The sequence below is a fragment of the Hibiscus syriacus genome, unplaced genomic scaffold, assembly GCF_006381635.1.
Source record: "Hibiscus syriacus cultivar Baekdansim isolate YM2019G1 unplaced genomic scaffold, ASM638163v2 tig00116997_pilon, whole genome shotgun sequence".
Lineage (NCBI taxonomy): Eukaryota > Viridiplantae > Streptophyta > Magnoliopsida > Malvales > Malvaceae > Hibiscus > Hibiscus syriacus.
Genome location: NW_024063513.1, coordinates 3,178,498 through 3,296,218, shown reverse-complemented (window position 1 = coordinate 3,296,218; position 117,721 = coordinate 3,178,498). Strand labels below are relative to the sequence as shown.

The 117,721-nt window shown below is 34.6% G+C and overlaps 8 protein-coding genes and 2 pseudogenes across 10 annotated transcripts; 5 read left to right on the top strand and 5 right to left on the bottom strand.

Annotated features, from left to right (window-relative positions):
* The first annotated feature begins 19,890 nt into the window (after positions 1-19,890).
* On the top strand, positions 19,891-24,177 carry LOC120194314 (annotated as a pseudogene).
* A 4,144-nt stretch (positions 24,178-28,321) lies between these two features.
* Positions 28,322-38,304, bottom strand: LOC120194024 (serine/threonine-protein phosphatase 6 regulatory subunit 2-like). Of its 2 annotated transcripts, XM_039196426.1 has the most exons (19): positions 38,203-38,304; positions 37,199-37,302; positions 35,525-35,611; positions 35,356-35,431; positions 35,192-35,266; positions 34,994-35,047; positions 33,702-33,761; positions 33,373-33,489; positions 32,951-33,045; positions 32,630-32,829; positions 31,947-32,044; positions 31,629-31,732; positions 31,380-31,545; positions 31,120-31,242; positions 30,624-30,706; positions 30,358-30,499; positions 29,806-29,835; positions 29,416-29,486; positions 28,322-29,255 (listed from the first exon to the last, which is right to left on the bottom strand). In XM_039196426.1, exons 1-19 carry the CDS (start codon positions 38,239-38,241, stop codon positions 28,691-28,693), a joined length of 2,289 nt encoding a protein of 762 aa, XP_039052357.1. In that variant the 5' UTR covers positions 38,242-38,304; the 3' UTR covers positions 28,322-28,690. The 2 variants fall into 2 exon arrangements, with proteins under 2 accessions (XP_039052357.1, XP_039052358.1); XM_039196427.1 differs by lacking the exon at positions 29,806-29,835.
* Positions 38,305-43,187: 4,883 nt separating this feature from the next.
* LOC120194023 (potassium channel SKOR-like) lies at positions 43,188-54,604 on the top strand. Its single transcript, XM_039196425.1, has 14 exons — positions 43,188-43,403; positions 43,515-43,780; positions 48,333-48,557; positions 49,025-49,088; positions 49,695-50,034; positions 50,188-50,483; positions 50,811-50,891; positions 51,438-51,536; positions 51,913-52,134; positions 52,283-52,471; positions 52,934-53,009; positions 53,113-53,407; positions 53,731-53,852; positions 54,241-54,604. The coding sequence occupies exons 2-14, from the start codon at positions 43,569-43,571 to the stop codon at positions 54,477-54,479; spliced, it is 2,460 nt and encodes an 819-aa protein (XP_039052356.1). The 5' UTR covers positions 43,188-43,403; positions 43,515-43,568; the 3' UTR covers positions 54,480-54,604.
* Positions 54,605-59,715: 5,111 nt separating this feature from the next.
* On the top strand, positions 59,716-61,155 carry LOC120194313. The gene is made up of 3 exons (XM_039196650.1): positions 59,716-60,160; positions 60,266-60,324; positions 60,445-61,155. Exons 1-3 carry the CDS (start codon positions 59,716-59,718, stop codon positions 61,153-61,155), a joined length of 1,215 nt encoding a protein of 404 aa, XP_039052581.1.
* A 13,705-nt stretch (positions 61,156-74,860) lies between these two features.
* Positions 74,861-78,182, bottom strand: LOC120193969. The gene is made up of 6 exons (XM_039196378.1): positions 77,772-78,182; positions 77,483-77,659; positions 77,116-77,229; positions 76,652-76,834; positions 76,066-76,230; positions 74,861-75,380 (listed from the first exon to the last, which is right to left on the bottom strand). The coding sequence occupies exons 1-6, from the start codon at positions 77,982-77,984 to the stop codon at positions 75,009-75,011; spliced, it is 1,224 nt and encodes a 407-aa protein (XP_039052309.1). The 5' UTR covers positions 77,985-78,182; the 3' UTR covers positions 74,861-75,008.
* A 752-nt stretch (positions 78,183-78,934) lies between these two features.
* On the bottom strand, positions 78,935-88,756 carry LOC120194312 (annotated as a pseudogene).
* A 141-nt stretch (positions 88,757-88,897) lies between these two features.
* Positions 88,898-91,009, bottom strand: LOC120194090 (protein NUCLEAR FUSION DEFECTIVE 4-like). The gene is made up of 2 exons (XM_039196488.1): positions 89,685-91,009; positions 88,898-89,482 (listed from the first exon to the last, which is right to left on the bottom strand). Exons 1-2 carry the CDS (start codon positions 90,893-90,895, stop codon positions 89,053-89,055), a joined length of 1,641 nt encoding a protein of 546 aa, XP_039052419.1. The 5' UTR covers positions 90,896-91,009; the 3' UTR covers positions 88,898-89,052.
* Positions 91,010-102,246: 11,237 nt separating this feature from the next.
* On the top strand, positions 102,247-104,103 carry LOC120193928 (N-terminal acetyltransferase B complex auxiliary subunit NAA25-like). 2 transcript variants are annotated; one of them, XM_039196350.1, is made up of 6 exons: positions 102,247-102,546; positions 102,643-102,799; positions 102,913-103,031; positions 103,141-103,570; positions 103,667-103,746; positions 103,835-104,103. In XM_039196350.1, the coding sequence occupies exons 1-4, from the start codon at positions 102,400-102,402 to the stop codon at positions 103,282-103,284; spliced, it is 567 nt and encodes a 188-aa protein (XP_039052281.1). In that variant the 5' UTR covers positions 102,247-102,399; the 3' UTR covers positions 103,285-103,570; positions 103,667-103,746; positions 103,835-104,103. The 2 variants fall into 2 exon arrangements, with proteins under 2 accessions (XP_039052281.1, XP_039052280.1); XM_039196349.1 differs by having other exon boundaries at positions 103,141-103,746.
* LOC120194310 (probable protein phosphatase 2C 26) lies at positions 103,751-104,870 on the top strand. The gene is made up of 4 exons (XM_039196649.1): positions 103,751-103,927; positions 104,112-104,279; positions 104,648-104,701; positions 104,772-104,870. Exons 1-4 carry the CDS (start codon positions 103,751-103,753, stop codon positions 104,868-104,870), a joined length of 498 nt encoding a protein of 165 aa, XP_039052580.1.
* A 483-nt stretch (positions 104,871-105,353) lies between these two features.
* On the bottom strand, positions 105,354-107,257 carry LOC120193927 (mitoferrin-like). The gene is made up of 2 exons (XM_039196348.1): positions 106,392-107,257; positions 105,354-105,875 (listed from the first exon to the last, which is right to left on the bottom strand). Exons 1-2 carry the CDS (start codon positions 107,169-107,171, stop codon positions 105,660-105,662), a joined length of 996 nt encoding a protein of 331 aa, XP_039052279.1. The 5' UTR covers positions 107,172-107,257; the 3' UTR covers positions 105,354-105,659.
* Positions 107,258-117,721: the final 10,464 nt, after the last annotated feature.

Here is a 117,721-nt window from a genome sequence, read left to right as displayed (position 1 = left end):
ATGGCGTCAGCATCCTAATTTCTCATGGGGAAATCAAGGAGCCCACAATGCTAATCAAACTACTAGGCAGCAGAATCACAATGAGCCTCAAGGTTACCAAAATGCTATGCCATGGCATAATGCTAACAAAGGAGCTTCATCTTCAGCGACCATAAGTTCCTTAGAAGCTACAATTCAAGAATTCATATCTACTACGAAGACAATGCTGTAAGACCATTCTACTTCAATTAAGAATCAAGGAGCTTTACTTCATAGTCAAGGCGCCTTACTTCAAAGCCATAGCTCGTCTCTGAGAGCTTTGGAAGGTCAAGTTGGTCAGATTGCTACGGCATTGCAAGAGCGTCAGCAAGGACGTTTGCCAAGTGATACTGAAGTCACTAAAGGGCCTGAAAAAGAGCACTGCAATGTGTTAACTCTTAGGAGTGGAACACAAATCAATCGACAAGTCAAGGATAATGGGCCACAGCATGATGATTCTAATCCCACTACTGAAGCTGAATTATAAGATGATAGAGTTTCTGAGAAGGACAAGGAGGAGGATTCTGCCAAGGTACCAGATTCTGATGCCAAGGCAAAAGAAAATTCTATGCCTACAGCTAAGGAAGCTAGACCTCCCCCACCCTTCCCGCAAAGATTGAAGAAGCACAATGATGAAGTTCAGTTCAAGAAGTTCGTAGACATTCTTGATCAGCTCCACATCAATATACCTCTCTTGGAAGCTGTTGAACAGATGCCGATGTATGCCAAATTTCTAAAGGACATCTGTACCAAGAAGAGGAAAGTAGAGACTGTTGCCACGGCAACAGAATTTTGTTCTTCAATGAGTAAGTTGCCGCCGAAGAGAAATGATCCGGGCAACTTCATTATTCCTTGTTCAATTGGAGCTAATTTCGTTGGAAAGTCTTTATGTGATCTTGGTTTAAGTGTCAACTTAATGCCGAAATCGATATTCTTGAAGCTTGGCATAGGAGATGCAAGACCCACCTCAGTTATTTTACAACTTGCCGACAAATCCCATGTTAAACCTGAAGGGAGAGTCGAGGATGTCATAGTAAGGGTGGACAAGTTTGTGTTTCCAGTCGACTTCTTAATTCTGGACTGCGAATTTGATGCCAAGGCACCAATCATTCTGGGAAGACCTTTCCTAGCCACTGGACGTATATTGATAGACTGTGAAAAAGGTGAACTCACCATGAGAGTGGCTGATCAGTGTGTAACTGTCAATGTTTTTAGAACGCTCAAATATGTTGATGACACTGAAGAATGCCAAGGCATTTCTGAATTGAACTCAGTGATTGAAGAAGAGACTGAACATTTTTGCCAGAACAACTTCATTCAGGTAGCAGAAAATGAATATTGGGTGGATGATGAAAGCTTAGTGGAGTCCGACGACTTTCCAATTTTGGAGGAGCAATCTAGCTTAGTACAAGTTAGATCAGGTATGAATTTTGAACCTCTGAATTTTGATGAATTCATATCTCATAAGCCTTCATTATTGCATGCACCCAATCTAGAGCTTAAGACTTTGCCAGGGCATCTTAAATATGTTTACTTAGGTAGCGATGAGACTTTACCGGTGATTATTTCCGCTAACCTTACTGCTAACCAAGAGCAAAGTTTGTTAACTGTTTTGATGCAGCATAAGAAAGCAATTGGTTGGACTATGGCCGATTTGAAAGGCATTAGTCCCACGATCTGCATGCACAAGATTCTGCTAGAAGATTGCCATGGCAATTCAATTGAACCGCAAAGAAGACTCAACCCTGTTATGAAGCAAGTAGTGATGAAAGAAATTCTGAAATGGCTTGATGCTGGAGTGATCTACCCTATCTCCAATAGCTCATGGGTGAGCCCTGTCCAATGTGTTTCGAAGAAAGGAGGCACGACGGTGGTTACGAATGAGGATAATGAGCTATTACCCACTCGCACTGTTACCGGATGGAGGATATGCATGGACTATCGAAAACTCAACAAAGCTACGAAGAAGGACCACTTTCCTCTACCTTTCATCGACCAAATGTTGGATCGATTGGCCGGCAAAGCATTCTATTGCTTTTTGGATGGGTTCTCGGGGTACAATCAAATTACCATCGCACCAGAGGACCAGGAGAAGACTACATTTACTTGTCCCTATGGCACTTTTGCCTTTAGGAGGATGCCTTTTGGACTCTGTAATGCCCCGGCAACGTTTCAGCGCTGTATGCAAGCTATATTTTCAGATATGGTTGAGGATTTTCTGGAGATCTTCATGGATGACTTTTCTGTTTGTGGGGACGACTTTGAACGATGCCTCGGCAATTTAGCAAAAGTTCTCAAGAGATGCGAGGAGGCTGAATTGGTCTTAAACTGGGAAAAATGTCACTTCATGGTGACTGAAGGTATTGTATTAGGCCACAAAATTTCACACAAGGGTATTGAGGTAGACAAGGCGAAAATTGAAGTGATTGAAAAATTGCCACCACCAACTTCGGTAAAGGGAATAAGAAGTTTTCTTGGACATGCTGGATTTTATAGAAGATTTATCAAAGACTTCTCCAAGATTTCTAAGCCATTGTGCACATTGCTTCAACAAAACCAACCCTTTGTGTTTGACGAATTATGCCTCGGCGCATTTACTGAGCTGAAACGACAACTGATCTCGGCACCCATTGCAGTCCCTCCCGACTGGACATCACCATTTAAGCTGATGTGTGATGCAAGCGACTATGCCATAGGAGCTGTTTTGGGGCAACGTCGAGGTAAAATTTTTCATGTTATTTATTACTCTAGCCGCACTTTAAATGAAGCACAATTGAACTACACCACCACTGAGAAAGAATTACTTGCCGTAGTATTTGCTTTTGATAAATTTAGACCTTACCTAATAGGAACTAAAGTTATTGTTCACACTGATCATTCGACCATAAAATACTTAGTGAACAAAAAGGATGCCAAGCCTAGACTTATTAGGTGGATCTTACTTTTGCAAGAATTTGACTTAGAGGTGGTAGATAGAAAAGGAACTGAAAATCAAGTTGCTAATCACTTATCTAGGCTAAAGAACGATTGTGAATGCCATGACACTGTAGATATCCAAGAGGAATTTCCTGATGAGAAAATTTTACATGTCGCGGCAATCCCGTGGTACGCTGACCTTGTTAATTTTCTTGTTAGTGGAATTGTGCCTTTTGATTTGAATAGTCAGGCTAAAAAGAAGTTCAAGCACGATGCAAGGCACTATTTTTGGGATGAGCCATATCTGTTCAAACATTGTGTCGATCAGCTCATTAGACGATGTGTACCCGAAGAGGAGCAAAGTGATATTTTGTACCATTGTCATTCGGCCCCAAGTGGAGGCCATTTTGGTGGAGCAAGGACTGCTGCTAAGGTCCTGCAATCAGGCTTTTACTGGCCAACTTTGTTTAGAGATGCTGCTGCAAAATATTTTGGAGATAGAGCTGTTTGATGTATGGGGCATCGACTTCATGGGACCATTCCCATCTTCTAAAGGAAAATTATATATATTGCTTGCTGTGGATTATGTGTCAAAGTGGGTGGAAGTAATAGCAACTTCAAAGAATGACTCCAAGACCGTACTCAAGTTTTTGCACAAGTATATTTTCACTCGGTTTGGAGTAGCTCGTGCTATCATTAGTGATGAAGGAACCCATTTAGATAACAAGTTGATTGTCAAGGCATTGCTGAGATATGGAGTTCGACACAAGATTGCCACGGCATATCATCCGCAGACAAATGGCCAGGCTGAGATATCTAATCGAGAGATCAAGCTGATTTTAGAGAAAGTGGTGAACCCAAAGCGAAAAGATTGGTCGCCAAAGTTGGATGAAGCACTTTGGGCGTACAGAACAGCATTCAAAACTCCTTTGGGGATGTCATCCTTCAAGTTAGTGTATGGTAAAGCTTGTCATCTCCCGGTTGAGCTTGAACATAAAGCTTATTGGGCTATCAAGCGATTAAATTTCGATGCTCAACTAGCTGGGGAGCAGAGATTATTAGAACTTAATGAAATTGAAGAGTTTAGAGCACAAGCATATGAGAATGCTCGGATATACAAGGAGAAAACCAAGAAGTGGCATGACCAAAAACTGATGCCACGACATTTTCATGTGGGGCAACAAGTCTTGCTTTACAACTCCAGACTTAAACTCTTTCCTGGAAAGCTAAAATCTCGATGGTCAGGGCCATTTGAGGTGCATTATGTCTATCCCCATGGAGCTATTGACATCAAGAGAATAGACAATGGGAAGATCTTCAAGGTCAATGGCCAGCGTCTGAAAGCCTACAATGGAATTCCACCACCGCACAACAAGGACGTGTTACGGCTGCACGATACTGAAGCGTGCCCAGAGGAGAACCAAAATTCGATGCCTCGGCATTGAATTTGTGTCTGTGCATAAATAAAATTTAACATTCAAGTTTTTTCTTTAGTTTTATTTTATTTTATTTTGTAATTAATTTTTGATCTGATTTGTAGGGACCACATTGCTGCAAACCGTACAAGGAGCGGTTACCAAAGGGAGGAAAGGACAAAGCATTAATTGGAGAGATATTCTTTTGATTTGTTTCTTTTTAATTTAATTTCTGACATTTCTTTTCTCTTTCCACAGTTTTTATCCCATCACATCATTGTTTTTTGGCAATTTTTCCTTCCCCATACGCACAACCCCCACCCACTAATTTCTCTCTTAACCGTCCTATCACCCCTTTTCCCTCCCAAATTTTTAACTTTTTCTTTTATCTTTCATTATTAATTTTTCTCTTTCATTTTAACTTTTACCTTTTCTCTTTCTTTCATTCATCTTCTTTCTTTGTTATTTCTCCATAGCCGAAATACATCCAAGTTTTTAAAGCTTTCAAAAGCTTCTTCCTTTTTCATTTTTCTTACTTCAAAAACACTAAAAATGGTGCGCTCAAGACCAGCTCCAACCGACACGACCGCTTGGTAACAGTTTGAGAACGATGAGGCTAAGGCTCGGTTCCAAAACTTCAAGAACCGAAAACTCTTTTTTGAGTTAGGATTTATTTTTACCGAGGAAACCGATGGTGGTTTTGGACCAGATGTTATGGACATCGTGACGCCACTCAAATGGCAGAAGTTTTCTCGTCATCCTGGTTCGGTGAACGCCTCATTAGTTAAGGAGTTCTATGCGAACATTTTCAAGCCCAATCAACACTCCATCTTCGTTCGAGGTAAGCAAATCCGTTTTACATCCACTGCTATTAATCGTTATTTTCATTTGCAGGATGTTGTGGATAACCATGCCATGTTCGAAGAGGAAGCAGATAGCAACACATACGATGGGATCTTGGAGGACCTTTGTTTCGAAAACACTGAGTGGAATGGTCGCCAGACGAGCCGATACTCGGTCAACCGGGAACGTCTTCAGCCGCGCGCAAAGCTATGGAATCACTTTCTCAAACATAAATTAATGCCCACCTCCCACACCACTACGGTATCACTTTCACGCTTATTGCTTTTACATTCTATAATGGTATCCCATTCGATCGATGTGGGTCATATCATTGTTCAGCAAGTTCACGACTGTTTGGGTAAAAAGGCAAGTGCTTTGGTGTTTCCTAATTTAATTACCGCTTTATGTCGTAAGAAAAAGGTTGAGGAAAATGCTTTTGATGAAATTTTACCTGGATTATCGGGCATCACTAGGGCTAGACTTCCACTGTTGTTGGGAATTGAAAATCCCAAGTCTAATGACCCTGTTCATGAGCAATCTGCAGGTGCTACAGAATCGAATGCCGAGGCAAGGTTACTTGCTCTCGAGGAAGCTGTGACGCAGACTCAAGCTCAACTGCATGCTTTACACGGTGACATCCGTAACTTCTTTGGATATGTGAAGCATAGAGATGCTGTGGTGGAATCATTCTTTCAAAAAATCATTCCCCACGGACAATGGAATTTTCCTGGATTCCCAGACGAAATTCTGCCGGCATTTAATGCCGAGACATCTTCAGAGCCTGAGCACGATGCACCTGATCCTCCTGCTGATGACCCTACTCCTGATACACACCGGTCCAAGACTCCTGAATATCCGCCCACTGTCCCTGTCGAAGAAACACCCAGCCCCGTCCCATCACCCAATCCTTCTCCTGCACAACGTAGTGGTCGCCGCACCAAGACCACGACTGGACGCATTGCGCACTATTACTCCAATTCTTCCGAGTCCAGCCCAGCACCTATCCGGAAGCGCACCCGACGAGGATCTGCTAGCACCTCCAAAGCACCACCATCACGTAAACATTGAGGTACCTCTTTTGCATCCATTTTCATTTAGTTGCATTTCATTGCATAACATATAGTTTTTAGTTAGTTTGGTTCTCTTTAAAGCATCGAGGACAATGCTTCCCTTAAGTTTGGGGGAGGTAGTGTTCTTGGTAGGTCATATGCATGATAGCATTAGCATAGTATTATGCCATGGCATCAGTAAATGGTAGGACAGTTAGATAAAATGTTTTGAGGATACCCGATGATGATAATTTTGTTAGGCTAGAATCTGAATGTAAATGACTGTTGAGAATGATAGAACTCACTCTAGGGCTTGATGCTTGGTGAAAAATATTTACACGATTTGTATGTTCTCTATACATAGAAAATTTAGGAAATTTTTATGAAGGAACTCTAGTTAGTCTTGGCATTAAAATATAGTATGGTGTTTAAAAGGAAAATAAAAAATAAACTCCCTTAGAAATGAAACTGTGAATAAATGCTTAAGCATAGTTGTAGAGGGACACTCCTCTTTGCCGTGGCATTTCCTGGAACTTTCTTTAATAAATGGAAGCCTCGTGCATATGAGTGAATGAAAGAAGTCACGGGATGACTCTACTTAACTAGCTCGGGTCCCTTTCATCTAGAGTGTGGGAGAGTAGGTGTGATGAGCTGACTCCCTTCGTAACAGCATCAAAAAAAAGGGAGTAAAAATGTTCTTAATGATAAGTAAATGCCTTGAAAAAAACTAGAGAACTTGATTAGAAATTGTCTAAATTCGCTAAGTATAGATTGGATACAATCACGCACACACACTACCACAAAGGATTTTGACCTAAAGAAAAGTACTTGAATTCTTGATAGGTCTAGCATGTTGAAGCCTATCGTTTTGAGGGTTGAAATTCAATTTTTTCCTATTGTCTTACTATCGAACTTTGCCATGACATTATGCTTATGTAACTGCTATCCATTGCTTGAGGACAAGCAATAGCTTAAGTTTGGGGGTGTGTTAACTTCCTAAAAAGGCTAATTTTAAAGTCTTTTTCACTTAAGTTATTGTTTGTTTAAAAGCTCATTTTAGTCATTTTAGGATCATGTAGTTGCATATAGTTGCATTTGTGGTGGTTGTACTATTTTATTTCTCAATGGTGCTGTTTGAGGGAAAGGTGCAGTTTGTCTATGGTGTGCAGGGAATAGCAAGAAAAAGGATTCTTTGGGAAGTAATGCCGCGACATCACACGTTGCTAGAGCAGATTGAAATGCCTTGGCATTTCTGGCGCAGAAAAAGACAAAAAGATATTTCTGCATCAGGACAGCTGGCACTGGACAGCTGTCCCTGCACGTGAAGGACTGCTGTAACCGCCTGCCAGAGCTACCAATGGATCACTGCCACTTGGAGGATAAGATTCATGCACAAAATGTGATTCTAGGGGTATGAGGGGTATTTTTCACCCAACAAACTCATCATTACCCCTAGATATTTTATTTATTATATATGACACCTCATGGGAGAGAGAGAGAAAGAGGAGAGTGAGCACACGCATAGAGCAGAAAAATCAGATTTTTATTTTCTCTTTTTCCTTTCTTCTTCCTTGGAATATTCCTCCATTGATAAAGCTCCAAGGAATGGTAAGCTAGGCGCCGAAAGGAGCTAGCGAGCTAGGTGGTTCGTGGTGGCCGAGAGAAGACCTCTGGTGGCGCGTCGAAGGCTTCTTCTCACTTCCCTTTTTGCTGCTATTTCTTTATATTATTTTGTGGGTTGTTGGAACGAATTTTCATGACTTTGTGTTTGGATATTTCGAACCCCACCATGAACTAACTTATTTGGTGGTGGTTGGTTGAATGGTTGTTTAAACTTTATTTTTAATGGTATATTTAAGTTTATTTTGGTTCTTTATTTGCGTTGCTTATGAATGCTTCACCATCTAGGCTTGTAAGAGGCATGGAAATGTCCATCTCTTAGATGAAGGTTAGGTATTCGGAAGAATCCTAAACTAAAAATACTTGTAAGTATTCGGAAGAAACGCAAGATAAGATCCTCATAAGCAATGGGTTATGGTATTTTCAAGGGGCTTTGAACTAGCCTAGGAATATTATAACTTAATCCCTTAGATCTCGGAAGAGACTAGGATAGGATTTCAACGACTAAAAAGGGTGTCTTCATCAATAGGGTAGGCTGTCCAACATCATTGAGTGAGAGCAGATGCCTTGGCATCCTATTCTGTTAGGTTCTTTTGAACACCTTAGGAAAGCCCTGTCAGGTAAGTAAAGACAAGATAGCTTAGATATACTTGAGAAATAAGTTTAGCAACCTTAGACCAATCCTTACCATTCATTTCATTGGAAGCTTGTCACGTGAGGATTATTTTCTTCTTATTTTATTTATCTTTTTATTTATTGTTTTTACCATTTCTCATTGCCTTGACATTTCACCATACTCAATATTAAACATCCATCATTGCCACTGCATTTCCATTTGCTACACCATCACACCATCAATCCACATTCACCAGCATACACATTTCCATTACCGTGACATTTGTATATATCAAGACTAACTATACTTAGATAATTTATTGCGTTGCTTTGGTTAGACTTTCGTAATTTCACCTAATCCCTGTGGAGACGATACTCACTCATCATTATATTACTTGAGCGATTGTGTATACTTGTACATTATTTGCGTATATTTTATAGTACTCACAACACGCGAACAGTCACCGTTCACCAGTTATCTTTTTCTTTGTTTTTTATTTTTTTATGAGAATAATTATGTAACACTGTTAACCCTTATACGAGTCAAATATGTCACATCGATCATATCAATCATACGAAACATTTATTATTTGAAAACCAGTATAAAATATTTATTTAAAATTTCAAAATGCATTTTTTATTTTAAAATTAATAATTACACAAAATTAAAATTTAATATTTAATGTCAAATTTTAAATTCAATTTAGATATTATTTTAAACAATTATGTACTGTAACATATTTTAAATCAAAACTACCAGAAAACTACCTGATTTAAAAATCATTTATATCATAAATAATTACAATTTAATAAACTAATATTCATAATAAATAATGTCATTTGTAAAACTAAACCTTCATAATTTAAACAAAAAAATATCTTAAACGTACTCGAATCAGAGTAGCTAGAAACTTCTTTAATATACATGCCACTACCAAATAAATTAACAAACATGATGTCTTTAGTTACTGATTCTGGTGGCATAACTAATTACTCGAAAATGATGCTGATGTGTTCCCTACTTTTCCTTCTAGCTTGTATCTTCGTGTGAAACACTCGCATGCTAAGTTTTCACTTAGTGAGACAACCGAGTAAAATAAAATAAATAAAATATTTAACGTATAAAATAGACAATATCATATAAAAACATTAATAAAATAAAATATGTATAAAATCATATGTTAACTCGTAATAAGAATTTATTATAGAAATCTGTAATTCAGACTGTACTATACCATTTTAAATATGTACTTTTCTATTTCAGTTCATATGATTGCAAAATTGTACATTTATTTCCGAAACCATATCATTTCAAATCCATATTTTTCATATTCATATAGATATTTTCGCACTGTATTATCATGAGAAATAAATGGTATGTGAGTCAGATAACGAGTGAGGGCGTCATATGCAGTCGAAACTACCAGAACATATTGCACCGAGTCACTCCACCTCATGCACCACTAAGATACGTCGAGTCAGATCACGAGTGATCCATCTATGGCGTCATATCATATAATGCACATATAGTGCCAGACATATCACACCAGATCACTCCACCTCGCGCACCACTAGGGTACAAGAGTTAGACCATAAGTGATCCATCTTAGTGCCATATCCGAAACAGATACAAATTCACTCCACTTCATGGCATGGCATTTTACCACTAACTGTCACTCTTATACACTAGGCTTATTAAAAATCATATACTATTTGCATATTAAAACAATTCATCCATATAATCGAATATAAAACAATTCTTATAAAACCAGATATAGGCAGTTCATACCCAAAAATATTCACATGCTAGGAAATAAACTATCGAATAAAATAATTTGGATTATTCAAACCCAAAATCATATAAAAACCATTTAGTAAATCATTATAAATATATTTCATAAAACAATTCAAATTGTTTTCAATCGAAAACCGGCTCATCGCAAGCCGTCCTCATATCGAATATAAAATAAGTAGGTTGCACTCACCTGGTGCCTTATTACGCTTGAAATGTTATTTTCGATGAACTCTCGAACTTAATCATTTTCCTTTCGTTCGCTTTGTATTTGTTTTCAATCGCGATCTATTCGACATGATTTCCCGACATAAACAATTTCAAATACGAATTAGTACTTTAACTAATATAATAATTATGTGTATTCGAACAATTTCCTAAAAAATCAAGCTATATATATATATTCGAAACTATTTTCTCTCCCAATTTAAATCAACTTTATTTAGTTTAATATTACCTTCACTATCGACTTTATCCTTATATTTTAGTTTGCTATGAGCTTGATTGCGATCATGATCTTCACGAACGTTGATTACCCTGACATATAAAATTCCAACCAAATGGGAGTAACATAAAACTTACGTTTAGGCACTCAATCAATGACTAACATTAATATTATACTAAGAGAAAAGAGGAATGCAAATATAAGGTCCATTCGCTAGCGCGACTAAGATTCTGGCTGGCAAGCTGAACACTGTAGATACAAAATATACTGGTGCATACTTGAGCAAGATTACAAAATTCTAATGATGCTCAGAAACAATTGATTTTATCAAACTTGTGATGATCATGAGTGCATAGCATAGAATTGTGATGCTTCCTAGTAAGCAATATCACAACCTCAAAGATTGTCATTTATCATAAGATAAAATAACTTCAGTGACAAAAAATGCCTTATAATATACGATTTTAACAAACTTTTTTTGGATTTGCGAAAATGACCAACAAATTCGCAACGCGAACTCCAATTTCGCAACTCAGTTTCTAAATTCGCAACGCGATTTCCAAATTCGCAACACTGAATTTCAAATTCGTAACTCGATTTCTGAATTCGCAACGCGAATTTTATTTTCGCAACTCAATTTTCGAATTCGCAACACGAATTTTAATTTCGCAACAGGTTTTAGTTTTGGAACACAAATGTTTTGGGTATATATCTACGCAGCATCAGCAACTCATAACCTAAATCCCTAAATCGCAACTCATTCCATCTTCATCTATCACTCTTTCCGGCGACATCCGTTCCTATATCCAACAACATCCTTCCCCATCTCTAATTTTTTTTACATGATTTTATTTCTATAAAATTTTTCAATTATTTCTCTCCCAAATTATCAACTATCAACTTAATAAATGTATGTTTTTCTCTAAGTTAGTGATGATATGTAGTTTATAGCTCGTTGTTTAGTAAATTAATTTACAATTTGTAGAATGAAATCATCTAATGTTGATCATGTTTGGATAGATTTGTGTTTTGGAGGGTCATGGGAGAATGTTCATGGTGTTTTACAATATATGCCTTTACCCATGAATCTTCAACTAAAATTGTCATTAAAAAAGTTAACTTATGAAACCCTATGTTACGTGTTACAAAGAAATTAAATTTAGAGCCTCTAAGTGGATTTAGGTTATCTTATCAAAGAAAAGGTAAATTTTATTTGTTAACCAACAATGAAGATGTTGAACGATTCATTGCTTCCATTAGTGTTTCGCAAGAAGATGATGTTACATTGTATGTTGTTGAACCTAGAAGTAGTGAAGTTGGGTCAGTAGCGGGTAGTAATCAACTAAGTTCTTCAACCCTAGTTTATGGTGCTCACAATTTACAACGTTGTTATCAACCTCAAAATTTAATGGTTATACCACAATTTCATCACCAAGAAAATTTTGTTTCACCACATTTCCAATACCAAACACAATCTCAAAACCCGCAACCTTTTCCTAATTCAAATCCCAATCAACTTTCAGCACCAAATTTCGGTTTTCGTATTAACCAGTTAGACGATTATGAGCCAACAGAAAAAATTGTGAGTACTAGTCAGTATTCAAAATTTGATCTTGGTCAACACCCAGACTTTGATCTTGGTCAATACTCGAATTTTGATGATGTTTCAGAAGAAGAAACATACTCTGCGTGTAATGATTTTGATATTGGTCAATACCCAAATTTTGATGATGAAACAGCCGCTGTCGAGGAAGATGTTGTTGATAATAATGAGGAGGAAGTTACGATTGTGAATGAACATGTTGAACATCCATTTTGTAATTCATATAACCCTGAAGAAGAAAAAGAAGTCCCTGAAGAAAAGAAAAAGAAGAAAATGCTACGGGAGTATAACTGGAATATGCCGGAATTACTTCAGATACCGGAAGAAGAGTTGGTAAATATAGTAGTTGATTGTTACACAAAAGTTATTCGTATCAAGAAAGATGATTGTTTTGATACAAAGGAAGACTTGAAGATAGCTTTGTATACAAAATGTGTGGAAGATGGCTATCAACTAAAAGTTAACAAATCAAGCAAAGATTGTTTCGAAACAAAGTGTATGATTGACAAAAACTGTACGTGGCGTATGATTGCAAAGAGGATAAAAGATTGTGAAATGTTTCAAGTTAGGACTTTTATTTATAAACATACATGTTCAAGAACCCAAGTTTTTCCTCACCATAGACAGGCAAACAAAAAGGTGTTGGGTGGTTTTCTGGCTGAGTTAATGTTTTTGAAAGGTAGGGTATATCGGGGACATGAAATTATGACTGACATGAATGCTCGGTTCAAGATTAGTATCTCATATTCTCAAGCTTAGAGAGCCAAATGTTATGCCTTGGAATGGTTGAGGGGGTCTCCAGAAGCATCGTTTGCCTAGCTGTCGGCTTATTGTTACAATTTAAAGCTGAAAAATCCTGGGTTGGTAACTCATATCAAAACAGATAGAGATGGACGCTTTGAGTTGTTGTTTATCGCCATTGGTGCTGTAGTTAGTAAATCAATATAATTTTGTTGACTCATTTTTGTTAGTTACATGCATTTCACATTTAAATGATTATGTCTTGTGTATATTATTTTGTAGATTCGTTCATTTGTTACTTGCATGCGCCCAGTTATTATAGTTGACGGGGCACATTTGAAAGCTTGATACCTTGGAGTAAACTTATTAGTAGTAGTCATGGATGCTAACAATGGGATACTACCAATAGCTTACGGGGTTGGCAAATCTGAAACCTCTAATTCATGGACATGGTTTATGGGGCATCTTAGGGATTGCATATGTCCTATTAGCAATCTGACAATCATATCCGATAGGGCAAACTCAATTGACAACGATGTTAGAAGGTGTTTCCCAGATGCTTTTCATGGATTTTGTGGTGTTCATTTGTACAGAAATCTAAAATCAAGGTCTGCTGGTATAAAAAATCACAAATGGACATACTGGAAGGTTGTAAAAGCTTATCATAAAGTGGATTTTAATAAGCATATAAATTGTTTAAGACATGTTTTGCCTCAATGTGCTCAAACACTAGAAGATGTCGGGTTTTAAAGATGGTCAAGAGTACATCAACTTGGAGTAAGATATGGTTTCATGACGTCTAATAGTGCATAATCAATCAATGCTCTAAGTCGTCATTCCCGGAAATTACCTATTACTATGTTAATGGAGTTTTTTCGAGCCTCTATTCAACAGTGGTACTACAAGAAAATAAACCATGCAAGTATTATTTCTTTAAATTCGTAACTTATCAAATATTTTACTAAGTATTATTGTTTTAAATTTACAGGAACATTGGAACATCGTGTTACACCATAGACTAAAAAAAGGATAACGAAACGTGTTGTGAAGTCAACGTCATAGAGAGTTGAACCATGTTCAAACACTTTGTTTGAAGTATTGAATAATAACTTAAATGGGCTTGTCGATCTAAATGCAAAGACTTGTAGTTGTATGAAATGGAAAACATCTGGTTATCCGTGTGGCCATGTTATAAAAGTTGCTCTTCATCTAAACCAAGATGATTCAAGCGCATACGCTATGGATTGCTATACTACAAAAGTATATCGACAGAATTATGCCAAGATTGTCTACCCTATTCCACATCCTTCTGAGTGGGACATACCAGTTGACTTACAAACAGTTTTGCCACTAGTCATGGACAACAGGCTACCTAGCCGACCAAAAAATCACGATCGTATACCGTCTAAGGGTGAAGAGAAGAGGATATCGACATGTAGTCGGTGCAAGGAAAGTAGTCATACAAGGTTGACCTATGGATCATCAGTGCTATCACAATCATCTTTTTCTCTACCAAAATATGGATCATCATCAAAATCCAAAGCTCATATGGTGCCAAGCAAAAGGAAATCAAGATCGCAATCAAAATCAAAATCCCAATCACAACCGACTTCACCTTTTGGGACTTATTAACTTAGGTGATTTTTAAATGCAAAAGTTGTATTATGTGTATTTTATGTGTGAATGCATACATTTTAGTTAGATATTCATTAGTAACTTGAGTTTGAACATTGCTATGATCTGTTCAGTTGTTATCACTTATCAGATTTTTTGTTGCGATTGTTGCGAAAGTCAAATTCGAAACACGAAATTGCAACGCGAATTTGACTTTCACATTGCGAATTTGACTTTCACGTTGCGAATTTGACTATTGCAGCGCGAATTTGACTTTCGTAACGCAAAAATCGCATTGCGAATTTGACTTTCGCGTTGCGAAAGTGTACCTTCAATAAGTCTTTTTTGCCTTCAACATAATACAGATTGAAATTTAAAACAACAAATCAACTTTTACAAATCAATTAAACAAACAAAAAATAAGAATTATTTACACATCAATTAAACAAATCAACTTTTACAAATCAATTAAACACGCAAAAAATAATTCTTATTTCCTCATCAATTAAACAAATCAACTTTTACGAATACATCAATTTCACGCAGACAATTGTTTATGCACAAATACATCAATTTCACGCAGCTCACTTCAGGACAAAAAATAAGAATTATTTACACATCAATTAAACAAATCAACTTTTACAAATCAATTAAACACGCAAAAAATAATTCTTATTTCCTCATCAATTAAACAAATCAACTTTTACGAATACATCAATTTCACGCAGACAGTTGTTTATGCACAAATACATCAATTTCACGCAGCTCACTTCAGGATTAACCTGCATAAACCAAACATTTGCTCAAACAACACTTTCTACACATCTAAAACCAACAAACAACAAATTATTGAATTCTAGGTACTTAACCAAACATTTTCAAACCAACAAAGAGTATATATGTTAACAACACTTGCTCAAACTTACCAATTGTTTATGCACACTTTCAGCACGCAGATGCAGGTAGGCAGCATCTCGCATATATCGCTCTAGCCATAAAATGACGAAACCACAAGCCTACTGCACCTCTATCTCTATTTGTGGGAGGTAGAAACTGTTTACTTCCTGTCATCAAACGTTCCAAGCACATGCATACGAGAGGACCACAATCCCCTCTGGCTCCCTACGTTTGTTGTGGCACGATCTCGTCTCTGATCATTGTAACTTTGAACTTCTTTGGCTTCTTATTTCATGAATTAGTCCAATAATCAATTGCATCCAAGTATTTAGCCAAATGAGTGCTCCATCCCTTACAAATAATATCTCTCAAATCAGACAATGGTATACAATTCAACATGCTGTCATATACCATTGTCTTCAGGGATGGGAGCTGAAGCTCGACGAGAAGCCAATGACGACGTTCCAAAACAGGGATAAACACTTACAATCATAAATAATAATTCAATTGCGCACATCAAATTTTTATTTATGAACACCTTTAAAATATTCAAAAATAAATACTAACCTTATCGACCTCCCACCACGCAGGATAAAGTTTAGCTTTTCCATTACCCAACACATATGAAGTGTCTCTCTGATCCTTCAAGTGAGCTACGTGAAAAGATGTCGGCATAATAGTCCATCGCGTATTTTTTATTTTATTCAATTTCCTTATTATCAGAAGACGTGACACCCATGCATCAATATGCTGTTTTATAAAAAAATACATATATTAGTGAATTTCATAAATTAAAAAAAATTATTCAAAATACAATATAAGAAGAATATAAGACTTACCCCCCGTCGAAATAGCCATTGTATTCAACCCCTAATAACACACCCCACCAAGACCGATCAAGAAACAAATGCATATCATCGTCGAGTTTGCATATGTTAGCGTAACACCCTTGGCTCCACTCATGTAGATAAAAATCAACTGTGGTCTTAGCCCAAAGGGTATTATCCAGAATTGTGTCCGGTAGTGTTCTCATCTCCACTTCAGATACCGGAATGGTACTGACCGATAACTTATACGAAAGCCAACTCTCATCCATCATATCGGGCACGTGAAGAGGTTTACCAATATGTCGGCATATTATGCCATGTGAATCGGGCTCTCGAACGGTGAGAGGGACCTCCTGAACGATGACATGAGCCTCTTAAACGGTGGGAGGGGCCTCTTGAAGGATGATAGGGGCCTCTTGAACGATATGAGAGGCCTTTTGAATGATGACAGGTGAATCATGATTCTTCTTATGGAGTCTTGGCACTATTGGGGTGAACGGAGACGTAATGGAATGTGTACGACGTCTGATGCGTGAACCCCGTCATGCAAGAAAAACCCAACGTAAAGCATCTACCTTATCGGGCCACAAAAAATAAATTAATACATAAATCAATAAATAAACAAATAAATAATGCCGAAAAGAGGTTATTTGCATTTTTAGTATAGTATTAAACAAACTTACCTCATTGCGTAGAGTATGAACCTCATTCTGCAACGATACAACAATCTCACGTAGAGCGGCTACCTCATCACGTAAAGTAGATACCTCACCATATAAAGCACCATTGTCATCGTGTAAAACCTCTACCTCACCACTTAAGGATCGTACCTCATCATGTCATGCACCATTATCTTCACGTAAAGTACCGACCTCATTACGCAAAGCATTGACCTTATCACGTAACTCCCCTAACTCATCCCGTGGAGGTGGAGAACAGGGAGACAAATATCGTGGCATCTTTGTCGGTCGCCTATCATGAGGTGATGGTGGAGAAGAGGCTCGATGATGTGATTGAATATGTGATGGCTCTCGTTGTGGAGGTGTATAATCAGCTCGATCAGGTGATGGCTCTGGGTGAGGTGATGGCTCTCGAAGTAAGGGATGCTCATCATCCGTGCCATAAAAAACGCTTATTAGGTCCTCAGAAATAGGTTGTCTGGCCTCTTTGCCTAAAAAGCCAACATGAAAAAGTAATAAATGGCATACTCGGATAACATCGAGGTCATCCATCCGAGTAAAACCATCTTTAACAAATAATCTTTTCAAGTCGTCGACGTGTAAACTCGGCTTCGCCTTTGCCAGCTCAGGAAAAACTCAAGATAACCATGATGGGCGGGCGATATGACTAGTGTACTAACCTACATCATCATGTCCGAAGCGTAGACCAATGATTAAGCAAAACTCCTTCTGCCCAAAACAAGTATACGCCGGAGGAAAATAAAACCATATCTCTTTATCACCACGTTGTATCCTCTCAGGTAGATCGTTAGTCATGGTCTGAAGAACACAAATGGGTCAACATAGCATCTCCACCCGGATGTTGTACTTTCAGCCATGGCCCGAAGCAAGTATCCTCAAACAATTTTCTTTGTACAGGTGTAAGCGTCGACGCAATTATAGTGGTTAGGCTTAATTTATTCCTTAAGGTCAATGAAGCCGAAAAAAATTTCTACAAAAACAATAAACATACCAAGTTAGATATACCAAAAACTACAAATTATACACTATAAACAGACATAATATTAAATAGTGAAAACAAAGCCAAATATGTTTCAAACTTGCACAGTATTCACCCAAGTCATTATTCTATCATAGTTCACAAAATGCATCAGATAACATTTTCAAAGTAAGCACTTATATAAACATTTAAAAGGACAACATATAGGTTTAGTGCAGGTTCAATGACAACATAAAGAGTAGTAGTTTATTCTTGAAACTAAAATTCGCAACACTGTGAAGTTAGTATTTGTCTTTGTTTTTTGGTTGAAGTACTGCAATTCATTCAAGTTTCAATTTGCAGAAGAAGAATAGTTTTTGAAACTTGAATGAATTGCATTACTTCAACCAAAAGACAAAACAAAGACAAATACTAACTTCACAGGGTTAAAGACTAAATAGTTCAGCATTATTGGCAGCAACTGAATGAATTGTATTACTTCAACCAAAAGACAAAACAAAGACAAATACTAACTTCACAGGGTTAAAGACTAAACAATTTAGCATTATTAGCAGCAACCGAATGAATTTACTAAGCAATCTAAGTGAAATGGTTAATCTATTACTGAAATTACCAGTAAATTTATCATCAATTTAAATATGAAAAATCTAATAATAATACAAAAATTTCAAAATAAAAATAATTAAAAAAACTAACCCTCGGTGGTTGATTTTCCATTTCTGACCGTGAATGGTTGTGAGGGTGGCTCTGAGAGATGGAGATAGACGGATTTCGCTGGAGATGGGGACGGATGTTGCCGTAGAGAGTGAGAGATGGAGATGAGACTGAGTTGTGATTTAGGGTTTTAGGTTATGATTTACGATTATATTGTTTACATTTGTGTTGCGAAATAAATATTGTGTTTCAAATTCGAAAATAAAATCCGCGTTGCGAAAATAAACGCGCTCTGCGAATTTAACTTTTATGTTGCGAATTTGGAAACTGAGTTGTGAAATTGGAGTCCGCGTTCCGAATTTGTTGGTCATTTTCACAAATACAAAAAAAGTTGGTTAAAATAATATATTATAAAGCATTTTCGGTCACTGAAATTATTTTCTCTTATCATAATTATCATCTTAACATTTTTATACTTGCAAAATCGCCACTAATTAGTTTCCAATATCTTTCAAATTTATTCTCAATCTTACACCGCTTTTCAATTTAACCCGAATTCCACATTGCAATAAAAACTTCAGCATTGTACCCTAACTTTCCAAAGCTTATTTATTAATCCTTTAAAATTTTCAAACTTTGTAAAATGTCCCTAACATCTTAACCAATATATTGTTTATCCAAATCATCATTTCAAGCACACCAAATCATTCTTACCTTCACTCTAAATCAATAGAAATTTTTTATAAAATTTTATCCTTTATGCCGAAACTTTGGAGTATTTCTTCTAATGGTTTCCATTTTGATTCAATCACAATTTAGTCATCCATACATCATTTCTAATAAATTCCAATCAAATTCAAAGCAAAACAAATTAAATTAAATCAAGTCCCTAACAACTTCATCAATGGCCGAAAGTTTCATCTTACTCCTTTGATGGTCTTTAATTAATCTTCATGCTTGATTTCAATTCTACAACACTATCCACATCCATTTCTAACTTTAGTTCAATGAATTCAAGTCTACCCTTCATCCACCTAATTCACCCATTTCCACCATTCAAGCATAAAACAAAGAAATAATTACACCAATTTGTAGAGATTTAATGAGGATTATTTTCTTATTTTACACTTTAGCCCAAAATCTTACTGAATTGGACCAAAAATGGGGGAAAAACTTACCTTGGCTATTGCGACTCGCGGCAGCTTGTTGGAGAAGATGAGTAATTCTCTTGAAAATTTTAAACAAAATATCTCTTATTTTAGCCTTTTAAAATCAATTAAAGTGAATTTTTTTATTCATTTGGGCCAAAATCCTAAATTACAATTAATGAATTCTCAAAATTACACCCATGCCACTCATTCATCTCCATTTAATATTAGGGTAAAGTATAGTAATTGTCACTAAACTTTTCTAAAGTTTCCATTTAGGTCCTCCAACTTTTAAAACTTGTAATACAGTCCTCCAATATTTAATCTGTTTGCAATATGGTCCCCGACGTTACATTGTCGTTAGTAAGTTTGTAATATGGTCACTGAACTTTTCAGGTGCTTGCATTTAGGTCCCCCAACTTTAAAATTTGCAACACAATCCTCAATTTTATTATAAACCCCAAATTCTTTTTCTCTCTTCTCATTTCCTTTTTCGCTTATCTCTTCTCATTTCCTTTTTCGCTTCTCTCTTCTCATTTCCATCTTAACTTTTCAGTCGGAGATGCATGGGAAATTCTAATCTAACTTTGAATTATGTGGAGGTGTTGACAATAAGGGTCCATTGAGAGAAGACCCAACCAATAGACTATCGGGACCATCAACTATTCAAGGAGTAATGTTAGATACATGTCATCTCAAGTGAAGCATAGATATTCGATAAAATGCTTGTGAGAAAAAATGGGGTTAGAAATGTAGAGTTGACAAATACTACTAAGATGAACTAAGTATCATTGTTGAAAGTCACCAACAAAGCTGTAATTATTTTGTATAAATGGAATATAATAATTTCTTCGTTTAATCATTATGGTTAAAGATTTTCCAATAGATGATCAAAGATAATGAAATCTCAAACAGAGCATTCACCTCTCAGCCTATTTCGCTTACATGCACTCTCATTTGGTTTTTGTTCTTCAATTTTCCGCCATGTAAAATTGTAAACCCAGGTAGTGCTCTATCTTTCAGCTTTTTATTTACAAAGAAAAAATGGTGGAAGAAATGTTGGAATGCAATACCGATTACGTTTATTTCTTAGCCTCTCCTCTCACTTGCAAGAAGGTATTTATTTTCTCTTTTGGGCTATCCGGAAGTAAGTTTTTCCTCTTTCACACTTTCCCATTTTCAGCTCACTTTGTGTGTTTTTTGTTGAAATTTTTATGTTTCTGGAACCGAATATCAATGATCTGGATATTCAACGAGTTTTGAACCAAAACCATCTAATTTTATTTCTTTCTTCTTAATCAAAACTTTTAGTACTCCTTATGAAATATATTCATTCCATCAGAATAGAAGTTTACTGGGAATTATATTGATTCGACCTGTGGTTTTCGGCATCCTATGAGCTCGTATTCTTTTTAATAAGTTCATGTTGATTATGGTACTGATATATCGTGAACGAATTGGATTTTTTTACATGTTTTGGAAATTTTACAGTTGAATTATATTGAATTATAACTTTAGAAGACAATTCTGCATGCACACAACTCGAAAGGCATCATGACAGTGTAGTATATTTGGAGCAGCTACTTGACCCTGTCATAATGCCTTTCAAGTTTCGAAAGAGACTGAGAGGTGAATGTGTTGTTTGTGATTTCATTATATTTGATCATTTGTTGGAAAATCTTTAACCACAATGATTAAACAAAGAAATTATTATATGTCATTTATATAAAATAATTTCAGATTTATTGGTGACTTTCAACAATGATACTTAGTTCATCTTAGTAGTATTTGCCAACTCTGCATTTCTATCCCCATTTTTTTCTCACAAACATTTCATCGAACATTTATGCTTCACCTGAGATTACATGTATCTAACATTACATTTTGAATCGTTGATGGTCCCGATAGTCCCTTGGTCGAGTCTTCTCTCAATGGACCCTTATTCAAGTCAACACATCCACATAATTCAAAGTTAGATTAGAATTTCTCATGCATCCCGACTGAAAAGTTACGCTGGAAATGAGAATAGAGAAGTGAAAAAAGAAATTCGAGATTGAAAAGGAATTTGGGGTTTAGAATAAAATTGAGGACTGTGTTGCAAGTTTTAAAAGTTGGGGGACCGAAATGCAAGTGCATGAAAAGTTAAGTGACCATATTGCAAACGTACTAACGACAGCGTAACGTCAGGGACCATATTACAAACGGACTAAATATTGGAGGACTGTATTGCAAGTTGGGGGGACCTAAATGAAAGCTTTAGAAACGTTTAGTGACCATTACTATACTTTACCCTTAATATTATTAAACAACCATAAAAATTCATCTCTAATATTTTTCTTTTTGACCATCCAATTTTTTAAAATTTTAATTTAGTCACTAAATTGCTCTATTCCACTTACAATACAAATTTTCACCAAAATCCACCAATCCAATTAAATTTCACTAATTAAAACTATCCATATAATTTTTCCAACCCAAATCTACCTTCTTTGAAATTTTTGTAAGCTTATGATTCAATCCAGTTATCCTAATAATATAAAAAACTTATTTACAGACCCAAAATCAAAACGTAACTTTTAAAATTTTATATTTTTAGTCCTTAAACTTTTATAACTTTATACTTTAATCCCAAAATTTTGATTTTTTACATTATAGTCACTTGTCCAAAATTTGGGATATTACAAATTATGTCTTTTTGACATGTTCTATGTCTTTATGCCATGTTTATCTATGCCTTTGTGGCATGTTTTTCTATGCCTTTTGGCAACTTACGGTTTTTTACCTTTTTTCGTTTTATCTTTTTTCACATGGTTGGATTTGATATCGCCACGACTGATCTTATTTGTTATCTTGTTGATATTTCTTTCTTTGGACCCTCAGATTGATTTGGATACGCATTTTGCGCTCGTGGATAGTTTTCTTACGTCTTTTGACTCTTATTTGCGATTTGTCAGCGATCTTTCAATAGTTTCATCCCCTTTTATGGTTTATTTACCGATGCAGTCAGATTTTTTTCTTATCTTTATTTTATTTGAGCATTGGGTTGGATTTGACATCGCCACGACTGATCAAGGTGGCACTTATTTGTTATCTTGCCGATCTTCCATGCTTTGGACCTTCGAATTGATTTAGATACGCGTTTTGTGCTTGTGGATAGTTTTCTCACGTCACTTGACTCTGATTTTCGATTTTTCAGTGGTCTTTCAGTAATTTTATCCTCTTTTATGGTTCGTTTACCTATGCAGTCATATTTGGTCGTATCTTTATTTTATTCAAGCATTGGTTAAATTTTTTAATCTTTTCCTTTTATGGTCATTGTGTGATATAGATGGCTAGTTTTTGTGTTAATGGTTATATGAAAATGTCCTAATTATAATTTAGTTTACTTTTAGGATTGTGCTTGTAAATCTTCATTGTAATTCTGGATATTTTCTATTTTTAATAAAACTAGCGGCTTTCTATAAAAAAAATGTATCCATCTATTTATATTTAGGGTAAAGTATAGTAATGGTCACTAAACTTTTCTAAAGCTTTCATTTAGGTCCCCCAACTTTTAAAACTTGCTATACAATCCCCCAACATTTAGTGTGTTTGCAATATAGTCCCCCAACATTTAGTCTGTTTATAATATGGTCCCCAAAGTAACTATTGGGGGACCATATTATAAATGAACTAAATATTGGGGGACCATATTATAAATGAACTAAATATTGGGGGACTGTATTGCAAGTTTTAAAAGTTGGGGGAACTAAATGAAAGCTTTATAAAAGTTCAGTGACCATTATTATACTTTACCCTTAATAAAATAAATAAAATAAAATAAAATACCAAGATTGCCCTCTTCTCTCTTCCCCCAATCTCACCTTCATCGTTCCCCCACCCCTTTCCCTAGCCCCAACACCATTGTTTCCAAGCGATAACACTGAAAAGAAGAGAGAAAGAGATTGTTAACTCACAACATGTTATCGTCGAACATTAAAGGGGTAACCAATGGTTTTCCTTTGAGGATCCAATTGGAGAAAGTGGTGGAGAAGGAAGTCGAAATCAATCATGATTTCCTCAGGAACATATTTCCAAAGATCGATTCAATGCTTCATGAATCATGTGGTACCATGAGCTCCCGAAAAAGCCGCCAGAGCTGTCGGTGTTGGAGTCGGACATTGAGTTTTTGAGGAAGTTTCATCATGCCCTCTTAGAGCTCAATCTCGAGGAAGGTGTGCTTCTTTGCCTCGAGACCGTTCGAAAGTTTTCGGTTAATAAGGGAATTTCGAATATGCTTTTACTTGAGGATGAGGTTTGAGAAAATGGTTTGGTGTTTGATGTAGTTGAGTTTTGGGGTTATGAGTTTTAATTAAGGTTTCACCTCTCTCATTTTGTGCTGTTGTGCATGAATTTTTGGTCATTGTATGGAATATGTTGTCTTAACTAATAAAAACAACATTAGTTTGACCAATTGAAGATCTTAAAACAAACCACTGCATTTCCTTTAAAAAGAAAACCATTGTTAAGCTCCAAGTGTTTGCATTTTTCATTCATTTTCTTCATTGACAGTTTTTCTTAACCTTTGTTTGTTTACTTGGAAAATCTCGTAGAAAGCTTCGATTTTTATTTCTTTGATATTTCAAATTTGTGTTCTTTGAAGCTAGTTTTTGAGAAATTATATCTTTTAAGCTCCAAGTTGTATTTTTAGGGTGGAAATGCAACCTTTTTTAATCAATCTTTGCCTTATCATTGAAGATTTTGAGCTTCAAACTGTGGGCTAGGAGAAAGGAAACAAGTGTGTGTTGGGGGTTAGGGAAAGGGGTGGTGTTACGGTGAAGGTGAGGTTGGGGAAGAGAGAAGAATGGCAATTTTGGTATTTTATTGATTTTATTTTATTAATTACTTTTAGGGTAAAGTATAGTAATGGTCACTAAACTTTTCTAAAGCTTTCATTTAGGTCCCCAACTTTTAAAACTTATAATATAGTCCCCTAACATTTAGTTTGTTTGTAATATGGTCCCCCAACATTTAGTCTATTTGTAATATGGTCCCCCAAGTAACTGTTGGGGGACCATATTGCAAACAAACTAAATGTTGGGATATTGTATTGCAAGTTTTAAAAGTTGGGAGACCTAAATGAAAGTTTTAAAAAAGTTCAGTGACCATTACTATACTTTACCCTTATATTTATACTAATATTTGAAGTTTCAAAGAAAAAAAAAATAAAAAGAATAAGGATTAAAATGAATTTTTATATATATTCAAGACCAATGAGTCGGATATCGGTTAAAAATTGATGAAAATATTTTAAGAATCTTTATTAATCCAGACCCTTTCATTTAATTGTGGCTAGTCGCTCGACACAACCTATTTAATTCTTCTTCAGGATAAAGAATTATGGCTGGCTGGTAGTTAAACAATCATAAAATGGAAAGATTTTCAAGTTTATTGCACTAAATATGAAGCCTAGCTCAATTATTCAATCCCAGAAAGGTATGCATGCAGCAAAACTTTAGCTAAATCAAGGTTTCCATGTGAACCCCGTAAATAATTAATTATCTTCAAACAGTGAATGAATTTGGGTTAAAATCCAGCGAAGCAAAACTAATAAACTTGTACATACCATTGTTTGTTCTTCTTCAGCTATGAAAGCTTCTCATCCCAATTCTGTCCTCTCTGCTCCGCAACTCTCTTCAGCGTTTCTTGGATCTTGGGCATCATTCCCCTAAGCTCGTAAAAATATATATGGGCTCCCTCATCGAAGAGCTTGAAAATTTCATCACTGTATTCATCGATCTTATCCTGAACATACATCTTGCCTCCACTCTTGTTCTTCTGCTCCCTACTAAGAGCTCGATCATATCAGAATTGATCGGGGTACTCCTCTAGGTATTTCGTAAACTCATCATCATAAAGGAGACTGCCATTGTTGGCAACCCCAAGGAAAAGCCATGCAAGGCCACGGAACTTGAATGTAACATCTTCCATGAACATGCAGAGGAGTTAGCCCCTTAAAGTTATGTAATGGTTTTAAGTAGAGGTAAAAAGGAGAGGGACCAAAAGTGTAGTTTACCCATAACTGGTTTTAAAGGATGAAAACCCCTTATCTCCCTTGTTTTTCACGTGTAATCAAACCTACCAAAATATCTTCTCTTTCCTCTTCATTTCTCTCTTCTTCTTTCTTCCCAAGAGCAAAAGAAAAGGTGAGAGCTTTTGAGATTCCAAGCCAAATTAGAGTCAACCAAGGTAAGAACCTTAATCTTCTTCCCTCAAGCTTCCATTTAACTCTTAATCTTAAGTTTTGGTTAAGATTTCCAAAAATGGGTTTTTAAGAGTCGAGAGAAATCAAGTGTTCTAAGCTTGTTTTTGGGTAGATTTGAGTTTTAGGAGTTGTATTTAAACTTAATCTAACCCTTAGTTGAGTAGTAACCATTTCCTTGCTTGGTTTAGTAAAGAGGTAAAAAAGAGTTTCTAAGCAAATGATGAAACTAAGGTGAATCCTAGTTAGTTCAAGAAGAGTTTTAGTAGCTAAGGAAGCCAGGTAACACACTTATAGCTTTCTCATACCATTTGTAGAATCATTAGAAAGAAGTTTAACTAGAAAGTTTAGTTTAAGCATGTTTAATAGATTTTCATGGTAGATTTCATGTTTAATGTTTTTAGCATGTTTATAAGCATTGTTTCTGACCTCTATAACTCACGTAAGACTTAATAATAACTGAGAAACCTCAAGGTAGGCATTGAGGACCTTAGGATGGTTTTGAGAGTGTTTGGAGAGTTTTCTCGGGTGAAAAAGTGAAATCTGCATTATAGGTTTCGATACCTCTAGGTTGGTTTCGAAACCTTTTGTCTAGAGTGGCATTCTGCCTGAGAGGTTTCGAAACCCCCTCAGTGGTTTCGAAACCCCTACCCAAAATGTCAAAAATGGCCCAAAACGTTTCCCGGAAGACCCTAGACGCATAGTATGACCATAAAGGGGATCGAAAATGCATAAAACACTAGAATAAGTGTTATAGAAGGTGTTTTAAGTTAGGTTGCAATTGATGAAATAACTATAGGGGTAGCGATACCTTAGGTAGGTTATCGATACTGTAGAGTGGGTATCAATACTATAAGGTCAATATTTATACCAAGGGTATGGATTGAGCTTAAAGCAAGAGGAAGTGTAGAGGTAAGTGAGGGTATCGATACTTTAAAGCAGTATCGATACTAAGGGTTCAGTTTGGGCTTTAGTTCAAGAGAGCTTTAAGAAGAGTTGAGGTTTTCCCAAAAGTTCATAATTACTCTTAAATAAGACTACAAGTGAGAACAGTAGTAATGTTTAATTCAAATGTAGAAACGAGAATAAAGTTAGGTGAAATAAGATTTACCTTGTTTGAATGCTCGGGAAACGATTCAAACACTCGATTTCCTTTAGAGAAGCTAGCAGAGATGAAAGTATAGTTTCAGTCCGGATATATCCTTAGGGAGTGCGCAAGGTACTTTAAGCTGACTAGTTTGGGCACAAGGTTCGACACTCAAGGAGTGGGCTAGTCGAGATTGTGGTGTCCGATGCAGAGATTCTAGGGGCTACATTCTCGGTAGACTAAAAGAGTGTGTGAGCTCCGAGATGTAGAACCCTCAGCCGCACCATGATGTTTTAGTGTGTTTTAGTTGTTAGGGTCGTGCTGAGCTAGTTAGCTCAGCCTTCGGATTATTTTCCGTGGGCATGCCAATAGATTGAGAGTTCGAGGAGTAGTAGATAGATCAAGGTCTAGACTCAGTGCAAATTCAGAGTACGTCTCAGCAATTTTTTAAGGGTATGTATATTTTATAAACCTTGTTATATCAATTGAGTCAAAAAAATTATTAAGAGTCGGTTTGTAATATTTTGCTTGTAAATATTTATTTTTGGGAGCTCCCCAGTATAAAACTTTAAATTATATTTATTTTATGGATGTTTTTTATTGGTGGAAATGCTCGTTTTAAAATATAAGAAAGGATTAAGGAGTATTAGTAGTTATGCTGCACATTTTTTCCACAACTTGGATAATAATTTGGAAATGGTTTAATGGATGTGCACGTGTTGGAGCTTGTTTGGCAATGGCATGGCCAAGGTAAATGGAATGCTTTTTGAATTAAAGATGCAAAACTGTAAGAGGTTTATACATTTACACCAGAGATGGGTCTGTGCAACATAGAGTTTTAGACAAATTAAACTGATCTCTATAAAAGTGAGCAATTTAATCTTGGTGTAGACTCTGAAGCAAATAAAACAACCAACACAAGTTCAATCAGATGAAGATTTTGTCCCACAAGTTGTGCCGAGTATTCCTCCACAAAAGGCCACAAACAGATCAGATCCAAAAGGTTCCTGCCTTGTTCCTCTCTCTTATCGTACAATAATATATGGAGAAAATTACAGCCAAAGGGGAAAGGGTGAAGCGAAGAACCCCAGGCTGAATACAGAAGGTTATGATAAGGGCATTCACCAGAATTCGTTCCTATAAATTAACACTTGAGATTCAATGTAGGGGAAAAAGACAATAATGTGATATTAACACGTAAAAGTTGGAATAGAATCGTCTCTTCCTGAGTTACTATAAGAAGCTAGACAACAGATTGATCAAATGTTGGGTTACTTGCTAGCAGTGGCTGTAGACAAGCCTAATCACGCCTGCTCTCAAATTGAAATCCGCCAAATCAGAAACTTGCCAAGCATTGGTGGGCTGTGAAAAGAATCATCGGCTCTGATCAACAACCGTGTATACACGGCTGTATGAGAATGACAGCTTGATTAACCAAGCAGTGCCCACCCACATCAGATCAATGTTGCCACATAATGACTTGATTTAAACCGATTCTTGTGTAATCATAGGCGCGGACTCAGTTCCTGAAGTTGTCTCATCCTTGGGAACAAGAGGACTTACAGATGACTGAAGGGCATTTGAGCCGAGGTCTCCGTTTGTTGATTGTGAAGATGCCTCCAAAGCAGTTTCACTTGTATTAACAGAGGATGATGAAGAGGGTTCACTAGCACTATCAGGGTTACTGTCAACCAGTTTTATTTGCACTTCACCATTTGGGACAATAGCAGCAGCTTCATTGGAACCAGGGGTCTCTCTCCATTCAACCCATGCATGTGGTTTATCATTTTCACTGAGTCCAGCTTCTTTCGAGTCTTCAGACTGATCACAGGGATGATCTATTTTTCCTTCAGAAACCTGAGAAGATGTTGAGGTATCATCTAAGTCATCATCTTCACCGACTACTATGTCATAATCTCTACCTTCACCATTGACAACAGCAGCTCCCTCAGCATTAGGCGATGCAGAAGCCATAGCACCAGTCGAGCATTCATTGGAATCTCTATCATCTTCAAACGCAAACCAGTTGGAATTTGTAAAAAGAGAACCGCTGCAGACAACAAATAAAATACCCACAATTAGGTCAATAAATCGAATCAACGCAAAAAAAAAAGTTTCACGATGGGACAACAAAAGTGACTAAATTCTAATTCCCACCAATTACTTCCCCACCCGCTGCCCGGAAAAAAAAAAGAGAGATCTCAACCTACCTTTCTTGGTCGTCTCCTAAGCGCAGAGAAGATATTACAACCTCAGCAGATTCATCATCAAAGTAAACATCCTGAAAAGTAAAACAGAAATAGTTTTCAATTATGCACAAAAGTTCTCACAAAGATGGGGCAGGCAAAGTTCGATTTCAAATGATAAAAGAGGACAAAGAAAGGCAGGGAGAGGGCATGTTCTTCACCATAAAGGATGATCTTTTTTAGAGTACCAAAAACAACAGTGCAAAATTATTAGCAAAAACTTATAACTTCACTGTAAAACGCACAAAGTGGAAGAGTCCTCGGAATAAGTTTATAAAGTTTTTTCCACATAATTATTCAAACAGACCAACCGCCCAACTATTCTCTAAATTTCATATAATACAGAACATATACCTCATCATCTCTTTCAAGTGAGTTATGTACCTGAAATATATGAAAAAGATATCAGCAAATGGAAGAAACAAATAGTTCACTTTCTAAATTGGAGTGTCTACCCATTTCACACCATAATGAATATATAACAACAAATAATGAAATAAAAGCATACCTAAACCATTAACATTAAAGATAAGAATACAGAGAAACAACCTGTCAAAGTAAAGAGCTAGCACATTTTTATTTGGTAAAACGATGACAGATATAAAGAAAATAAACATAAGAATAGTAGGGTAAACTGCAATAACTGCACAAACAACTTCACAAAACATCAAGAAACTTTACAAAGGTTAAGGCAAGTCAATGAAGCATATCAAATAATATCAAATGTAGTTTTAACGCAACATATAGTCACTAATTGCATGGCTACAAAATTATATCAAACAATGCCTCTTCAATTGCAGTATAAAATATATCCATTTAAAATGTAGAATAACTTATTTCATGTTCATCCTATATTCAATAAGTAAATATATATAGCTGGATTAACACGAAAGTTTTAGAAAGAACCTGTTCTATATCATCATTAGAGTAAATGCCATATCTAAATGCCTGGCTTAAGTTGTTTGCCAAGGCTGCAACATCATAATCCCTGTCTTGGTAATCATCATCATCACTATCTCTGTTCCGGTCATGTAGAACAGTTGGCCTCCTGTTAAAATAGATAAAACCAAATTAAATTAATTTTGAAAAGGCAATAAATAAATAAATAAAATGAAAATTGCAGAAAACATAGGGATAAACGAGAAAAACAACATTTGAGGAAGATGACATACCCACAAGCCCACTGGTAGACATTTTCTGTAGCATTACGATTCAATAGGACATTTGTGTGCCAATAAGTCCATTCACTGTTTTCCTGTCAAGGGACAAGCAAACTAAGAATACAACTGACTGGAAGTGTAAAAATAATTAAACCTAAAAGGTTTAGCATCAGGAAGAAATCGGAAAACTTTTCCCCTGGAAACGTCTAATGGTTAGAACTTCGAAATTCAAGGTTGAAAGAATGGAGTACAAATGGAGTTAAATGGCATGACAAAACTACCCCTAACTGAGACCAGGAAAAGTATAGTCCCAGAATACAGAGACCAAAACATAGGATAGATTGAACGTTAGACATGATTCACTTGTAGGAATTAAGCTCTACTTCTGATTCTCTAATCATAAATCCAAAAAAATAATGCTTGATTAAATGTTGCAACTCACAATATACACCGAACATTTTTAAATACTTGAAAATATGTAATGAAATTTCTTCGAGAGATTTAAAACCTGCAGATATGCCTGAATTTCACCATTGTTATTTCCAAGCTGAACAAGTTTGTTAGATATGCGTGTCAAGTGTCCAATATTTCCTATCCTTGGTGGTGCTCTACCTTCAGCACTAACTGTTGGCTGTGGGAGAATAGAACAGAGGCAAAAGTAAGCACCAATTCAGCTAAAACAGGGGGTAAAATTTTAACAAGCTCATGCATTTAAAGTATGTTACAGAAATGCCACAAGTGCTATATAAAGCATGACACAGTAACTACCATATTTGGATCAGAAGTTAATGTGCAATTCTTTTCAGCTTCAAGTATTTTTCTCAAAATGTTACATTCACGTAGAAGATGCCCAACAAGTGGAACATTTTTGCTCTCTAAGCATGACAGTATTATGCTCTCCACATGATGGTGCAAAAAATTGTTGTATGGATACCTGTGTACAGAATTAACTAAGGGTATGAGAAAGAGGATCCAAGCAAAAATCATATCATTGCACAGAAGGAATATATAACTTACTCAAAGAATAAGTTCAAAATCCTTTCCACAGCACCCAGTCGAATCAATTCCTTTTCAGCAGCTTCACTACCAACTGTCAGCAAGACAGAAATGAACTCTACAATCTGGGAAATTCCATGTCAAATCATAAATAATTGCATCAGCTTTTTCTGGCTGAACAATTTCCGATCCATATAAAAGGACCACTGAAATAGTGGTCAGATATAGAAATTAAGAAGCTCAATTGTCAGCTAGAACCAACTCATGCACAAGGACCAACAGAAAAGGACAGTCACTCCTCAAAACTGACAAAATGCAAGTTTAAAAATAAAGAAATACCCTTAAACGATGTTTCCCAAGAGGAGGCTGTAATTTCCCATATGTGGTTAACAAGGTTAACTCTGAAGATGAAACATCCAAACGCTTCAGTAACTCACCTGCAGAATGGTAACCTGATTTATAAGTTCTCCTGTAGGATAGTGATGACCTTTGAAGTTAAGTCAAAATGAATTGTTTAGGCATCTGCCATAGCTACGAAGCAAGGACAAGTATGAATTCCCAAAGTGCCAATGTCATATCAGTGTCTAACACAGATGTGCATTCAGCAAAATAGGATACATATCTGACAGGGGTATGCCAAAAAAACTAAAAAGTTACAAACTAAGATAGTCAAGACATTCCAGAAATCGGCGGACAAGGCAGTGAAAGGAACAAGTTGTAGATGGCTAAGGATTAGATTAATTAGAATTAATATGACTACAGTAATAAACATAGAATGCAGAGACAAGAAAGGGATGTAGTCTGTCTTTCTGCTCTCCTTTTATGTCAACATTTTCATACATACAAGTAGTTGAGAACGCTTCAAAAGATTAACTCTAGGAGGGAAATATGATACTATGAAATCATATACTATGAAACAGCATCACTATAACAACTTTGGTTCATTCATTTCCCAATTCTAAATGAGGTGAAAATGCAAATGGATTTGTTATTCATGTAATAGTAAAGAAGAAAACTTTCACCTAAACTCTCCAGCATTCCTTCAACTGTATCAGGCTTCGCAGATATCATTGATCCTTGGGAAACTTGGTGGTATGTATGATATACGCCCAATGTTAGCCTCTTGGGATCTAACAAAGATATGAACACAGACAAGGAATTGACCAGAACAGATTTTGGTCTAGAGTCTTCCAAAGCATGACGAAATAATCTTCCAGTGAAACTTCATAACAACACCAAGGGGAAAAAGAAAAAAGAAAGTACCAAATTAAATGATTGATGAGTTGGGACAAACTGTTAGCACCTATGTATAAGAAACATGAGAAGAAAATAATGACACCTACTTTGGGCTGGTAATTTTGGCAGCAAGACCGGGAGGAGCAAATCGTGTTATTGCACATAAGGTTTCAGCTGCATTGGCATGCACCTCAGCAGAGTCCTGTAAAAAGACATTTGAACGTTTTTCAAAAACATAACCACTATTAGTGCCATGAAAACCCTAAAGTAGAAGAACGCAAGCTAATGTTTACATTAGGTCACATCAAAAGTTAAATAAAGTGTCATTGGGACTAACATATTTTCTACCTAAAGGGCTCCTCGCTTGGGAAAGGGTGGAATCAAATAGGTAAATGCAGCAAAACAAGTTAAAGAAAAGCTCCAACCATGCCACCCATAGAAGTGAGAAAGCCTCTAGTAAAAACTGCATTTTAACGAAGTAGGAAAAACCCACAATTTTCATATTTCTCAAACAATCAACGACACTTACTGAAGAGCTGAATTTGTCCACAATCATCTCCAATACATCTGTATCCTCTATCCATTGCATTGACTCCTTATAGTTTGAGAACATATGCTCATCAGCACCAATAAGACGTATTAAAACCTGTTTAACAAGAAATGACTAGCATAAGCTAACAAAAACCTTTCACAGCGTTAGTGAGTAGCAATCCAAGGCCAAAAGTTTAATTTATTCATAACAAAACAAACTTTAGTAAACAACCAAATGCACAAATCTTTTAAATGAATATAAATATAAAAAACTATAGTGAGATATTCATTTACACAAAATAACAACAAAGATAGAGTAACACCAACCTCCATTACTGAAGTTATGCCAATCAGATCAACTAAACGCTTGACAATTTCCTGATGGCCCTGGACAACATCATAAAGGTAACAAATTGGACAAATAAAACAGATGCATCTTTGAAGCCAATTCAAAGGAACGGCTTTATTTGCTGTACACAGTATCACATCAAATATAAGCATCCACAATTTCAACACAGCTACAGGAATAATTCTAGGAAAAAAAGTTTAAGAGGCCATTTCATGCTATATTGACAAGCATGCAACATCTTAGTCCAAGGAATTCAACCACGCAAGGAACCCCAAATTCGTGTTAAATTAAGAAGCACCAACATCTTAGTCCTTGTTACATCAACATATTGAATTTATCTTAGTCCTTGCCAATAATAATCCCTCTTCATATAGGCCAGTATATTACTGTCACACAAACTTCTTTAAGTATGGACAGCAACATCTTCTATTACACTACATCCTTAAAGCAAAACAGGCAAAGAAGTGGGGGGGGGGGGGAACAGCAAACTTTACATCTTTAACTGCTCAAAGAAGATATGAACAAAAAGTCAGAACAGAGACAAAACCACCCACCAAAACAAGCGCACAACCAAATTTGATAGGTAGATGGACAAATAGAAAAGCATATAACAATGTCGTAATATTTCGTTCATTTGTTTAAAACTCCACACATTCATTCTTAGAATACTTTATGGGCAATGTATAATAGAAAACTAAAATAAAATTAGATTTTGTCATAACCACAATGTTGGTGAACAAAAACATTTTATATAAAAATATACTTGTAAAATTTATTCAACAAAAAATTAGAGGTGAAATGGTAAAGGATAAGAATATAATAATTCATTAGTCATGTGTTTAATTCTTAAATAGTAGTTTTTAGTTGTTTTATTTAAATATTTTATAAAAGTATCAAAAGGAAAAATACCCTTACATTAATAATTTTAGTAATAATTTAGAAAAATGGATTTTCAGTCATTTCCCAAATGAGTTGGTACCCGATTAATCAATTACATTAACTCAGTCAGGACTTTAAATAGGTTCTTTTGGTTAATGAAATCTTAAGGCACTCTTTTCCTCCTTCCGCTGATTAAGGAGCTTTTCTACAAGCTCCTTTAATCAAGAAGGAGGTTTTTAACGAGGCCTACAATTCCTATCAAAAAAATAGTAGTATAGATTCTCATAAATGCATGCAATACTACTGGAAAAATCAATCATTCCTGTTTTAACATAAACAAATAGAAGAAAAAAAAATCCCTCGATCAAGTTAAATAAAATCTTTAACATACCTTAACATATTGCAGGAAAGGCAATGTCTTCCGCAACAGCAAACATATGACAACCTAGGAAGAAAACCAAATATGAAACATACTAGCATAGATAACAACATATTCAAAGTCCCTTGTATACTTAAATATAATAAATAAAGGAAATGCACAGGAGTTAAGTTAAACATGTGAATTCTCGAAAGTTGAAAAACAGGATACCTTGCTGAAGTACCCAGCCAGTGGTGTGCTATGGGAGTGAGTTGAATCCAAAAAGGAAAATAAAAAATTTATTAACTGCAAACAAACAAGCACCAGTAGAAACTTGCTTTAATAAAAAAGTAAAAATTCAAATAGAGGGGGAATAAAGGGGGTCAACTTCTTACTTCCTCATTTTCTACCAAAGTTTTTAGTATTATATCAACCTCACATGTAAAAAGCTCACATGAAATAAAAGGAAACCTACAATCACACAAATCAAGTATTACAAAACAATAGTATACAGTAAAATTGAGGAGTCTAACCAAACCCATTTGCTAAACTATTAAAACATACTTGAAAGTTCGCTTATTATCAGCATCCTCTGGAGGTTCTACCACAATATATCGAAGAAGCTGTTCAACTTGAGCCTTCTCCCTCAAGCTGCAAATGAGAACAAAATATGACAATGAAGAGAAAGTGAACGAATGAAAAAAAAATTGAATTAGTCATTTAAAAACAAATGATTTGAAAGGATCAATCTTAAAATGAGCAAATATTCAGGCCTCCAACAACTGAAGCCATCAGCACCCTCTGAAGGGATCCCAAATAAGGTTATTTTATTTGATAAGAATAGATATAAGCAGTGTTGTCAAGAACACATAGCACACTGTAGGTGCTAGAATCATCATATCGCCTCAAGCACAAGGCACAAAGCAAATACTTGCTTTGGTGAAGAAATGTGTGTTTTTAATGTTTTGTGTGTTAGTGCATGTATAAGCATAAGATATGTGATCAAACTAATAAACTATGAAGAGCGGCCGAGCTTATTTACAAACATGCATTTTCTTGTTCGCTGCATGGTTTCCTTATGGTCCCATGTCAGCAGTTGGATACTCAAATATTGATAAGTACAGAGTTATATAACATCCCCCTTCCCACTAGAAACACATTAATGAAAAAAGTTGAAAATAAAATAAAATAGAATGAATTTCAATTAGGCATTCTTTTTTGTGCCTATTGCCTTACAAAAAAGGCAATCTATTCTAGCACACTAGACGTGTGCCTGATCAAATTTGCCTTGCCTGAAAGAGGTTTAAGCACTTTTGTTTTCTAGAACTAAAGAGCAAGGCTAGACACACCTAGGTGCATGTCTGGAAAAAGGTCAATTTGTTCCGAATAAGCTTTTTGGGCAAAACAGAAGCAGAGTCTACTCATCATCTCTTAAGAACTCGTCCATGGGCAATACAACTTTGGTACACAGCTTATGCAGAATTATGTAGCACTTGAGTCATTTCCAGTTAACTGAAAAGGAGATACAAGCTCAGAAGGGTTCACATTCTTGTATGGGTAATAGAGAAATTATAACTTTCATCCATGTTCCGATATGTTCTTCTTAATTCAAAATTGACCACGCACAACTTTATACAAAGGCCTAAACTGAACTGATGATCTCACTGAAAGTTTCATATGGTTTAGTGTACACTTCTACCAATTTTAAACTGATTCTTATTCGGTGTAGCTTCGTAAACTTTCTACAAAATTAATCGCATTCTACATCAAGCTTCCATGTGTTGTTTGCCAAACATTTTGAACTGCGTCTATCTTGATTAAACGCTGTAATCTCTAGGATGTCATTAACCAAGTTTGCATTGACATCCATAGAAATATTGAATTCAATACATTGACTTTTATTTTTAATATTTACTTGCAAAGTTAAGAAGACAATAATTAATAATCTCAAATGATGGATGCCCCTTAACGTTTATGAGAGACTTAATCATATATTGCCCCTTTTTAGATTTTGCATATACACTGGGTTCAGAAGCTTTTGCATTGGGCTTTTAATATTTAAACCTATGAACTACGATCAAAACATTAACACAATTTCTCACTTAGGACAAAACCCTGCATTGTGATTAAAGTAAAAAAGATATATTTAATCACATTAGAACATTATGGTATAGAACAATTTAACATGCTATAAGATGAAAGAAGAAAGGAAGCACAATGGTAGGCTAGAAGCTGTACAAGTTTATAAGTCGCCCATTAAGGGCTTTGCATTCCTGAATAATTTCATCCTCATCAAGCAGCTCCTCCAGTGTAAAATTTTCCTTATCTAAAATTGTCTCAACCTGCATTTAACATAAAAACGAAATTTGTCAAAAAAAAGAATAAAAAATACATCTAAAGAATATAGGGGCAGAAAATAGTACACACAAATTAATTGTTCACTAAAAACTAATAGCAGCCATTCCCTTGACCCTTAAACACCATTTTCTTAGACAATGAGGCTTATTAGGGAATAAAATATGGGTAAAACACAACTATCAGCCTCGCATAAAAATTTAAAACCTAAAAGATAAATGATTATTACATGAATGTCATCATAGGCTTCTAGAGAAGAGCATACCCAAAATTATCTTCCGCTGCAGCTAAAATGATCATGATAATGCGAGCCTAAGATTAAGAAGATCTGCACCCAAAATCTGACCTACTTGTAAGAAAAAAGATAGGGTCCAACTATTTCCGTCTCTTTGCCAATCTTAAACACACTAATGCATCTCGAGGAAAAAAAAAACACAAGATTACCCTCTAATAAATGCAGACAGAAGAACGCATTGATGCTCAAGAACAAAAGCTGAATTTCACATTTTACAAGAAAAAAACGCCCATCGATTCGAAATAAAACAAGGGTACTCATTTTATCCCGTAGCAAATGCCGCCTGACATTTTATAAACTTGATTTGAAAAGAACAATTAGAGAAGTTGAAAATCTCCATTGAAAACTGCCCGTACTCTATATTAGACCACTATTCTAACAATGACGAGTATCGACTACAAACATTTTTAATCCATTCCAGACAATGAAACAAACTATTTCAAGCCCTTATTATGTTTATTGAAATTTGTCAGCATCCAAACAGAAATTTCACCAGCAAGAAACCCCAAGATTCAAATTAACAAAAAAAAAGGAATACACGTCAGCACAGAGAAAAATAAGAAAGAAAACAGCAAGAGAAGGCGAAACTCACAGGAGACGCAGTTGACAATCCGGCCATACGCCAAAACATCTTTGCGAAAAAGCAAACAGCGTAGAACTCAGATCTGAAGCAGAGAAAAGAAAACCCTAGGAATTGGAAAATTTAACCAATGAAAACGAAAAGATCCGCTGTAGCTGCAACCCTATCAATATGAAACATACGGATTCGAAATGAAAAAAAAAAACTAAAAGCGGATGTTTTCTGGGATTCGATCAAGCCGATGGATGTGCGTGCGGGCTAGAGAAGAACAAAAAAAAAACACCCCCTAATCGCGGGATAGTTTGGAGAAACTAAAAATTATATATAAATTTAAATTACGATAGATTTTTTACAGTATAAACATGGTGGTTTATAATTTGAATAAAAGATTGAGGAAAAATAAACAAATGAATGAATGGCCATTAAAAATAAATGAAAATAAAATGACAAAAATGGAGAAAGGAGAATCAGATCTAGAAAAATAAGAATAAATTAAAAATATGATACTATATATTTTTAATATAAATAATAATTTTATAAAATAATAAAAATTAATAATTTTATCAAATCTTAATATATTTAAAATTTAAATAATAATTATATGCAAACGATGAATATAATTGATTATACTTTATTAAAATAAAAATATTTTATTAGATTAATGATTTATTAATAAAAATATAATATATATATATTTATTTATTATATATAATATATTATAAATTTTAATAAAAATATTAAACTTGACTTGATAGACATAAGTTTGAATGCCTTGATTTGTTTAATAGTTGAATGCTTTAATCTTAGTTTTGTTTGCTTTAGTTTATAATAATAAAATAACTCTGAATAATAGAATTGCCAAATGTTATTAAGTAAATATGTAAATTAGTGGTTGATATCTTTTAACTTTTCATGTGATTCAGAGTTTGATTTTCTTATTATCTATCTATTTTAGATGATTAAATTAAAATTAATATTAAATTGATAGACTATGCGAGTAGTAAAAATAAAATATATAATTACATAAATTTCTTTAATTATTATATCAGTATTTTAGTGGTTTAAATAATTTTATTTAAATAGTTGAACCACTATTATAATTTAATGATTATACATGAAGTTTACTCTTTTAATAATACATAAATATTTTTAGTTTTATCATCTTATCTAAATTATGATTATTATTATTATTATTTGATTTTAAAGAAATTAGAAATTGAAAAACTTTTGTGGGTGATGAAAAAGACAATAAATTAGAGAACTCTTGTCCACTTGGTTGAGGAGATCATTCAATGTGAGATCATTTTTCCCTCTCCTTTTTGTTATTAAAAAAGTTGAGAGTAATCAACAATCAGTTGGTCTAGTGGGATGAGACACTAGGTTTCTTAAGTAAGGTCACGAGTTTGAATTTTGGCGTTTGCGAATGAAGCAAACTGGATTAGGAGGGTCTCCTTCGCCTCTGTAGTACTCGATCTAGATTAATCGATAATAGATTGGATACCAATGATTAATTAAAAAAATTGAGAGGAAGGGAGAGATTTCATATGATTTGAACCTCTTAACAATTTTTCACCGTAAATTAGTAGGATATTCGGTCTCCAAAAACCACCTTGGTCTGAAATCAACCAATCTTTTAATGATAACCTGATCATCACAGTTTTTGAAATTAATAAAATTATTTTTAAATAAACATTATATATTTTTTAATTTGAGCTAATGTTAAATATAAAACGTTAACTTTGATTTCATGAAATACATATAAATTTCTATTTATTTTAACGTGTTACAGATAAATAAAAAAATTAATTTTAATCGTTCAATTTTCAAAGTATTAACATTTTGATTATTCAATACATCGTTATTAAAGCGGATATATAAATTTCTTAATTATGCGCCATATTATACATCAATTTTCAAATCATTCGAAAACTAAATGTCTGATTGATTTATCTTTGAATTTAATTTTTTAACCCTAAGGTACAGTTTTGGACCAAAAAGCAAAAATAAGTCATTCATGACTATGGGTTTATAATTAAACCCTAAATTACATAATCTGATCTAGCCTTGTCGACAGCGATCTTACATATCCGAAGCAACTTCGGTGCAACTACGAGAATAGATGACATGTTAGTCGATTGTGTCCACCTCCTTGGCACTTGCTGCAATGCATTAGTCGCTTAGAGGGTCCTTTATGTGCATTTTTTTTTCCTTTTCCTCTTGGGAGGATCGGAGACATGACGGAGAGCGGGAGGGCGTACTTCAATTGTGGAGGATTTCTTTTGCACAGCCATATCTGGCGTTGCAATTGGGTTTATAGAGTTTGAATATGTTGACCGGAAAGCATCGGTTGTGAAGTACTCGGAGCAATAATCATATAAACTTTGTTGCCATATCCGGGAGGATTTATTAAATAATATGAAAGATATTTTTATTTAGATTTTCAATGATATTTATACTTTTTTATATAAATGATATTTATACTTTGTTGTTTAATCATTAGTACATGTTTTTATGTGGATTCATATAATATTTTTGTGTTCTAATTTTACATTTTTTATATTGTTACAATTTTCTAGATTTTTAATTTTTAATTTTATATAATATTTATAAATATTTGTATGATCTTTTTCTTTCTGTTATTTTATATATATTTTTCTATTTTTTTAAATAATTTTAAAAAAGTACTATTTTTGTTAATATAATGATTCTACAACTTGTCACATTGTCTTCAGCAAATTGATATTTCTTTTACTAATTTTTTAAACCTTTTGTTTTTTTTTATATAAAAATAAGGCTAAATACCAAAATAAATGTCCAAACTATATCTCATTTTTCAAATAGGTGTCTAAATTATTTTTTTACTCATCCAAGTGTCTAACGTTATAAACGTTACACATTTAGGTATTTGGGATGTCAACGGTGTTAATTTCCTCTGTTAAGTGGCACGTGTCACAATATAGTGATTTTGAAATTTATTTTGTTAAAAAAAATTTATGTTTATAGAAATCCCTAATTTCTTTTAAATTATAAAAATTCCCCAAAATACCTAAAATTCCCAAATCCTATTCTTAACTCCTTGTCGCCCCCTTTTTGGCCACGATCGTTGTCGCTAACGTAGTCCTTGCCATCATCATAGTCATAACGTTGTCGTAGTTGTCGTCGAGATCGTGATTTTCATCATAGGATTCGCAGGGTATAAAATGATGATTCTCTATCAATCGACCATCGACCGGTCACGATTTCATGGGGTTTTGGTCGCCATGGGGATATGAGGTCGGGTGGAGTTTCGTCGATGGCAAAAGGCGATGGTCGACGTGGGTTTAGGAGTTGAAATGAAAGTTTTTAAAGTTTTTGAGATTATTTCAAAATATTTATGTTTTTCTTTAAACATATATATAATTTTAAAATAAAATTTTTAAAATCACCATATTATGAAACATATCGTTTAACGGAAAAATTAGTGTTTTTGACAGCCCGAACACCTAAATGGGTAGTGTTTATAACGTTAGGCACCTGGATGGGCCAAAAAATAGTTTATGCAACTATTAAAAAATTTAGGTATATTTTGGGAACTTATTTTGGTATTAAGCCAAAAACTGAATATTGCCTAAAGATCGAAGTTATATTAACCCTAAAAATATTCCCTTATAGGTCAATCACGGATGCTATTAACACAACAATCAACGTATAAAATATACACCAACATCTCTGAATACATCAATGAAAACTAAAAATTAGAAAATAGACGATTAAAAGAAACTCATGTATAATTATTACAATAAAAATACAAAACCACTTTACATGGGTTAAAAGTTGACACAAAAAATTAGTTAAAACTTCTGGCATTCTCTAACCACAGTTTGGTTGCGTATATCTGCGGCCACTGGCATTATCTCTGACAGCAAAGACTCCTGATCTTTGAACCCAATTTGCCTCATTTTTATACGTTTAGTACATGAAATTGAGATTTGAAAACAAAACTTGTACGCTTTATTTATATACAGAGTGTTTCCTTTAAAAGAACTTAGAACAATTAAACCAACAATTTTTTAAAACTGACGTTTAATCTACATATTTTAAAAATCTTAAAATATAGAAAATTTAAAAATCATAGCCCCTCACGATAAACGTGGCACGCCGATCTACCATTTTATCTGACCTTCTCGGATATATCTTTGTTCTATTATTTATTTTTAGATTTGTATTTTCTTTTTGGAGTTGTTGGATTACGAGTGGGACTTGCGTGATATGTGTTTCTTTTTCAGTGTACCATGTTATTTAATTCCTATATATATTATTGTCACGCCCCAGAACTTCGACCAAAGTTTATAACCCGTGACATTATCATTTAGTCAATTCACAATTTTATATTAGTTCATCCATCAAATCCACTTGATCGTAACACCTGTTACTCTTTTTTCGATGTAGAAAAAACCAATCAATACATTTAATTTCAAATATACAAAATTTGAATTAATTTAATTCAAATAATATTTTATACAAATAAAGTAATTTTTTTCTTTTTCAAAATAGAATTAACTATCTATCTATTTGTTTTACTCAGCACATCATTTTGAATTTTTTTAGATAGAAAACGAATATAGTTATCAAACACGTTAATAAAATTAAAACATCAGAAAAATTATTTCTAATGAAATACTAAAACTTTTGAATTTTTTAATAATTTAAAATAATTATGTGATAATTTTTATTTAAATATTATTAATTAATTGACAACATCATATAAAAATATAAGTATAACTATTTATATTTAGAATTTTTAAAAGTAATATCCGAACGAGATGATAAGATAAATAAATCAATAAAATTGGGCAGCTAAAGCCGCGCGAACACGTTAGCGCTGTATGTGTAGAGCAGTAACCACATTTATATTAATTCAGTTTTTATTTATGGTTATGATAAAAGGAGGGCCGCGTTTGTGTATAAATTGTGGTCACCGGTACACTGCCCTAAACCCTTACATACCCACAAAATCAAATCCAACAAACTCTACATTTTCCCCCGAAACTGAAAAAGTTCTTCCACTTCTCTGTATTTTTACACCGAAGGAAATCAAAAAGGAAATCCGTTGGCTCTTAAGTTCAGGAATCTTTGAAATAGTATTCGACATTAATCTGCTCGTAAGTTCAGGAGTTGCCTAGCTAATAAGCTACACAAAATTTCAAACTCCGAGATCAGCAGGCCGTTTTATGGTTATCTCTTCATCTCGTCGTCTATTAAAAGCAAAAGCCGACGTCTACTGTCAGTTCTAACTTTTAGTTTGTTATTTCTCTGCTTTGGATATGTTATTGTCTGTTGTTTAGTTGATTGTTAAGAACGACATTGAATCTATTTGATCGGTGGTTGGCGCGGCGGCTATGGGGGACATTGGCAGGAGTAGAAGAGTAAGAGATGAGAAGGCGAATGAGGAAGAGTATGAGATTGACGAGTTTAGAGAAGGAACCATATCGTGGAGAGGAAGCAGACTTAATTTGATAGTTAATGAGTTGGGATCGGCCGCTGCTCGTGCTCGGAACAACTTGAGTCGTCAATCTTTATTCGACGGTCTACCTATTCATCCCGACAACAGGTAAATTATTAGCCACCTGATCATCTACAATTATTATTATTAGAATTTGAACACCGAGTAAAAATATATGATTTTAAAAATATTTAACGAACCCATCAATTGTTTTACAAGTATTTTCTTAATATGTTGTATAATCTAAAAATTTAGAAGACATTAACATCCAATTTAATCATTTCACAGAATAATTAGTTTCCTTGTTGTAAACTTATAATATCAAATTAAATCACATGCTTTATATCAAATTAAATGGAGAGACAGGCAATCATTTCCTGGGAAAAATATATTGAAAAATGGGAGAAATGTCAAAAAGTTAAATTATGCTAGTAACTAATACTCTTTTTATCCCACTAAATATTAATTTTTTAAAAATCAAAATTTTTAAATTCTAACTACTATTATTTTACAATTTTTAAACAGTTAAGTTTTATAATACATATTTAAAAATTATTTGATTTACAGTTTTTAGAATATATATATGTTATATTTTTATCAATAATATATTTTAAATAATAATAAGTTAAAATTAACGTGGCAGTTGTAATTTTAATTTATTAAACGATAAAGCTCAAACAAAAGGAAACAAAACAATATGACAGCTGTAAATTGAGTTTTTAGGCAACAAGAAAGTTTCCGTCATTTCCGCCATTCCCTTTCGCGTGGCGTAGTGTAATTGGATTTCAATCGCTGCGTCATAGTTGTCCGACCTGTCGGGGTCACCTACTTTGGACTTTTAAAAAAGTTGAAACGAGTACACGGCTCAAATGCTTTGCCAGCTTCTTTTCTTATCTTCGGCTGGCCGGATTGTTGTGATTGAGCAACTTAGAAAGCCTTTTTAATTTTAGTCACAGTCGATCGAAGATAACCACTACGCCTCACTGCTCACGGTTTGACTGTGACGCTAAGCCCTCTAGAAAGTAAAAGCCCAAATCGATAGTTTTCATTAGATAAATGAAAAAATTATATATACACGAGAAAACATATAAATTAATTTTATATAACTATTTTTAAGCATTATATAACTATTTTTTTAATAAATTATAACTATTTTTTTGAATATACATATAACTATTTTCACTTCAATTATTTAATTAAATGAGACTTATGAATTACAATAATTATGTAAACCTATTATAATTATATAATTAGGGGTAATATCCAATTACACTATATAAAACTCTTTTAATGTTATATATTTTTTAGAACCATTTGAAGAGAAAAATTAAAGGTTTGAGACTAACAATAGAAAATCAGAAGATATTTACCAAAAAAACAATAAGTTAATCTCATAATTTGATTTATCCCAATTCAATGCTCATAAAAGGGTGTAAACCGTCACAATGAATTGTGCATACTATTTTTGAAAATAAGAACATGTTTTGGAATATAAACACTCACAATGAAGTTTAAAAAGTCTAGTCTTTGAATAGAATAGAAATTGCATGTTTTTGATTTTATCATATGGTAAATACAAAAATAATAGTTACTGTTAGATCATTAATGAAAAATAACATTCCATATCGTAAATTAAAAAAAAAAAATTACTGTTAGATCGGCGGAGAATTGCTCTAATTCAATCCAATCAATGATGACATGTAGCTTAATTTCAGGAAACACCCTATTTTGCGAGCAAGATTTGTTATTTATTCATTAATTTTGCCGAATGATATTGTTCTTGATATAAGCAGGTAGGGATGACATACGGGCGGGTCGGGTGTGAATACCACATCCCCATACCCACTTAATATTTTCAAATCCACCACCTGCTCACCACCCATTATAGGTACAATTTTTCAAATCCACACCTGCCCACGCGGGTACATTCTCAAATCCATCCCCACACTCACTACCCAACTGAAGACGTACCTGGCTAGACCCGACTGACAACAACAAACATAAAACACATAAAACACCATAATAAACACCAAGGATTATCTAAGTTAAGTGTTAACATAAATCTTAAAGCACATAAAATACCATAATAAACAAACAGAACAATATTCAATATTTCAAAGAGACTAGCAAAACTCCCAACTTTAATTTTTTATGCAAAAGCCAAATAAACAGTGACATGTTAACAAAAAATGACCAAATTGTATCATACGAATACTAGCTAAATAAAATAACTATAATAAACGAGGAGCTACGAGAACATTTTGTCATAAATTTGGGAAGTTAGTAGCACATGACATTTCTGGGATACGAGAATTAGCTCAACTGACTATATAACACATAATGTGTCTGTGCTCAGGATGAATGAATCTGCATTATACACGACATCACGTCTCTCTTCCCTTTCGCTCACTTATTATATTCGTTGCTTAGGAAATGGAAACTATACTGTGAAACTTCACTTTGAAGAAATAATAATAAGAGACAATCGTTCTTTCCACAGTCTTGGAAGACGGATATTTGATATTTATATACAGATATTAAATCACATTGTATATACTCTCCCTGTCCCATATGCTGCTGATATAATTTTATCAAATTAGTTGGTTGCAGTGGACACACATGTTGAAGGATTTTAACATTGAAAGTACAATAAAAGTGATTGATAAGGTGAACATTAATTGGAAAATTGGCGATGGCAGCTCAGTGATACTTTGGGAGAATGATTGGATTAAAGAAACTGGACCTTTGCAGAAGCACTGTTTAAGACAAGATGTGGTGACAAGTAATAACATGAAGGTTAAAGACTACGTTAATGAAAATGGAGAATGGAAATGGGACGAAATTGAGGAACTGATCCTGGACAATATAGTGAACAAATTAGTTTCAATCCCCCACCGAGAGACAATGGACCAAAGGATAGATTAGGATGGAAAGACTCTGACAACAGAAAATTTACAGTTAAATCCGCATACAAAACCCTAGAGGAAGAGAGCGATGAATCTAACCTAAAAAACTTGAGTACAATTGCAAAAAGTCATACTTTGCCAAGGATCAAGACCTTCTTATGGTTAGTCTACAAAAAACAAATTCTAACTAATAAAGAACGGATGATGAGACACCTAACAAATGATGCAAGTTGTAGGAGATGAGGTGCGGAGACCGAAGATGTCAGTCACATACTAAGAAGCTATCCTACCACAGCTATCCTATGGGAGAAGCTTATAGACTCGGACAAATGGGAATATATGGCCCTCTGATATCAGCTATCTCAGAAAAATCTGGTAAGTTACAAACTCTTGATGGCGTACAAATTAAGGGCTATCGGGGAAGGTGGTTTTGGATTTGTGTATAAGGTGATATACAATTTTACTACCCACAGAGGAGACCAGAGTAAAGAAGAGGAGGAAGGCGTACCTGAATAGACCAGAGTTTGGAACTTAGAGAAGAACTCTGAGCTTGACCAGAATATCGGCGTAATAATTAGCAAGCAAAGCACGAGAGGTTTGAAAGAAAAAAATTGATTCATAAACTTATCCCTAATATTTGGTTAAATTATAAGTTATATCTTATATAGTATTAAGATTTATAAATTAGTCTCTAAAATTATACCTAAATTCATAATAATCCAAAATTTAATTGATATTTAATGGGCGGGCGGATGCGGGGCGGGTAAGGTCTCAAACCCATCACTCTCCCACTACCCGCGATGGGTACTACTTTCTAAATTAACACCCGTCTACTACCCACTAAAATTATACCCATCCTCGTCCCAATTGAAGCGGGTACGATGCGGAATCCACGAAATTGTATCCGTTTGCGATCCCTATAAGCAACATTAGCATTAAAGACGCGTGAACCAGAAAAAAGAAAGCTAGAAATTAATAAACGAAAGTGATAAATAAATATTATGAATGAAATAGAGAGATCATGCCTCTCTTTTTTTCATGCTAATCATTAATGGTATTAATAGCAATTTTATAAACAGATATTTTGAAGTTTTGCTTGATTGGGTGATAAAAAAAAGTAAAGGGATGATAAATTTCATGTAAGAGACAAATAATTTTTTCCTATTCTGTTTAAAGGAATATACGAAAAAATAAAAAAATGTTTTTTACTTTGTATTTTAAGAGTTAAAAACCTATAATTATCAAAATTTAAAAATAAAAAATAATAACCAATGTTGTAATTAATAATATTTCTTATGTTCTCAATTTTTATATTTTGGTATTCCAGAATATATATACACACATGTATTTCCATTCAGTCGGACAGTCCTATTCTTCCTCTCATTTTTTTCTCTTCTTTTACTTACCAAGTACGTACACCTTAGAGTCCAATTATTAAACTGTCACGCACCAAAAGGGTATTTGTCTTTTTTTTTATTTTATTTTGTTGACCTCTCGATTTTAAAATATTATATTGATTAATTCGGATCGACTTCTAACTTTATTAGTAAGTGAGTCTCTCAACAGAGATTTTTTTTGTATATATAAGGATTCGAATATGAGGCTTTACATAAATAGAATCAAACTGCTTACCACTTGAATCAACCCCGTTATTATTTATCTTATTTTCTTTTTGTTTGTGCTTTTACGGTCGTTTTGAGCTTTGCATGCCACGGGGTTGATGTGTTATAAATTATATATTAAATTATTTGCAGGTGGTATCGAGCATGGACCAATTTCATACTAATATGGGCGTTGTACTCTTCCTTCTTTACTCCCTTGGAGTTTGGGTTCTTCAGGGGATTGCCCAAAAATCTTATTATGCTAGACATTGCAGGACAAATAGCTTTCCTCCTCGACATTATTTTGCATTTCTTCCTTGCCTATAGAGACTCCCAGACCTACAGAATGGTCCATAAGCCCACTTCTATTGCAATTCGGTTAGTTTTTCTTATGTTTACCCTTTTCATCAAATGTCTATAATTTCAATTCGTGCTTCATTTGAATTATTAGCTTGTGATTTCTGATAAATAATTTCTTAAGTATTATAGTTTTTTTTACCACTCGCTTTTACATTATAGCTACAGCATCAGCAAAAGCTCACCAGCAAACACAGGATATTCTGAATTCTATCGCCCACTTCAAAAAGTTGATTCTAATTGTACTTGTAGCGAATAGTATGCATGATTTAAGCTGCTTTATTATGCTGTTAGTATATATTGCATGACAATACCCAAGCCAATAGATCCCGATTGTTACTTAACGAAGGCGTATATTCTAGTACTAATGTCTTCCGCACTTGCTTGTATATTTATATTGTGTTTGTTCACACTTGCATTCTTACAAATCTCTCTATGATTTGCTACTGAGCCTTGTGCTGGTTGAATTCCCTATTGTGCAATTGCAGGTACTTGAAATCTAGTTTTCTCATTGATTTACTTGGTTGTATGCCTTGGGATATAATCTACAAGGTATTGCTTTCCTCCTCACGCATGCCCCATTTCCTCAAGTATTTCTATGCATATGAACCTGGTCATGTATTAGCTATCAACAAATCTCTGTGTATATCTGTATCTTAAAAAAATATATTTACAAAGTAAATGTTTTTGTGTTCATGGAGAAATAACATGTTTATTCTGATTACATTTTCATGGCGACCATAATGGTCAATTTGTGAAAGCTGTTGTACTAATTCTGAAATTATATTTGACATATATAAAAAGGTTCCGATCCTGATATTTAGCCCCAAAACACCCTCCAAGCTGTTTTTCTAAAATTAGTTTGTTTTATCTATGTTCAGATTGTTAGTTAGACACATAACCTTTATCAAATAATTTCTGATTTTCTAATTGCATGGTGATTAAGTTTTTAACATATGTGCCTTGAAAGAGTTTTGAACAAGATCATGGTCTTGTTCCCTAAATATAATTCCCCTTAGACAGCTTAACATACCACAGATCTCTTTAGAAAATGAAATACTGATATCTGCAAGGGTTTTATAAATATCATTACTTCAACCTGCAAATTTATAGTTGTAGCTTTCTTAATAATCATTTTGAGAATTTTCTTTCAAGCAGGGTTGTGGAAGAAAAGAAGAAGTGAGGTATCTCTTATGGATTAGGCTATATCGGGTTCACAAAGTCACTGATTTCTTCCGAAAAATGGAGAAGGATATACGGGTTAATTACCTTTTTACAAGGATTATAAAACTTATTTTTGTTGAACTCTATTGCACACATACAGCAGCTTGTATCTTTTACTACCTGGCTACCACACTGCCTCCTGAACAAGAGGGGTACACATGGATTGGAAGCTTAAAGTTGGGAGATTATAGTTATTCAGACTTCAGAGAAATTGATTTGTGGAAGCGATACACAACTTCCATGTATTTTGCTATTGTCACAATGGCTACCGTTGGTAAGTAACCCGTTTAATTTACTTTATCCTGTATATTACTGAACTGATTTTTTCTTTATCTCCTATACTTAATTTATGTGTGTGTGTGTGTGTGTGTGTTTGTTTTCCGTTGGTTTTAAATCCATTCTTAATTAATCTGCTCTTCTGTGACAGGTTATGGAGACATACATGCGGTCAATTTGAGGGAAATGATATTCATAATGTTATATGTCTCCTTTGACATGGTTCTTGGTGCTTATTTGATTGGTAACACGACAGCTTTAATTGTAAAAGGATCCAACACTGAGAGGTTCAGGGACAAAATGGCAGATGTTATTAAGTATATGAACAGAAATAGACTTGATAGGGATCTCCGTAATCAGATCAAATCCCACTTGCGATTACAGTATGAGAGTAGATACACTGAGGCTTCCGTTCTTCAGGATATCCCCATCTCTATCCGAGCTAAGGTAACATAAAAATATGCAATCTGCTGTTCCTTTTATATTTCTGTTAACACAAAAATTATTTTTAGTTGAAACAAAATAAGAAAAATATCTTACTCTTCTGTATTGATATTGTTTTTGAACTATTAGATTAATCCATGTATATTTTGTTCCAATTACAAATTAAACTATTAGATTATAATGACTTGAACAATTTCTTTTCTACTTATGAAAGATAACAATCATAACTATCTTTCTGGATGTTCTCTTCATCAGTATTTTCGCTAGTGCTCAATACACTTTGTTTATTCTTTTCCTTAATTGGTTTCTATTTTGTTTCTGGTTTTGCAGATTTCCCAATCTTTATATGTGTCATACATTGAAAATGTTCCCCTTTTCAAGGAATGTTCTTCAGAGTTTATTAATCAGATTGTAAGTCAAGTCTGTTCTCAAATAATGGATGCAAGTTGCTTAAAAAGACAAATTTCTATTGTTGCTTCTGATTTGGTAATAGAATGGTTGATATGTGCTGCACAAAGCTCATTTGTGATTGATTATATTGAACTTATATACTGTGTCATGTTTCATAAATGAGAGTTGACATGATTCAACATGTCTATGCTAATATTACATGGAAGTCTGGGCCTTGAGAAAAGCATTAGCATATGGCCTAAGCTTGTATCCATGCAATTTTATCTTCAGATAACCACTTTTAGATATAGTATTTGCGTTCATTGCCAGGAATGCTATTCCAAATGCTTATTTGAAGCAGAATGAAATCATTTTTTTTCTAAGTAAATTGGTCTCTTGAACTCGATAATCTTTTTATATCCCAAAAAGGAAAAAAGTCGTCAAATGTTTGCTGTCTATTGCTGTGTCAACATTCTTCATTCACAATTACATAAAGAAGTAGGAAAAGAGAAAAATAAAAAAAATAACTTTATATAAATTTAACATTTGATTCTTTTGATCTTGCAGGTTATTAGACTCCATGAAGAATTTTTTCTCCCAGGAGAAGTAATAATGGAACAGGGAAATGTTGTAGATCAAGTTTATTTTGTCTGTCATGGTGTGCTGGTATGATTTGTTATGTTTTTATTGTGTGGTCAATAAAATACCGTTATTTCTTATTTCCCTTCCTGTATCTTTTCCTAGATATCTCCTAAGCCTCTATATATATATATATTCCTGTAAGCATGAAACATATTTATGTATTTGTTAGCCTGAAGATGTTGCTCTTTCCACTTGGTGTTTAAAAGCTGATGTTGGCTTTCAAATATTTTCCATGCCACGGAATTTCATATATGTGCTTCATCATGCCTTTCTGATTGTAATTTTCATTGTTCAATTTATACATTTAATGCATAGCACCCCATAGACTTTTATTGACTTGAGGTCTCAATGTTTTTATAAACTGATTAAATGATGCTTAACACAAAGTATCTTTTTACAGGAGGAGGTTGCTATAGGGGAAGATGGATCAGAAGATACTGTTACGCTTCTGCAACCCAATAGCTCATTTGGAGAAATTTCTATACTCTGCAACATCCCTCAGCCTTGTACTGTTCGGGTTTGTGAATTATGTAGGCTTCTGCGGTTGGATAAGCAAGCATTTTCAAATATCCTCGAGATATATTTCCATGATGGAAGGAAAATTTTTAACAATCTTTTGGAGGTAATCCCGTAGCCTCATTTCTCTATTGCATTTACCACGTTTCTTCTCCTCTTATCATGGATTTATCACAGAAAAATATAGGCAGGCTGGGTATTATCATTTGATCAAAAATTCATTTGAATATAAATTTGGCAACCTAAATTTTCAGGGAAAAGAATCCAATCTTAGAGTTAAGCAACTGGAATCAGACATAGCATTTCACATTGGAAGACAAGAAGCTGAACTAGCTTTGAGGGTGAATTGTGCTGCATACAATGGAGATTTGTATCAGCTCAAAACTTTGATGCGAGCTGGAGCTGATCCTAACAAAACAGATTACGATGGAAGATCTCCCTTGGTCAGTATTATTATTTTAATTGAAGCCTTTAGGTCGGTCTTCAATTCTATTCTAGTTCTCCTTTGATGAGATCTTCAGATCGTTCATAGATGCTTCTATCTATTGCTAGCACTTCTGTTATTGTTCATTCTATGGTTTAAGATCTATTACATGTGTGGTCGTTTTACCGTTTGTAATGAAGATTAAAGCAAACGATAAACATCCTATACTTCTTAAACTCAAAATTTACTAAAATTTCAGTATATCATGTGTTACTTCTTTTGAAAGTAGCTAAAATGAGTTCCCTTGGTCAGAAATATTCACGTCCTTTGAATTTTCTCCACATCCTGTAATTCTTATCATCCTTAATAAGTTACATTTTGGGTTTAATTCCTTAAATTTTATAGTTCTTAAGCTACACATTACAAATGGAGAATGGGAGAAAGAAAGCTCTTACTAAAATCAAATGTTTGTTTTGAATAGCATCTGGCTGCATTGAAAGGATATGAAGATATTACAAGTTTCCTTATTCGGCATCCAGTAGACATCAACATTAAAGGTAATTATTTTTTAAAAATATTTTAAAATGTTACTTTGGTTGATTAAAACTCTGGTCTTTATCATTTGGTCTAATGTTGTGATGATAATTTTTTTCCCTATAGATAACTTCGGGAATACACCCTTGCTAGAAGCGATAAAAAATGGACAAGACAATATTGCTGCTTTTCTAGTTAAAGAAGGAGCTTCCTTAAACATAGATGATGCTGGTAGTTTTCTGTGTATGGCCGTTTCAAAGGGGGACACAGACTATTTGAAAAGGCTTTTGTCTAATGGAGTTGATCCCAACTCCAGAGATTATGACCATCGAACCCCACTTCATGTAGCTTCTTCTGAGGGCTTATATTTGATGGCAAAGCTTTTGATAGAGGCTGGAGCTAGTGTATTTACCAAAGACAGGTACATTTAGGACATTGATGTCAGTTAGTTTTTTATGAACGTGATCATGTTTAGCTTATTCATCTGAGGTTATTTGTTTCTAGCTATATCGTCTGGTTTGTAACTGGATTTGGATTAACAGTTATATCATGTCCATATGAACTTTCTTGCAGTGTGTACAAGCTGTTCGGAGTTATAGTACATGGCTTTTGTTGCAAATTCTTTTTATTGTTTAAATTTTCTTATATCTTAATTTTCCCATGGAGTTATACTGATATACGTCAAAGACATTTGCCTTACTTCAGTATCATTAGTTTCTTTCAACAATTATGCCTTCTGTGCAGATGGGGAAACACACCACTTGATGAAGGCCGGATGTGTGGGAACAAGAATTTGATCAAACTGCTGGAAGATGCAAAATCTACTCAGTTATCAGAATTCCCTTATTGTTCTAAAGAAATCACAGGTATTGCTGAAACTGTGTGGCTACAGTCTAATTTGCATTTCACATGACCCATGTCATTTACTGAGCATAGCTTGCTTACAGCAATTAAGAATTGTTCCACATGGTTTAACATTTTGACTATAAATTGAACTGAATTTAAGGATACTGAAGTTCTAACTCCACTACCATCCTCTATCCATTACATATGATCTACCTTTGCTTTCATTGTCGCATCTGCGGGTAAAACTGAAGAGCTTAATTTATATCTGTTCAATGGTCAGAACTTGGCTCTATTAGACCATCTAGGTTGTACATCTAAACAGGGTTATCAGTTTCTATTAGAGCATCAATGACTGCTCAAGGATCTCCGTTTGTGCCCTAGTGATAGAATTTGTGTTGCTAATACCAGATAAAATTCACCCAAAGAAGTGCACGGTTTTTCCTTTCCACCCTTGGGATGCTAAAGAGCAGAGGAGACCTGGGATTGTATTATGGATCCCTCACACGGTGGAAGCGCTGGTTAGAACAGCTGCCGAGCAGCTAAACTTTGCAGGTGCTTCTTGTATATTGTCGGAAGATGGAGGTAAAATACTTGATGTAGACCTGATTAATGATGGACAAAAGCTGTATTTGATCAGTGAAGCATAGGATTATTGCGATTGAGTTTTGTAACAATGTCGCTGCTTTGTTGTTCTGGACCACGTCCGCATCCAGCTCCACTTGTAAATATAATTTTGCCGTTAATAAAGTTGTTGCATCTTGAGATTCACCCTTTAAGAGTTCACATCCAACGTATCTGAGATTCGAATCTCAACATTTCTGTTACCCACTACACATTTGTATAGGTTAAACTTTTAGCTAAGATATATTTTTGATCACATGACTCAGGTATGCCTGCTAATTTGTTTATATTTTTTCTTTGTTGTCGAGCTGCTTTGCATTGTAAGCTTCTACCTTATTTAAGTCGATGATATCTATTAATAAAATCATTCCTTAAAAAAACAAAACCAGTTATATAAATAACCACAGTTATAATTATAACAAATATATTAAAAATAAATCACTAAAGCATAACAATTATAATTTTAAAACGATGACACCGATTATTTTGTTATGAAAAAAAAATAGATTTTATTTTCAACTGAACTTATATTTCACCCTCTTGAAACTATTTAAAAATGGGAGGTTACAACTTACCCATAATGTCGAAAATTAAAATCACACCCTTCATTTTAGACAAGACAAACACGGTGCACAACTAATGACTTCACTTCGTGATAAAGATGACTTGCTTTAGAAAGTAGAATATTGCTTAAACCCTGCTGCAAGTGTTTCGAGCGCGGTAGAATGCTTCTAAACAAGGTGTAAACATTAAAGAAAAGGCCAATAGACAACCGTTACCAAGGATAGGCTTCGAGGCATAGAAAACATTCCAAAATCCATAGAGGTCTAGCAGCCTCTCCACCAGACACATCACCGTAAATAGGTTACTAAAAGTCCCCAACTCTTTTATCCCCACAAAAAAGGGTAGTTTGCAAGTAAAATTTGTGAAAGGATGACATTCTAAGCACTATCTTAATCAGAAACTTTAAAACGAACCTCAGCTTTTCATAAACATTTTTCTGAACTCATCATTTGATTTTGGCTTCTCATCATCCTCTTTCATGCTTCCTGGTCTGTTAGCAGTCCATCCAAGTGGTTTTAACATTTCTTGGGACTGCAAATGTGTTCTTCCCCTGGAGCTGGATTTTCTCATCACGCTTACGACCTGTGGATTGTGGTACATGTGGTGCTCTAGATCCCTTTGAGTTTTCATCAGATACTTTAGATACATAACTCCCATGCTTTCTCCACTTTGATTCAGTTTAGACACATCAGAATCTAACAAACAAGTTACCCTGTAACAGGGTGTTATGATGGAAGGGAGATTAGGGTTTGATCAGAGGGAATTAGGGAGTAATCGAGGAAGGAAAAAGGGGGAAAATCGGCTGAAATTGGAAAATGAAAATGAATTAGGGATTGAGTTATTACCTGAGGGATTTAGGGTTGAGGCATCGAAAGGAATGGGGTGGATTGCAGGAGCAGGCTTATATCATTAAACCTTCAGCCAAATGGGCCCAGTCAAGTAATGACCCAGATCAGAGTGAAATGAAGGAAACAGACCAGCACGTGAGCCCACTTGGAGATATCTTGTGAATCAGCAAATGAGTCGTTAGTTTGTTAGATTTGCTGGCAGAATTACAGCTGTAGGTACTTGTGAATATATAAGTTGTATCTGAAATTCTAAGAAAATCATGAATGAAATCACACGTTTTCTGTATCCCTCTCTATTTCTTTCTTTCTGAAATCTTTCATTTTCTTTACAACAATCCTAATTCATAACAATTGGTAATCAGAGCTGAGTTTTTTAGTGATCCAAAAATCAATTTTTCACGCTGGGAAAGACAAGAAAAATGAAAAAAACTGGAATCACAGAAGTACCAGAACAATCAACAGTGGAGGTTAAGGAGAAAACTTTACCTTCTTGGTGGACGGGACAGAAAGAAGAGCTAGAAGGAAGGATTCAAGCATTGGAGGATGGAATGACGGAGAACAGAGGGTATTTGCAGAGGATCCTACAGCTGGTCAATCAAGCAGCTGAGGAGAAAGATTCACCTCAGTCAGTGAAGAATCAAGCAAAAGTATCTGAGAAATAGGACAAAAATGGAGGTAAACAACCTTGTTTGATTACGGTTCTTAGTGAGCATGAGAAGTATACTTTTCAACCTAATGAACCAGGAGTATTAGCTTCTAAACCTGTGGGGTTTACTGGTACTCTACCCATGAATCAGACATTGCAGGAAGAAAATGTTAGGGGCAGTTCTAGTGAGGTGAAAGTGGACAGTAAAGGGTTGTTTGGGAGTTTAGGGCCTATTTTACCTCGTCATAAATTAGAACTACAGATGTTTGATGGTAATAATCCTAGAGAATGGGTTAGAAAATGCCAAAAATATTTTAATCTCTTGGGAATTCCTGAGGATCAAAAATTGGATGTGGCTGCAATGTATTTAATGGGAAAGGCTGAGACTTGGTTTGATGGCTATATTATGCAGAAGCATAGAGTGACTTGGCATGAATTTGAGGCTGATTTGTGCAATAGATTTTGTGACAGAAACTATTCAGATATCATTGAAGAATTTAATAAGTTGATGCAGAAGGGTAGTGTAGAAGAATATCAAGAAAAGTTTGAGGAGTTAAGACCCTATTTACTACAACAACATATGTATTTAGGGGAGGATTATTTTGTTTCCAGTTTCATTAGTGGCCTCAAGGAGGAATTAAAACATAAGGTGAAAGTGTTGGAGCCTAGAAATTTGTCTGAAGCTTTTAGGCAGGCCAAACTTTATGAGTTGGCTAATGAGATAGAAGGAAAGAAGTCTAAATTTTCTCAAAAAAAATTTCCTTATACTTCTGCAAGTAGTCAACCAAGCAGTGGGACTAAAGGTTTTCAGCCTAAGACAATTCCTCCTAATATTAATACCAAGCAGAGTTTACTGGATTATAGAAGAGCAAATAATTTATGCTTTAAATGTGGGGATAAATTTGCTCCTGGACATCAGTGCAAGGTTAGACAGTTGAACAGTATGGAAGAAGAAGAAGATTCTGCTGATCAGGAATTGACAGAAGATGAAGTTGGAGAAGGGAATGATGTAGCCAAGGAAGCCTTGGAAATTTCTATCAATGCTATTACAGGGAATGTAGGGCACACTACCTTACGAATTCAAGGTTTTATTAGAGGGAAACCACTTAATGTGCTGATTGATAGTGGCAGCACCCATAGTTTTGTGACACCTAAGTGGGCCAAAGAAGGAGTAGAACTAGTTCAAACTCAGCCATTGGTTATTACAGTCGCTAATGGAGAAAAATTGTTCAGTTGTGCCAGAAGCAATAAGGTGACTTGGAAGATGTAAGGCTATGAATTTCAGCATGAATTCAGAGTTTTGTCTTTAGGGGGCAGTGATATGGTACTGGGGGTGGACTCGATGGAAGAGTTTAGTCCTATAATGATGGATTTTAAGGCTAAAACAATTAGTTTTGAAAAGGATGGACATACTGTTCTAATTCGAGGGACTCAGAAATGGCCACTACTCAAACCAATTTCCGGAGAAAAATTTCAGAAGTTAGTTGCAAAAGATACTGAAGTAAATGGAGAAATTTATTTGTTGAATGCTAAAATAGAGGAAAGCATAATTCCTCTATCCTTACAAGAATTACTAGAAGGAGGTGTTTGAGGAACCTGAGGGAATGCCTCATAGCAGAAAACATGATCATGCTATTGTTCTTAAATAGGGAACATAACCAGTCAATCTAAGACCCTATAAATTTGCTCATCATCACAAGACTGAGGTGGAAAAACAGATTGCTCATATGCTATCCTCATCTATCATACAAGTAAGTAAGAGTCCTTTTACTTCTCTTTGCTTACTTATTAGAAAAAATGATGGAACTTGGAGGTTTTGTGTGGACTATAGGCAACTTAACTCTTATACAATTAAGAATAAATTCCTTATTCCTATAGTAGAAGACTTATTAGATGAATTACATGGAGCTGCATTCTTTTCCAAGATTGATTTGAGATCTGGTTATTGGCAAATTAGAATTAAAGATGAGGATGTTCATAAAACTGCTTTTAGAACTCATCAAGGGCATTATGAATTTAAAGTTATGCCTTTTGGCCTTACTAATGCCCCAACTACTTTTCAAGATTTGATGAATGACTTGTTTGCAGCATATTTGAGGAGGTTTGTTCTTGTGTTTTTTGATGATATTCTGATTTACAGTCCTAGTATGGCAGAACATAAAAACCATTTAAGGCTGGTGCTGGAAATTCTGTTGAAAAACAAGTTGTATGCCAAGAGGAATAAATGCTTTTTTGGCCAACAACAAGTAGAGTATTTGGGACATTTAATTTCAGCTAAAGGGGTGGCAACTGATCCTGAAAAATAAAGGCTATGCAACAGTGGCCTTTACCTAAAAATCTGAAAGCTTTGAGAGGATTTTTGGGTTTGACAGGGTATTATAGAAAATTTATCAAAGGGTATGGAGAATTGAGTAAACCCTTGATCAATATGTTGAAGAATGATGGATTTCATTGGTCTGCAGAAGCTAAATTGGCATTTGAAAAATTTAAAAGGGTAATGTGTGCAGCTCTAGTTTTGGCTTTACCTAATTTTGACCAGAAATTTATTTTGGAAACTGATGCTAGTTCCAAAGGAATTGGGGTTGTTTTGTCTCAAGGAGGAAGGCCTATAGCTTATTTAAGTAAGGCTTTGGGACCAAAACATGCAGACCTTTCTATCTATGAGAAGGAATACTTGGCTATCCTAATGGCAGTATCACACTGGAGACATTATTTGGAGAGTGGTTCATTTGTAATTAAAACAGATCACGAGCCTCTAAAACACTTATTAGAGCAAAAGCTGACTACTACTATTCAGAAGAAATGTCTTACTAAATTATTGGGGTTGGATTATACAATCCAGTTCAGGAAAGGCAAAACAAACAAGGTGGCAGATGCACTTTCTAGACAGCAAATGGATTCTAGTGAGTTTTTGCAAATGGGGGTTACTGTTATTGTTCCTACTTGGATGCAAGATATTGAGCAAAGTTATGAAGGAGACATATTAGCTCAAGAAAAACTTCTTATTTTACTTATTCAACCTGACAAGAATGAGGATTGAAAGAGAAGGAAAGGAGTGTTATACTTTAAAGACATAATTTATGTGGGCAGCAAGGGAGATCTAAGACAGAAAATTATTGTGGCTTCCCATGATTCACCACAAGGGGGTCATTCAGGCATTCAAGCTACTTATCAGAGGATTAAAGCTTATTTTTTTGGCCAAAGATGAAGCTTATGATTCAGGAATATATACAACAATGTGAGGTATGCCAGAGAACTAAAAGTGAGCACATTTCCAAACCAGGGCTACTACAACCTATTCCAATTCCACACAATGCTTGGGAGGATTTTATTGAAGGGTTGCCACCTTCAGCAAAGCACAACTGTATTCTGGTGGTGATTGATAAATTTACTAAGTATGCTCATTTTATCCCACTGTCACATCCCTACACAGTGGTGCAGGTGGCTAAGATATATTTGGATCAGGTTTATAAGCTTCATGGTCCTCCTAAGGTGACTATTTCTGATAGAGACAAGTCCTTTACTATTCTATTCTGGCAGGAGTTATTTAAGCAGTTGGGGACAACTACACTTTTCAGTACTGCCTATCATCCAGAGACAGATGGACAAACTGAGAGACTCAACCAATGCTTAGAACAGTATCTCAGAAGTATGTGTTTTTTAAAACCTACATCTTGGTCTAAGTGGTTAGCCCAAGCAAAATGGTGGTATAACACTAATTACCACTATGCTATAAAAATGACCCCATTTGAAGCCTTATATGGTTATAAGGCTCCTGTGTTAAGCTGGTCAGGGGATTCTATAGTGGATGCAGTTCAAACTATGATGCAAGACAGAGAGCAATTCAATGCTTTGCTACGTGAACAACTCATGCAAGCCAGTAATAGAATGAAGCAGATTATTGATAAACATCGTACATAGAGGGATTTTCAGGTGGGAGAGGAAGTTTACCTAAAATTACAGCCTTACAGACAGACATCACTCGCTTTAAGGAGAAACCTGAAGCTTGCTGCTCGATTTTTTGGTCCCTACAAAATACAGAAAAAAATTGGTCAGGTTGCATATCGACTGGAATTGCCACCAGAATCAAAATTACATCCAGTGTTTCATGTTAGTTTGTTGAAAAAGAAAATAGGGAAACCAGGACTTATCTCGCTGAATCCTCCAGAAACGTCTTCTGATGGGCAATTGAAGATTTACCCAACCGTAGTCTTGAATTCACGAGAGATTACTAGACAAAATCAGCGGGTCAGGCAGTTCCTTATGCAATGGACAAATATGGGAACAGATGATGCTACTTGGGAAGATTATACGGTGTTGAAAAATCAGTTTCCTGATTTTGATCCTTGGGGACAAGGATCATCTGGTGGAGGGGGTATTGTTATGATGGAAGGGAGATTAGGGTTTGATCAGAGGGAATTGGGGAGTAATCGAGGAAGGAAAAAGGGGGGAAATTGGCTGGAATTGAAAAATGAAAAGGAATTAGGGATTGAGGCGTCGAAAGGAATGGGGTGGGGTGGATTGCAGGAGCAGGCTGATATCATTAAACCTTCAGCCAAATGGGCCCAGTCAAGTAATGACCCAGATCAGAGTGAAGTGAAGGAAACAGGCCAGCACGTGAGCCCACTTGGAGATATCCTGTGAATCAACAAATGAGTCGTTAGTTTGTTATATTTGCTGGCAGAATTACAGCTGTAGGTACTTGTGAATATATAAGTTGTACCTGAAATTCTAAGAAAATCATGAATGAAATCACACGTTTTCTGTATCTCTCTCTCTTTCTTTCTTTCTGAAATCTTTCATTTTCTTTACAACAATCCTAATTCATAACACATGGATACAGCGAACCAGGAAAAGAAGAAGCAAACTTATATAATCGTAAAAGTAGGATGAAAACGAAAGCAAAGCTTTAGCTATGTAATCCAGACTCAGAAGGGCATGCTTAAAGTTGGGCCAAGTATTTTACATATATTCAGCGAGCCGTACTCCATACTAATGTCCGAATATGTCTGACACAATACTTAAAGAAATAGATCCTAGATAGCATAAAGGAAGGGAAATAAATGTGGAAATACATACAACATTGCAACACACACACACACATATCATATTGTGTTAATGGCTTCACCAAGCCTAATCCTAAACTTATTCATGCAAGGCTCGTCCCATTTGTAGCCAACCTAGCAGCTTTTCTGCCAAGAAGAAAAAAAAAATAATCCCCATATTTCAATAATGGAAGGAGTTTTGCCAATCACTGAAGGACTTGTTTCTTCTTTTCTATTGAATACTAAGCACATCCCAGTCCCCTCTATCATCAGAACAAGAAGGGAAACAAGAGAAAAGGAAGGTATAGGTCGATCCCACCCCATGTAAATAACAACCTTCAAAATAAAGAGTTGCTTGCTGAATCAGCTCAACATGGCCAAGACATGTAATAATAACATGTTCCATTTTCAACCCTGCTTCTGCTTCTGCTTCCTCTCAGCATATCTTTCCTACTAGTACTAGGCATTTTATTCCTACTGTCTGTTAAGCAGGCATGCAAGTCTTCGGGAGGACTGAATATTCTCAATTTCAAATTTAAATGTTCGTGCACACAATACAGTTAGGCATATGTACCAGTAACTTAAGAGGTATATCAATCAGTGCATAATTGCAAGTGTAAAAGAAATATATGGGAAAGAAAATGGTCAAGGACGGCAGGGAAAGAGAATATTTCATATCCCTTATCGCCAGGTGCAGTACGAGAAAAAGATTCTCGCTTGAGTTGCTTTGGATTTGACCGTGCAATACTCAACTTCTTTCCAAGCAACACTTGCTTATTCTTCGCTACAGCTGCAGCAAGGTGTTCATCATCCTCAAAATCCACGTATGCTTGTCCTTTCAAAATTCAATAGAAGGCATAAAACGTCACCACTGATCATAGACTGATAAAAAGCTTCAAATTCAAGCGTTATTTGAATTTGGCCCAAATTAAGAAAAAGGAACCAGACTTGGGGAAGATTGCTAATTTTTCCATTAACTCAAGCTCTAAATCCTATGCATTAAATTTTTATTTCAGAAATTTTACATACAGACGTGTAGTAGTTTTCTTCTGTGCTTATTTTTCTTCTTTCATCATTTATCTAAACACGTTTCATGTCACCATAAATTGGGTGTGCCATGTACTAAAGGAGAAGATAAAAGTTGCTCATATAGCTGTACAATAAAATCTATACTAAAGAAAGATCATGATATAGAACAGTCTGAGCACCAGACTGACTTCTAGAAGCACTTATGCAGTCAGTTTCTCATTTTTATTGTAGCATATTAAGTACAAAAACTAAAAGGTTTAATATGAAAATAAGTGCCTAAACTATACTCAAAGTTAACTTTTGGTACCTAAAGAATTTTTCGTTAAAAACAGATGCATAATATTTTCTCCATTACACTTTTAGGTGTCTACCGTAAAAAAAAGGCTAAGTGACACATATCAGGCAGGGATTTAAATAGCGTTCGTGGCCGCGTTTTCTTTCGCGTCTGGTTTATCGCGGTTGCGGACATAATGGATGCCATCGCAGTCACTGCGGGTGTCGCGGTCGTATTTTTTTTAAATTCGCACAACTTATCTTAAAATATAATAATTATAGTTATAATTTTAAAGTCATTATTATTTAAAGAAATAAGACTATCATCATAGAAAAAAAGCTTAAAAAAATAAAATGGATAAAAATAAATAACCAATTATGATTCATTTACGAAAATAACATATTATAACTTACTAAAATGAACATGTGTAAAATAAAAGATCCAAATCAGAAGATCAACAAAGTCTCAAAAAGTGACTAAATTGCAACACGCATAAAAATTGGCGACCATATTAAAATACATAAAAGTCTCAATCAGGGGACTAAACTAAAATTGAAACAAAATTATAAGCTTGAATCGAAAAGATGAAAATTTCATTTGATGACTAAAAGGAAAATTTACAAATGGAATGGAAAGAGTCTTATCGAGCGATTTACCCATGTGACGAATTCATGAAACCCCACCTCTAAAAACGACGCCGCACATATGGTTGGTTATAACCCAAAAGCTGGGTTTTGAAACCCATATTTCATTTCTTCATTTTGCTCAAAGCCAAGGAAAATTTTAGAGCCCCCTCGGTTGTGTAGTCCATCGATCATGGACACCGACAATGGCCAACCACGGTGGTCGGGGATGGTCCAAGAGTCTCAGAAGACTTGTCTCGTTCCCCCAAACTCGAATCTAAAATCTATTTTTCCTAAAACCAAACAACAAGCCCTAGATCTAAGAAATTACCTTTCGATAATTTGGATTCCGATGACCTTCAAGCTTTCCGACTACACGCGATGAAGGTGAGTTCTCCTATCTTTTTTTTTCTTCATTTTTTTGTTTACGAATCACCTCATTTTTTGTTGTATTTGACTGATTTGGTGTAACAAAAAATAACAGTAATAGCGGGTCATTATCACCGCAATTGGATGTTACCCATTAAGTTGCAACCGATAGATGTTGTTATTGGTGTGATTCCACGTTCATCGGGTAATCTCAATTTCGGATGACGGCTCTACCGCAAAATAACGACCGCTATAACATTTTCATTCCACTATTTAAAACCCTGATGTCAGGTTTAGATTAATATATATATATATATTTAAATAATATTTATTTTAAAAAAATAAAAAAAATAAACGAAACATGTGTAACTTAACGGGTTTTTTTGTAACGGTAAGCACCTAAAATTGTATTGGAAAAAACATTAGGCACATATTTTTGACAAAAAGTTTTAGGCACCAAAACATTAGCCCTCATGACACATAACATGGGCATTATTATTATTTATATCATTTCACATATTCACATGTACATGTCACTTTTCATATGATTTCATATTCATATGTCGCATGGCTTATAGCACTTCTCATATGTTCCTATAAACATGTCAATCATTGTCATCTCTTGTTCACATATGTTTCCCATATATCACATATATCATGTAACACATATATCTCTTATCCTTTCTCATATGTTCACAAATGTCATATTATATGGTTTATATCGTTTCATATAGTTTATAGTTTAATCTCTTATATTCACATAATTCAATATCATTGAACTTAGTTCACTTTCTCATATCATCATATATGCATATAATTTTATATATCCTATCAATACCATATAAGCTTACACATGTATTCATATATATTCTTTCATATAATCCATATAGTAATGTCATATATTTATATCACATAATAATTTCACTTGACTATATCTTATGTCCATTTCTCTGCTCAAATCATATAACACATATATCATAATTTCCTTTAAGTATATACAACTTTCCTATAAGGCTTATCCTATAGTTTTGTATTATCATTTATGTTCATGTCCCCTAATTTATATATATTATTCTCATATAGTCTCATGATTCATTATTTTATGATTTCTATTTTGTTCTCTTAAGTTTTCTCTCACTTTTCCTTTAATACAATAAGTCTATTATACTAGTTTCCTCTAAACTTAACTCATATAATTTATGTCTTATTAGCATATCTTAATCTAAACATAAATCTACATGTTTATAATCACTTAGCTCATATTCTTTCTGTTGTTATCATATAAGTCATTTACTATTTTATATGATTCATGATCTTATGACTTACTTTACATGCTCATATAACCTTTTCATATAGTTTCATAGTTTAGTATCACATAACTTTACTTATATCATATTATCATGTGTTCACATATATCACATAACACACATATCATGGACACTTAACATGTATCATATAAACATGTACTCCCATGATTAATGTTCACATACTTAACATATAAAACATATACATATATCCATGTCCACAAAGAAATCATATCAATGCAACAATTGCATTCATGAACTCATACAATCTAATAGTGGAAATAGACTCATCGCAAGTCTTATTTTCATAAAACATCTTATACATAATAACTAGCACTCACCTGGCCTCACTAATCAATACCGATCCCTTATCTCTTCTCGATGACTATTACTTGTCGACTGGTCCGAATGTTATTCTCGATCGATATCTACACAACCATACATATTATATACATATCAACATACCCAATATCATAATATAATCCTTAATTTCTTAAACCAAAAGAAATGCTTAATTCCGTTTTACTTGGAGTAGTATCGATACCCCCTGTAGGGTATCGATACTTCCCTAGGCTTGGTATCGATATAATTTTTTGCATTCGGAACCTTATTTTAACAATGGTACCGATACTGTCCTAATGGTATCGGTACCCTTGGTATCGATACTGCTCTTCTGGATATCGATACCCCTTAAATATCTTATCAAATTTTTGCTTAGGGTATCGATATTGATTCATAGAGTACCAATACCATCCCTCAAATATTGACCATTTTTTCTTGGAAGTATCGGTACTGGATGAACAGTACCGATACCCCATGTCCATAATTCATCTATTTTACCCGAAAATCTTACCAAACTTACTTAATTCTTCCACTATAACCTCCTTTTAGTCTTTTAAGCTCAACTACACTTATTCTAACCAACTTATATCACTTTACGATAAAAAAAATATGGTTTGAAAAGTCGCCACCAATCTTTGATTAGGGTGTGATTGGGCACCCAAAAATGCTTTGTCATTTTAAATAAAAATTAATTTTAATTAAAACAACAAATTGAGGTATGCGTTACCAAAATCTGAGTTCGGGAGTCGGTTACGTGTGGGGAATGATTAGCACCCCCACAATGCCCTAAATCGGTACCTAGTCGATTAATTAACGTCTTTGCAATGAACTTTACAAATTTGAATTTATTTTGATTTTTGATCCCATAAAACAACGACGTAAATTTAAAAACATTCAAAAGCACTCAAACAAATTAAATTAACATTGCCGAGTCGTTTTAGAAAGATAAAGAGTGTTCGATTATTTACAAATGTTGAGACCATATTTTAAAAGCTATAACAACCTTTTCTCGATAAATTTAAATAAACGAACACGTCCTTTTCTTTCGTTCCCAAATTTTAAGCGAAGAATCGATTTTTAGGTTTCACTTTCGGGATACACTTTTATTTTAAAATTATTAAAAGCAGACCTCAAATTAGTTATGACTGCCCACTTAAAACAATTTTAAATTAAAAGGGTATTACCCTTAATCCAATTATGTAATATGTCGAGTTATGCACATAAGTCCATCATACATACTACTAAAAATATGGTATAACACGAATTAATATAAAAAACAAGAAATATATATATATTTATATACATACACATGCAAGACTTTATGCAAACTAAATAAATAACAATTATTGAATCGGAAGCAACATGCGGCAACTATACAAATTAAAAATAAACTGATACATAAAGCTGAAACATAATGCACTCAAAGTCTAAGGTCAAAAACAGAAATTCCCAAAAATGGTGAACCAAGAGATTAAATTGAATAATTACTAAGTTAATTAGGGATTAAACAAAAATAAACATGCAATTAAAATCAACCCTGCTAAATAATAATAGACAAGGGATTAAGACATAAAAGCTAAAGCATTAGCAGAATTAGACCAAACCAATAAAACAGAAAAACAAATCTGGAAAATAATAGCATTAGGACAAATAAAATAGTTCAAATCAGAAAACAAACTTATACAAGTGACTAAATTATAAATAAGCACTAAATCCTGGGGGATTAAAATATGATTTTTTTTAAATTTTCACAAATCTAAAATATAAAGTTCAAGAAATTGCATATTTACGAAATCAAGATAGAACAATTAAACAATAAAATGAAATAATCCCTATATGGGACTAAAACGAAAACACGCAGCCAAAGTTTAAGGGTATGAAAACAATTTACCCTAAATTTAATATATAAAACCTAACTATAAGCTAAACCTAAACTCAACTAAAACTAAACCACTCAGCCCCTCTCCATTCTCTCCACTCACAACCGACTGTGGCCCTTAACTCTTAACCCCGACCACTGTAAACGGTGGTCCAATGACCTAAACCAATGATCCCGAACCCCTCACAACTCTCGCCTCACCTTGCTAACCTCCAATCTAAGGTCTAAAATGCAAAAAAAAAAACTCTTTACAGACACAAATTGGCATTTCGACTTCACTCTCTCTTCAACGCCGTTCTCACCAACCCTCCTCATCTTTCGACCTCTAAGTCTTTCTACGCACCAGACGACCGTTGCTCAACCAACGGGTAAGGTAATAACAATAACTCATCTTCTCTATCTCTGCTTTGGTTTCAAAAAAAATGTGAAGAAAGGTCGTCTATGGTCCGAAAGAAAATAAAAAAACTTTAGAAACTTTTGATGCTTGCACTACTTCACATGGATTCTGTTTTTTTAAAAGAATATTGTTTAACTTCCTCTAATTGTAACACAACACAAATGCACACGAAAAGAGATATATATATATATAGAGAAAATCCGAAAAGAATACCCAAAAAGAATACCTCGAAATTCCTCGTATTTCTTTTGCTTTCTCTGGTTTCGAATTATGAAGTTACACTATCTTTTCTCTTTGTATTCTTTTACAGTGTGAAATTGTTAATGACTAGTAGAGTTCTCAGCTGATAGTCCCTGATTATTGCTTCCCTCGTTTCTGGTTGCCTTCTTCCTTTATTTCTGTGTTTTTCGTTGGTTTTCTTTTCAATGGTCTCTGATTCATTTTTTTTTTCTGTGCTCTCCAGTTCTCCTCCCCTCTATTCCTATGGTAGTTCCCCCTAATAAAAAACTGACCCTCCCCTTGATAAACTAAGGAAAAAAAATGGACCCTTCCTCCACTCTAGTAATTTTAACTGCTAAAAACTGACCCCAATTTCTCTCATCTTTTGCATGCAGCTGCTATCCATCAGGCTTGAGATAGACCTCCATCTGGTTTGGGCTCATCTGGGCTCTCATTGCTTCGGGTATGTTTCGACTTAGCCCCAGATAAAAATGAGCATCTACAGCTGCCCCTCTTTGCTCATTGTCATACAACGAGAAAAGAGCAAAGATCAAAAGATGGTCGAGTTTGTCCGGCCATGAGAACTTCAAAAGATTAAACCACTCCACTGTTACTTCGAGATAAATGAGTCTTGAAAAATCTTCGAATGATGAGTCCTCTCCCTATTCCTTCAGGGAGTATAAGACTCGAACAATCTTCAGTAAACGTGTCTGCTCCCTATTCATTCAGGGAGTATAAGACTCGAACAATCTTCAATAAACGGGTCTGCTCCTTATTCGTTCAGGGAGTATAGAACTCGAACAATCTTTATAAAACGGGTCCGCTCTCTATTCCTTCAGAGAGTATAGAACTCGAACAATCTTCAATAAACGGGCCCACTCCCTATTCGTTCAGGTAGTATAGAACTCGAACAATCTTCATAAAACGAGTCCGCTCTCTATTCCTTCAGAGAGTATAGAACTCGAGCAATCTTCAACGAACTTGTCCGCTCCCTATTCCTTCAGAGAGTATATGACTCAATCTTCAACAAACGAGTTTGCTTCACTACTCTTCCGTGAAGGCTTATAGATTTAATTGCTTCACTGCTCTTTCGTGAAGGCTTAAAATTGACTTATTTTGAAGGTCAGACCTGAAAATCAAACATTATTAATCATGAACATATGTTTGGAAATATTATATTCAAAAATTTAGAATTTGAGAAAATTTCTAAAAATTCATCTCCATCATTAAAACTTGTCTGAAAGCCATTGGATATTTGAATATGCTTTGACTCAATTTTCGTATGAACATCATTCTTGTCAAAATCTCAAGACCAATTATCTTCATCTCGATGCTTCAATATCTTCAATCTTCAACTATCATTGCGAAACCTGCAAATGCTTAAGTCATCATGCAATTATGAGTGCCATGATCCTATTCATGCCTAAATGTATGCAAATATGCAATTTGATGCATTTTCTTCTTCGAAGGAACTTTATCTCTTTTTGATCTTGATGGAACCCGGCTTCATCTTGGGAACAGAACGTTTGACCAGTTCACCCCAGTTGACAATCTCAATTCCATATCTCTCGGCTTAACATGACCTTGACTCTTTTTTTTCTTGAAACCCGCCAGTATCCATGACCAACTTCTCGACAAACAACAATCTCTTAGGGTCATCTTTTAATGGCTGAGATTTTCTACGAACTCCAAAGTTTTAACCTCTCATAACCACACAAGCTTACATGTTAAAACCATTATCAGCTTCAGAATATCTGTATTTTCCAAAACCTTTTGCACAATAATACAAAATGATCTTATGTACTTCAATTCAAGCTGTTTGTTTTTTTCTTGCTTTCAATAAAAGATGCATTCTGTTAGTTCCAAATGGCAAACATTCTCCCATGCATTTCATTCATTCATTATTTGTTGTATATATGTATGTATTTATTTATTTCTATTTATTTATATGGGAAAAGATCCTCCCATATGTATATATGTATATATATCTTCTCTTTCATTATTTTTTCAGGAGCTCAGATATCAATAATATGAATGCTAATGACTCTGACCCGGAGATTGATTTCGAGAAGCGTATATGTCAAGGGGAAATAGAAGATTGTGATAATGATGAGGGATGTGAACTACCTTCTGAATTACTGAAAATGGTGGAGAGTGAAGATAAGCAGATTCTGCCTCATAAAGAGCCTACTGAGATTTTGAATTTGGGGACAGATGAGGATAAGAGAGAAGTAAAGATTGGTACCACTCTGTCAGTTGGAGGTCGACATGATTTGATAGAATTGCTTCAAGAATACAAGGATGTGTTTGCTTGGTCATACGAAGATATGTCGGGTTTAGATATAGAGTTGGTTGTTCACAAACTGCCAATAAAGCCTGAATGTAAATCGGTACAACATCGGGAAGCAACATGCGACAACTATACAAATTAAAAATAAACTGATACATAAAACTGAAACATAATGCACTCAAAGTCTAAGGTCAAAAACAAAAATTCCCAAAAATGGTGAACCAAGAGATTAAATTGAATAATTACTAAGTTAATTAGGGATTAAACAGAAATAAACATGCAATTAAAATCAACCCTGCTAAATAATAATAGACAAGGGATTAAGACATAAAAGCTAAAGCATTAGCAGAATTAGACCAAACCAATAAAACAGAAAAACAAATCTGGAAAATAATAGCATTAGGACAAATAAAATAGTTCAAATCAGAAAACAAACTTATACAAGTGACTAAATTATAAATAAGAACTAAATCCTAGGGGATTAAAGTATGATTTTTTTTAATTTTCACAAATCTAAAATATAAAGTTCAAGAAATTGCATATTTACGAAATCAAGATAGAACAATTAAACAATAAAACAAAATAATCCCTATATGGGACTAAAACGAAAACACACAGCCAAAGTTTAAGGGTATGAAAACAATTTACCCTAAATTTAATATATAAAACCTAACTATAAGCTAAACCTAAACTCAACTCAAACTAAACCACTCAGCCCCTCTCCATTCTCTCTACTCACAACCGACCGTGGCCCTTAACTCTTAACCCCGACCACTGTAAACGGTGGTCCAATGACCTAAACCAATGATCTCGAACCCCTCACAACTCTCGCCTCACCTTGCTAACCTCCAATCTAAGGTCTAAAACGCAAAAAACAAACTCTTTACAGACACAAATTGGCATTTCGACTTCACTTTCTCTTCAACGCCGTTCTCACCAACCCTCCTCATCTTTCGACCTCTAAGGCTTTCTACGCACCAGACGACCGCTGCTCAACCAACGGGTAAGGTAATAACAATAACTCATCTTCTCTATCTCTGCTTTGGTTTCAAAAAAAATGTGAAGAAAGGTTGTCTATGGTCCGAAAGAAAATAAAAAAACTTTAGAAACTTTTGATGCTTGCACTACTTCACATGGATTCTGTTTTTTAAAAGAATATTGTTTAACTTCCTCTAATTGTAACACAACACAAATGTACACGAAAAGAGATATATATATAGAGAGAAAAACCGAAAAGAATACCCAAAAAGAATACCTCGAAATTCCTCGTATTTCTTTTACTTTCTCTGGTTTCGAATTATGAAGTTACACTATCGTTTCTCTTTGTATTCTTTTACAGTGTGAAATTGTTAATGACTAGTAGAGTTCTCAGCTGATAGTCCCTGATTATTGCTTCCCTCGTTTCTGGTTGCCTTCTTCCTTTATTTCTGTGTTTTTCGTTGGTTTTCTTTTCAATGGTCTCTGATTCTTTTGTTTTTTTTCCTGTGCTCTCCAGTTCTCCTCCCCTTTATTCCTATGGCAATTCCCCCTAATAAAAAACTGACCCTCCCCTTTATAAACTAAGGAAAAAAACTGACCCCTTCCTACACTCTAGTAATTTTAACTGCTAAAAACTGACCAATTTCTCTCATCTTTTGCATACAGCTGCTATCCATCGGGCTTGAGATAGACCTCCATCTGGTTTGGGCTCATCTGGGCTCTCATTTCTTCGGGTATGTTCCGACTTAGCCCCAGATTAAAACGAGCACCTACAACTTTAATTCATCCAAACATCTAATATTCCACATACACACTTGAATTTAATAATCAAGCTAATAAATTCATTTCTAACGCTTTGAATTTCTTATTTCATCTTATGACAAGTCAAATTCAACTTAAAATTCCATTAACTCCTTCTATTTCAATAATTCGATTTTTTGAATTTCTTATTTCATCTTATGACAAGTCAAATTCAACTTAAAAATCCATTAACTCCTTCTATTTCAATAATTCACTTAAAAAATCCTTTTACTTAATCTCCCATAACTTGTTCATCTTTGAGTTTTAAATAATTTAAAACTTCCTTTAAGCTTTCTTATCACTCTACGAATCAAAAGAAACCTTAAAATTAAAGAAACAATACCTTACTATTGAAGCTACGAGAGGAAGAAGATGACCAAGCCTCTAGAGTTTTCTTTCTTTTCCTCTTACTCCACGTGTTAACACCTTTTAATAAGGAAAATAAAAATCTTCCTTAGGTAATGACCATTATACCCTCTCATCTTTCCAATTTTGCCAATCAATCCAACATAAAAATTCTCTACTTAAGTCCCTAAACTTTTAACTTATTTTAAAATTGAGCACAAAGTTTTCAAAATTTACAATTTAGTCACTAGCCCTGTTTTGGGATGTTACATGAAAAGCCATCCACGAATACAAATCGGGTATCTAAATCCAATCTGAGGGTTCAAATCAGGGAAGATCACAAGATATCAGATAAACACCATCTTGATCAGTCGTAGCGATGTCAACTCAACCATTAGAAAAAAAGTTAAATGAAAAAATAGCCAAAGAACAAAAAAACATAAGAAAAACATAAGAAAATGTGTCATAAAGATAGATGAAAACTTGCAACACAAGCAAACTTATTGAAAATAAAAAACAAAAGAAAATAAAGATATAATATAGAAAAGAAAAAGACAATAAAGAATACCAACAGTCGGCAACCAACATTAAAAGTTAGTGCCACTGTCGATCAACAAAGATGAAAAAGAAAAGAGATGAACGACACACCAATGAGAGAAAACTAGGATTTTTCAGAGAAAATTTAATTATGTGTTTATTGTTAAGTACTAAGTTATTGCGAGATGTACATACTTACACGGTGTAAGTACGTATTAAGTGCTACACTTTTTTATTTTATTCACTTACACTGGTGTAAGTATGCGTTAAGTGTTATACTTTTTTATTTTATTATCTCACATCGGTGTTCACATGTGTTAACTGCTAAATGTTATACTTGTTTATTTTATTCACTTACATCAGTGTAAGTATGTGTTAAGTGCTACACTTTCTTTGTATTATGAATTATGAATTTTTTTTGAAAAATAATTATAATAGATTAACCGTAAATTAATCTATAACCAAATTGTTAATAAAATTAACCGTTAGCGATTAACCATTCTTTAATAGTTAGGTTACGGTTAGAAAAATCTCATAACTGTTATAACAACTAAACGGTACGGTTAACAATCCATAAACACCCCTACCTAGAGATGCACAGAAGCCGGATTTCAATCCAATCCGGATCGGATAAAAACCGATCCGGTTTTTTCCCCCAATCCAAAAACCGGATTTTAAAAAAACCGGATCGGATTTTAACCGGTTTGGAGGGCTGGATGGTGTAACCGGTTTCGGTTTTTAAAAAAACCGGATTTTTTCGGATAAAAATTCAGTTTTTTTTAAAAAAATGGATTTTTTCCGGATAAAAAACCAGTTTTTTATCCGGTTTGAAAAAAACCGGTTTTTAATCCGGTAAAAAAACCGGTCGTTCAATTTTTTCCCAAACCGGTTATACTATCCGATTTTTAAATATCCGATCCGGTTTAAAAAAACCGGTTTTTCCAAAATCCGGTTTCGGATATTTTTTAGACAAAATCGGATATTCGGATTTTTTGTGCACCTCTACCCCTACCGTTAGAATACAGCTTACCTTACTCTTCTTTTTTATCAAGAGAATACTTACCTAGGATGAGATGATATCAAACAAACATATTTCAAAAGTGATTTGAAGCGTTTTTAGACTAAATGCAATGCCAAACATGTACTAATTTGTCCTCGTTTAGATCACTAATTCTTTTATATTTTTAAATATAAAGTCTAAATCAGACATTTTATCTACTTAAAAGCATTTCTAGACAACAATTCCGAACATTCAATTAAAAAAAAAAAACAACCCAAAATTAATTTTCAAAATTAATTCCCAATGGATCAACTAATCAGAATTGCCGTTGTTCAAAAAATCTGTCATTTGTTACGAAACCAAACACCATATATTCAACATAATCTTTCAATAACCTCATTAACAAATGTCAGCTGCATTTCTGGTTTTGTGTAACAAAGGATTTGTGTTAAAAACATAGCTATGTGCATGGGCTCAGCAATTCATCAACCTACTAAACTAATTACGTCATAGCATTGGTCCTGTTGCCATAGACAGTTGATGGTAATGATGTTTGGCCTTCATTCATCAATAAAAATGAGAATGCTAATGTACTTTGAGCAGTAGAAACAAAACAAAATTTTCAAAGAAACAAAGAAAACATATATTTCAAACCTGACTATTCAACGTAAGAATAAGTTCAGTTTGTTCTTAGTACTGCAGAAAATACAATGTCCTTCAGCAATACACCATCGATTTATCAATTCAAATGGAGAAGGGGAGAGACGCCAATTAAACATTTCGAAAAACAAGAGAATGCCTTGCCAGAAAGAGAACTCATGATAGAACTGTAGGGATGACATTGTTGGGAGAGACAACCCCCACAGCCCGATGGATTAGTCTTCATATACCGAAAACGGACATGGAGGATATCTTGGTTCCACCAAATAAATAAACGAGTCATAATAAATTGGAATGGTGAACTGAAGACTATTTTTAACATCTCAATTCTTCATAAGAAATATATAAGTATGTATGTATACTAAATGCGAATTGAGCCAATATAGAAAGTATGATACATACTCGTCATCCTCTGCCATCTAAAGTTGATCTAGAGAGCTTGGACACAGAATTTTGGGAAGCCTCAGCAAACTCAGGGGGTGGCACAGGGTGAACTGGGATATTCTGAGCTATTTGCAGACTAGTGTCAAGAGATGCCTCAGATGTTAGTGTACCAGATGCAGCAGGCCTGAAGTTCATATTTGGTAATGAAGGTGCCTTGATAGGGTAAACTTCGGTAACTTCTTCAGTGTTCTCATCCAGATATACAACATCCTGCATGGTGAGTTGGTGGTATTCAACAACTTCCCTTAGGAAGCGATTCTCACGTGCATAAATGGAATTCTCATGAGCCAGTCGTGCCTTCTCTGCTAGCAGTGTCTCAAGTTGAAGACGAATCTGAAAATGGAAATATTTCTTTATCAAAATTTTGGAATGGTTTACATGTCAAAAACTTAATTACTTCCCTCATCACTTTCAATCCACACCGGAAATTAAAGATCACCTTTATGTTACGAGTGGAATAAAAGCTAGAAAATCTGATCATGTTTACATAATTTGAGTGCTTAAATTTGGGCTGCATAATGAGCCACTATGCTGGTGATGGTTTTCTTTTTCATAGAAGGGATTCTGGCTACATAGATAATGAGGCACATCAGGACATTATGTAACATTGTAAACTACAGGAAGCTCTGATTAGGCTATCATTCACTTCTGCTCCTAGTATACATTCCCTTCATCCAGTGGGAGGTAGAAAAATGCTACATGCATCAGCTCCAATCATTTGAGACATCTTATTATTACAGAAAATTAAGTGCGGTTTTAGCAGCAGTTTTTCTTTATTTTGGTTCAAAAAATGGTATAAGTTTAACAATAGAAGGAATATTATGATATTATGTACAGTTAATTTCTTACAAATTTTAAACAAATTAGTAGTAAGATGTTAAAAATGCACTGGTTCAAAAATGTTCGGGTAATTGGTCCTTCCAATGAGTAAATATGATCCCTATTGCAAACAAAAAAGACATCCGGATCCTTCAGATGAGTAAAATATAATAAAAGATAAAATGATGAAACTGCATACCAAGTCATCATCATCTGGGTTATCTCCTCTTTCATGATTCTCGCGAAGGATTTTATTTTCTTCCTCCAGCTGAGCGCATCTCTCCTTGGCAAAAGCCAAATCAGCTTTGACAGTTTTTAGCTCTCGGAGAAGAAGCTTTGCCTTGGCAGCCATAGCCATAGCAACCTGTTAAAAAGTTAAAGAGAAAATCATGCATCCAATTTCGCACGAAAGTTATAACATAAAAAATTAAAATAATGAAGAAGAGATCTATGCAATTGGTTTCATATCTCCTATAAAACCTGTCTTCCACATGATGAATACTGTTTGATTTTATATTGTCATGCTCCAAAATAAATGCCACTGAACTTATAAACAGCTTTTCAGAAAAGGTTTCAAGACATCGTTAACAGAGAGTGACATCAAAAATAAGAAATAAAGAAGAAAAACAATCTTAAATTTTTAGCATGTTCTAAACAATTCACTTTTATATTGCTAAAAGAAAATCTGAAATGAGGCTTCTAGAGCAAGAAAACCACAGGTTATGAATTGCACACAGAAAAATATATCCAACTTATGAACCAGTGACACAAAGCGGCCACCTTACGTCGCGAGATGCCTTCAATTGAATTTCTGTATCAGCTTGAACAGATGTTCGTTCTTGGTGCTGCATTTGTGGTTGCTTAGAAGCCTGATTTGGTGCCATAGAACCACTAGGCTTTTTCCTGATATGCTTGCGGGTCTCTTGAATGATGCCTGCTGTCCTATTCTCCACAACAGTAAGACCCTCCTGAATGCAAATCGAAGAAGAAAGAATAACTATAGGTTTGTAACGATTTCAAGGAGTACGAGAGAGGCATGATAGCGGTATGACATATAGATTGACATGTGGTAAACATTAGGCTACCAAGAAAATTATAAACGGCATGAAATAGTTTAAATAAATCAAAAGTGTCCATTCTTTTTTCTCTTTTCCCTAGCTAATTATCAACAAACAAAATATAAAATCAAGCTAACTGATACTAGGAACAATTGTATATTTATTACCAGCAAAAGAATTGATGAACTGACCTCTACAGATTTACCAATGTAACTTATGGATGAGGCAATTGCACCTATGCCCTTCTTCAAAGTGGGATTGTCTGTTTTGTGATGCCTATCGTGTGATTGGTATACATTACCGTACTGCAGATGGCAAAGAGTGGAAACAAATACTCAAATATAGGTAGGACCAAAACTCCAAAATGAACGAGTAAAGAAGCATTTACATCCATGCTGGCACACTTGAACAAGTGATTATGTCAGGAAAAAAGAAAATCCAAAACAAAATAACCGCAAGAGCTTGGAATGGAAAAGGAAATGAAGTGTATCATGAAGCCGCAGCTGCTTATTGGTATATAGTAATGAGTTGACCAAGAGCACAATGTTGGACTCTGACCTTCTCAGGGGTTGGCCCTTGATGTATTTCAGATTTAGATTGTCCGCCTGACTCAAATTGGTGGTGCTCAGGATCGTCATCTAAAAAGGCTTTAGCTTTCCTAGCGAGAGAACCCCAAAACCCTTGCTTGGATTCATCTAAATTTCCCAATGAGGCATATTGATGAAATTGGGAGTCCTGGAGTCAAAAACCAGTTCCGTTAGAAAAGTTTGGATTTTCAGGAGGAAAAAGACTGTAATCAGCACACAGAAAAAAAATAATGTAGATCGAACAGAAGGGTTAAAAGAACCTTGGATGTGACGGTGGAAGTGGGCGGGGAGAGAGGAGCAGATGATGAATGAAGAGAACCATAGCCGTAAGCGGCGGAGAGAGAATAACCTTTGCGGGCGGAAGATGCCCTTATGGCCTTAGCTGTATCCACTTCAACGTTTATCAAATCATCCGCTGACGGCGATGAAGGTAATATTTCCTGCTGCTGCTGCTGCCTCCTCCTGTAAGCCATCTCCTTCCTAATCCTTGTTCCTATTTATTTGCTCAATCCATCAACCTCTACTGCAAGTTTTCGTTCCTGCTAGCTTCAATCTCTCCAGTCCCAAACCTATCTTTCCATTCCCAGTGCCTAGAGGCCAAAATGAATTTTCTTTTCCTGTTCCCCTTTGATTAAACCTCTTCTCACTCTTTTCTAGCCAACCAGGTCAACTTTCCCCGTCCACCAAATTTCAGCGAATCCAATTTATAGTGTAATGATATAGACTTATACTTGCTCTCATACAGCCTGTAATGGCCCAAAGGCCCATTCCCACAAACAACAATACTTACTTATTGGGCTATCAGGTGTCGAGGTATTATTATCATTATGCTACGTTGCATTGACTTGGACTTTTCCAAGCAGCAAATTAAAATCCACCTTAAAAATGAACCCATCAATGTCGGCATCATCGTCCGTTTAGCATTACAACACTTTGACTTTTACATTGCATTCAAAGTCAAAAGTGAAATCTGCAGCCAATTCATAAGAAATCAAACGATAAATTTTTAATGGAAATGGTGCGTCGAAAAGGACCAAGGAGTCAGTTCCTTCATAAGAAATTAAACTGCAGGTTTAAATGATGCAGACATCTCTAGAGCCATCAACGCAGAAGCTGATGAGCTTGCGAAACTAGGAGCAAGGAGTCCATGGTATTTGTGGTCTTTTTTTTTATATGTCTTGCAACTTTGTGTCATTTTGTTCTTTTGTTTCGAGTAGATGTAACTGACATCCTGAATATCTAAAAAGGTTCAGCAACCAAGTAAAACAAAAAGCTTAGTAACTAAAACTGATGAGGACGTCAACTCATCCCTTTTTTACATACATATATTAGTAAAAGCATAACATAGTTGGAAGCAGTGCAGTATATATGGTACATTTCAGTGCACATTGCATGCTTTGGTACTGATATACACGCATATACTATATATATATATTGTTCCGATGGTCTTGATTATTTAAAGCTTTAGACTAACTAATTAAGCGAGCTTTGATACAGGGGACTAAGTGAGCTGGACGGGATACACATTAGTGGGAAGCCTGGGCTTTGCAACTGCAACCAGCGGGTTCGCAAGAAACAGATTATCCTCGGCCTCGATCAGATCGACGGTTGGCCCATTAGTTGGCAGGATGCTCCAACTGAAGCACTGCAGCATCCTTGCAAATACCATGACGGTCATGGTAGTCCCGAGCAAGACGCCCTTGCACCCACGAACGCCAGTGCTGAAGGAGATGAAGCACATGTCTGACTCAGTCAGCATCAGTGAAAACCCATCATCCTCCTTGAAGTGCCGCTTCGGCTTGAACTTGAGTGGCTCTTCCCAAACCTTAGGATTCCGACCCAGAGCGGTGCCGCTGAGAAGCACACATGAGTCATGACTACCTTTGGGGATGAAGTAGTCAGCAACGGTTGCATCCTCCAGGGACACGTGACGAACATTGAAGGGTGCAATTGGATGGAGCCTAAAGGCTTCTCTGGCGCATGCCTTGACAAAGTTGAGTTTGTGGAAATCATTTTCTTCCACTAGTCTCTCCCTTCCAACAACCCTATCTATTTCCACCGTCGCTTTCTCAAGTATCTCTGGCTGGTTCAGCATCTCAGCTAGTGCCCGTTCCACAGCGTTCGACGGATTATCCACCGTTGCAATCATGAATTCCTGTAAAACTCAAGTTAACCTTAAAAGTTTGTGCATGCGAAGGAGGGATAATATTGAGAGAAAGCTAGCTTACAGTAATTTGAGCCTTGATCTCATCCACTGTGAGCAACGAGTTGTCCTTGGCATCTTTCAAAGAAATCAAGCAAGTCGTCATTGTCGTCCTTCTCACCATTTCGCCATTGTTGAATTCTCTCATCGATTATGGGATCATGGTATTTTCCAACAATCGCTAGAGCTTCCTTCATAACTTTCACATGACCATCCAGATCAAGCCCTCTCAACCTGGGAATATAATCAGAGACGCAAAACGAATAAAGATAGGCAAGAATAGTGTTTTGCTTTCTTGTCGAAATTAAATTGTTTAATCGTGGACAAAATTCGTTGCCTTTATCCAACGTATTTTCATCCCTTGAACTTCTTCCCACAAAAACTGGTACGCTTCCCACGATATATTCTTATTTTTTCTTCTTCTAAGCTTTAACTCTTGACCGACCCGGATTATACATGTAACACCCCTAACCCGTATTCAACCCGGATACGAGTCCGAAGTGTCGCATTGACTTTTCAAACCTTTATTCGTATAAAATAGTGAGTAATTTTAAAAACTTTTATAACATTTAACTTATTTAAAACATTTACAAAACTATTCAGAGCTTATTCAATATATTCTTTTGATTACATGCCAACTAGAACTTTATATAAAAAAATATATACATATTATTCACCTCTCTTCTGATCTGACATTCGGTAAGGAGAACTGACATGCCTTGTTCCTCTTTACTTCTCTTTTCGCTTTCCAAACCTACGTGTGAAACAATCACACGCTAAGTCGATGACTTAGTGAGGTATATAAAACATATAATATTTCATATAACATAAAGCATACATAAACATATACCATCATTATCATAATCTCTATCATTATCATTAAGAAACACATATAACATCATATGGTTCATGTAACACATTTCAAACCACTTACTTTTGATAACCATTTATAAACCCATCGTATACATATCACATTCAATATGTTTGTTTAATCTCTTTATTAGCCCATGTACACTAGTGAGAACTTAAGGTATGTGAGTACATTGAGGTTGTGCACACATATGCTGTCACCACAGCTCGATCAATTGTCCCGAAGGACCACATATCATTCCTTAAGAATCATATACATATGCCAAGGATCAAGTATGTGTCTCACCAGACTTCACACATATTCCAAAGAATACATATATGTCCCGAAGGACCTATCCAGAGGTCATAAAGATCCTCGGTAACTATCCAGAGGTCATAAAGATCATCGGTAACTATCCAGAGGTCATAAAGATCCTCGGCAACTGTCCATAGGTCCCGAAGAACCTAGGTATACTGTCCCTATGTTCCTTAGAACATAGGTATACTATCCATATATCCCGAAAGATATAGGTAATTATGTCCATATGTTCCGTAGAACATAAGTAAACCCTCGACTCTTGGCATGCCAACTATACCACTAGCTCTCATATTACATAACATGGGCATTATCATTATGAATACATTTCTCATCACTTGTTCTTTCTCTTCTGTCACATACCACATGTATGTGTAACCATGTATTTCATATCATATATCTTATAAACATATATTTATGAATCTCATGTATTTATTTAATTCAGTTTCACATAGCTTGTCACATAGGCATGTATTCTCATATATTATAATTTCATATAGTTCAATATCACATATCACATATACATGTAATCATGTACTCATACACACATAAGCATCATAACAAACACATACCTTTATGAATTCATGCATTTTACTATTGGAAATAGACTTATCATAAGTCTTATTTTCCATTTAACATCATATACTAAATAATGTGCACTCACCTTAGCTTTGCTTTGATTCGATTCTAATCCTTCAATTGATTTAGAACGGGATCACGTTCTATATCTACATAATCATACATAGATCTATATTAGTATTATAACTAATATACTCTAATGGTTCACTCTTTAGATTAAGATAAATGTCAATTTCTTCTTTCAATAAGGGTATGCATCGATGCATAAAATACATTCGATGTTGTATTATTATTGGGGTGCATCGATGCATGCCTTATGCATCGATGTACTAATTGCATTCGATGTTTCTATTTTAAAAAGAGTGCATCGATGCACTACCAATGCATCAATACACCTTCAAACAATTTTTGGGTTTTAACATTGATGCATCGATGCACTATGAATATGAATCGATGCACTCTGCCCGTAACCTCTTTTTGAACCCGAAAATTCCTTCTTTTTGGATTAAATCCTTCATATTTCAACCCCTTTCATATTCCTAACTTTCATATACATACTTAAACTCATTAATATTCATTTATCTCATCTTTAACCTCTAAATTTCATCTTTCATATGGAAATTCAAGAATCATACTCAATTTCTAACATGTTCCAAATTCCATTCAATTGCTTCTAACTTCTTAATTGGACCCTTGACAAGTCAAATCCAACTTTAGAACTTCAAAAACCTTTCTATAACAAAAGTTCATTTATAAACCCTTAATAGAAATTCCTTTCTAATTCTCTCTCTTTGGTGTTTTAAACTTATATAAGCTTTCCTTAAGCTTATATAACCCTCAAAGACTCAAATCCAACTTAAAACTTTCAAGAAATCAAAAGCTAAATCAAACTTACCTTTGCTCTTGGCTTCCACGTAAAGAAAAAGAAGAAAAGAGCACTCTAGAGAATTCTCTCCCTTTCCACGTGTATTTATCCTTACCATTCCCATTTTAATTCATTTCTTGGTCAATTGACCTTTATTTCCTTTAATAATTACTAAATAACCTTCATCATATATATCCAATAATCATTGAACTATTTCATTCTTCTACTTTAATCATCAAATTCTGAAACTTTACAATTTGGTCACTAACCCATAATTTGGGATGTTACAAATCTCCCCTCCTTTTAAAAAAATTCGTCCTCGAATTTTCACTGCACATCCTGAGAAGAACATATCTTCTAACGTTCTTATGCTGCTTTCTGAACTTAATCTTTTGTATCATCTTTAATAACTTGGTTCTTATATTTTCAATTATTCGACTACCTTTTTACTTTATATCTCCTATCATGTCACTTATAAGATAGACAATAACATTAATTCTTATTACTCAAACTCATAAATCAATCAAATTCCTTGTCAATCTTCAATTGTCTTTCAAGAATCACAAAACTTTTATTTCATCCTTACTTGACTGACTCCAAAACTTCCTTAATACATATAAATCTTTATTCATTTCTCTGACTACATCCACTTGACCAAGAAACATAACCTTAAATCTTCCTCATAACTGATTAAACATACACTTTGCATAACTAAACAATTTCTCATATTACCTGACATACCTTTCTTACTTCTGGTTAAACTTATAATCTATATCTCAACATAATCTTTATCACATCTAATTCTTTAAACTTCATCCTTTTATTTTCTTCATAACTCAAAATCTTCTTATACACTAATCATATCTTTCTTTCATGTTCACATACTCTTTTCCTATCACTTAAACTTATCTCTGATTACCAGTCTTTATTATATCTTTACAACTTTACTAATCAACTTCACTTATACAAAACCTCATTCTTATCGTATCTTGCTTGTATTTTCTTCCTTCAAAATTTTCTTTAAAACACATAAATATTTATCTCCTTGCCTATATCATATCTATATGATCAAAATACACAACCACATCCAGATTCGTATCTCATTTTATTAACTTACTTTATGTTTCCTTCAAATCTGATAATTCTAACATCCATGCCACTACAACTAATTAATAACAACTTTTCAATCTAGGGCGTAAGCCCAGATCAAATTAATCTTACACATCATTTCAGTTAAAATCAACCCAATGTAATTCACTTATTGAACCCATACTCTCATTCATATACGATATTATGCATTGTCTCCTTTATTACCTTTCATTTCAATGATTAAAATACATAACCACATCTCAATCCACACCATACATAATTAGCTTACCCTGAAATCATTTTCAAATCCTTTAACTTTAATACACTACTATCTTATAACTCTATTAGTCAACATCGATTCTTCCAATCTAAAACATAAACCTTCATCGAACCATTCATATACATTCTTTGCAGTCGGAATTATTTCAACAATAGTTTACTCAACTAATCAAATAAACATTCAATCTCATACACCATGTCACTTCCATTATTCAAGCTTAACATTCTAACTTCCTTTGTTTATAAACTGATCATTGATGTACCCATACTTAAACTCTTCTTATCAATCCTTAGTTTTACTCAAACATTTGAATTCTCACTTCCTTCACTTTATCACTTTACTATAATCACAGTATACAATTGTATCCAGATTCACTTCATATTTGGCTTTCATAACCTACCATATCTTGAGATCTTGTAATTTCAATACATTCCGTCCCATAATCTTGTTAGCCCACACTAACTCTTTCCATCTTAAATACGAAAACAGTATCTACCTCACTTGATACATTTAAAATACTTCTTATCCTTCACATTATTTAATTTCTAGCAAAACACTTAATCCATTCCTTGATCTTTATCCATTTATCCTTTTATAATCCGCATTGTCTTATACATAACTAAACCATATCATGTTCTTCATACTCCCATACTCTTTTATATCACATATATTTATCCTTAACTATCACTCCTTATCACATTTTCCTTACTTTGATAGACAACTTTACTCGCACAAAACCTTATTCTTTACCATTCTTATACTTATGTTTTCTCCACTTGTTTTAAAAAAAATCACCATATTTCAATACTCATCTAATCCATTTAAAATACTTTTTCTGCTTCGATTTACATAACTTCTAAAAGAGCTTTTAACCCAATTCACAAGGGTTGTCTTTAACCCTGACTTATCCTCAATTAACTCTTTGTTTAATCTTTCAAGATCAAACCTACTGTTGGAGTCTGTCGAACCCTCATCTGATTTGATTCTCTGACGGAGAATACAACTAATTCATGTCTGTTTAAAGTTGAACCAGAATCTCTACCTTTCTTTGATGGTGCTAAAATTCTATGAAGCACTAATTCTCTTAATCATCTGAGATTTTATTTCTCCAAACTTTTCGTTCTGAGCTTTTTCTCTTTAAAGCTTTAACACAATTAACCATTTCTTGAAATGATAACAAATTCAAAACCAATAACACTCTTTTAATTTAAGGCGCAAGTCCTAACAACAAATCACATGTATCATTTTCAGTCGGAATTAACTCAACAGCAATTCTGCTTAGCTTAATAAACTTATAATCATACTCATACAAGGTGTAATTCCCTTGTTTCAAGCTCGTGTATTCCAGTTTCATTTGTCTTATAAACTGGTCATCAATGCACTTATTCTTGAACTCTTATACAATTCTAATCACTAATTCATTTAATCTTTTAACGTTCTTATGGTGACACTCGTTCATCATATTCCATCTTATCCACATAATAACAAACTTCTCAATTTAATTTCTCCACTATGGAGAAATGAACATCTTCTAGCATTATCTTCATATCATTTATCCAAAGGTCTGTAACAACAGAGCCTTCCTCAAATTCACCCTTGAGCTCGGGTACTCATAACTCTTTTAACTATTTCTATACATTCATTCTATGAGTTAACGAACTATACAATTGAAAACACATTGGAATATCATTCAACATCCTGAATCATTCTCTAATCTTATAGAGACATTCCCTGAGGTTTTCGCTCTTCTCCCTGCCTGGCCAGGGCAGGTGAATGCTATTACCTTCAGGTCTATCGTCTTGTATTTAACTTTAGAAACTCTCATATCATCTATTCTATCACATATCACGTGTGCATATGATCATCCAATTCATATCATATAACATGTCATTTGCATATGTTCACATATCACCTATCATATCATATAAACATATATATATCTCATAAATCATTCTCAGTATTCTAACATAACAATTTAACTCTATTAAAAAGACAGCACACTCCTTACCCTATCAGATCAGATTTTTTTTTCACTGTATTGGCATGTACACTTTTTAAAACACTTTTGATTTCGTTTTTAGCCTAGAATCGGCTAAACCGTAGCTCTGATACAATTAAATGTAACACCCCAACCCGTATCCAACCCGATACGAGTCTGAAGTGTCGCATTGACTTTTCAAACCTTTATTCGTATAAAATAGTGAGTAATTTTAAAAACTTTTATACATTTAACTTATTCAAAACATTTACAAAACTATCAGAGCTTATTCAATATATTCTTTTGATTACATGCCAACTAGAACTTTATATAAAAAAAAATATGCATTATTCACCTCTTTGATCTGACATTCGGTAAGGAGAACTGACCTTCCTTGTTCCTCTTTACTTCTCTTTTCGCTTTCCAAACCTACGTGTGAAACAATCACACGCTAGTCGATGACTAGTGAGGCATATAAAACATAATATTCATATAACATAAATCATACATAAACATATACCATCATTATCAATCTCTATCATTATCATTAAGAAACACATATAACATCATATGGTTCATGTAACACATTTCAAACCACTTACTTTGATAACCATTTATAAACCCATCGTATACATATCACATTCAGCATATTTGTTTAATCTCTTTATTAGCCTATGTACACTAGTGAGAACTTAAGGTATGTGAGTACATTGAGGTTGTGCACACATATGCTGTCACCACAGCTCGATCAATGTCCCGAATGACCACATATCATTCCTTAAGAATCATATACATATGCCAAGGATCAAGTATGTGTCTCACCAGACTTCACACATGTTCCAAAGAATACATATATGTCCCGAAGGACCTATCCAGAGGTCATAAAGATCCTCAGTAATTATCCAGAGGTCATAAAGATCCTCGACAACTGTCCATAGGTCCCGAAGAACCTAGGTATATTGTCCATATGTTCCTTAGAACATAGGTATACTATCCATATGTCCGAAAGACATAGGTAATTATGTCCATATGTTCCGTAGAACATAGGTAAACCCTCGATTCTTGGCATGCCAACTATACCACTAGCTCTCATATTACTAACATGGGCATTATCATATGAATACATTTCTCATCACTTGTTCTTTCTCTTCTGTCACATACCATATATGTGTAACCATGTATTTCATATCATATCTATAAAATATATTTGAATCTCATGTATTACTTATTTCAGTTTCACATAGCTTGTCACATAGGCATATATTCTCATATATTATAATTTCATATAGTTCATATCACATATCACATATCACATACATGTAATCATGTACTCATACACATAGCATTATAACAACACATACCTCTATGAATCATGCATTTTACTATTGGAATAGACTTATCATAAGTCTTATTTTCCATTTAACATCATATCTAAATAATGTGCACTCATCGTGCACTACTGATGCATCGGTGCATAAAATACATTCGATGTTGTTTATTATTGGGATGCATCGATGCATGCCTTATGCATCGATGCACTAATTGCATTCGATGTTTCTATTTTAAAAGAGTCATCGATGCACTACCATGCACGATACACCTTCAAACAATTTCTGGGTTTTAACATTGATGCATCGGTGCACTATGAATATGCATCGATGCACTCTGCCCAAAACCTCTTTTTGAACCCGAAAATTCCTTCTTTTTGGATTAAATCCTTCATATTTCAACCCCTTTTATATTCCTAACTTTCATATACATACTTAAACTCATTAATATTCATTTATCTCATCTTTAACCTCTAAATTTTATCTTTCATATGGAAATTCAAGAATCATACTCAATTTCTAACATGTTCCAAATTCCATTCAATTGCTTCTAACTTTTTAATTAGACCCTTGACAAGTCAAATCCAACTTTAGAACTTCAAAAACCTTTCTATAACAAAAGTTCATTTATAAACCCTTAATAGAAATTCCTTTCTAATTCTCTCTCTTTGGTGTTTTAAACTTATATAAGCTTTCCTTAAGCTTATATAAGCTTTCCTTAAGCTTATATAACCCTCAAAAACTCAAATCCAACTTAAAACTTTCAAGAAATCAAAAGCTAAATCAAACTTACCTTTGCTCTTGGCTTCCACGTAAAGAAGAAGAAGAAAGGAGAAGAGCACTCTGGAGAATTCTCTCCCTTTCCACGTGTATTTATCCTTACCAATCCCATTTTAATTCATTTCTTGGTCAATTGACCTTTTTGCCCTTTATTTCCTTTAATAATTACTAAATAACCTTCATCATATATATCCAATAATCATTGAACTATTTCATTTTTCTACTTTAATCATCAAATTCTAAAATTTTACAATTTGATCACTAACCCATAATTTAAAATGTTACAATACATCTAATTTTAAATATTCTTATAGTTGCATATGATGTGATATATTATTTTATAAAGGACGGTCCAATTGTATTATAGCTGCACGTCATCCTATTCCTTGAAATATCTCGAGTACTGTATTAACATATAGTTAATGCAAACATGAACCACAATCATTTCATCTTTAACTTCCCAACAAGCTACAGATATAATGATTAATTTCTCTTTTCAAAGACTCAGTCATGTGAGGAGGTAAGAAGACAAATAATGCCCCCTTGAAATTTGATTCACTCATATGAATTTTATCATTTTTATTTTTATTAAATTCTTAAACATAAACAATTTCATTTTTTTCACTCAGCTACAATTTCATTTCTTTTTAAAAGGGTTACACTATAATATATACTTTTATATAATACAAAATTATGAGTTACAAGATATACAAATAAAAGAACATGTTATAAAGTTGAAAACATAAACTGAACAAAAGAATTCGTTCATAATTCTTTTTTAGTTCATTAATAAACCCAAAGGGGTTATAGTTTGGAGATTTTGAACATTTATTTTCTCTTGTCGGTGCTGTTATTGTTTTTTATTTTTATATCGGCTGCGGTCCCAGTGACCAATTGGAACGGCATCCTACTAAATGAGTACCGGGCTGCGATCCCAACGCCCCAACCGGCTTTTTCCCCATCATAGTCAATAGACATCGGACAAAATTTGAAGACAGCTTACTTGCACAACGCAACCATTATTGCCACCTCCAAAATGGAGATTATAGGTAGGAACATTGAATATTACAAGATGGAATGGGCGAACGTCATTTCCATGTAAAAACGTCATCAAATAAGTTAAAGAACATATGGCATGCAGAACTCTTATTGATCGAAGTAATCAGCTTCCTTAATCGATATAAGCACTGTAAAAATTTAAAAAGCTAAGCTAACAAGCTTTTTAATCATGTATATTAATCTTGTATAAAAATATAATGACTTCCTTTTTACCCCTATGATCTCAGTGAGTTGTAAAACTTTCGGGTTCGACCATAAAGTATTAAGGCGAGGAAGGTTCCGATAAAACAAAGGGTACCCCATAAAACGAAGGTCTTTCTATAGCATTCCATGCCAAAGCATTTCCCCTCTGCATTTCCTTCCCTGCGATAAACAATGGCAGCGAGGTAACCAAAGAGGAATGATCCGATCGGGATGTTGGCTACCACGACGTTATGGTTGACGCCGAAATTTTTTGTCCCGAAGAGTTCAGTCGTTAAAGATACGGATATGGAAGTAATTGCCCCGGTGCAAACTCCGATGATGGCGGTGCTGATGTACAGCCATAGCTCGCCGCTGTCGTTGACAAGTAGCAAGAAAAAAGCTGATCCTGTTGGGACCATTAATGCCACCACAAATGCTGTTCTTGATATCATGTATTTGCTCCTGAAATTTCAAATTTGAATTAATATGGCTACTTCAAAGCACGATCAACCTTCAACCGACTCTCATTTGTTTGCTTTTAAACAACCTATAAGAAAGGACCCCATATTGCCTTAAATGTAACGTGATCATAAACCGTCAGTTGGTGGACCATACCGAAGATAAAATGAAAATTAAAAATTGGTGGGAGCATGGGTTATCTTACCTTGAGAAAAAGTAATCGACAACAGAGGGTACGAGACGGCCAAAGAAACCGAACGAAGAAGATAACGAAACAAGAGCTGATGCTTGACATCCCCGAGATTCAGCTATTTGTCCCAAGTTGTTGAAGAACACCAAGCCGAGTGTAACACCGAAAAGATAAACAAAGAAATACAACCAAAAGCTCAATCTCCTTAACATCACCTTCACACCGATCTCCTCCAACACACTGATGATATCATTTGTTTCACTTACGTTATCATCTCCGCTACAACTTTCGCTCAGCTCTACACTAATGGAACTGATGCTTATGCTTTCTCTAATCTCTTTCGTCCCACTCTCCATAATGTCCATGGAAACATTATTAAACTCCTCCACGTGAACTTTTTCCTCTGGATTTAATCTGTTCAATATTCTGGCTGGTATAAGTTGCTTGGTTTGCAGTCTTAGTCCTAAACCCAGGGGAATTAAAAGTGGGGCTACTAGCAACGCTGCCATACCAACGGCACTAGTTAATGGTGATAACTCGCTTGATGCTGATCCCAAACTACCCACGACAGAAAAGGCTCCTGTGGCTGTTGTTATGACAAGAATCAATATGAATGCAGACTTGGCCCTCTTTGTCTTAACAACATTAATAACTCTAACTACTGGTGCAGATACGACACTAACGGCGAAAGGTAATACAGAGCTAAGAAGAAGATAGGCTTTAGCTTTCTCCATGGCTGAATAAGGGAAAACATCTACAATATCTGTATAGATTTTCGCACTTAATCCCAGGTAGCTACCGGTCAATCCGATGGCAAGTTGACGGTCGAGGGGGAAGTTTTTGATTGTGACGATGTAGCAAACGGTATTGATCCAACATATGCTATTTCCTTCCAGAACAGTGAGGAAGAAAATGGCACCGTATGACAAGTTGGAGACACGGCCTATGAGGAAGAGATACTGCACTCCATAACCGATCAACCCGAGAGCCGAACCCAGTATAAGGACGAGCCACATGGGCAAGTAGTTGGCAGCTATGCCTGATATCCATCCCAACAGTTTACCAGCATCAGAGGCAAAGGCAAGGTTATTGAGCTGGATTTGTGAGATGGAGAGGAGATGCTTGAGTTGAGATGAGTAAGCTGGGAAATTGGTGTTGGTTCCATTAATGGATTGAAGCCAAATGATAGCAACTAGGCTAAGCCATTGAAGAAAAGTTCCTGGCATGGCCAAACCCAAAGGCGAAAAGAGATTCAAAACAAAACAAAATGTCTCTTGTTTGTGTGTTGCGGTGCTAATGGCGTATTTAGGGGGGGGGGGTGGAATCAGTGTGTTGGCAATGGAGGAAGAGATAAAACGTCGCCTTTTGGACAAGAATTAAGTTGTTCTTAGAATCGCTACCACACATTGTATCATTAATTAATGATTTTCGATATTTTTTTCCTACCATCTTAACATAAACTAAGGGTCGATGAAAGGCAGTAAAAGATAGAAGACGATGTCCTTAGATGGTAACATCATTCATGCATGGGGGATGAGATGTGACCCAAATTAATGTGTGGGGGGGCATGATTAATTTTATGCCGCCCAGGCGTCCAAACAACCATAAATACTGGTTTGATCGGGCCCACTTTTCGGCTGGTGATCTTTCTAGTTAACCTCCACTTAATTTAAAACTGAGGAGTAATTAAATAATTAATGTGAAGTTTGAAGCCACTAATTCCAGCAAACAGCAGGGAGGAGGATCTCATTATCACCTCGATGTTTTATTAGAAGAATATCTTTTACATAACAACGAGGCTCCCATAGATGTGGACATGAGAGGAAGGGTCTCTGTTCAAACCTCAGCCTCAAGGTGATGGATCGCGAGATGAACTTGCGCCCACTTCTTATAGTTGGTGGAGTCTTTAATTTCGATTGGCAAATGTTTGGAAAATCTCGAACTTTTAAACTAGAAAAGCTACAGGTTACAATACAATTTCAATAGTCCGTCCCTGCCCTGTATAGCTCTACGAACACTTTTAGTTTTGTTTTGCATGCACTTTTTTGTTTATGAAGTATGAACATGTTGGGAAATAAACCGAGTACAAGTAATTTCCCTATAATCAGATTAGTGAAAATGCAAAATAAAAGTGGAAAAATAATACCCGAAATTGATAACGTAGTTCAGCCAATTGTACTTACGTCTCCGGAAAGCTGCAGATCTTTTACTAAGAGAGAAAATTTACAGGTGTTTACAAAACACTCACTACTCACAAGAAAGCTCTCTAGTATTGGGAGAAAGAAATGATTTTTGGGATGGTTTTGAAGCTAAATGAGCTAGGGTATTTATAGTTGAAACTTAAGGACTTAATCTTGTAAATACCCTAAAACCTAGGGATTAATTGTGATTATCCCATTATCATTTTTCAACAAACATCTACCAAACTTTGAAAAACTATTTTTCAAAGAAACATTTACCAAACTTTGAAAACCATGTTAAAAGAAACATTTACCAAACTTTGAAAATCATTTTCAAAGAAATATTTACCAAACTTTGAAAACCATTTTTCAAAGTTGGTTACCAAACTTGAAAACCATTTTAATACTTTCAACAATCTCCCACTTGAAGACTGATTTTAATCTGTCTTCACACCTCAATCAATGCAACAACTTTTCTAGTCTTGTTACTCTAGCATGCCAACTGAAGTTGAACACAACTTCAGTTTGTCTGTAGTCACCGTCTTTGTCAACATGTCTGCCGGATTTTGAGCTCTACTGATCTTTTCAAGTTTCAAAATCTCATCTTCCAGAAGAGACCGGATAAAATGATATTGCAATTGTATGTGCTTTTCCCTAGAATGAAAAGACGGATTCTTTGCTAGATGTATAACACTTTGACTGTCGCAATACAAGACATTGTTTTCTTGTTTCTTGCCTAACTCTTCCAAGAAACTTTGAAGCCAAACCATCTCCTTGTTAGCTTCCGTAACAGCGACATATTCTGCTTCAGTTGTGGAGAGCACAACTATCTTCTGTAGTTGAGAAACCCAACTTAGTGCGGTTCCTCCTAGAGTATAGACATACCATGTAGTGCTCCTTCTAATGTCAATATTTCCGGCTAAGTCAGCATCTACATAGCCTGTCAGTATTGTATCTCCACCTTTGAAACAAAGTGCTTTGTTTGTGGTACCCCGCAGATATCTGAGGATCCATTTGACTGCTTCCCATTGTACCTTGCCCGGATTATTCATGTACCTGCTAACAACTGCCACTGCTTGAGCAATATCTGGTCTGGTACAAACCATGGCATACATCAGACTTCCAATTGCTGAGGCATACGGTACCTTCACCATGTGTGCACGTTCTTCCTCCGTCTTTGGTGACTGTTCTTTGGAGAGTCTGAAATGAACACCTAAAGGTGTACTTACTGGTTTAGCATCTTGCATGTTGAACCTGGAGAGTACTTTGTTGATGTACTCAGCCTGTGATAATATCAAAGTCCCCGACTTTGTGTCTCTCTTGATCCTCATCCCAAGAATCTGCTTTGCAGCGCCCAGATCCTTCATAGCAAACTGCTTTGACAATTTTTGCTTCAAGTTTATAATCTCTTTCATGTCTGACCCTGCAACGAGCATGTCATCAACGTACAACAATAAAATAATGAAGCTATTGTCGAACCTCTTGATGTAGCAACAATGATCTGCTTGGCATCTGGTAAAACCACTGCTACTCATGAAACTATTGAACTTCTTGTACCACTGTCTAGGAGCTTGTTTTAAACCATACAAGTTCTTCTTCAACCTGCATACCAGGTTTTTCTTGTCTGCCTCTATGAAGCCTTCTGGCTACCTCATATAGATTTCTTCATCCAAATCACCATGAAGGAAAGCTGTCTTTACATCTAACTGCTCAAGATGTAAATTCTCTGCAGCTACAATTTTTAACACCAGTCTGATTGTAGACAGTTTCACGATTGGAGAGAAAATTTCATTGTAGTCAATACCTTCTTTTTGATGAAAACCTTTGACAACCAATCTCTCTTTGTAGCGTTTGCTCCCATCGTGCTCTTCTTTGATCCTGTAAATCTACTTGTTGTGAAGCGCTTTCTTGCCTGGTGGTAATTCAGCTAATTCTCACGTCTGATTTGACATAAGCGAGTCCATCTCATCTTTCATGGAAGACTCCCACTTGACTGAATCCTCAACTTGCATTGCTTCATCATAGCACTCTGGTTCACCATTGTCAGTCAGCAACAAGTAGTGCAAAGAAGGAGAATATCGTTGGGTTGGTTTAGGAATTCTGGAGGAGCGTCTTAGTTCCGGTGTGCCTGGTTCTTCTTGAACTGCTTCATGACTGATCTGAACATCATTTCCAGAAATCTCCTCAAACTCAGCAAATTCATTTGTTTCAGCTTTGGTATTGGAGCTGCTTGATTCTACAGTTGACCTGTCTTTGTACATCACATTCTTATTGAAAATGAAATCTCTCTGCTTCTAATGATCTTCCGATTTTCATAGTCCCAAAACCGGTAACCAAACTCATCACTGTCGTAACCAACAAAGGCACATTTGTTGGACTTAGCATCAAGTTTACTTCTTTCAGCAGAGTCTATGTGTACATAAGAAATACAACCAAACACTCTTAAGTGTGAAAGGTTTATTTCTTTCTTGCTCCAAACTTCCTCTGGTATTCTGCCATCCAAAGGAACTGAGGGCTCACGGTTGATCAAGTAAGCTGCAGTGTTGATAGCTTCAGCCCATAGAAATTTGGGTAATCCGACATGTATCCTCATGCTTCTGGCACGTTCATTCAGAGTTCTGTTCATGCGCTCTGCTACGCCATTCTGCTGCGGTGTCATGGGAACTGTTGTCTCCATCTTGATCCCATTATTTGCGCAGAAATCTCTGAATCTCCTATTTCTGTACTCTCCTCCATTATCAGACCTCAACCGCTTGACTTTCATACCAGTCTCATTTTCCACCATGGCCATCCATTTTCTGAAGGTATCAAAGACTTATGATTTCTTCTTCAGAAAATAAACCCACACATTCCTTGTAGAATCATCGATGAAGGTGACATAATAGAATGAGCCTGCAAGAGATAGAACTGGAGATGGTCCCCATACATCAGTATGAACCAACTCTAACTTTTCAGCCTTAGGTGTCTTACCAATCTTTGCAAAGCTGACTTTCTTTTGTTTGCCAAAGATGCAATCCTCGCATAGTCCGACATCTACATTCTTTAGACCCGGCAGCTTCCCCTTTGACAAAAGTGTATTCATCCCTTTCTCGCTCATATGGCCAAGCCTTTGGTGCCATAGGTTTGATTTTCCATCAGCATCTGCTACTGCAATGATATTCTCTAAATTTGATGTTATATATAGAGAGTACCAGTTTTCTTACGACGAGTAATGACGAGTGCTCCTTTGGTAATCTTCCATTCACAGCCTGAAAAGGTTGTGCTAAATCCTTCACCATCAAGCTGTCCTACAGAAATCAAATTTCTTTTGAGGCCAGGAATATGTCTCACTCCTCTCAGCGTCCAGGTGGTCTGGTTTGGCAACTTTAGTCGGATGTCTCCTTTTCCGACGATCTTCAAGGTTTCATCATCAGCTAGATGGACCTTCCCAAAATCACCACTGACATAATTTTCCATGATTTCTCGGCATGGGGTGGAGTGGAAAGATGCCCCTGAATCCAAGATCCATGATTTAATCGGACTGTTGACGCTTAGAATCATGGCAACACTTGTCTCCTCTATCACGTTGGCAGATTCCTGTGCGCCGATATTTTTCTTCAGTGCTCGGCAATCTCTTTTAAAGTGACCCTTCTTGCCACAATTATAACAGGTAAAATATTTCTTTCCCGTTGTGGATTTTCCCCGTCTGGATTTCGATCTGTCATGATTTGAATTTCTTTCTGAAGTTCTCCCTCTAGACTCTGTGTGCAAGGCTGAGGAGGTTGATGCTTCACCCGATTCTCTCCGTCGAATTTCCACTGAACTCAACTGAGTTGTGATTGTGTTGAGTTCATTTAGGTGTTGTGCCATCGATGCCCCTTCCGTCATCCGCAAATTGAATAATTGCCTCATCAAGTGCACTTTGTTTGAGGCTGATGGCTTCTCATACATACTGGAGAGAGCCGCCATAAGACCCGCCGTGGTCTTTTCCTTGGATATGTTGAAAGCAACATTGCGAGATAACGTCAGTCGGATAACTCCGAGGGCTTGTCTATCGAGAAGAGCCCAGTCTTCATTCTTCATGCCCTCTGGTTGCTTTCCTGAGAGAAGTTGATATAGATTTTTCTGGTATAGAAAATCTTCAATCTGCATCTTCCAAAAGCCAAAGTCCGCACCATCGAACTTTTCAATTTTCACATTCCCTTCGTCTGCAGCCATCGCTTCCACTCGAATCTGGTTTCGTTTGGATCGTTTCTGACAATTCTTGCGAACCACCGTGTATTAGAATACCTCCGTCGACAAATTCGTATCGCCGACAAAATTTTACTATTCACGAAATTCACTATTCATGTGAATAGTAACCTCGTAAAAAATTGACAAAATTCACAATCAAAAGCTCTGATTATCAGTTGTTGGGAAATAAACCGAGTACAAGTAATTTTCCTATAACCAGATTAGTGAGAATGTAAAAATAAAAGCGGAAAAATAATACCCGAAATTGATAACGGAGTTCAGCCAATTGTGCTTACGTCTCCGGACTGCTGCAGATCTTTTACTAAGAGAGAAAATTTACAGGTGTTTACAAAACACTCACTACTCACAAGAAAACTCTTTAGTATTGGGAGAAAGAAATGATTTTTGGGATGGTTTTGAAGCTAAATGAGCTAGGGTATTTATAGTTGAAACTTAAGAACTTAATCTTGTAAATACCCTAAAACCTAGGGATTAATTGTGATTATCCCATTATCATTTTTCAACAAACATCTACCAAACTTTAAAAAACTATTTTTCAAAGAAACATTTACCAAACTTTGAAAACCATTTTTTCAAAGTTGGTTACCAAACTTGAAAACCATTTTAATACTTTCAACAGAACACACATACTTAATGAGGTTGACAGTCTCATACCATTGAGGCAAATATTGCTCCAAAGTGTTTCCTAATTTCATATTTGCTTTGCAGCCGTTTGTACTCAACTACTTAAGGAACCACAAAATTGGTGGTACTCAACAATCTGTTCAAGAAGACTTAATGCAATACCTACAATACAAAACATGCAATCATACATAAATGAACAAAGCGTTTGGTTAATTTTTTGTGAACCGTTTATATAACATTAATTTATGTTCGTTTATTAAGCCAAATATGGAATATGAACAAATTTTTTATGTTAATTTATTGAACGAACGAACATGAACAGAGATGTGTTTGTTTCATTTATGTTCACGAACAAGCTCATTTATGAACTCGTTTATAAGTTCGTTTATGGCCTTGTTTATGAGCTCGTTTATCGACTCATTCATTTTATGAACATGAATAAACTCGTTTACCCGGTTCTCTTTTTCCTTTTATTTTCCTTTACATTTTAAATATTGGAGAATGCATGGAGTAAATTGAAAACATGGTAAAAATTTAAATTTAAATTGCAAATTTTAAAAAGTTTAAGAACTAGTGGCTTAATTTTATCATTTTCTTTAGCTTGCAAACGATATGATAAAATTTAAAATTGAACGTATAATAAACGAATGATAAATGAACACTATATTAATATTAAACGAACATGTTTGTGAACGCTAGATGAGCACGTTCGTGAACACATTCGTGAACACATTCACAAAACGAACATGTTCGCAAACAATAAATAAACGAACACGAACTTGATACTGAAAATTTAAATAAACACAAACTGAACATGAACATCTTCAAAACTAAACAAACGAACGAAACCTTTGTTCGTTCAAGCTCGGTTCATTTACACCCTTAAATTCATACACTCAAATGAATAAAATAAAAGAGCAAGCATATTTGGCCAGTGAATTAAGCTGTTTATTTTTGTTCTCCCATATTTCCTTATGTTATGGATTCTAGACTTATTAGGAGCACTTCCCTTCCATCCTCTAGAGTATCCCTTCCCCTCTTTAAATCATGAGTTATAAACCCATTAAGAGCACCCCGCTTCATTCATTTAAAGTCCACATTTTCCTCCCTTATGAGTAGAATTGATCAGGTTTAGTATTTTTTTTAAAATAAAATAGAATTATTATTTTTTGTAAAAGTAATGACATAGAAGAAGGGTAGAACTAACTACTAAAAGAGAATACAATACAATTTAAAAACCGTTTTGTATATTTAAAACAATTTGATATTAAAATATTTTAACAAACAATTACACGAATAATACAAAAAATTACAAGTTGATAATATAACATCCTCAATTTCTCATTAAAATATTCAATTTCAAATTAAATATAAATATATTTTTTATTTTTCAGATTATATTCTTCAATTTATTAAATATTTTAACTAGTATTCTATAATACGCTTGATAAGATTAATTATTTTTCTATAGTTTATTAATTAAATATTAAATTAATTATTCAAAGTAATTCGAATATGCTTTCGTTTTATAAGAATTTATTTTCCAATTTTTGTTTAGGGTCCCAAAAATATCGGAGACGACTCTATTATATTTTAATGATATCTACTAACATTGTTGTTGCTTTCAAGGACTGACTCAACAACATAATGTTTTAAGCACTAGTTTGACGATATAATATAAACAGAGAGTTGATATATAAAATACAACTCAAACAATTTTGAGATAATATTTTATTATATCCCAGTTAACAGAGTAACGTCCAACTTAGACGATCACTATTTTTTTAATAAAAAATGATGAATTTATAACATATGAATGGTCAAGTGACCCTTTTGTAACTTTTAATAGCTAGGATACTCAACAAAATATCACCATATAGTTGAAGACAGGATGAAGCTATTAAGGAGGGTGGGAGGGGTGTTGCCCCTCCCAAATTTTTTAGTTTAATAATGTTTTAGATCCTTTTTAGTTTAAGTATTAATTAAATAAGATATTTTCATCTCTATTTGGATATTAAAATACTTTATTGAACCTTGTTTTTTCATTGTAAAGAAAATTAACCACTTCCAATGTTTGATCCTAGCTTAGAGCATCTCCAACCCAGCGCCATAGTGGAGTAAAATCTTCATTTTGGAGCTCCAATGCTGCGCCAAAGATGAGCGCCAGTTTAGCGTGGCAAGCAGTTTCACTCTACATATAACGTGTTACTGTAGCTGCGCTACAAAAAAAAATTAATGATTAAATTAGATTAAAGTAGATTAAATTAGATTGAAGTAGATTGCAAGATAGATAAAAATACATTGAAATTAGATACATAAACATATTAATTTTTTGAAACATAAAAATACAACAAGCATAAAAACATAGAATTTTTTTAATGATTAAATTAGATTAAAGTAGATTAAATTGCAAGATAGATAAAAATACATTGGAATTAGATAAATAAACATTCTAATTTTTTGAAACATAAAACATAGAAAATACTAATAAAACTCAAACAACATTTTAACCAATAACCCAAACACAACAATTTAACTAATAACCAGACAGACCCCCTCCACTCCCTCCAAGATCATCAAAGTTCATTCCAAACACATTAAAAATAGTAGAGGTTGACAGTTCTTCTTCTTTTCGTTTCCGAAGAATTTTTTGTTGTTCGTTTCGAAAATAGTGGCGTCGTTTGGGGTCAAGTATGGTATCTGGATCCATCGCTAGAATCTTGTAATCTCTCCTCAATTGCGCAATTTTTTACCTTTTATTTATGGCCTCTATTTTTTCCTTTTCCAGTTGAAGAGCAAGATCCCTTTGTGCTCATGTTAAAGATAATGATTCCCGAAACTTTTCAGTTGATTCATTGAAGGAATTTGAAAGAATAGAGGCTTCTTCGATTTGCTTCCTTTTTGCTTTAGATTTTAAGATAATGATTCCCGAAACTTTTCAGTTGATTCATTGAAGGAATTTGAAAGAATAGAGGCTTCTTCGATTTGCTTCCTTTTTGCTTTAGATTTTTTGACACTATATGGTCGCTGGGAAGAAGAACCACCTGTACTAATATTTTCATCGATGATTAAATTGATTTCAAATGAAGACAACGAAGGGTTAACAAAATCTGAAATATTTTCTGAAGGCAGTGAAGAAACTGCACTCGTTTTGCAATTGTGGCAAATCCAACACGTTTTTGGAGCAAAAAATGATTTGAAAGATATTATGATTGCTTGCATAATAATGCATAATATGATAATCGATGATGAACGAGATCTTAATTCTCCAATTGTTGAAGAAAGAGATGCACCGCCTCCGAATGTTGAACTTGTTGAAGATGATGAGACTCAATTTCAAGAATTCCTTACTCGATTTAGACAAATCAAATATGCAAATACTCATTTTGCTCTACGAAATACACTAATTGAGCATTTGTGGAATGAATATTCTAATTCGGAGAATAAAAATATATAATTATGTAATTTATGTTTTTCGCATTATTATTATTATGAATTTTAATTTTCTTATTTATTTGTATTATCGCAATGTTATTTATGAATATTTTATTTATGTTTTTTATTTTGATATTTATTAGAAATGTATATGTTTTATTTTATATATGCAAAATCAATATTATAATAGTTAAATATTGTGAATAAAGTAGAGTTTGTGATAATGTAGAGATAGTGTTGGAGATGAATTATTGTTTCATCTCTAAAGTAGAGATAGAGATGCTTTAGAATAGAGATGAGGGTTGGAGATTGCCTTAAACTCTGATTCAAGGATCATAATTTTTAATAATCATAGAACTTAATAAAATAACAACATATATTCGGGACACATTTGTGTACTTCACCCTTAAATTGATTACCTAAAATAAAGTCATAAAGGGGAAAAAGGTTTATAAATGATGATACACTTAAATTTATGTTATACTTCAATTAAATTATAGTTTTATTTTTAATTTTTTAAAATATTTTATATTTAAATTATTCTCCAAATGTAGTGTACTTGTCAAAAAAATAAAACTAGTACTATTAACAAAGAAAATAGATAAGGATGAGTCGCCGGGCTCAGGCATCAGATTCGAATCCCAAAATGTAAAATTCTGTTGGATTGAGTTTGATTAGGTTATTGGATTTAACTCAGACCATAAGAGAGTGTTTGGATGAAGGAATGTGTGATTTTCATAAGAATAGAATCCACATTCTTATATTTGGTTGGTCGGGAATCTCGTTTCCGATAATGTTTTATTACCAATAGTAAATTTTTTGGGTATATTATCGGGAATGTTATTACCTTCATTTCCTTAGGTAATGTTGGATTACCAGCGTTTTGGACTAAAATGCCCTTAATTTTTTTTCTTTCAAAAATATCCTTATTCTGTCATTGAATAATAAAAATTCTACGGAGGTTAAATTATAAATTTATCCTTAAACTATTTTAGATTTATAAAAAAATCTATAATTAAAATTTTATATGAAGTTCAGGGGTTAAAATAAAATTTTACCATTTCATTAAACATTTTTATATTTTCAATTTTTTAAATATATATATATATATATTTTATGAATTTAAATTTTTTAAATAAAATATATAAATATTTTCTAACTTGTTAAAAAATAAATATATGATAAGGACAATTTGGTCAAATATACATTCCAATAATATTTTATTCCTTTAACCAAATACGGTAATCTTACATTCCTTCTAAACCAACCAAACATAAAATATAATATTCTCAGTAATCTTATTCCCTGATAATCTTACATTCCGTTAACCAAACGCACCCTAGAGGTGTTTGGATCAAGGAATGTGAGATTTCCATGGGAATGGAATCCACATTCCCATATTTGGTTGGTCGGGCTCATTCCCGATAATATTTTATTATCAATAGTAGATTTTTTGGGGTATTACCGTAAATATTATTACCTCCTTTTCCTTAGGTATTGTTGGATTACCATTTCCTTATGTATTATTGGTTTACTGGCATTTTAGACTAAAATACCCTTAGTTTTTTTTTTCCAAAAATATCATTCTTCTGTCATTGAATAATAAAAATTCTACGAAGATTAAATTACAAATTTATCCTTAAACTATTTTAGATTTACAAAAAAAAATCTAATTAAAATTTTATATGAAATTCAGGGGTTAAAATAAAATTTTACCCTTTCATTTAACCTTTTTATATTTTCACTTTTTTAAAAAATATATATATATATATATTTATGAATTTAAATTTTTTAAAAGAAAATATATAAATATTTTCTAATTTATTAAAAAAATAAATATATAATAAGGACAATTTAGTTAAATATATATTCTAATAATCTTTTATTCTTTTAATTAAACATGATAATGTTATATTCATGCTAAATCAACTAAATACAAAATATAACATTTCTAGTAATCTTATTCCTTAATAATCTTATATTTTCACTGATAATTTTATCTTCCGTGAATCAAACGCACGTTAAACGTAAAGTGCGAAATCCAAACTCTAGAGTAGCTTGGTTTTGATCAGACCTTGTAAAAACCAACACTTTAAACCTGCATCCAAACACGCTGATTAGGTTTTCGGTTCCTCACATTCTCACTTCAATACCTTTCCTTCATTATACGCTTGCTGGCAACGAGACAGAGTCAGGAATAGAGTAAGGGATAGTCATATCCAAATATTTGATAGCAACTCCCCGAAATTGAGCATAATATGGCGTCCAAGTTTGGTTTAGCTGGTGGAATTCCGGAGCGTCGGGTTCGACCCATTTGGGACGCCATCGATTCTCGACAGTTCAAAAATGCTCTCAAAATCACTACCACTCTCCTCTCCAAGCATCCCAATTCTCCTTACGCTCTTGTACGTTTTTAATCGGTTTAAGCATCTTCTTTCACAGTATAATCTCTTCTTTAGCTTATACGAGTAGTCATAGTTTTCCGATTTGATTATTTGCAGGCTCTAAAAGCTTTTATATTGGAAAGGATGGGAAAACTCGATGAAGCACTGTCTGTTTGTTTAAATGCGAAAGAGCTTTTGTATAAGAATGAGTCTTTGTCAATGGATGATCGCACTCTTAGTACTGTGCAAATTGTTTTCCAACGACTCGATCACCGTTAGTTTTCTTTTTTTCCCCCGGCTAAATCGATTGACTCATTAATTGTGTTCCACGTAGTTTTTCAGTTGCTTATAAGTATCTTTTTATATGATATTTTTGGTAATTTTCAGTGGAGTTGGCTACTAGCTGTTACGAGCATGCGTGTGGGAAATTCACAAACAATTTGGAACTAATGATGGGGCTTTTCAACTGTTATGTTCGAGAGTATTCCTGTGTAAAGCAGCAACAAGTTCGTGTTTTCTTGTTTTTTAAATTCTATCATTCTTTTAAAGGCATATCTCTCTATGAAGTCGAACGCATAATTTTTGTTACTGATTTGGGTTTTATTTTTCTGCCAGACAACCATCAAAATGTACAAGCTCGTTGGCGAAGAAAGGTTCTTACTATGGGCAGTTTGTATCATCCAGTTGCAGGTTCTGCTGGTTTCCTTTGATGCTCCTTTTTCCCTTTCCTCCCAATTTGTTGAGCATGCCGTCGATTGATACCGGTCATAATAAATATGAATTGAAGTTGGTGCCTTCTTCATAAATAGAATGAAAATGATACAACAAGCAGGCAGTTTGGAACTAACAATTTACTGTGGAAGATGAATCTTACCCATTTTTGGAAATGAAATCAAATTGCCATCCATTCTTGGTTGGTCCTGACTAAAATTTTGCACATTGTTTCTTCTAGTTGTGGCCATATCATTCACCAGGTTAATTACGATCCCCGGATCCTCATAAGGAAAGCATATGCTGCTACTTCCTCTAAAGGCTCGGCTACTGCGTTAAGTTTATAGTGTTCTCTGGATGTCTTCCCTTCCTACATCGTTCCACACATCATGGTACTGTCATCAACTTTGATTTTCCGATTGATTTGTAGTATCGTTGTGATGCTACAGAGGAATGGAATGATGAAGGTTGCCAGTGTAGGTGATTGTGGATTAAGAGTTATCCGCAAAGGTAGATGCCAAATACTGTGTTTCTTCTGGGAGTTGGTTCTCAATCTTATTATGGGCAAGAATTAGTGATGTTATTAACTACATGGCAGATAATCTTTTCTACCACTCCACATGAACATTACTTCGACTGCCCATATCAATTGAGCTTGGAGTTAATTGGCCAAAAGCATCCTGATGCCGCGGTAATAAACGAATGCTGAGTTTATCTGTCAATTCTATTTGTCATTTATACTATCAGTTGCAGCTGTTTTGTACAAAAACCAAAATCAAGTGACCATGTCAAGACAAGTTCAGTTTGCAAGGTACAATTACTGAAGCTTACAACTTAAACTCGTTGCTAGTTTCTTGTATTTCCTGTAAAAACAGGTTAGCAGTGTTGAATTAGTGGAAGGAGACACCATTGTAATGGGCTCCGATGGGCTTTTTGACAATGTTTTCGATAGAGAAATCATTTCCACGTTGGCCATACATAGCGATGTAGTGGGCGCCGGTATGTGTTCCTTTTTAGTTACTGCTGTCTGCTTAAGTAGGATGGTAAATGAATCGAAGTTTAAATGAATATATATTTATTCATGTTAAGTTTACATTATTTCCAAACATTAAACAAACACCGACACAATAGTTTTAACATGTTTGTAAAAACTACACCTATTTAAAGACCAATACAATTTAGTATCACATCCTCAGACTCTATAAGAGTAACAGTGGGACTAAATTGCATAATCAATTTGTAATGGTAGCAAAGGCATTGGCTAACCTGGCAAGCAATCACACCATGGATTCAAGGTTCGAGTCTCCCTACTCGTTAGAGGCCAGATCCAAGGATAAATTACTTGTCAGATATTTTATGTTAAAACCTCTAATGAATCGATTTAGCATGTCTTGATGGTATTCCTTTACAGGGTTTTGATGTTCCTTTTGGGAATAAAATACTGGGGATGAAGCTAACAGGTGGGGTTTCCTTTGTTTCTTTTTCTTTTTCTTTTTTTACTTTGACAATGATCCCATTTGCGTTCGGCCACACAGTTAATCCTTACGATTATGATTTTGGGAGCAAGTGGAAAGCCAGATGATATCACTGTGATTGTTGGTAAGGTTGTAACTTTAACTGCCGCTGCTAGCTAGAACCTGGTCCAGACAACAGGAATGATGGAGGCCGGCTCCGGTGACACTAGGGGTTTATATTAAACTGGAGGATGCAATTAACATCCACGTACCTTACCTTACCTGCCATTATTGGATTATGATTATGTTTATTGAGAAAACAATATGTTCCGTCTTTTCTTGGCAACTATGTGATCGTGAATGTACAAAAAAATCTCATGTCACTCAATTCAAGTTGTTTAAGATGCCCGCACATCAAGATATCGGACGATTAAATAATGATTTTTATATGTAATTGGAATGGTCAATAAATGGTTATCAAAATGCTAAATCCTTGTCTGTCAGGCTAGACTTTTCCATGCTAACCTCATCATCAAACACGTGAAAGAATAAAAATCACAACAATAGATCAGATATATCCGGGAAACCCCACTGAACTAGTTACTTAAATACAATCCAAATTTTGAAAGTAATCAAGGGGAAATTGGTCAAAACAGATCAGGTATCCTACTATGCTTCAACATTGAGTCAAGAAAATAACATTTTCAGCACTTGAATCTTTGGGGGTAAAAATGAAACTTTAAATTTCTTAGTCATGAAACCAAATGCAAAAGTAATATGGATTCGTGGCTAAATGATTCAACATTTATTTATTGGATATACTCTATGGATATCGCTTCAAACTATAGATTTGCCTGTAAGTATGTGTCCTGCTTACCCGCACATTGTGTGAAGCAAAACTTTCCAACCATCACTTGAGGCGTGCATCTTGCCGCGTCTGTATACATTGGCACAATTCCTCATGACACTTCAGGTGATAGTGCCACTTTCAGGGAAGCAATTGGGTTGTTGGAAGAAAGATTTTGCAGCTTCATAGGTGGACCAGCAGATTGCAGCAGCAGGAGCATGGAAGAGAACTCGAGGAATCCATCCCCTCATGAGGCCCTTGTAGCCATCTTTTTGCACTATTGTTTTGGTTACGTCCATAATAGCAGTACTCTTAAATCTATCACATCCGCATACACCCTGCGATGCATTTTTTTAATAACAATAATAAGAGCAAGATGCATAATTATAGCAATTACACAGAGGTAAATCTTAATGGATTTCAAAAACCAACAATGTGAAACTAAAAGCGAAACAAGCTGAACCAAGAAACCGACCACCGGCAAGTACTTCAAATACAAGTGTTTCAACGTATAAAGGAAAGTACGCAGATATAGATGAAAATGGTTCAGTATGATGTTGATTTAAAGGTATTGAAATTCAAGGTGTTGCGGTACTAAAGACTGGATGCTGTTCATTCCAACCCATAACAGTCAAAATGTTGATGGCCAGTAGATACAAGATGATATGATGCAGCAAATTAACAATGTTAAATATGGAAAAGAATAAGATATGGGGATCCCATTCACTATGATTGTATGAAAGTAATCAATTACGACATCCCACTAACCAAATTTTCCTAATATAGCTAGCTCGCTAGCTAGCAGCAGCAGAATCCAACAAACAAGAAAAAGGCAGAGGCAACGCTTGAATTACCTGACACTGCAACTGAGTTTTAACTACATCAAGTGGTGTAGTGACAACCGCTGCAGATGCTCCAGCAAGAGCTCCAGCCGTGGCGTGGACGATCACCCGCTCATCACTCGCACTCTCTGGTGAAATCTGAATCAAACCCCTTTTTGATGCCTCGTAAGTTGCAAAATGAACAGCCGTAAAAGGTGCATTCATAACCACCGTCGTCCTGTAGGAAGCATAAAACGCCCCAAAACCTTCCTCTTCAAAAACTTTCTTAACACAATCCAATACCCCTCTATAAGCAACACCGTTACCCAACTGTAACCTCTGCTTCACCATATCCATAGGCGTAAAAACGGCGTCGCTTGCTAACGTCGCGAAAACACCCGAAACTGCATGGGCCGCCGAGTTATTCGGGTTCCCACCCGAAAAATTCTTCTTGCAAACTTCGTAGATAGAGAAGTAGACGGCATGGGCCGGACCGGCCCCCAATCCCATGGCCCCGATTCCCCGGTATAAGCCCCGGACTCCTTCGGATTTGAGGACAGAACGGAGCGCGTGACGTACGCTCACCGACTTGATGGGGCAAGAGCCGAGGGCTTGCATATGGGTCTTGACGGTATCAACAGGGAACATTGCCATATGCTCAACTGATCCGGCGATGGAGCCGGCAATCATGAACTGCCAAAAGCGGAGCCCGTCGTGGGGAGTCACCTTTATTTCCGGATGGAAATCCGGTGGCTGCGGCACCGGTCGGAAGTCCGGAGTGTGGAAATTTGTTGTTGTAGCATCTGTTGCCATAAAGAATAAATAATTGGGGATAGGGTTTTCTTTTTTCTTTTGGAATAAAGAATCTGGACAAGGAGGGCTTGAGAATGGTATAACCGATGGAGCTATTTATTATAGACAGACAATGAGGGCTTGAAAATGGGGCGTTGGGTTCCAACTTCCCACGGGCCACAGCTTAGTCCAACAAATTATTCGTACAAAGTTATTACACGACACCGAAGATCTAATAGAGTGCGACAGCCTTCTTATTTTACATGTTTTAAAAAAAAATTAAAAGTATTAATATTTGTAGAAAAATATTCATACTTCAAATTATTTATAATAAAAATATTAATATTTCATATCACAACATATTTTCTTAAGAATTATAATATTTTTTGGCGGAACTTATTTTATTAATAAAAATATTAACATTCCAAATCGTAATTTATTTCTTAGTGAACTATGGTATTATTAGGCGTAACCCATTTTATTAATAAAAATATTAACATCCAGATCGCACCTTATTTTTTAGTGAACCATGACATTTTTAGGTGCAACCGTATTTATTATATATATTCATAATATTTTTAGTTTTAACTTATTTTCTTAAACTCTGGTAACATTTTAGGCGTAACCTAAAATGTTAATAATATTTGTAACGTTTACTGTTTATAATTTATTTTCTTATCGTTTATAACTTATTTTGTTATGTTACTACATTGATAATTTTTTCAATTCCACTTTATAACATTTTGTTTTTTTGCTTTTAACATGTAAGATAGATTTTCCGGTTATACCATTTTAATATTTTAAAATAGTGACAAGCCAATATATTGCATATAATTTAATATTTCCAGTCACGCTAAACTATTACCTTTTTCCACATCCTTCAATTATATACGACGTTAATTTTTTCCGGCGTAATACAAAAAATGTCATATAACAATTGCTATCGAGGCAAAGAGAACATTAGAAGGCTTAGCATTCTGTTTCTTGAAACTATTCCAATCTTCTGTTCTGTAACAATATAAGTTACGGTATCGCCTTTTTCCTGGAAAGTAATTTGCAATGGTTCATCATACAATTAGTAAATCATCATTTAGGAGGGCGAAACCCTAAAATCTTACTGTATCTTGAAACTATCTAGTTTGTTATGCGAGGAAAAAGAAGGTAATTCTGTAACATCCTAATTCAGTATGACATCAATTCGTACGATTAAAATATCACACGGGACCATTAGAGTGATTGACCTAAAAACAATTATTCAAATACTTTGTAAATCGTCAATTTAAAACCATTCAAAGTGAAGTAAATCAAACATAAATATATAGAGAGTTTACATCAGGGAGCTCCCAAAATAAGTATTTGAAAATAATACAACCGAGTATTTAAAATAAAATTACTACTCAAGTAAAAGAATGTTTAGGAATAATACATACCCTCTGAGAAAAAGACTCAAGATGTGCCCTGCTACTCGGACTATCTGGAACGTATGTTGCGCGATAGGCTCCTCAAGTGTTCCTCCTAAGAACCTACGCACATAAACAAATTCTGAACGTCGAACTCACTAGCTCAGTGTCATACTAGCAACTAAGTCATACTATAAGTGTCCAATGAATGCTCATGCTATGGAGTGCAATAAAAAAAATGAATATACTCGTATATTCACAATACACTGGGGTAGACATCATGGCGTGGTTGGAGGATTACACATATCGGGATGCACACCCCTCTAGTCTACCTAGGGTGAGATCTAAAACCTCTACATCGGATACAACACCCGAGTAATCCGCCCCTTGCGAGTGTTCAGGCCTTGCGCCATAGTTAGTCATCAGAGTGCCTCACGCACTAGTTAAACATTAAAGTGCCTCACACACTTAGATATATCCAAATATTATATACCTTGAGACTAATGTCCTATGCTAAAGTGACTCGGGTGTCCTGATTATTTTTTCGAGCATCAAACAAAGCTAGTTTTATGTTATCCTAGCTGATATTGTTTCTAGTTGCAATTAAATGTTATCATGGTTCTCACTTAAGTTTTATTTGGGAGTAATTATGGTGTTCTTGGATACCTCAATACTTCTTCTAAATCCCTTAGATTTCGTGCTCCAAAATGTATGATGGTATCGATACTAGGCCTCTTGGTATCGATACTAACTCTTGAGTATCGATACTCGCCCCTTGGGTATCGATATTCTACGGCTATTTTTAACTGGAGGGGAGGGTAATATCGATACTTTCAAACCGAGTATTGATACTCCCGAACTAGGGTATCAATATCAAATTTGGCTTCAATGTTTTGAAAAATACCTCGGTATCGATACTTTACCCTCGATATCGATACTTCTATGAGGATCGATACTAAAATTAACTACTGAAATCTCGGTCTCGATACCCTCCTGTGAGTATCAAAACCAGACCCACGGTATTGATACTCAATGATTGAATACTGATACTTTTAACCCAAAATCCCTTTAATTGGCTCTTCGTAAGAAACAATATCGGTATTGTTCTTCCATTACCGATACACAAACCCAAAATTACCATCTTTGGGAAGGAAAAATACTCTCTAAGCTACCCCAAGTGCCCTACTAAGATTCCCAAACTGTTGAAAACATTTTGATGTTTCGATATAACAAATAAAGTACTATTGAATTTTAAGATTTTATTCAATTTTAAAATTACATATTCAATTAAATTTATTCGAATATAAAAAATATTACTCCAAGTTTTCAAACATCAATTTTAATCCTTACTTAAGTGTAAAATTGTATTTGAGTCTTAAAATATTTTTGAAACAATTTTACAAAGTATTTTGAACCTTACTCGGGCCAAAAATAATTTTTACAAAGCGATGTACCGATACACTCTTGGATACATCGATACACACCCAACTTCGAATGTATTTTGTGTATCGATGCATAGCCAATGCATCGATACACTCCTGGCTCCGAGAAACATCAAATGTAATTAGTGTACCGATACACTAGGTCAAATAACGGTCGAAATATTTGAATTTTAAACTGAGTGTACCGATACACACCTTGAGAGTGTACCGATACACATACGCTCCTAACAAATTTTTAATGATAATTACACCATAACGGCTCTATTGACTTCACCAGTGATCTCCAACATTCAAAAGTGATCCAAGGTGTATTTAAATAAGCTGATGAGTCATTGATCAACAACAATTAAGAAGAATTGAGAGAGAATCAAAGAGAGAAAGCCTTAAACATCAAGTTTGAGCATTTCAAGTCTATTTTTCATCCAATATTCAATTTGCTTTCAAGAACACCTTTTGTGCTAAATTGTATTCATTCTTGAGTGTCCTTTATTTGTTCTAGAATTGTGCAAACATCTTGCCTTGTGAGGTTTTTTTGTAAGTTTGCAAAATTTGTGTATTTCTCTTTGGGAGAGAGTGTTCTCAAGAATTTGAGGTATAATTCTTGAGGGATTTGTAAGGTTACTCATTGTCCTCAAAAGAAAGAAAAATTAGTGAATTTGTGGAAAATCTTTAGTGTGGATAGCTAAGGTAGTGGACGTAGACTTTGGTTGAGAAAGTTGAACCACTCTAAATCGCTGTGCAAATCTTTTCTATTTTCTACAAAAGCTTCCACCAAAATTTTAATTACCAATTCACCTCCCTCTTGGCTATTTCGTCGATCAATTAACTCAACACAAACGTTATTATATATTATGTATAATAAATGGGTCATGAAAGGTCTTTAAAACATGTTGAAAACACCAAAATATGGAATCTACCTTGGATGTTCCTTCATGCTTCACAACTCAACTCTCTAGGTAGAATGCATTTTAATGACTCACAAATGGTATGAAAGAGTTGCAAATGTGTTACCTTAGTCTCCTAGATGTTGAAAATGTCTTCTAATCACTCTAGGGTTAATCTCTCCTTTTCTCTAGCCTTGGAGCTTTCTCCCACTTCCTTAACTAATCAAAGGAAAAACAAATGAGTTACCAACTCATCTAGGAGCTTGGATTAAAGTTAAGAAAACTTCCTAAAACTTAAATCCACTAAAAATGAGCTGAAATCACTTGGTTTCATAAACCTTACTAAAAACATTTTTTTAGTTTCCATGGCTAAAACTTGATCCTAATGGCTTGAATGAAATCTTAGGAGATGGAGTTTCCATTTCTTACATTGAAATTATTGATCTAGGCTTGCCAAACTAAAAGTTGTAACCTTTGCTCAATTCTTGAAGAAGAAGAAGAAGAAGAAAAATGAGAACAAGGAGAAGTGTTTGGTGGTGAAAAAAAAATGAGAGGGTACCAATGTGATATCATCAAAATTTAAGGATTTTCAGCTTTTGTTTTGAAAAATAAGTTAATTACTCTGCTAGTCCTCCCACTTCCATCCAAAAATGCTCTTTTCCTCACATTGGGCTCAACTCAAATTCAAACCAAGCCCAATTGAAAAAAGCTTTCACCTAAACTAATTTATCTAATTTAATACCCTTTCGATTTAGCCCAAAATTTCTAACCTTCTATTCGAACCGTTACAAATTCCATGGTTATTTAAATTGAAGTGACCACCAGCCTGTATTTGTTGGGAAAAATATTGAATTGAATCCACAAGAACTGACGAGTAATGGTGACATAATTGGATCAAAAGACAAGTAAACAACTAAAAGAAGCTATTGAGTATGCCTTTGGGAGATGTCCTTGATGAAAGCATCTACATTAATATCTGAGGATCCTCATTTTACAATTGATGTTCGACTTGTTTCTCTAAACTTTCCAGCCCTTTCTGCCATTTCCTTCTGCACATTGCTCTCGATATTCATAAACTTGAACACAAGCTCTACAATTTCTTCTCTCGTTCACCAAATGTCCACATTCTCCTGCCTTGTTCTTCTTTACTCTCCACCCAATCTTCTAATCTTCTACTACGTTCTTGTAACACCCTTAACCCGTATATGTCTCGATATACGAGTCAAAGATGTCACATCAACTTAAAAACATTTACTGAACTTAAATTTGCCTAAAAATTTGTTTCATTTAAAAACACTCGTATTCTAACTTTAAAAATATATTTTAAAGTATATCTCAATCTATAATATATATATATATATATATTCACAGGAAAATAAATTAATTTTTAATCAGTAATTTTACTAAACCATGTTTTTTTTCGTGAAATCTTTAAAACAACATAATAAAATATTCTTTCATACATACTACTAACACTAATCTAAGTAAAAAAACTAATAGTTCTAGTTCAATATTACAGATTATTAGAAATAAATACGATAAATAGAAATCACCGACATAATTATACATGCCACTATAAGTCAAAGGAAACATCATAGATGTATTACCGATACTGATGATATGTATGTCTTTCCAAAAGATGCTCTGATAGCTCCTTACTGATCGTATATCCTTATTAGAACTACGCAAAATCATCACGCGCTAAGTAAACTTAGTGAGGCAGTAATACTAAATAAAATATCAAAATATATAAAATCATTAAAATAAAACAGACTGAATTTCTTCAGAACATTCAAACCAGATATCTCATGTTGAACATTATCATAAACCTGAAAGGAATCATCTAATAATTTTTATAATATCATAAATAATCAGATCAGACAAAATAATCAATTCATAATTCTTTGTAGTCAGACACTTTTCAGAACTTTCTTATTTCATTTTTATAGCCCAAAGTATATTTTAAGAGAATATAAGATACGTGAGTCAGACGAGTGTGAGCAATACAAATCTCATATCATCAGAGTCAGAACAGATAAGCACACACTGTGCTATAACATCGGAAATAACAATATGCACACCAAGTGCATTCAGACCAGAATATATATACTAGTGTACACTCTGGTACACCACGGTATATCAAAATCAGAACATATAATCACTCCACCTCATGGCATGCCAATTGTACCTATGACTCTCATATAATATACAGTGGGCTTTTTAGTCATTTCATATTCATTAATAAAAAACATATCCTAATCAGAAATATTTAATTCAACATTCGTAAATATGACATGGGCAGTTCATACCCAAAATCATTCTTAAAACTTATTAACAATATTATTATGTATATACTTCCATAGTCAAAACATAATTCATATATTTGAAATAAATAATGTGAGGTTGACTTATCGCAAGGCATCATCGATCAAAATAATTAAATAAATAAATTGTACTCACCTTTGCCTCACTACAGAACTTGTATACGACAATACTAGTCACAAGCTTTGTCATTTCCTTTTAAATTGTTAGGATTGTTAATTTTATTGTAATCTGACAATACCAAATTATAACACAAAATATTTAAACTACATATTAGTATTGTTCTAACATAAGCTCATTTTAACATTTGAAAATCTATAAAATAAAATCGATAACTAAATCAATATCAACCTAACTCATAACTCCATTATAACTTCAAACTTCTCGAAACACTTATTCAATCCCAACTTAATACTTAAACTCCAAAATTAGCACATTTTTGAAAAATTTCCAGAATTATTCTAACTCACCCAAATGATACTTTTACCTTTAAAAATTACCACCCAAATCGCACTATTATCAAGGCTTTTCGAATTCCAACCTAAAAATTCCAAAATTTTGCAATTTAACTCTAATCAACTTTCCAAATTAAATTTCCACCATTTCAAGTACCTTAATATTTACTTAAATTTCATTTCCTTCACCAAAGAAATGCTAGATATCACAAAACTATAAAATAAATATGGAAATGACTAAGTCGTGGCATAAGCAGAAAAAGATAATAAACAATTAATTTGGTACGGTTTTTTTTCTCTTCTTCCTTTTTTAATTGCAAAAGCTAAAAGATTACAAATTGTAATCAGCCCTTTCAACGCATGAGTGCAACAGAAATGAAAACCAACCTTTTGCTCAACGAATCTTAATTGATTCCACTAATTCCAGCCTTGTTTCATTAAAACCGAATGCTTGTCCTTTTTTTTTCTTGATTCCAATAAATTTCCATATTATAATAATCAAAATAACTCATATTCCATATTTCTTCAAAGCCCTTATAATACCTTAAATTTTTAAACAAGTCCTCCTAAATGTTTCCAAATCAATTTTCATGCTTAATTATTCATCCACAACATTCCTAAGATCCAAATTCAACCTTAATTCAATCAAAATCAACTTCCCCTTTATCCACCATAAATACCCATTTTCAAATTTAAGCATGAAACCAAGAAATAATTATATCATCTTGTAGAGAAAATAGGATAGAATAATTTCCTATTTCACATCCTAGTCCTAAATCTTAATAAAATGGACCAAAATGAAAAAAAAACACTTGCTATTATGGAGTTCGACTTAGCTGAAGAATAAGGAGAAGATAAGATTCGTGAATGTTCCTGGTTAAAAAAATCTCCCACTTTCATCTTTAAAATATAGTTAAAAATGATTTTTTATTCATTTTGGGCCAAAAAATCAAAATTACCCTTAATGACTCCAATTATTTACTTCAATGCCACTCCCTAATTTCCATTTTAATATTCTTAAATAACCATAAAAATCTCATCTCTAAATTTTCATTTTTTTGATCTTTCAAATTTTAAAAATTTCATTTTAGTCACTAAATTATATTATTCCACTTTATAGTGAAAATTTCACAAAATTCCACCAATCCAACTTAAATTCCACTAATTAAATATTCATATAATTTTTCTAACTCAAAATTACCTTCCTTCAAATTTTCATAAAATTACGATTTGATCCGATTATCCGATTTCAATACAGAACTTTATCGTTTTATAGCTTTTAACATAAATCCCATACCGAAAATATGATTCCCACAAAAATCCTTGTTTTAGACCAACTTATTCATTTTCGGGCTAAACTATATAATTTTTTATCAAAATTCTACTTTAATCACAAAACTTTCAAAACTTACATTTTAGTCACTAGACAAATTTTGGGGTATTACAATTCCTCCCCCTTAAATAAAATTCGTCCTCGAATTTTCCACATGTATTTACATACCTGAATTAAATAGATGAGGAAACTTTTTCTTCATGTCTTCTTCTCGTTCCCAGGTTGATTCCTCAACTTTATGGTTCCGCCAAAGAACTTTTACTAGTGGAATCGTCTTATTTCTTAGTTCTTTGACTTCATGTGCTAAAATCTTTACTGGCTCCTCTTCGTATGATAAATCTGGCTGAATCTCAATTTCCTCTCGTGTAACTACGTGTGAAGGATCTGATCGATATCTTCGAAGCATTGATACATAAAATACATTATGAATCTTGTCCATCTCTGGAGGTAACGCCAACTCATAAGCTACTAGTCCAACTCTCTTTATAATCTCGTATGGCCCGATAAATCTTGGACTCAATTTCCCTTTTCGTCCAAATCTTAGAATCTTTTTCCAAGGTGACACCTTAAGAAATACCTTATCACCCACTTGATATTCAATCTCTTTTCTTTTTAAATCAGCATAAGATTTCTGTTTATCGGCTGCTATCTTGAGATTATCTTGGATTACTTTCACTTTGTTTTCCACCTCCTTAATTAGATTTAGACCAATAACATCTCGATCTTTTAATTCATACCAATTCAGTGGTGTTCGATATTTTCTTCCATACAATGCTTCAAAAGGAGCCATTTTGATACTTGATTGATAACTGTTATTATAAGCAAACTCTGCTAAAGGCAAACAATTTTCCCACGATCCTTTAAAATCAATAGCACACACCCTTAGCATGTCTTCAAGTATCTGAATAGTTCTTTCAAATTGACCATCTGTCTGAGGATGATAAGATGTGCTGAAATTTAGTCTGGTTCCCAATGTCTCATGCAAAGACTTCCAAAATCTCGAAGTGAATCTCGGATCTCTATCGGAAACTATCGAAATGGGTACTCTATGAAGTCGTACTATTTCTCTGATATATAACTCAGCATACTTGTTCATAGAATAATCTTCTCGAACTGGGATAAAATGTGTTGTCTTTGTCAATCTATCAACTATCACCCAGATCGAATTTTTCTTACTAGGTGTCAAAGGTAAACCTGTCACAAAATCCATGGTAACTCGTTCCCATTTCCATCGAGGAATTGAGATAGGTTGTAACAACCCCGAATGTACTTGGTGTTCTGCTTTTACCTGCTGACAGGTTAGAAATTTAGAAACAAACTCAGTGATAGCTCTTTTCATACCTGCCCACCAATACCGACTCTTTAAATCTTGATACATTTTGTTTCCTCCTGAATGTATAGCCAAAGGACTATAATGAGCTTCAGAAAGAAGATCTTTCTTCAGTTCTTCGTCATCGGGTATGCAAATTCGATTCCAATAATACAAACATCCATCAGACTTAATTTCAAAATCTGTCATTTCTCATTTCTTTTCTTGCTCCACTCTATCTAAACATTTCTTATCTTTATTCTGAAGATCCTTGATACGATCCAATAGGGAAGATCTCAATCTCAATTCTGCAATCAATGCACCATCATCTTCCATTGATAGTCGTGCATCTAACGCTCTCATAGCAGCAAAGGTTTTTCGGCTAAGTGCGTCAGCTACCACATTAGCCTTCTCAGTATGATAATCAATAATCACATCATAGTCTTTGAGAAGCTCAATCCATCTTCTTTGTCTTAGATTTAACTCTTTCTGAATGAGCAAATATTTTAAACTCTTATGATCTGTATAAATATAGCATCGCTCACCATATAAATAGTGGCGCCATATTTTCAGAGCAAGCACTACAGCTACTAGCTCCAAATCATGTGTCAGATAATTCCGTTCGTGCTTCTTTAACTGTCTTGAATCATAGGCTACCACTTTACCTTCTTGCATTAAAACACATCCCAAACCATTATGGGATACATCACTGTAGATTACATAATCTTTTCCTGACTCTGGTTGTACTAATATCGGTGCCTCAGTCAGAATCTTTTTAAGCTTCTCAAAACTTTCTTGACACTTTTCATTCTAGACGAATGATACATCCTTTCGAAGTAGTTTGGTAAGTGGAGATGCAATTATTGAAAAATTCTTCATAAATCTCCGATAATATCCAACTAACCACAAGAAACTTCGGACTTCAAAAACATTTTTTGGAGGTTTCCACTCTACTAACGCTTGTACTTTCTCAGGATCTACTCTAATTCCTTCTACTAAAATCATGTGACCCAGAAAGGCAACCTCTTACAGCCAAAATTCACATTTTGATAATTTAGCATATAACTTTTTATCTCGTAATGTCTGAAGTACGATACGGAGATGTGTGTCGTGCTCTTCCATAGTCTTAGAATACACCAAAATATCATCAATGAATACAACCACAAATTGATCCAAATACGATTGAAAGACTCGATTCATCAAATCTATAAATGCTGTTGGAGCATTGGTTAGTCCAAACGGCATCACAACAAACTCATAATCACCATATCGAGTTCTGAAAGTCGTCTTTGGAATATCTTCCTCTTTTATCTTTAGCTGATGATACCCTGATCGAAGATCAATTTTCAAAAATACTGAAGCACCCTTGAGCTGATCAAACAGATCATCGATCCTCGGAAGAGGGTATTTATTCTTCACCGTCACC

Excerpts from the sequence above, each read along its gene's own strand:
- LOC120193969 (XM_039196378.1), bottom strand. The coding sequence starts at position 77,984 with ATGGCTTACAGGAGGAGGCAGCAGCAGCAGCAGGAAATATTACCTTCA. Across the intron at positions 76,835-77,115 it reads ACATTGGTAAATCTGTAGAG|GAGGGTCTTACTGTTGTGGA; the intron begins GTCAGTTCATCA and ends ATTTGCATTCAG. Across the intron at positions 75,381-76,065 it reads ACCCAGATGATGATGACTTG|ATTCGTCTTCAACTTGAGAC; the intron begins GTATGCAGTTTC and ends TTCCATTTTCAG.
- LOC120194090 (XM_039196488.1), bottom strand. The coding sequence starts at position 90,895 with ATGCCAGGAACTTTTCTTCAATGGCTTAGCCTAGTTGCTATCATTTGG. Across the intron at positions 89,483-89,684 it reads GTCGATTACTTTTTCTCAAG|GAGCAAATACATGATATCAA; the intron begins GTAAGATAACCC and ends TTGAAATTTCAG.
- LOC120193927 (XM_039196348.1), bottom strand. The coding sequence starts at position 107,171 with ATGGCAACAGATGCTACAACAACAAATTTCCACACTCCGGACTTCCGA. Across the intron at positions 105,876-106,391 it reads AAACTCAGTTGCAGTGTCAG|GGTGTATGCGGATGTGATAG; the intron begins GTAATTCAAGCG and ends AATGCATCGCAG.
- LOC120194024 (XM_039196426.1), bottom strand. The coding sequence starts at position 38,241 with ATGTTTTGGCGTATGGCCGGATTGTCAACTGCGTCTCCT. Across the intron at positions 33,490-33,701 it reads GCATAACTTCAGTAATGGAG|GTTTTAATACGTCTTATTGG; the intron begins GTTGGTGTTACT and ends CTTGTTAAACAG. Across the intron at positions 30,707-31,119 it reads AAATTCAGGCATATCTGCAG|GAAAACAGTGAATGGACTTA; the intron begins GTTTTAAATCTC and ends GTCCCTTGACAG.
- LOC120194313 (XM_039196650.1), top strand. The coding sequence starts at position 59,716 with ATGAAGCTTATGATTCAGGAATATATACAACAATGTGAGGTATGCCAG. Across the intron at positions 60,161-60,265 it reads CTTAGAACAGTATCTCAGAA|CCTTATATGGTTATAAGGCT; the intron begins GTATGTGTTTTT and ends CCCCATTTGAAG. Across the intron at positions 60,325-60,444 it reads GGGATTCTATAGTGGATGCA|GTGGGAGAGGAAGTTTACCT; the intron begins GTTCAAACTATG and ends AGGGATTTTCAG.
- LOC120193928 (XM_039196350.1), top strand. The coding sequence starts at position 102,400 with ATGGCGTCCAAGTTTGGTTTAGCTGGTGGAATTCCGGAGCGTCGGGTT. Across the intron at positions 102,547-102,642 it reads CCAATTCTCCTTACGCTCTT|GCTCTAAAAGCTTTTATATT; the intron begins GTACGTTTTTAA and ends GATTATTTGCAG. Across the intron at positions 103,032-103,140 it reads CCTGTGTAAAGCAGCAACAA|ACAACCATCAAAATGTACAA; the intron begins GTTCGTGTTTTC and ends TTTTTCTGCCAG.
- LOC120194310 (XM_039196649.1), top strand. The coding sequence starts at position 103,751 with ATGCCAAATACTGTGTTTCTTCTGGGAGTTGGTTCTCAATCTTATTAT. Across the intron at positions 103,928-104,111 it reads AAAAGCATCCTGATGCCGCG|GTTAGCAGTGTTGAATTAGT; the intron begins GTAATAAACGAA and ends CTGTAAAAACAG. Across the intron at positions 104,280-104,647 it reads CTGTCTGCTTAAGTAGGATG|GGTTTTGATGTTCCTTTTGG; the intron begins GTAAATGAATCG and ends ATTCCTTTACAG.
- LOC120194023 (XM_039196425.1), top strand. The coding sequence starts at position 43,569 with ATGGGGGACATTGGCAGGAGTAGAAGAGTAAGAGATGAGAAGGCGAAT. Across the intron at positions 50,035-50,187 it reads TGTCACAATGGCTACCGTTG|GTTATGGAGACATACATGCG; the intron begins GTAAGTAACCCG and ends CTTCTGTGACAG. Across the intron at positions 53,853-54,240 it reads TTGTTCTAAAGAAATCACAG|ATAAAATTCACCCAAAGAAG; the intron begins GTATTGCTGAAA and ends TGCTAATACCAG.